General features: G+C 31.6%; 4 protein-coding genes, 1 long non-coding RNA gene and 1 pseudogene across 5 annotated transcripts; 3 read left to right on the top strand and 3 right to left on the bottom strand.

Annotated features, from left to right (window-relative positions):
* The first annotated feature begins 16,712 nt into the window (after positions 1-16,712).
* LOC107409106 (OPA3-like protein) lies at positions 16,713-20,294 on the top strand. Its single transcript, XM_048471103.2, has 4 exons — positions 16,713-17,148; positions 18,698-18,832; positions 19,117-19,203; positions 19,954-20,294. Exons 1-4 carry the CDS (start codon positions 17,017-17,019, stop codon positions 20,110-20,112), a joined length of 513 nt encoding a protein of 170 aa, XP_048327060.2. The 5' UTR covers positions 16,713-17,016; the 3' UTR covers positions 20,113-20,294.
* Positions 20,295-38,509: 18,215 nt separating this feature from the next.
* On the bottom strand, positions 38,510-40,548 carry LOC107410158 (cyanidin 3-O-galactoside 2''-O-xylosyltransferase FGGT1). Its single transcript, XM_016017564.4, has one exon. The coding sequence runs from the start codon at positions 40,152-40,154 to the stop codon at positions 38,781-38,783; it is 1,374 nt and encodes a 457-aa protein (XP_015873050.2). The 5' UTR covers positions 40,155-40,548; the 3' UTR covers positions 38,510-38,780.
* Positions 40,549-62,755: 22,207 nt separating this feature from the next.
* Positions 62,756-63,781, top strand: LOC132803462 (uncharacterized). Its single transcript, XR_009638729.1, has 2 exons — positions 62,756-63,307; positions 63,404-63,781. It is a non-coding gene; the product is annotated as an uncharacterized LOC132803462 (long non-coding RNA).
* Positions 63,782-78,125: 14,344 nt separating this feature from the next.
* Positions 78,126-98,474, top strand: LOC112491404 (uncharacterized; annotated as a pseudogene).
* Positions 98,475-106,160: 7,686 nt separating this feature from the next.
* Positions 106,161-111,583, bottom strand: LOC107417184 (acyl-coenzyme A oxidase 3, peroxisomal-like). The gene is made up of 13 exons (XM_048471834.2): positions 110,885-111,583; positions 110,420-110,537; positions 110,200-110,307; positions 109,901-110,073; positions 109,696-109,795; positions 109,486-109,560; positions 109,214-109,344; positions 108,597-108,732; positions 108,398-108,517; positions 107,533-107,679; positions 107,311-107,415; positions 107,099-107,200; positions 106,161-106,633 (listed from the first exon to the last, which is right to left on the bottom strand). Exons 1-13 carry the CDS (start codon positions 111,337-111,339, stop codon positions 106,385-106,387), a joined length of 2,019 nt encoding a protein of 672 aa, XP_048327791.1. The 5' UTR covers positions 111,340-111,583; the 3' UTR covers positions 106,161-106,384.
* Positions 111,584-113,795: 2,212 nt separating this feature from the next.
* LOC107417181 (ras-related protein RABA1f) lies at positions 113,796-116,077 on the bottom strand. Its single transcript, XM_016025772.4, has 2 exons — positions 115,617-116,077; positions 113,796-114,640 (listed from the first exon to the last, which is right to left on the bottom strand). The coding sequence occupies exons 1-2, from the start codon at positions 115,835-115,837 to the stop codon at positions 114,208-114,210; spliced, it is 654 nt and encodes a 217-aa protein (XP_015881258.3). The 5' UTR covers positions 115,838-116,077; the 3' UTR covers positions 113,796-114,207.
* Positions 116,078-144,179: the final 28,102 nt, after the last annotated feature.

Below are 144,179 nucleotides of genomic sequence, written 5' to 3'. Positions count from 1 at the left end.
GTACCGGTAGGCGCTATAAGCTGGTATTGCGCGTCACTCCTGTGCCAGAGGCTAAGTGTAGCATTCGCTATGCCATTTTCTATCGGCTATGCTAAGAACACACGTAGGCCTTTGTTACAAGGTTGTGGCAAATGTGCCAATGAGCAAGGGCTTGGGTTCTGCCTCGCTCAAGAGGGTCGAAAGATAAATAGGCACGGACGGGGCGACACCGTGCCATCGGGTGACATTCATATGTGGGCTTCCGTTCTTGTGTTGCTACCTTGGGTGGCATGTTGGCACGATGCTGGCATGCATGCTCCAGGGTCAGATGCTATTCGAGATGTGCATGGACCAAGGCCCGAGTGGAGAGAGGGGTTGCTGGCTAGATCTTGGCACAAGACTGAGTAACAAGCTACCGAGTGGGCGTGAGGCCATCGGGCTAGCTTGCAGGGTAGCATGAGCCATCACGATTATGGGAATCAATAGATGGGATGAGCCTCTAGGCTATTAGCCGTGATGCTGGGAAGCACTCATAGTCGCCTATACGCGAGATGCACGAGAGTAGTTCTTGTCGGTGAACCTCAGGGGTGTACAATTGGTATCAGATGGGTCGATATATGAACTCGGATAGTGAAAAGGCTAGCCATGACTAGAGAGTCCTGGCACCGCACGGTCTATTTCCGCTGCATAAAATGTAGGACCGTGACACTAGGCATTAGGCACAGGCTAATGGGACACGCTGTCTCGGCTTAGAAAGGTGGTCGTAGGCGATGTGCACACTAGTGCACGCAGAGGGCCAGGGGTTGTAGGCATGGGCATGTGGGAAGCGCAGTTTAAATGCCTTCTTGTGCGAGGAGTGCAACACTGGCATGCCATTCTTATGAGTTGGAGTACCTTGCTCACTGCCTCATGTTATGGGGGTATTATACGGTCTTTGCACGTTACCTTGAATGAGAATTGCCTTGTGGTGGCTTTGAGTTGTTAGGGAAGAGGCTGGGGAGTAGGAGGCTTCAATTTAAGGCTTCAAATATCACAAAACTATGCTAACTCAAGTCTAATTTCCTTTTTGAAGCTTTAACACAAAAGCTTGAGGTTTCCACAATCAATCAAGCTTAAAAGAGCTAGATGAATGAGTAAAATACCCCCAAACTTAACCTTTATTCTCGAGCAAAATAAACAAAAATGAAAACTAACAAAAACAAAAAAAGAAAAAAAAAGAAACAAACTTGCAATTTTCAGGGAAAAAAAAAGAAAAGAAAAAAAACAAGTGAGAGCTCAATTTATATATATATATATCTTAAAAACCATAAGATGCTTCAAAGTTCTAAGGAAACGCCAACATTGAGAATATGCAGAGCTTTAATTTCAAACATTAATTTTACCCCCAACAAAAGCTCTTTATGTGAATTGTGTGCAAAATCGATCTCACCCATCCAATTAAACATCAGATAGACCTATATGCAAAAGTAGGCAATGAGAGAAAATTTGGAACTACCATATGCCCCTTTTCGCATCACTCTCCACTAATATATGCTAGTGTGTCATCAAAGATCAATGGCTCTTTAATGGCTTGTAGCATAAGACTTTACCCCAGACACGCCATTTACTTCTTGACCCCAATTAAAACCCAATGAACATCCCAATTGAACCTTTAAATTTGATTCATACTTATAGCACCCCCTTATTCACAAACAATAAAAACTAAATACTTTTAGCAAAAAAAATAAATAAATAGATAAACAAATAAAAAATAAAAACTAAATACAAGAAACTTAAAACATTTTATTCTCATTTTCTTTTCCTTTCATTGCTTTTTCTTTTTTCAACATACCTCAAATGAATTGCAACACCCTCAACTCATCTATTTTCATCTTTTAATTTTTTTTTTAATTTTTTTTTTTGGCTTCTTTTTTAGATGCATGACTTTGATTCTTAAAGAATAACAGTTTAATATTTCATTTCTTTTCTTTTCTTTTCTTTTCTTTTTTTTTTTTCTCTTCTCTAGATACTTGTTAAGTAAGAAAAATTATTACAACTAAGATCAAAAAAACATAAAAAAGATACGAAACCAAAATTCAATTTCATGAAATCCCTTCCCATGCTAAATTTTCTCACACATGCACACTTACGAACTATAGTGCATGCCTAAAGTAAACAGATAAGTCTTTGGAAAAATTTTCATTGTGGCTTGGATATTCAATATGGTTAAAAGGAAAATAAGCTATCTCACTCATGGTTTCATTGAGTTTTGCATCACTCTCGACTTTTTCTCCAAGTTTCTCACTCTTGGGTTTGTTAAAATTTTTCCACTCAACCTGGGTTTTAGAAGACTTACCTTGGATGATCCTACGATGTGAAATCCCAGGTAAGATTTGTAGTATGATTATTGATAGTGGAAGTTGTACAAATGTAATTAGTAATATTGTGGTTGATAAATTAGGCTTAACAACTATTAAACATCCCAAAGCATGATCCTACGCCCCTCCTCTTGATTAATGCTCAAGTTTAATAGCCCCATGCAACATCTCCTCCAATTCCACATATTATTGTAATTCTAGTAGATTGGCTATCTCATTATTCAAACCACCAAGGAATCTTGCCATGATTGCTTCTTTATCCTCATTCATGCTTAACCTCATCATAAGCATCTCCATCTCTTTGTAATAATCCTCCACGGTCCTACTTCCTTGAGATAAAGATTGAAGCCTTTGATGCAGCGACCTATGATAGTGTGATGGTATGAATCGCTGCCTCATGGCTCCTTTCATTTGTCGCCATGTAGTGATCAAGTCATCACCAACTCTCCTTTGGATGTTTTGCTCATTGGTCCACCATTGGAGTGCATAATGACCAAAATCCATTGCTACCAACTTCACCTTCTTGGCCTCCGAGTAATTATGACAATTAAAAATCATCTCCGCTCTCTCCTCCCATTCCAAATATGCCTCCGAATCACTTCTTCCCATGAAAGGTGGAATGTTTACCTTGATATTCCCTAGATCATTATCTTCATTCCTTGCTGGTCTCCCATGGATTGGCCTTTCTTGAAGTTCAAAAATTTCATCAAACCCCTCATCCAAGTCATCTCCAAAGTTACCTCCCCCTAATTCTTCTATTGGTCACCCTCAGCCTCCTCGACCTAAACCTCGACCTCCATGAGAATCTAACCTTATATTTGGCCCTCCTTGTGATGTTTGTATCCTATCCATCCTTTGATCTATGTTATCTAATCGGGCATTCATCCGCTGCAATTGCTCCAATATAATCCTCATCTCCGTTTGCTCACCACTTCCCATAGCTCGGGAATCACCATGGAATCCTACGCACTCTTCTTCATTAATTCTTAAAGGTGGATCACCTCTTCTTACCCTTCAATCTGCCATATTAGTATGAATAATACAAAAATAAATTAAGACCTCACCAAATTCACTCCCTCATGTGTTTCACTTAAACAAGAACTCAACACTCATGACGCACACTAGCTTTGGCTTTTAACCCTCTTTTAAGCTCATACACTCTTGTCTTTTTCCACTTAAAGAATTAAGTCAAAGTTCTAATTAAAACACTCAAAAAATAGCAATTAGATCACAAGTATATTTTAATTAAACTTATTAACAAAACAGTAGCAAAAAGCAAGCAATACCGAATGAATTTTTAAACACCTAATTTTCGGCTTTTCTAAACAAAATAAACAAATTAACAAGGACAATTTTGGAATCAATAAGAACTGGACCAGATGGTAAGAAATTAAGGATTCAAGAATAAAATTTTAGAGAAAGGAATTCAAACTCAAACAAGAATCAATTTGAACAAAATTAAAGAGTAGTGTTGGTTGTGGTTCTTGTAATTCAAGTTTTGTATCAATTCCTTTAACTAATTTTAATCCAATAATTTAAGCACCTAAAATTCAATATCCTGCAACGAAGATAATTCTCCAGCAACTTCAAATATTGAATAAATAATCAATAAAGTAGCATCTCCAAGAAATTTCCAGCAATAAAATCAAACTCCAATAAACCAAAAATTTTTTTTTATTGGCTTTTCTTCTTCCCCTTTTTTGTTTTAAACTCACATATCATAAAACAACTGTTGTAGCAAGAATCAACACCTAAATTGCAATTCCAACACCAAATAATCACCAAACCTATGACCTCCAACAAAATACAAAAGTGCAGTTTTTTTTTTCTTTTTTTCTTTTTCTTTTGTTGAATATATGAATGCAAATATTTAAGACTAAAACAGGAAAGAAAAATCATCAAAAACCAAATCTAACAAGAACAATGATGAAAAACAACCAACAAACTAGGAAGCAAAAATAAGGTAAAATTAGGAAATCCTAATTTAACTAGGAATGTATTTTTATTTTATTTTTTTAAAGATGCAGAACATGTATGATGCGAATAAAGAAAGTAAATAAAGATATATCAAACCTGAACAGAATTTGGCTCTGATACCAAATGATACGAACCTAGGACGACCTGCACCTAAACCCGTATTATGTTAGCCCGGATCTAATGATGTTCAAGTTCTAATGATCACCTTGACCCCTAACCAACCTATGATTAGAAACCTTGCTATATAATGAAGACATCACAATAGGTGATGGAAGGCCTATTGATAAGTCAAACTAAAATACTAATTCATGAATGGTGTTATAGGTGTTCAAAAGAACAAAGAGAATTCAATCTTACAAATAATTTTCTGTACAAAATTCAAGCTTGATTTCCCATTGATAATAAGCCTTTAAATAGGCTTTGAATGAACAAAATAAAACCCTAAAAAAAAAAGGAAAAACCAATCATGCAATGAAGAATCCTAATATGGCCGAAAGTCTCTCCTTTCCTAATCTAATTTAGATTAATTAATTCCTTTATTTTGAATTAGGAATTAATTAATTTACAATGAAAATAATAAAATAATAACTTTCCTAAACTTATTTTTCCAGCAAATAAATAAAAAAAGTAATGGTAATTTCCTAAAACAAAAAGTAAAATCAAATTAGGAAACTAAAATACTATCATTTTGACTAATTGACTTTGACAATCTTTGACCAATTTTAGCTCCAAATCAGCTTCAATATACTTTTTAGGATGCCAAATAAGCTTATTATGGAGTCCCACATGTGGCCCTTTCTTGGAAGAAAGAGAAAAAGCCAACTCAGCAAAATACAGTAAAGCCAGCAAGCAATATAGCAATTTTCGGCCAAATTTTGAAGCTGTCCGTACAAGTCCGTACAAGTTGGTTTTACTTCTGCCTTGACTTATTTCCATGACCTTTTAGTGATGTTTATTGAATCCATAAAGAGTTGGAACCAGTTCTTGCAGCCCGGACTCCATAAATGCACCAAAACCACTACACGGGTCCGTATCGGCTTCCACCACTTGTATGCCCAAAATAGGTCTTAGATCTTCAGGTATAGATAAGTGCTCTTGAGAATGAATTACCCCTGAGATAAAGACAGCAAATTTTTCCCTAAACCTCTTAACTTGAGCCCTAGTGATCGGTCCGGTCTTCATCCGTATCTGATTAGTACCCCAGTGGGTTGTCGATTATGCGAGCTCGAGCGGATTCTCATCATATTTGTTGTATCTTATCATATGATATATAGGAGGAAACTATTATTTGATGGGAGTGTCAAGTGGTTTATGGAATAAAGTGAATCTCAAAGATCAATAGTGAAAAGGTTAATAATCACGTAGAAATAGTTTGTTGAGTAATTGTGTTTTGGTAATTTTAAGGATTGAAAATGCAAGTTTTATAACATTTTAAATTCTTAGAGGAGTGGGAATTCATTAAGGAAAATTTGTTTTTATTGTTTGGAAGCATGTTTTTGAAGTTGAGCAATTACTGGTTCAAAAAGTGAGATTTAATGAACTTTTTGGTCAAGAAAGGGAGCTAAACACTTGGAATTTGATTCTACAAGCTTGAAAATGATAGGTCTTGTGACCTTCACAATGTGCAGTGAACATGCCATCATTTGTGATGAGAATCCGCCCGAATCCGTACAATCGATTATCCGTTAGGGTCCTAATCCAATACAGATGAAGACCGGGCCAATCACTAGAGCACAAGCCAAAATATTTGAAGAAAACCTGGCTGGATTCATACAGGAAGTTATCAATTCTTAAAAAGGTTTAACCATATCCGAAGATACAAGATCCGTTTTATGCATCCAAGTGATGAAGGTCGATATGGACCCGGGTAGCTGTTTTAATGCATTTTTAGACTTCGAGCAGCAAGGAACGGGTTCGACACTTTTTGACTCAATAGATATACCATAATAGTTCATGGAAACAAGTCATGGAAGAATCAAAAGCAATCAAAGAAGGCATTTGTGTATAGGAGGAGTTTTTGTTTTTCTTGCTGGCTTTACTGTATTTTGCTGATTTGGAATTTTCTTTTTGTTCCGATCAAGGGCAACGTATGGGAATCATAATTAATCCTATTTTGCATCCTAAATGGCACATTGGATCAGATTTTCAGCCTTTAGAAGCTGGAAATTAATTAAAGTTAGCTTAGTAATCAAACTAGTTAACTAGTTTCCTACTTTGATATTGACTTTTTGTTTTAGGAAACTAGCTTTTATTTTGGTTTTATTTAATTATTTTGCTGAAAAAATTACTTAAAAATTTTAATATTTTATTATTTCAATTGTAAATTAATTAATTCCTAATTCAAAATAAATGAATTAATTAATCAAAATTAGATTAGGAAAGGAATGGAAATTTCGGCCACATTAGGAATGTGTCAATGTATGGTTGGTTTTGTCTTAGTTTTTAGGGTTTTATTTTTGTTCATTCAAAGCCTAATAAAGGGCTATTTTCAATGAGAAATCAGCTTACATATTATTCAAAAAAATTATCTATAAGAAAATAATTCTCTTTGTTCTCTTTGAACACCTAAAACAACATTAGAGAATGAGTGTTTTAGTTTTACTTATCAATAGGATTTCCACCTATTATGGCGTCTTCGATATACCAAGGTTTCTAGTCACAGGTTGATTAGTGGTTTAGGTAATCATAATAATTTGCACTTAATCTTTCGATTCTGGGCTAATATAATACTAGTTTAGACGCAAGTCGACCTAGGTTCATATCATTTGGTATCAGAGCCAAGATTTTGTTCAAGTTTGATCTATCTTATTTGTTTTATTTTGTTTTGTGTTAATCTGAAATTTTGGCATTAGGTTAAGATTTTTCTTAGTTCATACATGTTCTACATATTAAAAATATATATATATTCCTAGTCAAATTAGTTTTCCTTGTCTTACCGTATTTTTGGCTTCCTAGTTTGTTGGTTGTGTTTCATCATTGTTCTTGTTAATTTGGTTTAGTGTTGATCTTTATTTTTTGTTTTAATCTTAATTAGTTGCAGGTTTGGTGGAATTTTGGTGTTGGTATTGCAATTTTTTTTGTTGATTCTTACTACTGGAGTTGTGTTCGAGTTCTGTGAGTGAATAAAAAAAAAGCCAATTTGTTGAATTTTGGGAGTTTGAATGAGTTTGAATTTATTTGAGCTGGAAATTTTAAACTGTGAAATTTGGAGTTGCTGGAAATTCAATTTTGCTGCTGGATATTTGAATTTTGAGTGCTAAAATTATTTGGATTAAAATTGGTAAAGAATTTGACACAAAAAACTTAAATTACAAGAACAACAATCAACAACTATTCCCTATTTTGTTCTAATTGATTCTTGTTCATTGTTTGAATCTATTTTCTATATTTTATCCTTGAATTATTGGTTTATTAATATTCTAGTCAGCTTTTTATTCATTCCAAAAATTTTGCTTGTTGAATTACTTTGTTTTTGCTAGAAAAGCTGAGAACTAGGTTTTATTAATTCACTCGGTATTGCTTGCTTTTTGCTACTATTTTGTTGATATGTTTAATTAGAACATACTTGCGATCTAGTTGCTGTTTTATGTGTGTTTTAATTAGAACTTCGATAATTCTTTAAGTGGAAAAAGGCAAGAGAGTGTGAGCTTAAAAGAGGGTAAAAGCCAACACTAGTGTGCAAACACGAGTCTATAGGCCATGTTTGAGTGAAACACGTGAGGGAGTGAATTTGGTAAGGATTTTTGTATTATTTTTATTAACATGGCAGATTCAAGGATGAGAAGAGGAGATGGATCATTAAGAATTAATGAAAAGGAATCCGTAGGATTCAAGGGTGATTCCAGAGCTACGGGAAGTTGATGTGAGCACACAAACATGATGGCGGTCTTGGAACAATTATAGTAGATGAATGCTCACCTAGATCAAAGGATGGATAGGTTAGACAAATCACAAGGTGGGCTGAATCCAAGGTTTGATGTACATGGAGGCCGAGGTCAAGGTCGAGGAGGCCAAGGGTGACCTAGAAAGGAATTCGAGGAAGGTAATTTTGGCGATAACCTTGAAGAAGAAATTGATGATATTTTTGCACTCCAAGGAAGACCACTCCGTGGGACCAGTAAGGGAAAGTTGACATTCCCTCATACAAAGCAATTATATCTAGTGACGATTGTCTTTTAAGAGAAGATGAGGTTGGTTTTGGACCATATCCCATGCCAAGTATATATCTTGATCTAGTTCCCAAACCTGCATCAGCGATCACATTCTCATCCACTGTCTCTAATCCTTCCTCAAGTAGTTGTGAATGTCTTTGATGCATGTCTTTGTTGAGCTGTCTCATTGATCCAACATTTTTTATACGAACCTAGGATGACCTGCGCGTCAACCCATATTATATTAGCCCGGATCTAATTATGTTCAAGTTTTAATGGTCGCCTTAACCCCTAACCAACCTGTGATTAGAAATCTTGACATAATGAAGACGACACAATAGATGATAGATATCCTATTGATAAGTCAAAACTAAAACACTCATTCACTAATGGTGTTTTAGGTGTTCAAAAAGAACAAAGAGAATTCAATCTCACAAATAATTTTCTGTATGAATAATGTACTGAATATTGTTGACAAAACAATCTCATAAATAGGCTAAAAAGTTACAAAATAAAACCCTAATTAACTAGGTAAAACCGGCCACAAAGACTAGGAAACCTAATGATGGCTGAAAATCACCTCCTTTCGCAATCTAATTTGGATTAATTAATTCTTTGATTTTGAAATAGGAATTAATTAATTTACAATGAAAATAAAATAAAATAAAACCTCACCAAGTCACTTCCTCATGTGTTTTACTCAAACAAGATCCCAACACTCGTGGTTACATACTAGTTTCGGCGTTAATCCTATTTTAAGCTAACACACTCTTGCCTTTTTCCACTCAAAGAATTATCTCCAAGTTCTAAATAAAACTCCCACAAAATAGCAATTAGATCACAACTGTGTTTTAATTCGACTTATCAACAAAACAGTAGCAAAAAGCAAGCAATACTGAATGAATTTTAAACACCTAATTCTCAGCTTTTCTAAGCAAAAAATAAGGCAAATTAACAAAAAAAAAAAAAATTGGAATCAATAAGAACTGGACCAGATGGTAAGAAATTAGGAGTTCAAGAATAAAATTTAGAAAAATAAATTCAAACACGAACAAGAATCAAATTGAACAAAAAAAAGAAATAGTTGTTGGTTGTTGTCCTTTGTAATTCAAGTTTTGTATCAGATCCTTCAACTAATTTTAATCCAATATTGTTAGCACCCAAAATTCAACTATCCAGTAGTAAAAATAAATCTCCAGCAGCTCCAAATATTGAATAAATAGTCAACAATTTAGCAGTTCAAAAAAATTTCCAGCAAACACCAAATTTCACAAACCAAATTTTTTTTTTAATTCGGCTTTTCTTCTTCTTCTTCTTCTTTTTTTTTTTTTCACTCATGGAATGTAAAAAAACTTAAGTAGCAAAGATCAACACCAAAAATAGCAATTCCACATCAAAAATCTACTAAACCTGTGACCTCTAACAACAAAATACAAATTTGCAAATTTTTTGTAAATCTATATATGTGCCGCAAACACACTTCCGTTTTTTTTTTTTTTTTAATATATGAATGCGGAAATTTAAGATCAAAACAGCAAAGAAAAATCAACAATAAACGAAATTACCAAGAACAATAATGAAGAACAACCAACAAACTAAGAAACAAAAAATACAGTAAAACTAGGAAAACCTAACTTAACTTCGAATGATTTTTTTTTTTTTTTCAAAGATGCAGAACATGTATGATGATAGGCGTAACCTTAACCTAATGCTAAAATTTCAGATTAATACAAAACAAAATAAAGCAAATAAAGATAGATCAAACCTGAACAAAATTTTGCTCTGATACCAAATGATACGAACCTAGAACGACCTGTGCCTAAACCCGTATTATATAAGCCCGGATCTAATTATGTTCAAGCTCTAATGGTCACCTTAACCCCTAACCAACTTGTGATTAGAAACCTTGGTATAATGAAGGCGTTACAATAGGTGTGATGGATATCCTATTGATAAGTCAAAACTAAAACACTCATTCTCTAATAGTGTTTTAGGTGTTAAAAAAGAACAAAGAGAATTCAATCTCACAAATAATTTTTATATGAATAATGTACTGAATATTGTTGATAAAATAAGCTCATAAATAGGCTAAAAAGTTACAAAATAAAACCCTAACTAACTAGGTAAAACCGGCCACAAAGAATAGGAAACTTAATGATGGCCGAAAATCACCTCATTTCGCAATCTAATTTGGATTAATTAATTCCTTAATTTTGAAATAGGAATTAATTAATTTACAATGAAAATAAAATTAAACCTCACCAAGTCACTCCCTCTCGTGTTTTACTCAAACAAGGTCTCCACACTCGTGGTTACATACTAGTTTCGACTTTTACCCTCTTTTAAGCTGACACACTCTTGTCTTTATCCAATCAAAGAATTATCTTCAAGTTCTAAATAAAACATCTACAGAACAGTAATTAGATCACAACTATGTTTTAATTAGACTTGTCAACAAAACAGTAGCAAAAAGCAAGCAATACCGAATGAATTGTAAACACCTAATTCTCAGCTTTTCTAGGCGAAAAAAAAGGAAAATTAGCAAAGAAAATTTTGGAATCAATAACAACTGCAACAGATGGTAAGATATTAAGAGTTCAAGAATAAAATTTAGAAAAAGAAATTCAAACATGAACAAGAATCAAATTGAACAAAAATAAGGAATAGTTGTCGGTTGTTGTCCTTTGTAATTCAAGTTTTGTATCAATCCTTCAATTAATTTTAATCCAATATTATTAGCACCCAAAATTCAAATATCCAGCAGTAAAATAAATCTCCAGCAACTCCAAATATTGAATAAATAGTCAACAATTCAGCAGTTCAAAAAAATTTCCAGCAAACACCAAATTCAACAAACCAATTTTTTTTTTTAATTCGGCTTTTCTTCTTCTTCTTTTTTTTTTTTTTTTTTTTTTACTCATGGAATGTAAAACAACTTAAGTAGCAAAGATCAACACCAAAAATAGCAATTCAACACCAAAAATCCACTAAACCATTGACCCCTAACAACAAAATACAAATTTGAAATTTTTTTGTAAATCTAGATATGTGCCGCAAACATACTTCCTTTTTTTTTCTTTTAATATATGAATGCAGAAATTTAAGATCAAAATAGCAAAGAAAATGAAAAATAAACTAAATTACCAAGAACAATAATGAAGAACAACCAACAAACTAGGAAACAAAAAATACGGTAGAACTATGAAAACCTAATTAAACTAGGAATGATTTTTTTTTTTTTTTGTTTTTTTAAAGATGCAGAACGTGTATGATGATAGGTGTAACATTAATCTAATGCTAAAATTTCAGATTGAGACAAAACAAAATAAAGCAAATAAAGATAGATCAAACCTAAACAAAATTTGGCTCTGATACCAAATGATACGAACCTAGAACAACCTGCGCCTAAGCTCGTATTATATTAGCTCAGATCTAATTATGTTCAAGTTCTAATGGTCATCTTAACCCCTAATCAACTCGTGATTAGAAACCTTGGTATAATGAAGGCGTCACAATAGGTGATTGATATCCTATTGATAAGTCAAAATTAAAACACTCATTCTCTAATGGTGTTTTAGGTGTTAAAAAATAATAAAGAGAATTCAATCTCACAAATAATTTTCTGTATGAATAATATACTGAATATTATTGATAAAATAAGCCCTTAAATAGGCTAAAAGGTTACAAAATAAAACCCTAATTAACTACATAAAACCGGCCACATAGAATAGGAAACCTAATGATGGCCCAAAATCACCTCCTTTCCTAATCTAATTTGGATTAATTAATTTATTAATTTTGAAATAGGAATTAATTAATTTACAATGAAAATAATAAAATAATAAATTTCCTAAGTTGATTTTTCTAGCAAATAAATAAATATAAACCAAATAAAAGATTAATTTTCTAAAATAAAAAGTTAAAATCAAATTAGGAAACAAATTGACTATCTTTCTAAGTAAGCTAATTTTGACCAATCTACAACTTGTTTGGGCTCCAAATCAGCTTCCATATGTCATGTAGGATACCAAATATGATTAAATAAGATCCAGTAGCAAAGATTAGCTTTGGCAACCATTTCATTAAAGCAAGGTGAGGGCACACCATTAGGAGGCATGGGCATGCTACTAGAAGCTACATAGGCAAGACTTGGCGTGGTTTGCAAAGGTGCATTAGGCATGCCAAGAATGGCGTGGGTGCACTCCAAGTTGCATTTTGGTTTTAGGATGAACCAAGCGCATGAAGTGCGCAAAGGTAGGCATGCAGATGCCTAAGTTGCTGTTTGGTTGCTAAACTTGAGTTGTAAGCATGACCATGGCACATTGGGTGAGCCAAGACAAGTGCAGACATGGTTTTGATGCTGGTTGGCTTACTTTGAATTGCTCTTACTATGAATTGTGGCTTCACAACCTTGATTTGAGCTTGTACAAAATTTGAAATTGTATGACTTCAAATGGTTGCTTCAAAATTCACTAATTTTACAACGAACCCAATTTGGAGCTTTCCAACAAAAAACACACAAAATTCATTAAACAGCACAAAAGCTTTATAATTTATACAAATAATTAAGTTTAAAAGAATTAGATGAGCGGTTAAAATACTCACTCATCCATCAACATAAAATTCATTACATTTAAATAGGGAAATTTCACCCAAATCAAAGTTTGAATCCAAAATTTGAAGGTGTATTGTCAATATTTTTCTACCAATGGACCAAGCTTATGAATATGAATTGATATTGATATTTAAGCCCAAAAATCTAAAAAAAAGTATAGTTGTAAATAAGTTAATAAAATCATTGACCTTATGAATATTACTAGCTAGGGATGGCAATTCGGGTTGGCATGTCATGTTCATGTCAACCCATTTATTAATCGTGTCGAAATTACTCAATCCAAACATGACCTGTTTATTAATCGCGTTAGAAATCCTCAACCCGAATATGACCCATTCAATAAATAGGTCACCTGATATGAGTTGTGTAACCCGTTAATCAAACAGGTCAATTTGGATCAACACAATCCGTTTATACGAAATTGACATATTTAAACGAAATTAATCCTTTATACGAAATTGATCTATTTACACAAAATTGACTCGTTTATATAAAATTTACCTAATTAAATTAACTAACTTCTTTACATTAGTTATTTTACATAAAATAAAAATTATTTAGTCATTAATTAATCCTAAATTAAAATGTATATGAAAAATCATATAATTATAGTTACAAATTTATACTAAGATAACATATGATACGACAATATAACAATCTCATATAATAGTTAAATATATATATATATATATATATAATAAATCTAATTCTACTTCTCTAAAAATAATATAAAAAACATTATTAATAATCATATTTTTAATTTTTTGCATCTCCAATTGATTTGTAAAATCAATTCGCAAGTGTACAAATCGTTTCAAATAATAAAGTGGAAAAATAGAGTTGTTGTACCCATGGGATTAAGAATTAAGTACTAAAAATAATTAGATTTTGATAATATTTAAACTAACAATTAAGATGGCAATTGAAAATTAAATAAACTAAATAAAACAAAAGCAATTAATAAAAATAAAATCAATTTCAAGTAAGATAGTGAATTTAATAATTATGAATACTAGGGCATTTAATTTCACCACTAAATATTCCAATTTAATTACTTATATATGTAAATTTAATTAACTAGTAATTTTGTTAAACACACTTAATCACAAAATAAATCAAAAGTAGTTTCCACTCACAATTGATAATATTCACATAACTTAATTTATTCTTTCCGGTCAACAAATTAAATCATGCAAATTCATTAAGCATAGATTAAGCAAATATTATGGCATGAGATATAACTATTTTCCAATCAATTATGCATTCACATAAATCATTGGAGATCCATAATATTATCCTTTTCCAAGCTCAAATATTATTAAAATCATTCATTCCTTCCGGTCGATGAAAGCATTAAGCATACCAATGATTTATTAACAAAACATACTACTAATTAAATAAAATTCAACATATATTAAAGTAATTAAACCTTCATAGTTAGGGCTACATCATAGCCCTAGGTATGAAAATTAGTTCATGCAAAAAATAAATTCAACATCCATAATTATTAAAAATAATATGGTTCACAATTAAAGAGAAAAGAGAAGAGAATAAAAACTATGGAAAAAATCCTCCAAAAACTCTCCAAGTCGCGACCTTCTTCTCCAACTAAGCCCATGTCTCTATGCCTTCTCCAAGCTCTCCAATTGATCTCCCAAAATCCTAAACTTTAAAACCCTGGAACCCTTAAAAAAACTTAAGAAACTCCCAAAATTTGGTTTATTTCTATCTAAGCCTCCTAAAAGCTCCTAAATAACTCTCTAAACTTGTATATTTTCCTTCAATGTGGGGAGGGGCTATATATATATATATATCAGATCTTGGGAACCTTTTTCTATCTTTATTTTCAATTTGGGACTCTTGCAAGATACCTTTTTTAAGCCATCAAGAGAGTTGGACTAATTTCATATGTAAAAAGGAAACTTGATATTACTTGCTCCCCAATACTTTCCTTTTCTCTAATTCCTTTTTAGAAAAAAAAAATAGTTAATTAGTCTAATTTACCCTTAATGAAGCATGTGACGTGACATATGCCTTATTAATGATAAATTTATCAGTTATTGCCACTTGTCCTAAACTTGGCTATTGAATTGCCTTGATCTTTTAATCAATGATGAAGATTTAACTAAATTATTCATTTTATAAATTCTAAACTTTAAATGACGATAAATTTTGACTCGTACCTCTGAATCCGAAAATAATATGATATTTGAAATCTTCAGATCATGAGGATTCATTTTATGGAATCTTTAAAGAATCTTCTTGGAATCTTTTCAATGCTTGGTCCATTCGAGCTCAAGTCTTGCTTTCCATCATAACTCGACCCAAAGAATCCATTTTTATGGTTGTTTTTTTAAAATTATTTCTCCTTCACCTAAATTAAGAAAAATATATAATTAAATATCTTTTCATAACAAATTAACGCAAACTAATAAATATTAAGCTATAAATATGGCATAAAATAATCAATATTTTAGATCTAACATCAATACTCTTAGATATATTAATTTTTATTTTTTTATGTCCATAAATCCATACATGTATTAAACATATTATATTTAAGTAAATAAATATTATTTTAATAATTTTTATTCTTTATTTTTAATTAATAAAAGAAAATTAATAATACAGCTTTAAATAAGTTGTATTATTTAATAATAAAATGTATTAATTAAAATTTTATCAATGGTAAATTTAATATATTAAAGTTATAAATTAAACGGGTTATACTCATGTCAGATTGGATTGACATGTTCATTGGCATATTTAGTTAAACTGGTCAATTTGAATCAATTTTAAGTTAAACTTGATTAAATGGTAAATTTTATCAAAATGTATTAGTCAAAATTTTATCAATGGTAAATTTAATATATTAAAGTTATAATTTAAATAGATTATAATAGTGTAGAATTGGATTGACACGTTTATTGATATACTTAGTTAAACGGGTCAATTTGAATCAATTTCAGATTAAACAGGTCAACCCAAAATTGACACATTAATTGACACATTTAATCAAATTAGTCAATTAAGAATTAAGCAAATCAATTCGAAATTGACACTTTTAATAATTATGTTAAACGAATTGATTAAAATTTGATCCAAACTTATTTATAATAAACCAAAATCTTCAAATCATATATTATTTTTTAATCATGTTACTGTACCATGATCTAAATTGTCATCCATATTACCAGCTTCTAAAGAATTTTAAAAAATTTGAACATCTCATATTTTTTTTAGACTTCAAAAAAATTTGAACATCTCATTTTATTTTTTTTTATACTTTAAAGTTTTTAAAAATATATATTTATTATTCTTAACTTATATATATAGTGTCGCTAAAAATTTAAATAACCCATAATTTTTAATTCCATAAAAACCTTTCAAAATGTAATTAAATTCATTCCCTAATAAGTGGTTTCTAACAATCACTTAATGGGTCAAACTATGAGGTTTGCTGAGCTATGTTTCACGCACCGGCACTCATCCGACGTTAGGTTTGCGAAGGGAAATTGTCGTAAACAATTAAAAATGATGTGTCGTTTTAAAAATAAATAAATAAATAAAACAAAAAAGGTCAATTATTGAACACGATAGTACTAGAGCATTGACCAATTTGTTTACTGCAATTTTCCTTATTCTTTCTTTCACTTAAGCGCAAGAATAAGAAGTATCTGGTTCCCCACTTTTTCTTTAAGCGCAAGGTAAGCAACCTTGTCCTAAACCGGGAATCGAAAGCCAGTCGCAACGAGGACATTACTCCTATGGCTTGCCTTTCACCGCAACAGTTGAAAATGCTGTTGCTCGCTTCTCCTTAATTCCAATATGGAAACAGTTCGTTCAATTCCAAGACCTCCAATCTAATTGCACAGTCCCGTAGCCCCTAAACACAGTACACAAATCTCTGATTCCAGCAAGAAGAAGCGCATTGGTTATGGTCGTTCTACCAGTGGTAAAGTTAGGGACCCTCCTCCTTAAAACTGTCTGCAAACGCGTTGCCAATCGGCTGAAGAAGGAGGCTGGCTTGCATCCCAAGTTCAGGCAGTTCATCATCAACGTTGCCCAGGTTCTCTCTATATACTTCATGTTGTTTTAATAATTTTTTTTCTTAATTTTTAGTTGGGTTTTTATAATTTTAATATCTGGGTTTCTTTTGTGTATGCCTGATGGTTGACATTTGGGTTTTCCTTTCGTTTGCTAAATTGGGGCTTATAATTTTTGTCATGTTATACTTGTCATAAAATTTTCAAATTTTTGTGCAAAGTCTGAATGTTAATTGGGCACTTTATTTTATATTTGAAATTGTGGATTAGGAAACGAACTCGGATCTGTTGGAGCCTTTTTTTCCTTTCGTTGATAGTATCTTCGTCTTTGTAGGTGTTAGATATGAATCAATTTTGTTGGATCCCTAACTGATCATAGATTCATTTCTCTGCATTTTGAATAAAATCTACCTTATAATAATAATGTTTCTCAATCTTCTTCTGACAAAATGGAAACTGGGATCGTCATAGGATAAATTTAGCAGCTATTTCATGTGTCATATGCTTTCATTTAGTGAAGTTGGAAAAGGTTGCAAAACTTGATAAACAGGAACCATGAAATTCACTGGACGCTGAGCATCAACTATTTAAGAGTGAAGCTTTGCTAGTGGACGGACATGCATGCTTAATTCTGAATAACTAGTTACTATTGATTAAATATTCCTCTGGAATGAATTTCCAGATACCACCACTCCTCTGTTTTTCACAACAGAGAGAGGTTCAATTGCTAACCGCAAAATGAGTATCCGGACGTATTGAACTTTGTTTTTCATCTTGGAGGAAAATTCACTAGATTTTGTAAGATTGTATTCAGTTTAAGCAATTTTTCTGAGTTTTCATACGCATCTAGCAATCTACAGCCATCATTAAAAATTCTTGTTGTTTGTTGCTAATTTACTTAACCTTTATCTCTCACGGGTGCTTCCTCTCTGGTCCCATTCAAATCTAGTAATTCTGAACTTTGGGTAGTTTCCCCATGGAGTTTAACAGATAGGAACATGTTACTTGTGCCTTTTATTTGGAAAAAAAAAATTTGTTATGTTTGCCTTTGTTGTCAGTAATGAGTTCTATATGCATATATAATCTGTAGCTAAAGTTCGTTTCAGGTTGTCTAGATGTTATATTCTTGAAGCTGTTCTTCCATAGTTCAGTATGTTTCCACTTTAGGTCTGGACTTTAAAATGATTGTTAATTCTACAATACATATAGCTTTGTTAATTCTACAAGTGTGTTTCCACTTTGGCTCCCTTGTAGTTATCTCCAGTAATTCTTAAATATTCTGGTAGATGAAGTTTGAGAGAAAATGAGTCAGACTGGTTGACATGGAAACAGTTCTTTTATGTCAAATCCAGCTTAGCCTGCCTCCTCTCTAAAACAAGCAATAAACTTAAAATTCTCGAGCAAGATGGCTTCAAACAGAATATATGCTTTTAAAAGAATAATAAAAATATAGAAACATTCAACTTGCTTGATCAGTATCAGCTGTTTGTTAATTTTACTTAAAATTGCCATTTTTGGTTTGATTAATTATCCAGTAATATCACATTGGATTGCTTGTTGATTCTAAATCAGGTAAATCATCGATTTACAACTCAAATGCAAAGACGGATCTATGGTCATGCAACAGATGTTGCAATACGCCCTCTAAATGAGGAGAAAGCTGTGCAAGCTGCTGCAGATCTTTTGGGTGAACTTTTTGTATTCACGGTAATGCAAATTCCCACCTTTGTAATGTGTCCAAAAATATCGTCTGAAATTGAAGGACAACTATATTGTTTACGCATATTGAGAAAGAAATAATAGTTCATGTGATTTCATGTTGTTTAGATTATATTTAATTATGGTATTGTATTTCTGAATGTTCATCTTGATTTTTGACCTTTTTACAATGTAGTTCTACTTTCCTTCTTTTTCTCATCTGTCTGACTGCAACAGCTATCATTTCTTCACCTGTGTTTTTTGGTTGTATCTTCCCCATTATTCCTCTTAAGGTTGCTGGTGCTGCAATTATTTTTGAGGTGCAAAGAAGTTCAAGATCAGAAGCAAGAAAGGAGGATCAGCGCAGACAGGAATTAGAGGTATTTATATACTGTTCTGTCAAAGGATGTATGCAGCCACTATTGTATGATTTATTTTTGTTATTCCTTTTTAGGTTCTCTTCATATGGAATTCATTCTTTTGGACCTGTTCATTTTCATAGGACTAGTGTATTTCCATTAAGGGGAATTTAATGAGAGTTATAAAATTCTATTTGGTAATATGTTACCATTTCACTCCCAGTCTGAGAGTATTGTCATAAAATAGCATTTATTCCCATTTTAACTAACCCACCAAATCATCATGTTGCACAAAATTTTGGCTGATTTAAAATTGTGACAATATATTGTAATGGAAGCACAAGAATATATCCACTTTTTCATTCACCTACAGTACACACATTCTAATATTCTATGATTGCAAGAATGTTTTTTAAAGCAATTGCTGATTTAAAAAAATTTAAACCATTTGATGGATGTATGGAGTAAGGGCTGATTGCTGGAACATATAAATAAACGTTAAGCTACGTATCAAGCTCTTTAGTTAAGATGTGTGAAATGAACTGAAATGATGGTGCTCTTCATTGGCTTCAATACTTATTAACTAGAAGGGATGTGAATATTCTGTAATAAATTGTTGACAAGTACAAAGATTTAGATTGGTTATTGCTGATGGTATAAAATATAAATGTATGCTTGCTGATTTGAATTTACGCACTTCACATAATGACATGAAATTGTAGATTCCATCTTATGATGCTTGTTTCCATGGTTCTTGTTAAATGGTTTTAGGCAATGAAGCAAAGAGATGAAGATTTAGCGAGAGAGCTCGAGCTTCTCGAACATAAACTTGAAGAGCTAGAACAACTTGCCAAAGGACGAGGGCTTGCTGGTATTTTCCATTTCCTGCCGAATCATGGCCCTGAAGCTGGAAAAGCAAAATCCACTTGATTGTGGCGGAAAACAAGCATACCCCCATAATTTTACATTAAGAACTAACTAATCTCCATTATCCTTCATTACCTTGTTTTTGATTTTGAATGCCTGATTATCTGCTGTCATGGCCAGTTTTAGTTACAAATTCAACCCGGATTTTGAGATATGGAAATAAATAGTTTCCTTTCATTTGTTTTTATTTTTTTCAAAAATTCAGCTAATCCTAATCTTATAGGCTCAGAAATTTTAATATAATTCAGGTAGCAAATTATTAACAGGAGCTGCGTAATGTCTTATTATCTTCCTGTTCGTATGAGAGTTGAGTGGATAATTACAAAGAAACCGGTCCAGTTTCTGCTCGAATATTTAGAAATTGGACCAGAAGATACGTAGGATCACCAGTGTTATATTGCCCTTGTGACATAGAGCTTCTATTTAGATGTTGACTTTTAAAACATTATTTTAACCAGAGTCATAATTTTTTTTTTCTTTTTTCTCATAGAAAGATGCTCTAATAACATATGATATTCATGTTCAAATTTTTTTTTTTTTTTTTTTAACAAATAGAGAAATTTCATCTATCAAGCAGAAGGAGAAATATCCTTCAATAACATTAGTAAGCCACTTGGGACTCCTTTCCAACCAAACTTTAACCCCATTACAATAAGGAGCAAACTTTGCAAGAGAATGAGCTATTACAAAAGTAGATCTAGGTTGGAATCAAACAGACAATGAATCAAACCAGTTAACTTTGGATTTGACACGTTCAACCATATCACCATTAATTACGAAGCTTTCCTCATTATTATTAATCATCTGGACTGCTTGTAAAGAGTCAGAGTGTGCTTCGCAATTTTTAAATCCAAATAAGTTGCGCTTCTAAGTTAGCATGATCCTAAATTTTAGAAGCGCTACACGATGAAGGTAGAGCCACTGCCACCCTATTTTCAACGGAAAAAGCTGAAGATTTTAAATTTTTGGGTTCTCGAATATTTTCCAAATGTCATCAGCAAGGATTAAGTTTTAGAGATTTTATCATTTTATTATATAATTTTTCATTTTCAATTGTATTGAGCTAGAATTCTATAATTACCTTCTTTTTCTTTTTCTTTTTCTTTTGGCTAAAATCTTTAATTAATTATTTTGAAATGATTTAAGAGGCACAATATTTTAGATTCTTATTTTTTTTATTTTAGAATATTATTTATCACCAATAATAATCATCACTAATAAAATTCATAAATCATTAATCAATTTAAATGATTATTTAAAAATTTTACTTTTTAAAATAAAAAATTAATATATAATTAAATATCGTCAATTAGTAATTGTCATATTTATTGTTTCACTAGAAATTATTAGCACTGATTCAACTGGAATTAAACCATTTTCATCAAATTTGTATATTGGCAGCGTGTCTAGTATTTTGACCACCGGAATAATGACTAAATGCTAGTGGAACCGGTACTCGCATAATGATGATAACCATCCTAGATTTCCACTGATTGGTTGAAGAAGTGCCCCAGTGTGTGAATTCCCAAATTATATTCAAATTATACCTGGCAATTCGGGTTGGTGGGTCGTGTTCGTATCAACCCGTTTAATAATCGTGTCAAAAATACCTAACCCGAACACGACCCATTTATTAATCGTGTCAGGTACCTAAAACACTAACCCGACCTGTTTATAAACAGGTCAACACAACACGACCCGTTTAACACGATTATTTTAACGGGTCGTGTTAACCTATTAACCCGTTAACCTGAAATTGACCTATTAACCCGAAAACTAACCTATTAACCCGTTAACCCGAAAATTAACCTATTAACCCGAAATTTTTTTTTATTTTTTTTTTATTTTTATGTTTTTGTTTTATTAAAGATATATTTTTTGTTTTTAAAAAATTAGTAATAGAAAATTATTTTTATAAAATTTTTAATTTATAATGTTTTTTAGTTATTAAATATTATATTAGTGATAAAATATTAATTTAAAATTAAATTTAAATGGGTTGTAATAGATATATAATCATGTCGGGTTGAAACTGACACGTTTAATAAATGGGTCGTAACGGGTCAATTTCGAGTTAAACAGGTCAACCCGAAAATGACACGATTAATAATCGTGTTAAACGGGTTGACCCGATTATGACCCGAACCCATTTATAATAAACCCAAACCCATTTATTCCGTGTCGTTTTCGAGTCGTGTCGCCGTGTCATGATCCAAATTGCCAGGTCTAATTCAAATGCAGTTATGGTAATTTTTTTTCTTTGGACGAAAAAAAGAATCCGAAAAAAAAAAACAAAAAAAAAGAAAAAAAGGAAAATGTCTAATATATATTTCTTAAAACATAAAAATTAACGTGCATTTTACTTTTATCTTTATTTTCAATTTTATGTTTTATTATTTTTCTTTAAAAAATTACAACTCCCTTAAAGTTTGGCTATATTTCGGTACGCCCTTAAACTTTAAGGGTGTGTTTGATAGGGTGCATTAGGGTGTATTGGGCTGTAATATATTGTATAATACGGTGTTTGGTGATAAAAAATACGGAAAGGATATTGTATTATCTAATACGCTTTCGTGTTTTTTCTTGTATAACCTAATACCAATCTTTTTCCTTGAATTAACTAATATAGCGCTCAATCACACTGCTTCTCCCTGCTTCTCCTCCTCCACTGATCTCTGTCTCTGGTAAGTCATCTCCATTTTTTTTCTCTCTTCAATCAATCTGTTCTTTTTTTTTTTCCTCACATCTCATCTTTTTTTTCCTCATATAACGTAATACACAAATTTTTCTCCATCTAAGCTACTTCTCATTGCCGTCTCCTCCCCCACAGGTCTCTGTCCCTGGTAAGTATTCTACATTTTGTTTTTCCTTCAATCAATCTGTTCTGTTTGGATTTCTTTTTTTTTTTTTTTCCTTCTACTATTTTTTTGATGGTTTTTGTATCATTTTTTTCTAACTCGTGTTGAATTTTTCTTTTCTCTTTTGATTTGTCAACTACAATGAAGAAGCAAAATATTCATGATCTGTTGATTACAAGTTTTCTCGTTTAATTTCTTTCTTCATGGGCCCCTGCTAATCTTTGTTATTTTCCTTGCATGGCTGATTGGGTTGCAACCACTATTGGTCTTTTTTTTTTTTCTTTTTTCTCCTTTCATAACCATAGAACAGGACTAAAAAATGCGTGCCTTATGCTGTGTGATTTATTTTTTCAGTTGTATTGATTTGTTTCCTATTGTCTTTGGTATATATTGGGAAGAAGAAAATCACGTAATGTAAGAGTAATAGCAAATGTTTAACATTGCATACCAACTGTTTGATAAATTGCCTATGATAATTCCATGCTTTGCCGTGAGTGAGAGTGGTGTTGGGGTGAGAAGGTTATGATCAAGAGCAAGCTAGCTTGAAGTGTTAGCAATAAGCAAGCTTTTGGTGATGCTCTTGGGAATGGTTGTGTGTGAGTTGTGTTTTTAGATTTTGGTTATGGTGTGTTCTGGTTTTTAGGGTTCCTAGAGTGTTCTAAGGTGTTGAAGAAGAGATGAGAAGAAGGGGACCACGTTAGTTTTTGAAAAATGAGGCTTAGATGTATAGCCATCTCATTCATTTAACAATATAAGCTTGAAATTACAACTAGTTCACACATGCCAAGCATGTGAGCTTACAAAATTAGTAAAGTATTTGAAATTTAAAAAGTAAAACGGTCAACACCTAACTTTTTATACACAAAAGAGGTAAAAACCAGCTGCAACATGTCTATTCCAAATATAGTAAAAAGTGGAACATGATTTGAACTAAGTTCCTATTGTTTAACTAGTTTGGGTAAACAACCAAACTAGCTTCACCTACTTAGTTCCCCTTTGCATATGCTTATGAAACTTGGTTTGAAGCATCCTTGGTCATCAATAAATATTTTTCCAAGAGCTAGGAAAGTTCTGGAACCGAATCATGGGCCAAACAGCTCCAAAACTGACCCATACTCTGCATACTGGGCCCATCAGATACAGCAATTTGTTTGGAATAGAAAATGGACTTTCCCATGTCATTTTGACCTACAATTTGACCCATAGTCTTCCATATATGTCTGTGGACATCCCTCAAAATTTCATCCCAAAAATTCATTTGCAACCTGGGATATAAGATAAACAGTAGACCTATGTTGCTGGAAATTATGAATCCATTACCATAGGCATTTCAAGCATAACGTTCCTACTCTTTTGTGCATAGTTTTTCCTATGCTTTTGCATACATAACTTAGGCATAAAACATTATCAAAATATACCTTGCATCAATTAAAAACATACAAAAAATATAAACTCATAAAAGGAAAGGAGTTGATACCAAGGTGTGCATGCTAGCCGGTGACATGCACCATCAAGTGGCAAAATTGTCACACTTCGACACTCCTCCTTGGCAATTTTGTATGAGACATTAAGAAGTCCTCTCAATATCTCAAATCTCTTCTTTCCCAATGGCTTGGTGAAGATATCCGCCAAGTTCTCCTCGGAAGTCACATACTCCAACTTCACTTTACCACTTGCTTCAAATTCCCTTAAGGAATGATACTTGACCGGTATGTGCTTGGTCCTCTCATGTTGGACTGGATTTTGTGCAATTGCTATTGCTGAAGTATTGTCACACAATATTACCATGGCTTCCTCTTGCTTCAGGCTCAAGTCCTCCAATAATTTCCTAAGCCAAACATCTTGATTAGCACAACTTGAGCAAGCAATATGCTCGGCTTCTGCGGTGCTTTGTGCAACAGTTTGTTGCTTCTTGGAATTTCATGAGAAAGGACCATTTCCAAGAGTGTAAATGTAGTCCGATGTGCTCTTGCTATCATCCAAAGAACCAGCCCAATCACTATCACTATAACCAAGAAAAGCTTCATTAATGCCATCCTTGTACCATACACCAAAATCACTAGTACCTTTCAAATACCTTAGGATTCTTTTTGCACAACTAAGATGATTTTGTGATGGACTATGCATAAATCTTGACAAAACAGCCACACTAAACATGATATCCGGTCTAGTAGAGCATACATATAAAAGGCTTCCAATTAAACTTCTATAGATGGAAGGATTTACCTTTGGAGAATCATCATCCTTCACCAACTTGGTGCCTTCATTCATAGGTGTGGCAACGCTATTACAATCCTCCATGTCAAACTTCTTGAGAAACTCCTTCACATAGCTTTCTTGAGATATGAAGATTCCCTTGAATGATTGGACAACTTCAATTCTAAGAAAGTATTTCATCTCTCCAAGGCTCGACATCTCAAAGTTCAATTCTAGCTCACTTTTAAAATTGCTCACTTCTTTCTCATTACCACCGGTCACTAGGAGGTCATCAACATAAAGAGACACCAACACCATGCAACCATGAGTCCTAATATACAATTTAGGCTCATTAGGACTCCTCTTAAATCCATACTTTGTCAAAAAACCATCTATCTTGGCATACAATGCCCTAGGAGCTTGTTTAAGGCCATACAAGACCTTGTGTAGCTTGTATACCTTCTCTTCACTTTCTTTCTTTACAAAACCTTCGGGTTGCATAACATAGACCTCCTCCTTCAATAATCCATTCAAGAAGGCTGACTTCACATCAAGGTGATATACTTTCCAAGACTTTTGTGCCGAAATTGCAAGGAGAAGTCTTATGGTTTCCATCCTTACAACCGGTGCAAAAGTCTCTCCATAATCCACACCGGCTTGTTGTGCATATCCTTTGACAACAAGCCTTGCCTTGTGCTTATTTATGAACCCATCCGGATTGTACTTGGTCCTAAAGATCCACTTCACCCCAATAGCATTCTTTCCCTTCGGTTTTGTTACCAAGCTCCAAGTGTCATTCTTGTTTATCACATCGATTTCATCTTGCATGGCTTGTCTCCACTCTTTTCTTGCCATAGCCTCATGGACATTGATTGGATCACTCAATGCCACATTACACCTTTCATAAATCTCATTAAGAGGTCTTGTGCCTCTCACACCATCACCAATCTCCAAATCAGCCCCTATGGAGATTTTTAGCTCATTCTCATCATATTCATCATCATGGGCAGCACCTTCATCATTTCCTTGTTCCTCATCATTATCATGAGCTTCAAGCCGATTGTCTTCATCCATACTAGCCAACTCCTCTTTACTACAAACCCATTTAGCTTCCTCATCAACTTTCACATCTCTACTTATCACAAGTTTCTTGGTTTCCAAGTTATACACCCTATATCCCTTGGTCACATCATTATAGCCAACCAAGACACCAACTTGTGACCTTTTATCAAGCTTTCCTCTCTTCTCTTGTGGTACTAGGATGTAACAAATGCTTCCAAATACCCTTAGATGATCAAGAGAAGGCTTATATCCAAACCAAAGCTCAAATGGGGTTTTACTCCTCAAAGACTTGGAGTAAAGCCTATTTTGGATGTAGATGGATGTATTAACTCCTTCGGCCCAAAACTTCTTTGGCAAGCCACTTTCAAACAACAAACATCTAACCATCTCCATAATGGTATAGTTCTTCCTTTCACATACACCATTTTGTTGTGGTGTGTATGGTGTAGTGAATTGATGAACTATATCATGATCCTTACAAAGTTGTTTGAAAGCCTCACTTGTGTATTCCCCACCATTGTCCATCCTTAACACCTTTATAGTGCAACCGGATTGATTTTGCACTAACTTCATAAATTCTACAAACTTCTCCAAAGCTTATGATTTTCTTTCAAGGAAATACATCCAACACATTCTTGAGTAATCATCAATGAAAGTTATGAAATACTTGCTACCATTTAAGGATGGAACACTCATAGGACCACAAATATCCGAATGTATAAGTCCTAGCTTCTCCTTTGATCTCCAAGAATAAGATTGAAATGCTAGCCTAGTATGCTTTCCTTTTTGACATACTTCACACACATGTTCTTGCGTCTCCACCAATGGCATGTCTCTAACAAGTTCATGTGTACCTACCAATGAGTTAAAGCTAGCATGGCCTATTCTTTTATGCCAAATTTGAGAGGTGTTCTCAACTTTGGTGTTCAATGCAACCGATGCACCATTTTCATCCATATTCAACCTAAAATTCTTGTTCTTCATTCCAACACACATTAATTCATTTCCAGGATCAACTATAGTGCATGTCATGTTTGAGAAGTGTAATGTATATTTGTTCTCAAGCATTTGACCTACACTAAGTAAGTTCTCACATAAAGAAGGTACATAGAGAACATCATGGATAGTTTTGATACCTTTGGTGGTGTGTATAACCACATCTCCTTTGCCTTTCACTTCCATCAAACCACTCATTCTTGTGAGACATATGGTGTGTTGCTCCACTATCAATGATACATCCTTCATCATTCTTGATGCTACTAAAACAAGCAGCAACAAACAACTCTTCGAATTCACTATCTCTTGCATTATCTTTAGCAACATTTGCTTGTTGCTTATCTTTCTTGTTAGCCTTGCATACTCTCTCCACATGATCCTTTTGTTGTCATTTATGGCAAAATGCATCCGACATCCACCAACACCTTCTTGGATGATGACCTTTCTTTTTGCAATAGTGACAAGGTTCATAGGACTTCCTCTCGGGTTTGCTAGTTTCACCTTTCTCCTTTATGACCTTAAACTTGTTCTTCTTTTGATTTTGTGTCTTTTGATGTTGTTTAGACACAAATGTAGCCTCCATTGATTCTTCATGTCTAATCCTCCTCCTTTGCTCTGTAGCTTGCAAGGCATTCACCAACTCGATCAAGGAAATTTCATTTAGATTCCTACTCCTCCAATGAAGATATCTTAGCTTCAAACCTCTCGGGCAAGGAGACCAACACCTTCTCCACAATCCTTTGGTCACTTAATCTTTCACCTAACGCCCTAATTTGATACACCACATTAAGAAGCCTTATGGTAAACTCCTTAACCGTTTCTTTGTCTTTCACCTTGATAGTCTCAAACTCCCTCCTTAGGTTAAGGATTTGCATTTGCCTTGTCCTTGCACTCCCTTGGAACTCATCTTGAAGTTTGTCCCAAACTTCTTTGGCACTCTCACATGCCATTATCCTTATGAAAATGGTATCACTAATACAAGAATGAATGGCGGTGAGAGCCTTGAAACCTTTAGCCAATTCCTCCTCATGGTGCTTGATTTGGTTGACCGTTGCCCCTTGTCTCAAAGGCTTGGGTTCTTGGGGATTTATGCTGACCTCCCAAAAACCATAAGCCTTCAAGTAGGCTTGCACCTTGATACTCCAAATGTTGTAGTTCTCCCCATTGAAGATAGGAGGAGAAGGAGTTGAAAAACTTGAAGAAGCCAGGTGAATGTTGCTTTTGGGTATGAAGGAATATGAAAATATATTTGTGCTTTCAAGTATCTCTTCACACTCAAGGAACGAACCAGCCCAAAAACCTCACAAATCTCACAAAAATGAACCTGGCTCTGATACCACTTTGTTGGGGTGAGAAGGTTATGATCAAGATCAAGCTAGCTTGAAGTGTTAGCAATAAGCAAGCTTTTGGTGATGCTCTTGGGAATGGTTGTGTGTGAGTTGTGTTTTTAGGTTTTGGTTATGGTGTTTTCTGGTTTTTAAGGGTTCCTAGAGTGTTTTAAGATGTTGAAGAAGAGATGAGAAGAAGGGGACCACGTTGGTTTTTGAAAAATGAGGCTTAGATGTGCAGCCATCTCATTCATTTAACAATATAAGCTTAAAATTACAACTAGTTCACACATGCCAAGCATGTGAGCTTACAAAATGAGTAAAGTATTTGAAATTTAAAAGTAAAATGGTCAACACCTAACTTTTCATACACAAAAGAGGTAAAAACCAGCTGCAACATGTCTATTCCAAATATAGTAAAAAGTGGCATATGGTTTGAACTAAGTTCTTATTGTTTAACTAGTTTGGGTAAACAACCAAACTAGCTTCACCTACTTAGTTCCCTTTTGCATATGCTTATGAAACTTGGTTTGAAGCATCCTTGGTCATCAATAAATATTTTTCCAAGAGCTAGGAAAGTTCTGGAACCGGATCATGAGCCAAACAGCTCCAAAACTGACACATACTCTGCATACTTGGCCCATCAGATACAACAATCTGTTTGGAATAGAAAATGGACTTTCCCATGTCATTTTGACCTGAAATTTGAACCATAGTCTTCCATATATGTCTGTGGACATCTCTCAAAATTTCAGCCCAAAACTGTATTTGCAACCTGAGATATAAGATAAACAGTGGACCTATATTGCTGGAAATTATGAATCCAGCACCATAGGCATTTCAAGCATAACGTTCCTACTCTTTTGTGCATAGTTTTGCCTATGCTTTTGCATACATAACTTAGGCACAAAAAATTATCAAAATATACCTTACATCAATTAAAAACATACAAAAAATATGAACTCATAAAAAGAAAGGAGTTGATACCAAGGTGTGCATGCTAGCCGGTGACATGCACCATCAAATGGCAAAATTGTCACACTTCAACAAGTGGCTGTGCTTGCTTGGCATTATGCGTGGTTCTTTTCATGCACTCTCTTCATTCAATTCTTGCTTTACTCATTGCATGTTTATAACATCCCACATAAATGAATAAATTATCAGAAAATTGAGGGAAAAAAAGGAAGAAAAACATAATAATCAATGAATTATGCAGGGTGTGTGTGTGCATGTATGTGAGAGAGGGAAAGAGTGAATGGATGCTTTCTACCGTGTGTGTGTGTGTGTGTGTGTGTGAGAGAGAGAGAGAGAGAGAGAAGGAAAGAGAAAATGGGTGCTTTCTACCGTGTGATTTATGTGATGTGTGTGTGTGCGTGAAAGGATAGACTTTTGTTTTTATTTAATTGCCAGTTTAGTAATTTTTTATTTTTTTTCATAATTTTATTTTATTTTTTCTAAAATAATATGGAAAAAGAAATATAAGATTTTTTTGTAATGTTTTATTTTTTTTAATTGCAATATTTTAAGAAATAATAAATAATAAAAAATAAGACAGTACAATATCAAGACATACTAAACAATGTATTATTTTATATAATCCAGCACCAAACACAGCATAAGTATAATATAATACATTCTAATACAATCCAATACAATACAGCTTATACCAATACAATCTAATGCTGCATACCAAACGGTCCTTAAGTTTGTCAAAAATTCAGATCACATTTTCTTTATAAATTCTGTCATAACCTCAAGGAAAAAGTTACATGGCCATTAAGTGATCAAAGTCATCTCTATAAGCTTGTTTAGGATTTAGGGAATAGGCTTTGATTGCTTGATCGCTTCTTGCTTCTTCCATGATGATAGAGAGATTAAGAAAACTAAACAAACTTCTCTCCTACATCTTATCGCAACCAGGTACGTCTGGTCATTTTATTTATAGTAAGGGGCAAACGGGTACAATTTATTTTCTCTGGCATTTATGCTGATTTGCCTATTGTCACTTTCTGGTGCTGTGACTTCAGTAAGCCCTCCTTCACATGAAGAGGCTAAAGCGTGAGTCTCTACATCAATCTCCTTAATTCTCAAGTCAAGGGCGCTTAAAAAAAGCGCATGTGATGCAGGTAGAAAATTCTGCGATATCATTTGTGCAAAAGAATCTCAACTTGAATTTAGAAAGCCTTTTGGGGAGCTTTAAGATAGCGCGTAGAAAGCAAAAAATTGCATTGGGGTTGTGTCAAATTTCTCATGTTCTTTTTTTGGTCAAACGTCAAATTTCTCATTTTGCAAAGTCATAAAAAGGCTTGGCTCATTGTGATGTTAACTGATGAGAAAGGAAACAAGTACAGTATTGGTTTCCCAATTACTGTCATCACTATTGATGAATCTGAATTCATTGCCAAGGGTGGTTAAGGAGGGACAAGACATTTTCAGGATATGAGGGTGTCAATTTGGTTTGTTTGCTTCTTACTTCTTTGTCAATGTACATATATATATATATATATTTACATTTAAAATGGATGTCAACAAATGTTTAATATGATTTATATTATCTTTTTTTATTTTTTTGATTATAAAATAAAATTTTATTATTTATTGGATTGAATATCAAGCATTAACATTAAATAACAAGCACAGTTAACGATGAAAAAAAAAGAACCAAAAAAAAAAAAACAAAGAATCGTAATTCATTTCAGGTGATAGCTAAGCATGTTGTGTGCTCCAATTTTTATTACTTCTAAAGATTGTATCATTATAAGCAAGAAAAGACAGGTAAATTTTTTTCAAAGCCACTCAATTTTGCCATAATTATATATGAAATTATTCTAGAAAAGACACTACTAATTGCTGATAAGGATGAACCTTTGGGGCATTCCTCCACAGAAGATTCGAGGTGGTGTCGTAGCTATTAGATTTTATGGATCTAACTATACATAATAAATTCCATTAAAACATAAAATTACTAACCTCCAAATGCAGCTATTGATAAATTGAATTTTTAATTCTGCAAAATAGAAAACAACGTAAAGTAGCGCCTATAGACACACTACTCTCAAATTACTCTCAACTGATCTTTGAAAGCCCTAAAGATACAGTATATATCTGTTTACTTGCCCTAGACCTTTTATAGTCTTTGCAAGTCAAACTTATCCATTAATTTTAACGCACACCAAAATAATAATAATTTAATAATAGAAAAATATGGGTAAGTCATTGGTTCATTGGTTCTCCAATCCAATGGGCCAACCGAAGTATTATAGAGACTGTGTGACCAAGGGCCCTACTACAAAAAAATAAAATAAGTCAGTTCCATTAATGGCATAAATGGGCCCTATAAGTGAGTAATTGATTAAGCTAAGTCCACAAATATTAATTTATCTAACTTTCTCCCACGTAGACTGCATAATCATCATAATATATATAATCCAAACTTACTTACTACAGAATCTCCCCAACCATAATATCATTTCATCTAAATATATAGCATGCCGACAGGGTATAACAATACACTAGACTAGGCAGTAAAGATTCTTTCAGTAAATCTCCCAAAACATGATATCATTTCAACTGAGCACTTTACATACCATAAACTCAGTCTAGGTAGTAGAGATTTACCTAACCACGTGTAATCCCCCAACACACAATAACATTTCATCCAAGCACATTGTATATTAACAAGATACAACAATACACTCAAACTAAGTAATAAGGACTCACCATGGCACTTGTGGATCAACATAAACATATACATAGACTAAAAGTCTCAATAGGCCCGTAAATATAAGGAGCAATAATATGTATAATAAATCATCTCATAAATAAATAATGATCCACATATAATATATATATATATATCATTGTATCAAGATATTAAAAGAAATAAAGAATACTCAACATGGATATTACTGCAGGATACATAATAAACTGCCTTTGACCCTCAGCAGTCTCAACTGCCTAACAATCTCATACGTGACACATGCTCCTCAAATATGCCTACTGGTAAGCCTTGGTTAGTGGATCTGCCATCATGCTATAAGTAGGCATGTGAACAACAGTAATAAGGCATTCTTCAACTTTCTCCTTCACCACAAAATACTTTACACCAATGTACCTCGTATCAGGGATACCTTTTAAATTATTGGAGAAAGACACTACTGTAGTATTGTCACAATACATCATAATAGGCCTCTCAATGGAGTCAACTACTCCCAAATCATGAATAAAATTTTGAAGCCAAACTGCATGAGTAGCCTCATACCACGCCACATACTCTGCCTCCATAGTCGAGAATGCTATCACTGACTGCTTGACACTCCGCTAAGACACAGCACCTCCTGCCATGATAAATATATATCCAGTGGTAGATTTCTTATCATCCACACAGCTTTTATAATCTGCATCACTATAACCAACAACATCTAGAGAGTTGGTACGGTGATACGTCAACATATGATTTTTAGTACCTTGACGATACCTAAAGATCTTTTTAACTACTTGGTAATGAATAGGATGAGGATTGCTCATAAATCTACCAAGCACACCCACAACAAAAGTTTTATCAGGCCATGTACAAACTTGAGCATACATCATACTACCCATTGCTGAAGAATAGCAAACATTTCTCATCAGCATCCTCTCTCTATCATTCTTAGGACATTGTTCCTTAGAAAACCTTTCACCCTTCGTGACCGGTACACTTCCAGGAGAACAATTATCTCTTAAGGACTCTATCAATATAGGCTTTTTGAGACAATTGTAACACATAATTAGTCCTATCTTTAACAATATTGATTCCCAAAACAAAAGAAGCTTCACCAAGATCTTTCATATCAAAATGGTTGCACAACATCTGCTTTGTCTCACCCAATAGGTCAGTGTTATTGGTAGCTAAAAAGTATGTCATCAACATACAATACCATAAATATAAAATTGCTCCCACTGACCTTTATATATATGCACCTATCAACAAGATTCTCCTTAAAGCCATTTTTGGTGACAACCTCATCAAACTTAAGATACCATTACCTCGAAGCCTGCCGAAGACCATAAATGGACTTCTTAAGCTTACAAACTAAATTATCATTCCTTGTTTGCTAGGAGCCCCACTAGTTTGAATCATAGATACATCTTCATATAAATCACCATTCAGAAAAATAGTTCTAACATCCATCTGATGCAACTCTAGGTCATAATGAGCCAAAATTGTCATACTGATTCTAAAAGAATCCTTTTGTGGATACAGGACAGAATGTCTCTGTATAATCAATTTCTTCATTTTGGCTAAATCCTTTGGCTACAAGTCTAGCCTTATACCTCTCCACTTGATCATTAAAGTCTCTTTTAGTCTTAAAGACTCATTTACACCTTATAGGCTTGCTACCCTCTAGTAACTCAACCAAATCTCAAACTCTATTTGATGCCATGAATTTCATTTCATCTTCCATTGCATCCAACCAAAAATTAGAGTACAAACTGCTTATAGCCTCCTCATAAGTGACTAGATCTGAATCATCACTTATGTCAAAATCATGCTCCTATAAGTAAATCTCATAATCATCAGGAATAGCTGATCTCCTAATCTTTTGTGACCTCCTCAAAGGCACATCAGCGTCTATAATAGCTGGAATATCCTACCCTTCAATAATGGGTTCATCCTGATCAATTACTAGATTAATAACATCTCTATCAGGAACAACAACATTGGGAATGAATGCATTTCTCCTTTGTACCATTACTATCATCAAATCCAAAATCATTTTCAAAATAAACAGCCCTATCTGACTCTACAATTCTGGTGGTGTGAGATGGACAAAAGAATCTTAAACCCTTAGATCCAATACAATAACCAACAAAATATCCACTGATAGTTTTAGGATCCAACTTCTTAATTTGAGGATTATAAATCCTTACTTCAGCTTTGCAACTCCATACTCGAGAATGGTAGAAATTAGGCTTTCTTCCTGACCATAACTCAAAAGGAGTCTTAGGAACGGATTTACTTGGTACTTGATTCAAAATATAAGCCGCCGTCCTTAAAACCTCTCCCTACAAATAATCTAGCAAGCTAGAATTTGCCAACATAGATGGCACCATATCCAAAAATGTGCGATTTCTCCTCTCAGCTATGCCATTATGTTGAGGCATACCAGGCATTGTATATTGCGCATTAATGCCACACTCACATAAATAAATTGCGAATGGCCATAGGTTCCGTCCAGTTTCATCATATCTGCCATAAAACTCACCATCTCTGTCAGACCTCACAGCCTTTATCTTCTTATTCTTTTAAAGCTCTATCTTTACCTTAAACTCTTTAAAGGCAACCAAAGAATCCGATTTCTCATGGATAAGCTCAACATGTCCATAACGAGAAAAATCATCAATGAAGGTAATAAAATACCTATAACCACCCAAAGCAGTTGGTGTGAAAGGTACACATATATCAGTATGGATTAACTCCAAAACATCTCCACACCTTATTATCTTATCCTTTCTAATCTTGGAAGTTAACTTCCCTTTCACACATTTAACATAAATCGACAAATCAAAGAAATCAATATTAGGAAGTATTCCTTCATTCACTAACTTTTCCATCCTGTGCCTAAAAATATGTCCCAAATGCTTATGCCACAACATTGAGGAATTATCATTAACTCTTGGAGGTTTAGAAGAAGCAATAAGGGCAACAATAGAATTAATAGAATAATTGAGACCATTATTAAATAAATCAAACCTATAGAAATTGCCACAAAAAGTTTCAAAACCAACAACTTTATCATCCTTATACATCTTAACTTTGTTATAAAACCTTGACTATCCAAAAGAGAAATAGATAACAAGTTTCTTCTTATTGAAGGTACATAGGAAACTTCTTGTAATCCTAAATTATATCCAGCAGCAAGCTTCAACTTGATTAAACCCATGATATCTGCTTTCACTCTTGAGCCATCTCCCATATAAACATACTATTCAAGATTGGTTGGCCCCCTTTGACTTATCATCCCCTTCAATGAATTAGTAACATGAATTGTTGCTCCAGTATCTAATAGGCACATCCATAATATTGGTCTCAATCATTAAAATATTATCTTTCTTCTTTTTCTTTCCCTTTAAATTCCAACACTCTATCTTCTTGTGTCCAACTTTATTGCAGTAGCCACACCTTCCATTGAAATAATCTTTCCTTTCTCCTATCTAATGCATCATACTTAGTATTATTCAAAATGTCCAAATAATGATGCTTCTTATTTATATCAAACTTGATAAATTTCTTTTCTATCTCCTCAAGAAGTTCCTTTGCAGTTTCCACCTTTGGAATACTTGCATAAATTGATTCATCCATATGATTCTCCATCATCATCATGCAACACTTATTAGAATCCCTCCAATCCTCATAAAGTTTCCTAACTACTGCACTACTTTCATCAATTGATAACTTTTGTGAATCTATCTCCAAAGCCAAATCCAATTTCATAAATGTCAAATTCATAACTAAAGTCTTCTTCCACTTCTGATAATTTGTCCCATCCAATTTCATCATGGCGGTCATAGGCAGAACATTCAGGGTGCTATTAACTATGAAAAATAATAAATACAACAAAGTATTTCATATATATATATATATATATATATAACAATAACTATTTTCCAGCCTCTCATCACAAAACATAAAATCAATATCGCTAGGATCTTTGTAACACTAAAGATACTCTTTCGTGGGCGAGGGACAGTTAACCAAATAACCACAATCAAATGTATTGAACTGAATCACCGACATAGTAACTCAGAACCTGCGATTCATGGCATTCGATCAACTTCCACTGTCATTCCAAGCGTCATACAAAGCAACTAAAACAACCGACAGGGTACTCTAGTTACCTATATAGACCTTGGTTAACAAGTGGGAGAAAACAACATATTGGCAATTTCATGAAATAGGGCAAATATAAAACATCACATCCACTATGCCAACATACATTACATTGGTACATATAATGCAGACAAAATAAATCTCATGATAGGTGAGTACCTAAAATCCTACATTACTATACCAACTATACACAAAGCCTTTTTAGAGAAAGCTAACACAATCCAATTCATCAAACATAAATATTTAATTTAATTCAAGAAAATTGAAATGGAATAAATAAACAAATAAATAAATAATATATTTTTTAAATAATATTGAACAATAGATAAATAAATAAAGAAATAAACAAAGAAATAATCAAGAAATAAATAAATAAATGAGTAATAAATATAAACAAGAAAAACAAGTTTTTTTTTTTTTTAAATTACCGGTTGTTGACGTCAGCGTGCTGACATCATCAGGCCACACAAAACGACCTATCGTTCCTCTTTTCTTCTTCCTTCAACCGGATCGGGTCTGACCCGGTTTCTCTGCAAACGGGTCGCGAAACCTAGTTCCTCATCCGGCCAAATCTCACGGTTCCGGCATCCGTTTCTAGAGATACCGGCGACGTTGAATTCCTGTCTTCTTGGGAAACTATTTCCCCAAATCAATTTGGTTCCAAAAAGCAGAAAATCAAACAGTCAAGCAAGATTCACATTTAGCCACGAGTTTTAATGGGGTTTTTTTTGTTTTTTTTGAGGAAAAATTAGGTGTTTCAGTACATAATTAGGGCTCCAAAATTATTCCATGCCGCACACAGAACACAATCCCTCAATACCCAGTAGGAATTTATCAAGATTTGTCAACGAACAATTTTTTTTTCTTGAGTATTTATCATAGTCAGGTCACACATATATATATCAACTTTTTTCTTTTCGGAAAAAGTCTAGCTAAATCAATATCACATATTTGATTTCTAGAGCCAAACATGTAATCGCAAGATTCATAAGGACGAAAATAATTAAAATATAATCATCATGTAATCAATTTACACAATCAAAGATCAATGGCCGAATAAAACATATCAATATTTACTAAGAAATTTCAAAAGAATTTATTATGCATATTAACCATGCTCATATACCAATTGTTAGATTTTATGGATTTAAATATATATAATAAATTCCATTAAAATATAAAATTACTAACCTTCAAATGTAGCAATTAATAAATTGAATCTTTAATCCTGCAAAATAGAAAATAACCTAAAGTAGCGTCAATGGACATACTACTCTCAAACCACTCTCAACTAATCTCTGAAATCCCTAAAGATACAGTATATATCTGTTTGTTTGCCCTAGACCTTTTATAGTTTCTACAAGTCAGACTTACCCATTAATTTTAATGTACACCAAAATAATAATAATTTAATAATAACAATAGAAAAATATGGGTAAATCATTGGATTTATAAATAGAATTGGTCCTCCAGTCCAATGGGCCAACCGGAGTATTACTGAAAATATGTGACCAAGGATCCTATTACAAAATAATAAAATAAACTAGTTTCATTAATGGCATAAATGGACCCTGTAAGTGAGTAACTGATTATGCTAAGTTCACAAATATTAATTTATATAACAGTAGCTCCCATAACGACAAGCAAGATGGGGATCACATGATTCGCAATTTGGCATATATATATATATATATATATATATGTTGGATTTTCACAGAAAATATAAATTTTGACAAATTTTGCAGGGGACACTGCTGCAGTTTAGATTTTATGGGGCATATTGAAACTAGAGGTAAACTTGAGGGTAAACTTGAGGGGTTTCTTGTGAGTTACCTTTTTCTAAACAAGAAACAACGAAAATTAAAATCTTCACTCTCTTTTTTTTTTTTTTATTTATTTTTGTTATTTTTTATTTTTATTTTGGTTGAATCATTGTTTTTCTCCTTCATGTAAGCTCTCCTGAAGATTTTTTTTTTTTTTTTTTTTTTTAGTTGCATCTCTGCTAAATTTTATGGACCCTCATTAAATCAATGGATAAAGGAAATATGGTTTCAAAACGATAACATACAACATATCATCATAAACAAAAATTAAAAACATATAAAATTAAAATTTAAAAAAAAAAATTACATACAACAAAACAAACCTAGAAGAAGGAGAGCATCACTGCAAACTTAAGAGAGAGAGAGAGAGAGAGAGAGAGAGAGAGAGAGAGAGAGAGAGAGGGAGAAAAAAAAAAAAAAAAAAAAAAAAGGGCGTAGACCCCTCTTACGGCCTTATCAAGAGACATGCCTACTGAATCCAAATGGGGCTTATTGCAGCACTGGAAAAACTTTCAATTGATTCCTCACTTTCAGTTTAGCCCTTTAATGATTGAAGCATCTTAGTGAAATTGTCAATATAAGATGGTTCCAGATCTTTCTGTAGCAATAACTGTCTTATCTTTTCATGATTATCTAGCACCTCTTTTCCAACCTCACTGTTCTCATCCATCACTGACTTCAGCGCCTTGCACACCCCATCTCTCGTGAACAACCCATCTTCCTCACCTTTTTCCACTTCAACTCCAACTTTCAAATTGTTGGCCATCATCCTTGCGTTAAAGATTTGATCACCCACATGTGGGAGCAGAACCAGTTGACATTTATTCACCAATGCCTCCGATAATGAACCCGACCCGCAATGCGTAATGAAGCATCCGACTGATGGATGCTCCAAGATGAGTTGTTGCTGTACCCATCCACCATGAACAACACCTCTTTCCTTAACCCTCTCTTCAAACCCATCAGGCAATCCTTCTTCGATCGACTGGCAACCGAAAGGCGGTTTAAGCGCGGCCAAAAATGGCAAGCCCGAAAGCTCGAAACCCAAAACCAGTTCTTGGAATTGTTCCTTCTTTAATGTGCATTCGCTTCCAAAGGCACAGTAAACCACGGAGCCAGTCTTGAACCCGCCTAGCCATTCAGCCCACCGCTCTTCCAAAGCGGAGGTTGGTGGTTCGGGAATGGCCGGTCCCGAAAGAAGAACAGGCTTCTTGAACTCTCTTTCTAGATAGTCTATGTACTGTCCTTCAATCTCTCTACATGTCCTGTATCCTAGAGCATCAGCATCACGCAGGCTGATATATTGGCGTTCATAGAAACCCAAGCCGCTGCCAAAAGTTGAATCCCTTTTCGCCGCGAATGCTCGAGCTTCATGGAGACGAAGCTTGATAGATGAATCAGGGTATCCCGGTGGAGGAACCATGAGATCAGCCTCGCTTACTTTTTCTCCACTGAACTGCCTGCTTGGAGATAAAGTATAACCTATGGTTACTGGACTGATTATGCAATAGTGCAATGATTTAATGCCTAAACTTCGAGTCAGCTTGGGAATCCAATAGGTAAAATCGAAGAAGACGATATCGGGTTTAAGATCACGAAGATGGCGTTCGATGTCGGGTTCAGTGCGATCCATGGCGGTCATGATAAGAGGGTGTAAGGGGAAAGGGACATCCAAAGTGGTTTCGGCTCCCGGAGGTAGGCCATCGACGTGTGGGACTGTGATGGGGACGAAGCTGATGAGATCAGGGAAGCCATTGAAAGACTGTAATTTGGGTTGTGTTTTTGTTGGAATGAAGAAGGAGATTCTGTGACCTAGTTTGGCTAGTTTGTTGGAGACATGTAGGAATGGGGTAAGGTGGCCAAGAGCAAACCATGGGTACATTGCAATGTGCAAACAAGGTTTCTCCATTTTCTTTCTCTGGCTTTCAGATCACAGAGAAGTGGTACAAGGGTAAGAGGCGGCACCTAGAGAATTTAAATTAGATGTTATGAGGATTATTTTGGGATAAATGGTGGAAGAAACCTTAAAGTTGTAGAAATTTGTGGCTGTCTGATCCTAAACCCTCCTCCTTTAAAGGGGGATCAGGCAGCATTTGGTGCTTCAGGATAAGATACAGGAGTTTGTTTAGCTAAGACCAAAAAGTTCAGATTATTCAAGAAAGAGAAATTAAGAAACAGGTGAAAGGAAAATGATTCTGTTATTCGTTTTTTATGTTTATGCTGACACATAACAAAATTGAAAAAAAAAAAAAAAGTGTAAAGAATCCTCGATGTTTAAGATTTTCTTTTTTTTTTTAATAATAAGAATAATAATAATTTTGTATTCGAGTTCCCATTTTCTCCTTTGCCTGATTAAGCACAACTTGTGAGCTTTATATATATAATATTTAGAAGAACGGAGTAGAATGAAACTAAAAAGTTTGAGCATCATTGCAGACAACATCTCCTCCTGAGCACTCTAAAATTGTAACAAAAAAAAAAAAAAAAAAAGAAAGGAACTTAAACGTACTATAATTGATTAATTGTATAGGAGCATATTCAATAAGCTTTTTCAAAGTCTTTCCTTTTGTTATTTCAAATAGATATATTTATTTTTTATAATTTTAATGAACTCTTTAAATTAAAAAATTAAAACAAAAAGTGGAATTTATCTTTCCACATATAGAAAGTTAAACCTACTATTTATATAAAACTTTTAATAAAATTTATTTATTGCTGTACAATTCTCACAATTACAATCAAATTTATTAATTATATTTCATAACTCAAATTTTTTTTTTAAATACTACTTTGATATAGGGAGGAGTAAAAAATAATAATAATAAAATAAAATACCAATCATAATTGTTTATTGAAAAATAAAAATTAAAGGGCAATTATAAAAAGTAAGTTAAATAAAAAATTAAACCTTTTATATTTTAAAATTTCAAAATACACTTTGCTTTGAAAATTAGGCTCATAAATAGCATAAATACTTTAATATAGTCTAACCAATCATTTATAATCAAACAATTAATAAATGAAATAAATATCGTTTATTTTTTTGATAATCAAAATATCGTTTAGGATAATATATATATACATATATATATTATTTTAAGGTCATACATGACACCAGATGGTAGGATTTGCATTCTGCACATAAGGGGCTATTTTGCAGGCCACACAAAAAGCCTGTCCAGTAATAATTAAATTATCCGTTCCAGAGTCGACTAGAATGTGTGACAAGGTGGCTCGAATACCCACCTACTTTTCGCATTATCTACCACACCACCTGACCGGGGAGTGGACATGGAATCTCAGCTGGACAATGCCTTATGCATTTCATTGGTTTTTCCCTTTCGACTAGAATGTGTGACAAGGTGGCTCGAATACCCACCTACTTTTCGCATTATCTACCACACCACCTGACTGGGGAGTGGACATGGAATCTACCACACCACCTGACCGGGGAGTGGACATGGAATCTCAGCTGGACAATGCCTTATGCATTTTATTGGTTTTTCCCTTCCTTTTTCTTATTAATATTATTTAAAAAAAAAACTGGTCTTTTTTTTATGTTAATGTTAAACTTTCCAATAATTACTTTCATAATTAATATTATTTAACATTAGGTAATGTAAATACCATCATGAATGACAATAAAATAACTCAATTTAATATATTTTGCGTAATGTAATTATTTTTAAAAATTAACCATAATTATAAAAAAATAATTTAATATGTTTTAAACAATGTAATTATTTTAAAAATTAGGTGAATTAAAAGATCAATTTTTATTTTTAATAATGTAATTATTTATGAAAATTATAAGAATAACAATAGAAATCCATTGTATTTTATCAAAGTCAACTATTTTCATAAAAATTTATAATTCAGTATAAGCTTGCACCAAAAAAATATTTTATTTTAATGTAGTACAATCAAATATAATATAATCCAATTCAATATAGTAAAACAAAATTAGTGCGGTAAATCCCTGCTTACTGAACATATCCTAAGAGATTTGATGCCACTGTCATACCTAATATTTTCTTCTCTCTTAGAGGTCTATATTTTCCTTCATGCCTCATCCTAAAAGGAAAATGATACAGGAGTTGTGAATTCTCACTACTTGTAAGTACGAATGGCGTTCGTATTATCATGTCGTATTCATGTCAACACGTTTATTAATCCTATCAAAATTGATCAATCTGAATTCAATCCATTTATTAATCGTATCAGAAATCTTCAATATAAACACGACCCGTTTGATAAATAGGTAATCCAACACAACTCGTATAGCTTGTTTCTTAAATAGATCAATTTGGGTTAATACAACTCATTTACACGAAATTAACTTGTTTATATGAAATTAACCTGTTTATATAAAATTGATCCATTTACATGAAATAAACCCGTTTATACGAAATTTATCTAATTAAATAAATTACTTTATTTAAATAAATTATTTCATAAAAAATAAAAATAATTTAGTTATTAATTAATCAAAAATTAAAATATATATGTAAAATCATATAATTATAGTTACAAATTTATAATAATATAACATATAATATGATAATTTAATAATCTCATATAAAAATTAAATATAGATAAACTTAATACTACTTATCTAAAAATAATATAAAAAAATATTAATAATTATGTTTTTAATTTTTTACATCTTTAATACCCTTAGGCGGACAAATTTTTATTTTTTCAATATCAATAAATCCATACATATATTAAACATATTATATTTAAATAATATAAATAAATAAATATTATTTTGATATTTTTTAATTTTTAATTAATAATACAATCTTATAGAAATTTGATATTTAGTAATAAAAAAGTATTAGTTAAATTTTATTAATGGTAAATTTAATATATTAAAGTTATAATTTAAACGAGTTATAATCGTATCGGGTTAACATGTTAATTTGCACATTTAGTTAAACTGTCAATTTGGATTAATTTTGGATTAAACGGATCAATTCAATTCAAAATTAACATGTTTAATAAAACTGAGTCAATTTCGATTACACAGGTTAAACCTAAGACTGACACATTTATTAATCATGTTAAACAATTTGACTCAAATTTGATCCCAATACATTTATAGTAAACTCAAACCCGCTAATTTCGTGTTATTTTTTAGTCGTGTTACATTGTTATGACCTAAATTATCACCCTTACTTGTGAGTTGTGAAATAAAGCATTTAAATTTCAACAAAACACACATTTATTTAATTTCTAACCAAACTCTAACACCTATTACATCATTACCAAACTAATTTATAGAAATGAATAATACCACTCACGCCTCTATGTGATTTATACCTATTTTAAATTATACTCAAAGGTTTAAAGGAATTTATAACCACTCATTACCATTAGCAACATTTTGTTAAATTTAACAAAATCATAATTACATAAAATAGTAAAATCGTAATTGCTTAAAATTTTATCTTTGTAATTTGATATTAGATATAATATTACTATCGTTTCCCTATTTTTCCAAAATGTTACAAAAAAAGAAAAAAAATAACAAATTTTGAAAAGTTTTCCGAGGTTTGAGAATTGGACGAACCCATTCTTTTTCGTCCTGTTCTTCTTTCTTATTCTTCTTCTTCTTCTTTTTGACCATTATCCACCAGGTCAAAAAAAAAAAAAAAGAAAAAAAGAAAAAAAAACTTTGTACTTCTTCTCCTTCTTCTTGATTTATAGATATAGTTGTCAAACTGGCAATTTGTAGATTTAGATCTAGCAAATTGGAAAACAAAATGAAAAGCAAAGAAAATGGAAGAAAAAAAAAAAAAAAAAGAACTTTTGGTTATGATTGGCAGATCTAGCTGGGACAATCTCTATTTTCAGATAGAGCAAATCAAAGAACCAAAAAATAAATAAATAAAAGCTTTATTCTTCTTCTTTTGATTTGCGTATCTAGCTAGTGTGGGTAAAGTTTCCACTTCTTCGAATTCCTGTCTAGAGATAAAGATTTCAACAAATGCAAAATATTCACCAGTCCAATGTTATTTTTTTTACTTATTTTTTTGCTAATCCATGTGGATATGTAAACTGATTTAACCTGTACATGCAAATGATATTCAAAGTCATTGTTTCTATAACCTTTTGAATTTACAAAGGAGTACAAATTGTATTGATTTTGGGTCTTTTTCCTGCGCAGTTGAACTTATCTAGATTCTTTGATTTTTGTTTCTTTATTTTTTATTTTTTTTGTTTTTAATATTTTGAGTTGTAGAGAATAACTTTACTTTTCTACATTTTCTAAATATGGTTGAGAAATATTTTATGAATAACACATTTATTAGAAAAATGATTTAAAAATATAATCAGTTATTTACTAAATCAAATTTAATATGTTTACGCATAATATTAAATCTAATTTGGTTATGATAACCTAACAATTAGTAACAAAAATTTGAACAGTAGTTAACAGTACATTTTTTAAAAAAAATTTAATAAATTCTTTTTTCTCAATAAAGTTTTCTATTTGGTACTTTGCTTATAGAAATGAGACTAACCTTTAGTTTTCTTTATCTAAAACAATAAATTAATTAACAGAACGATAATTTAAAGCACTATAAATTTAAGATCCACACACATACATATACTATATATATAATAAATCAGATTTACTAACCTTACTCACAGCCATTAAATTTCTCATGAATATTAATCCTGCAAAACAAAAATCAGGAACTAAAAAATAGTACATAATGGACACACTCCTCTTTAATATTTCTTTCTCACATTTTTACCAAACAAGCTAAAAAATAGTACATAATGGACACACTCCTCTTTAATATTTCTTTCTCACATTTTTACCAAACAAGCATACATAGATACACATTTTCATCGAACAAGCACAATAGATACCACAAGTCCTAATTTCTTTATCGTATATATTGTGTTAAATTAATTAATGATCCTAATTTATATGTGTGTGTGTGTGTGTGTGTGTGTAGACAAATAATTAAAATAAATAGTAATAGTAATAATAATAATAATAATAATAATAATAATAATAATATATAATAATATAATAATAATAAAAATAGAGAATAAATCAATTGTGCTTTTAGAGAGAATAAGTCATTTAGTCCAATGGCCTGACTGAAGTATTACAGAAAGTATGTACCCAATGCCCTACTGCAGAAGTTAGCCAATAAGTCAGTCTTATCATTGGCACAAACAAGCCTTATTAGTGATTCACATGATTATTATTAGTCTACAAAAAATATCAAATAGTCTTCCACTTAGACTGCATAATCATCCCAAACAACAATAAACTCATTTATTACAGAATCATCCAAATCAAAACACCATTTCATCTAAGTATATAGCATGTTGAAAAGGCATAACAATACACCAAATTAGGTAGTAAAAATTCTCACAGTAAATTTTTTAAACTAAATACCATTTCAACTGAGCATTTTGTAAGCCATAAGCTCAATTTAGGTAGAAAAGATTTACTTTACTACGTACAATCCTCCAATATGTAACCATTTCATTTAAACACACTGTGAATCTATAGAATGCAACAACATACTCAAACTAGGTAGTAGAGACTCATTATGATACCTTGTAATAATACATGCATTAGATATTTCATATATATAAATAATGATCCACATACATACATATAATACTCACAAAGCAATACTCAACCTTATACAATAGAGAACATGGATATTACTGCAGAATACAAAACTTCTGCTGAACTATAGCAGTTTTAACTATTGCACAATCCCATATAGGAACACATTCTCCTTAATCAAGTCTATAAGCTAGCATTTGTTAGTGGGTGTGCCACCATATTATAACAATCATGTACATAACAAAATGATACTGATGCAAGATTATCATAAAATTATAATATTGGTCATATAACAAAAGTGTATCCAAAAGCATATATCATATTCTCAAAACATGTACGTATACTTTGCTTGTATAATCAATGAAACAGTAAATGCTCGTCCATCCTTAATTTATAAAACAGCTTTTACTGCCATGATAAATAACATTTTTGGTGTTAAACCTTTAACCATCTATACAATCATTATAATCAACTCATAAAACTCTCTACATCAGAATAATGATGCACTGATTTTAAAATAAGTAGGGCCATATAATCGCCATAATCAGTCGACAAAACCTCACTAAAACAAACTAGTGGTGTGTTGATCTCAAAATAAATATAGATGTTTCATAGTACACATAACTGAGACTACTCAAGCATTTATCTGAACATACCCACAAAATAAACAATATTCAATGATGTACAATCTTGAGTGAGCATCAAACTGCTAAATACAAAATAATACTGAATTATTCTTATTTGTCCCTTTTTATCACTTTTTCATTATTGGAACATAGATCCTTAGAGAATTTATCACCTTTACCACCGATACTATATTAGGAGAATATTGTGAATACTAAAACTTTCATAATCCTATCAAAATACACTTTAACTAAGACAACTACAATGCACAATTAGCCTTGTCTCGAAAAATCTTTATTTTAAGTACAAATGAAACCTCCTTTTTAAGATTCTTCATATCAAAATGTCTTCATAACAACAATTTTTATCTTAGTTAAAAGGTCAGTGTCAACGGAAGGCAATAGTATGTCTTTAATATAAAAACTATAGATATTAAATTGCTTCCACTGACTCTCAAGCATATGCATAGATCAACAACATTCTCCACCATTCTAGGTGATAGCTTCATCAAAAATTTTGATACTACTATCATGAGGCTTACTTAAAATCATAAAAAACATTTTAAGCATATGAAACAAATATTAATTCCCCACTGCTTGGAAACCAATTGGTTGGACTATGTGTCTATACATTTCTGAATACAAATCTTCATATAGAGAGGTAATTCTAACATCCATCTGACGTAACTCTAAGTAAAGGTGAATCACAACTGTCACAATGATTCTAAGAGAATTTTTTGTAAATACATGAGAGAGTCAGTTTTCTCCTTTTGGCTAAATCCTTTGATAACAAGTTTAGCTTTGTACCTATTCACTTGACCATTAAAGTCTCTCTTTTGATCTTAAAGATCCATTTGCACCTAAAAGTTTTGCTACTTTTAGGTAACTCAATCAAAACTTACACATAATTTCATATCATGGATGTCATATCATCTTCTATTTCATCCAACCAAAACTTAGTCACTAAACTACTTATAACTTCATCATAAGTGATTGAATCCAACTATCACCTATATCAAACTTATGTTCTTGCAAACAAATCACATAATCTTCATGTATAATAAAACTTCAAACCTTTTGGTACCTTCTTAAAAGATACATCAACAATAACTCCAACCAGAGCATCTCATTCTATCTTAGTGGATTCGATCCCAATTGACTACTAGTTTCACAACTATTGGATTAACAATATCTCTGGTAGGAACATTTACAGTGGAAATGAACACGCTTTCCTTTCTAAATTCAAGCTCCTATGGAATCTTACTTCACTAATGTCAAAACATCCTCATACACAAGAAAAAGTGTAAATTAGGCATAACTTGTCACCTACAAGAAAATTGGCAAATTAAAACATGCCACCATAAATCGCACTATATTCATAATGTGCAGTTCCTTCCTCTCAACAATGTCATTTACTAAGGAGGATCAAGTATTGTAAATTGTGCATCATTGCCGCATTCGAATGGCATTTGATTCTGTCCGGTCTTATCATATCTACCACAATAATTATTACCTTATCAGACCTTACAACCTTCAATTTGTTATTCTTCTGAAGCTTTATCTTCATCTCAAACTCCTTAAAGGCAACCAACAAGTCTAACTTCTTACTAATAATCTCAACATATCTCTAATAAGAGAAGTTATCAATATAAGTAATAAAATATCTATAGCTTCTCAAAGCAGAGAGTGTAAAAAATAAAAATAAATAAATAAATAAATAAATATTAATGTTATATTTAGTAATTCTGGCACATAATGGTGCAACTATAGAAATAACCATAGCAAGACAAGGGAATTAGTATAAGCAACAGCTTATAAACCAAATTACCACAAAATGTCATATAAAGTATCATAATGGTTAGTCTTAATTGGTTTAAAATTCATTGTCATCTCCTATTAAGTCATCAACTTTCAACATTTGAAGACATTGTAGCAAAACTATCAACATTCATAAAGAATCCTTCCCTCCCACCTGTTGAAGACACACCAACTTTTGTGCCAATGAGAGTTGGCATTATAGTCATTTCCTTTCTTTCCACCTATTGAAGACACATTACCTTTTGTGCCACCATTCTTACAAGAATCCTTCCTTTCCACTTGTTGAAGGTACACCACATTTTATGCCAATGAGACTTGGCATTACAGTCCTTTCCTTTCTTTCCACATATTAAAGACACACCACCTTTTGTACCAATGCGACTAAGTCCTTTTTTTTTTTTTTTTTAACCTTCTTATTGGCTTTTGACTTTATCATTTCTTTGAAAAAATCTACTGGAATTTGTCCTTTTAATTGGTCACGTAGCAAAAGACTTAAGACCAGTTCAGCTTGATGTTATCCTCCTTCTTGAAGAGAATAATTGTTAACTCCTCCAAACTACGTGCAAATTTCCTAATGTATGAAAGCTTGAACTAACATTATTAAAAAAGATGGAAGACTGTTCCTTATAATGAAAAATACTCCTCACAAATGTCCTTATCAAGATCCATGAGCTAGATATAATAAGAGAAAAGTTTCAATATAAGCTTATTTACACTACTAACTCCATCATACATAATAACTTCAACAAATCCAAATAGTAGTGTTTCTCAATTTATCATAATTGATAATTTCTAACTAAACCAACTAATGCGCTTATTCACAGTGTCCATTTTTAGAATACTTAAAAAATTCAAAGTCATCCATATGATTTTCCATGACTATCATATGGCACTTATACAAGTGCTTCAATTCCTCACACAACATTTACCTCGATCGTACTATAGTTATTAGATATCCTTGATGGATCAATTTTTCAAGCTAAATCTAGCTTTGTGAGAGTCAAACAAGTTTTTAGATCTTTAGCAGCTTTTGATAATTAATCTATTCAATTTTATTATGATGTTCATAGGTAAAGTATTAGAGGAGCTCCTAGTTGTGGAAATAGCAAAAGCAATAATGTATATAAAAAAATATAATAACGCTAGGGTTCTTGTAGCATAAAGAATACACATACACAGGCTAGAGATAGTTGATCAAATCATCGTAATTAAATCCATTGAACTAAATCACCGACAGGGTAACTTTAAACCTAGAATTCCTGGTATTCAATAACTTTCATTGTCATTCCAAGTATCTTACCACTTTAAGCCTACCTCAACTTTCATTGCCATTCCAAGTATCTTACGAAGTAATCAAACTGCCAACAGGGTAGCCTAATCACCCATATGCACCTTGGTTCATAAGTGGAGAGAATAAGTTATATTGGCAATTTCATTAAATAGGTAAACAAAGTTTTACGACAAGTATATACCTAGAATCCTATCCACTATAACAACTCCAAGTTGATACCCATAAATTGGATAAATTAAATCTCACGATAGGCAAGTACATAAAATTTTTATTACATTGGTAATTTCATAATGTAGACAAATTAAGTCTCATGCAGGTGAGTACGTAAAATACCACACTACTATGCCAAATAGGCATTAAGTCTCATGGCAATTTATGGTTTGGACATAACGAGCCTTACAACAAAGAAGCACTTAGCCAATCCTCACAACTATGTCAAATATAACGTAAAGCTTTTCAATGACAATTTAACCTAAAATATTCAATTTGAACCTTGAGAATTTTAATTAAATAAATTGGGAAATAGAGATGATTTGTTTTTAATAAAATATAAAACCATATATAAAATTAATAATATAAAGTTTTTTTAAATAAAATAAAACCTTATAAATAAAATAAATGAATTTTAAAATTTTTTTTTTGGGAAAAAACTGTCGTTGTTGTCGTCATGCTAACATCAACATATGATACATCGTGTTGGTGTCAGCATGATAATGTCAGCATACGACATGACAACACCCTAAATAACAGGTTGTTTCGACCTCCATTTCTTACATAGCTACCCGTGTTCTCTTCATCTCAGCTTGGGGAATTGATTCATCTAACCAATTTTCCTAAATCATGCTTGAAAAAAAACATTCAAGCCAACCATGGGTTTCGCAAGTGCTGGATTTTATTCTAACCAAATTAGAGGTGCAAAAAAAAAAACTCTCCATTTAAAACGAAAATCAATTGCCCAAATTTCTATGTGTCAATTCGTGCAAAAAATAATTTTTTTCAAAATTTTGCAAAAAATACAATATAATGTATAATTGGAACCCAATTCTAGACCATAAAATATAATATGTATATATTTATACAATTAAAGGGCTCCCAAAATAAAGATTTAAAAGAAATCAATTAATAAAACTCAAAATTTAATTTCGATCAGACCACTATCAATATGTGTAGTAATAGAATTCGAATACTTCCATAACATAAAATGCATAAAATACAATATAATGAATTTGTGTATGGGCTCTGATTCCTAAATTAATTAACATAACGATAATTTAAAGCACTGTAAACCCAAGATCTACATACATACATATATTGTATTTAAATATATAATAAATCAGACTCACTAACCTTATTCGCAACCATTGAATTTTTTATGAATATTAATCCAACAAAATAGAAATCAAGATGTAACACCCCGTATCGAAGTACACCGGAATTTTTCTTGCATTGACCGAGTTTGATGGAATTGACTTTCATTGACGAAATGGGGTCCTTTTTGACTTTTTGTTTAAGATCAAATTTTGTATTGACCGATGCATCATTGTAAAGTACGTGTCGACCTGAGTTTGTAAACTAGTAGCATATCAAAAACAAAGTTACGATTTGAAAGTTATGAGCGAAACAAATTGCAGTCCAAACTGTCCACGGGTGCTGTGTTTGATTTTTTATTGTTGTAAAATCTTGTTTTGATTATACATGGTTGTAAAATACTCATCGATACAAGTTCTTAAACTAGCACCACGCTTAATTTGGACATTTGGTTAGAAAGTTATGGACTTACGAAATTTTTCCCGGACAGCATTTAATGTGTACTAATCTATGTGTGTGCACAGTGTCCAATGACACTGTACCATGTGTTAAAAACTGAACCAATCCCGTAAATGCACAGTGGCACCCATGGGTGTTTTGATTAGGTGAGAGGGTGGTGAGAGAGGAGAGAAGGAAAAGAGAGGGAGAGAAAAAGGAGAGAGAGAAACCAGCTTCAGCCATTGCCGACATGCACACACCAGACTAGCAGGTCAGCAGCCATGAAATAGGCCAAAGGGCCTAGTTTTAAGGCTGGCAAGTCAGTGACGTGCTGGGATCGGGGATAGCGTTTAATGTATACCAATATGTCATGTCAAAAACTGGATCAATCCCGTGAGTGCACAGTGGCACCCATGGGTGTTTTGATTGGGTGAGAAGGCTGTGAGAGAGGCAAAAAGGAAAAAAGAATGAGAAAGAGAAATCGACGACAACTGGTTGGCTGTGCTTCAACCACCACCAACATGCACACACCAAACCAACAGGTTGATAGCCTTGAAAGCGGCCGAAAGGTTAAGTTTCATGGCCGGCAGGCTGGTGACACACCTAGATCGGGGAGATTTTTGGTGACAGATTGTCAACCGATTTCTCCCAATCCAGCCATCCATTTTTCACATCGCTAATACCATTGCATTGCCCATCCTACCATCTACTTGCCCACCAAAAATCACGACTAGTGGCCTTCGAACACACCATCGCCAGCAATATTTTCTAGTAACTATGATGGCTCATCGGAAAACTTGGTTTTAGCGAGTTTTTGACAACCTCATCTACCTTTTCCCATTAATTTAATCTCCATAAACTGAAATCCGAAGTCCTTTTTCTCCAAATCTCAACGAATTGAGAGATCCGAAAACATTATGTCTGAAAACTTTCCAGTTAGATTCCGACCATCACCGGTCCGATTTCCAAGAGGTGCACGTCTGGATTGTAAGACTGATCCTATGGAGGATCTTGATTGATTCACGCACTTGAGGTGAGTGATCCTCCTTCAAAATTATTTTGGACTGTAAATATATATATATTTTTTGTTAATTGAATTTTTGAAAAATATGTTATATGTGTTTGATATTTAAGAAATATTTCTAATTGAATTTATGATGTTAATTGGGATGATTTTAATATATATGTGCATCAAATTTATATTTGGGTTTTAAATAAATAATGTTCTAAATATATTACTAAATTGTTGTTAATTTTTATTGATGGATTAATATTACTAAATTGTTGTTAATTTTTATTAATGTATTTATTATGAATCTCAAAAATGTGTTTACATGAATTTTAATTATTGTGGATTTTATGTGGTTTAAATATAGATTTGAAAAAATTAATTTTTGAGAATTTGAGGAAAATGTTTATTTCAAATTATTATGCTCAAAAATATATTTATGCATTTAAATATTTGTGGAGTTGGGTTCATTATGGTAAAATTGATGGATTTAAAATTTATGGATTTATGATGATAATTTAAAGAAAAGGTGAAATTTTACGGGTTTAAAAGGATGTGATAAATCCGATGATACTTATGCGATTTATGATTAATATGATTTTAGATGTACCATACAATATTGATATTTTATATTGTATCTATTGTGATTTTTAACAAGGTTTTGAATATCCAAAATTTCCTCAAAAATTTCCTCAAAATTTTTATTTTTTTAAGGGGTTGAAATAAAATTTAAATTTCAAATGAAAACGGGTAGAATCTCCATAATATCTATCGAAAATTTTCAAATTTCGTTAAAATTTCCATGGAAATTTCCATCAAAATATTTACATTAAATCCTTAACAATTTGGTTAAAAAATCCATAATATCCATTGAAATTTTAGAAATTTTCATGTAAATTTTCAAAATTTTCATGGAAATTTTAGAAATGTCTCTGAAATTTTTTTAATTTATTTTCAAAAATATTATTAATATTTAGTAAATTATTTTACCAAATTAACTTTAGTAATAGTTTTTTAACTTTTTAATTGTTTTTTAAGTATTTAATGATATAAATAATATGAAATGAATTGAATTCCATAAACTTAATAAATTCTATTCATTGATAAAATATATATATATATATATATATATATACTTGCTATACATTTTGTATAAGATAGATTCATTAGAATCCCATAATTATATTAACTTAGATAAGAATGAGAAATAATAACATAAAATAATAACATACAAATACAATATTATGTATAATTGATATTGATAATATTTAAATTAATAACATGAAGCAAATAAAAATAGAAAGATGATAGAATATATTATACTAAACATCAAGGATAACTATATTTAATACAAGATTCTTATAGTTGACATAATGATAATTACATGAAAAATTATTAAGGAGATACATCTTTTAATAATTACTTTTCACATTTTACATCTTAAAATGAGAACGAGAAAATTATTAATAATTTTAAATTATTTAAGAGTTCTATGAGTGTTAAGATGATATTTTTAAAATATATTATAATTGTAATGATTATTTTATCTTAATTAATAAACAATTTATCAAATATATACATTTTTTTTTGCATATTTTTATCAATATTAATTTATTTATTCTCGTTACCGCTTACTATAAATTAATTTGATTAAGAAAAATATAATACCTATTCAATATTTTTACAATTTTTATAATCAATTTAATAATTGATTGTTTAAATAAGTTAATGTAAAAGTTTCAACAAAATTTTTCATTTTTTAAAATAAATTTCCATCATTTTTTGTGAATTTTTAGCAATATTCAATATTTTTCGATATTTCCATAAAAAATTTTATATTTTGAACTTTCGATATTTCTACCAATACTGAAATTTTGAACCTTACTTATTAGTGCACAAGTATATAGGATCTTCCTAAGGGAGTCATGGACCTGTGGGTAGGCAGGTAAAATACATAATGAGCATCAGTTGCCCCCTTCCATGACTAGGATGACTTAACATCAATACCATTGGGATGCCAAGGCGACCGTTGCAGGTTCTCTCTTTAACGTCTCCATCAGAGGGGTACTTGGGATGCTAGATACTGTTCGTCATCACTGGTATATGATGTGGTGCATTAGGTCGTTTCTCTTGATACGATTTTCAAGAAAACAAATATTTTTAAAATGTATTTAAATTTAAAAATGTATTGATTATGTTTTATTGTTTATTCCAAATTGATAACTTAAAATGCATTTATCATTTTTTTATTATTTAATTCGATTTGATGGTTTAAAATAAATTCCATTATATTCTACATTTATTTCAATTGGATATTTAAAGGAATTTAATTCTTTCCTTATTATTTAATTAAATTATTAAATCAAAATTGTATAAATTATATATTGAATTTAATTTTGTTTTTATACCAAATTTCTCTAATACCAAATTTAATTATGATTTTATTTATTTTATTTTATGGCATTTTTTATTGACAATTTGATAAGTTGTTACTAAATTTAATTTCAATATAAATTTCAAAATTTTAATTTATTGTATTTTTATTTGCATTTTACTTAATTAATTAATTCCTTAATTTTTGGGGTATAAAACGATGAGTTTTGTTAAAATTGTTTTAAAAGGGGAACCTTTCCAACTAGTGAAATTGTGAAGGTTTTGAGAGAAATGTAAATTTTATTTATTTACTATTATATATTCATTTATTTATTTATTAGTAATTAATCAAGTTTATTTTATATTGTTATACTATTAATTGTGTAATAGTTAGGCTCAGTCACTGGGATGATTACATCTTATATTTTTAAATTCATTCTCCTAGGCCTAGATTAGTAGCGTTGACCGTCTGGGGAGAGCTTGACGTCTTTGTTCATCTCTAAAGTCCAAGAAGCCTTTTCGTTTCTTTTAGTTCTATCTCGTAATATTTCTTTTATTCTTGTTGTATTAACTTTTATACTTAATTGTAATCCTACGATGCTCTATATATAATATTAGATATTTATTTAATTAATATTGCACTTATTCCCTATGTGTTATTATGAAGTGCGAAAAATTGTGGAATTATTTGTAATATGGTGGGAGAAATAAAGTGATGCTTTTAGAAATGTATTTTCTGTGTAAGAAATTTTTTGGTATGTTAAATTCTTAGTGTAGATGCTGTCAGATTTTCCATTGAAAAATTCGATAAGATTTTACTAGGATCAGGACTTATTCAGGATTTCGACGAGGGATCTTAAAAGGTCTTGACACAAGAACTTTGAAGTAGTGCCTAACGAACACATTTCTTTCTAATCTTTCTCCCTTAGGTTTTTACCAAACAAATACCCATAAATATCTCAAGCTCTAATTTTTCTATCATATATATCGTGTTAAATTAATTGATGACTTATTCCCTAAGTTAATTATATATATACATATATATATATATATATATAATTAAATAATTATATATATAGATATATAAATAATTAAATAAATAATAATGTGATACTAATAATAATATAAAATAATATAATAATATAATATTAATAAAAATATAGAATAAGCTAATTGGGATTTTAAAAAGAATAAATCATCCAGTCTGATAGGCCAACTAAAGTATTATAAAGAATATATATCCAAAACAGTACAACAAAAATTAATAAACAAGCTAATATCACTGCTGATACAAATAAACCTTATAATTGTGGCTAAACAAACTAGTATCATTGCTGGTACAAATAAACTTTATAATTATGGCTACTCCATATAAAATATTTAACATTAATTTTAATATATTGAAAGGGACAATGGAACTTTTGACAAATAGGAGTATCTAACATTACTTTTCCCATACTGAAATGGACAATGGAACCCAGTTTGACAAATACGAGTTGATGTGAAGGAAAAAAAAAAAAAAAAGTTTATCTTTTAACAATTATGATTCTCAAATAAATTAAAACGTGGAGATCTCGGGGTATGTGGACATGTTGACAGAACCAGCTTTTTTATTTTATTTTATTTTTTTTGGGGATAACAATTGAACGGTGGCTCTTCAGAAGTTAAAATTGGTTTAAAGCATCGGAAAATTATTTGAATAGTGGTTCAGACAGGAGCCAACCACATTGCGGCTTGTATATATATATATATATATATATATTTTGTTATGTCTTAGAAGTTAATAGATTAAGTATAGATTGGACTGTATTAAGTAGAATTAGATTAGATAGGATAGTGTTTAGTTTAAAGACTTTGTAATATAAAATTAAAGGAAAAATTAATTAAAAATATAGAAAAAAAAAATTATTTCCGGACATAGACAAAGTTCGACGCAATTTCCAATAGGGCAATGCCGATTAACGGTCCATTGGTGCATAGTCAACACGGAGAACCCGTGGTCAATGCCGGTCAGTAGAAGTCAACACCAAGAAATTGTGACATCCCTATTTTTATTCGCAGTTAACTTATGATATTCTATTTTACTAGGTATTATTAATTTATTTTTCTTTAAAAAAAATATTTTTGGGACTTCAATTTATTTTTTTAGAATTTCTTTTATAATCTAACATATATAAATGAGCTGAATATAAATGAGTTGAATATTAACGTTCTCAAATCTAATTTATATGATTTTAAAAATATTCAAGTTTTACTTTAAAAAAAATATTGAACTTAGCTTAGCTAGCTTTATTACATAATAAAAATTTAAATAGTTATTTTATTAAATTATGAATCTAAAATTAATATTAATAAAGTTCAATTATTCTATTAATTTTATTATAAATTTAATTTAATTTAAAAAATTTATAAGTTGAAAATATAAAAAATATTGTTTATGTATTTTTATAAACGCTCAACATACTCAAATTTATAGCATAATTTTTATATAAATATATATATATATATATATATATAACAAATTCGAACTACTTATGAACTACTTAAAAACTTAATTTATTGTTTAAAATCAGTTCATCAGTTTCATATTTTTGTTTAACATCGTCTCATTTTCTTCACAAATTGAGTTCAAACGAGCTAAAATTGAGCCAAGTTCAAGCCAATTACGAAGTTTTCAAGCCCATTTACAGCCTTAGTTTTACACTTCTCAATGTATTACAAACAAACCATAAATCAATTTTCCCATTCCAAAAATGCATCTTGTAATCAACATTTTCTCATTTATTGCATACCAATTTTAGATTACATTATACATCTGTTCATGTAGGATAAATGTTTGGCTATATGCACTTGCTTGTTAACTTAAGGCTTAATTTACTAGTCAGTAGCCATTGTTTACACCCTAATATGAATTTTTTGCAGCAATTATTGAGGAACAGCAAGTTGCAGAGCTTAGTGGTTACGTGGATTAGATCTAGGGAGCATGTAAGGTCAGTTATTTCTATACATTTAGTATAATGTATAGCTAAATGAGCTCTTCATTTTGGATGGAAGGTTTGAAACTAATGGCTGCACTTTTTATAAAACACAATCGAGAAATAAATTAATTTACTCTAATAAAACACTAGTTAAGTTGGCATAATCTCATGGTTTCTAACGAAGTTGCCTACCTTGCTGTTTTACTTCCCAAAAACTAAGCATACTTATCCAAAAGGTTGAGTTTTTAGCAACTGAGTGGAGCTTTTGATGTGTACTCACAGTAACAGCAATTGGTGTTAAGAAAAATCCTAAGATATCAAAATTGCTACAACCAAAAAATTTTGTAAACATGAAAAGTTTAGCCGAGTGCTCAAAATGGTTCATGTGGGAAGGGTTTAAGACCCCATCAACATAAAACTTAAGTGGGGTTGAGTAAAGAAGCTCAATACACCAAGCAAAAACCCATCTCAATAAATTCAAAGTAAAAAATAGAACTCTTTCAACAAAAAAAGTTTCGAACACTGTTTATTTCTGTTATCAAAATTTTCAATCCATACTTTCAGTGACTGACCAAATGCACCTAATACTCTTATTTATCATAGAAAAATAGCAGTTCTTTAAACTCTTACCTCTTTAAGCTATTCCTTCACTTTCTTCTTCAACGAATTGACTAACGAAACTTGGGTTCTTCTACAGAAATTTGGAGGCCAATCTTGATTTTCTAGGAACTTGTTTCTTTGATCATAGATGGAGTTGAAACGAAGCCGCACGGACACGGATTGTGGGTTCTCAACGAAGCCGCGAGGACGATGCCGGTGAATGGGATAGTGCTTTTTCGAAAGGGAAAGTGAAAGCGAAAGGGAAAATAAAGAAAATAAACCAAAAACAAGTGAAGAAAAGAAGTTCTATCAAAATCACGGGCGAATGAGATGGTTTTTTGGACGAACAGGATAGTATTTTTCGGAAGGGAAGTGAAAGGGAAAGTCCTAGCTTTGTTTCGAAAGGGAAAGGGAAAGAAGAGAAGAAAACAAAAACAATAGAAGAAAAAAGTTTGTGTTTTAATAGAGGAATAAAAACATAAAAAAGGAAAAAAAAAAAAAAAAAAACCTTAATGAAGGGTATTTTGATCTGGATGGATTTTAACATGGCTAGTTTTTTTTTTTTTTTTTTTTAATTTGCTATTTTTCAAAAATGGATTAGTGGGGTGGTTGTTTTTCAAGAAAAATCCCTTTACCTTTTCCTCATCAATATTGATAGATGGTTCGAATTAAAGAAAGGAAAAATTAAAAATAATAATGGTACTATAGACATCAAAAGTTCACTAAATAATTTAACAAATTTATAATATAAATAAATGATGTGGCATTATTTTATTAGTTTAGGTATTCAGTTTCTCTTATCCATATCTAAATTATATATATTTCTTAAGACATCATTTAATAAAATATTTGGTAAATTTTGTTAGTACTTATAGCTTTAATGTAAAACTGATAATAATAAAAAGAAGACATTTTTGTTAATTTTAATGTAAAAATAATAATAATAAAAGATGAAATTTTTGTTAACTTTAGTTCCTATAAAAATTAATATCACTTAACCTGTAAATTATCCATTGTTTATTGTTTAAAATATTACAAAAGTTATCAAACACACCACATTCTATTGACATTTATATGAAAATTTGTTTTTCCTATCTGCACTAATAAACTATACATTTTTAACCCTGGACGATTTAAAGGAAAAACCTAAATACACTATTAGTAAAGTTTCCAAAAATTCCAAACCAAGCCTAATTTTTGCTAAAAAGAAAAAAGAAAATCAGTATCAAATATGTGAAAGAGTTTGATATTCCTAAAACGATAAAGCTGAAAACTGAACTGCAAACCATTCCAGAATCAACCACGTTGATAGGTATACCATCAACCTCCTTTTCCTTTTCAATTTTATATTCCGTTCGGATTATCTCATCACAGGCGTTACAATCTCTTAAATATATCATCCTTACACATACCCAAATTATTGAGGACACAAACAAGAAAAAAAAAATGGTTATTGAAAAAAATAATCTGAAATAAATAAGGAAAAAAAAAAAAGCAAAATAAAAAAGATCCAATTATTGAAAGTGTTCTTTCCTTTGGAGTTAGTTTTTGAAAAAATTAAATCAAATAAAAAAATCTTCAGCTTCAGGTCTTCCACTTCATCAAATCAAATCAATAACAAAAGTTTTATAAAAAAAAAAAAATCATCTTAATAATATTTGGTATAAAAAAAAAATTTCTTTTTTCTTATTTCACCATCCCTTGTTTACCTACTTATGCGTGTGGAATCAAAATTGTTGGCCTTTCTATTGAATTGTCATCCTTCTGTCGTTGGCTATTTACAGGTATAATATATATATATAGTCTTTCTATAATCAGATGATTAAAATGGTGCATTTCAAAATCATACTAAAAATTATAATTATTGGATTTAAAATTATAGGCACGATAGCTCAGATTTAAAGTTCCCTCATGTGAGAAAAATTATTAAAATTCTCTTCCCGTCCGATGCCACGACTCCCGCTCAACAATCAATTAAAGGATTCCTAGCAGAAAAAAAAAAGCATTACCAAAAAAAAAAAAAAAAAAAAAAAACTCCACAATCTCCATACCAGATATGGTTCCAAAAAAATTACAGAAAAAGAAAAAGTAAAAGAAAGCTCCAGAAAAATTGCTAGCATTACTTGTATACATATTGATTTGTTTTAACAGGAATTTACTGGCAGGTTGCTAAAGGACACTCTGTTGTTAAATGGGGGTTTCCTTTTCTTGCCCTCTTCCATAATTCCCATCAAAGGATTGGAAAATTGCAACAAAATCCATCAAGCATTGACCAAAAAAAACCAAACAACATAAACATATATAGATAGATAGGCACTAAATTAACAAGACTCACAGGGGATCGGACAACAATAACGGTCCAAAATCGCGGTCAATCAACTTCTTCTTCTTCTTGTTCAAATCAAAGTGGCAGCAGTGATGGAGTTTAAAAATTCTGATTTCTATGCTGCAAAAAATATGCTTTTTGAAAACATGGGCAACACTTCCTACTACTACCACTACTTGTCAAAACCCATCTTCTTCTTTATTATCATCATTCATAGTTGATTTCTTGGTGAACTCATGTGCGGTTCCTTTTGAAATGGCTCTTGTTGCTTCCAAAACCCTCCAACTCTACCGTAGGAGTAATGCCTAGAATTCCCAATCCGTGCTCAGTTTCTTAAAATCTCACACTTCAATGATACCCAGATAGCCAAATTGATCTCAAACCATCCCTCCATCCTCCAATTGAAGACACGTACCAATCGCAGCCCCAAATTTCAGTTCCTCATTGAGCACCAAAGCTTACGATTTTATGCTTAAAAGCATCGGCTTTCCCATCATTTTTTTTTTTGCTTTTTTTTTAAAAAAAAAATTCTTTTATTTTTTTAAATATTGAAAGCACAAAGTCAACGCTTTTATTGTTTAAAAATGTTGGCTTTTCCCATTTTTTTTTTTGTTTACATTTTTCTTTATGAGAAAAATAAGAATTTTTTTTTTTTTTTAAATATTGAAAGTACTAAAGCCGATATTTTTATTGTTTAAAAATATTGGCTTTCCCCAGGCCTTTTTCTTTGTGAGAAAAACAAAGTTTTTTATTTATTTTTTATAAATATTGAAAGCACCCAAACCGACACTTTTATGCAATAAAAGCATTGGTTTTTCCCTATCAATTTTTTTTTTGTTTTAAAATACATCAAAATTTTTAAAGTTTTTATTTATTTATTTTTTTTGTATGTCTTTCAAAGAAAAAGTCCGAAAAAAAATTGATAGGGAAAAGCCGACGCAAAAAAAGAAAAAAAAATTTGTGTTTAAAATTGGACAAAAAAATAAAAAGAGGAAAATTTTTTTATGGAAATATGATAATGAAAGAAAAAAAAATGTTTGTGTTTAAAATTAGACCTAAAAAAAAAAAGAAAAAACTTTTGATGGAAATATGATAATGAAAAAAAAAAAAAGAAAAAAAAAGGTTTGTGATTAAATTTGTACTAAGAAAGGAAGGAAAAAAAAAAAAAGGGGGGGAAAAAATATCACCAAAAAGGAGAAAAACCGACTTTTTTTTTAGCGACGCTTTTTAAAAACACATCGTTAAAAACTGAATTTATTAAAAAAAAAATGTTTGTATTTAAAGTTGGACCAAAAAAGGAAGGGAAAAAAGGGAAAAAAAAACCGTCGTCAAAAAGGAGAAAAATCGATGCTTTTTTAGAAAAAAATATTAGATATTGTATAGGTTTTATCAACGGTTTTTTAAAAAACGTCGCTAAAAACAGAATTTATAATGTTTATTATCATATTTTCATCAAAAGTTCTTCACTCTTTTTTTTTTTTTTTTTTTGGGTTCAATTTTAAACACAAATTCTTTTTGTTTTTTTTTTTGGGTTCATGATCATATTTCCATCAAAAGTTTTTTTTTTTCTGGTCTAATTTTAAACACAAACCCTTTTTTTTTTTTTTTCATTATCATATTTCCATCAAAAACTTTTCCTTTTTTTTTTTTTTTTAATCCAGTTTTAAACACAAACCCTATTTTTCTCTTTTTTTTTTTTATTATCATATTTCCATAAAAAGCTTTTCCATTAAAATGATATATATATATATATATATATTTTTTTTTTAATACTGAAAGCACCAAAGTCGATGCTTTTCTGCTTAAAAAGTGTCGGCTTTTCCCTATCAATATTTTTAGCATTTTTCTTTGTAAGGAAAACAAAAAAAATAAAAACTTTTAAAATTTTAATATATTTTAAAAACTAGAAAAATTGATAGGGAAAAGCCGATGTTTTTATTGTATAAAAATGTTGGCTTTGTTGCTTTCAATATTAAAAAAAAAAAAAAAAATTTTCTTACAAAGAAAAAAGAAAAAAAAAATGGGGAAAGCTAACACTTTTAAGAAAAAAAAAAAAGAAAAAAATTATTTTTTTATTTAAAAAAATCGAAAAAAAAAAATTAATAGTGAAACAGACTCTTTTAGGCATAAAAATGTCGGTTTTGGTGCTTTCAATATTTAAAAAAAAAAAAAAAATTAAAATTTAAAAAAAAAAAAAAAAAAAACCTCAAAATTCTGGAGTTCGACATGATCAGCTCTGGGAGAAGCTCACCGGTGAAGCCATTTTCGATGAGGAATTGAAATTTGGGGCTGAGATTGGTACGTATCTTCAATTGGAGGATGGAAGGATGGTTTAAGATCATTTTGGCTATTTGGGTATCATCGAATTTGTGAGATTTTAAGAAACTTAGCACGGATTGGGAATTTTGGGCATTACTCTTAGGGTCAAGTTGGAAGGTTTTGGAAGCAGCGAGAGCCACTTCAAAAGGAACCGCACATGAGTTTTCACCAAGAAATCAACTGTGAATGATGATAAAGAAGAAGATGGGTTTTGACAAGTAGGAAGTGTTGCCTATGTTTTCAAAAAGCGTTTTTTTCGCAGCAAAAGAAAGCAGAATTTTAAACTCCATCGTTGCCGCCACTTTGATTTGAACAACAAGAAGAAGAAGCTGATTGACAACGATTTTGGACCGCTATTGTTGTCCGATCCCCTGTGAGCCTGTTAATTTAGTGCCTATCAATCTATATATGTTTATGTTGTTTGTTTTTTTTTGGTCAATGCTTGATGGGTTTTGTTGCAATTTTCCAGTTATTTGATGGGAATTATGGAAGAGGGCAAGAAAAGGAAACCCCCATTTAACAACAGAGTGCGCTTTAGCAACCTGTCGCCAGATTCCTGTTAAAACAAATCAATATGGTGCTATCAATTTTTCTGGAGCTTTCTTTTTCTTTTTCTGCAATTTTTTTGGAACCATATCTGGTATGGATATTGTGGTTTTTTTTTTTTTTTTGGGCTGAGAATCCTTTAATTGATGGTGGGAGCAGGAGCCGTGACATCGGACATGAAGGAAATTTTGGTAATTTTTTTTCTACGTGAGGAAACTTTAAATCTGAACCTTCCATGTTTATGATTTAAATTTAATAACTAAAACTTTTAGCATATGTTTAGATCATATTATTTTGATCAGTTGGACTTGATGATAGAAAAACTATTTAGATATATATATATATATATATATCCATTCCTTGATTTTTTTTTTTTCATTTTTTTTTCCTCAATCCAAAACTAGGCATTCAAATACCAATTCTCAAATTTAGAATAGAAGACACAGCCATGGCAGACAAACAGGCTGTGTTTTTGTTGAAATTTAAATATCCAATTTCAAATCCTAAGAATTTCAAATTTGGCTAAAAAGTTTAAGAAAGGGATTGCAGTCTATAAAAAGTAATTGATATGCAGTCTATCTAAAGTAGCTGATATGCAACATGAAATATATATATAAAAAAATAAAAAAAAAGGTGTTTGTACTTTGTAATATACTATATATATATATATATGTATTTTTTTTTTTAATGTTTAAGACCATTTATAATTTCAAGAAAAAAAAGAAGACCATTTGTAATATTTTATCAATGGACATTATTAGAATATTAAAAAATTATTAAAATTATAATGTTTTTAATTAATTGTATAGTGTGGATAGAATTATTTTTATCATTTTGCCCCCACAACCTTTTGGAAGCCATCGCATGACATCTTAAATTTTGATTTGTTTTCCATTATATTTCAATTGATAACTGATCCAAATTTTGGATGGAAAATTAATTATATGCAGGTCACGGGACTTCTAATGAGAGGAAAAACAGTTGTTCTCACTAATTAAAATGGAATAATTAGTCTTCATTTTGTTTTAATTTGATTAAAAAAATTGGAAATTTAAAATTAAAATTAAAAATATTAAATAAAGTGGATTGTTGATATCTCTTGTCGTCTATTAATTTGGTCCTGTTAATTAATTTTTTTGAATTCTAAAAATTAAAAAAAAAGGTCAAGAAGAAGTTGGATTCTATATATCATCATACGTCGATTTGTCTGGTATATGTATTTTTTATTTTTTTGTGGAAAAGGTCTGGCATATGTAATTGAGACTCATTAAGCACTAGATTAAACAACATCATTTGATTATATGTAAGTTGGATGCACCATACATGTTAATTTGTCTAGTACACAAGCATGATGGATTTGTAAACTAGATTGTCTTTATTTTGTGTTCTCAATAACAAACATAAAAGATAATATATATATATATATATATATATATAAATTAAGGTTTAAAAACACCTGATCATAGTAAATTATTTTGATATTTACCTTTTCCGATTGGATGGATGATTTGACATTTATTATTATTATTATTATTATTATTTTCCATTTCTTCTACATTAATCTCCTTGCTATGGGCTTGAAAAATGTTTTTCCTAAAAAGTAGTATAATGTATTTATTTATTTTATTTAAATTTGTTTAAGTTTTATTAATGACTATCCACTTGGGGCATCCTAGTATATGTATAATTTTTCTTTTTTCCATCTTAATCCAAAATTCAGATCATCTACCTCTAATATTTAAAAAAAAAAAAGTGTACTAATGATCAATTAGTAATGGATTTGTTTGGAATATGCCAACATTATTAAAATTGCAATGCGATTTCAATAAGTATTGATACATGGTCAGAACTTGGACTAGGATGTTATGGACAGGACAGCATTACAATGATATGGTCTAAAAGGACAGCATTACAATGATATGCCGGGTTAGACCTCTCTTATTACCAAAATGGGCCTATAAGTGGACTAAACCCAGCGTTGCCCATTCAATCCCAGACCACTACTTTTTATTCCGTTTCGGCTCCAACCACTTGGCGGTTCGGACACGAAAACTTTATGCATTTCCGCCTCCTTTCGAATTCCAAATTACAAAACCCCAAATTTTCATTTTTTTTTTAATTTTTTAAAATTCTCCCTCCTTCTTGTCCCCTCCTCTGTCATATTCTATGCACAGTATTTGACTTTGAGCTTTTGAGCCACAAAAAAGTTCAATAAATCATCAAATTTTTTTACTCCCTCCAAACTCCAAAAAGCAACCAAATTTGCTGAAAAATTTTGGGCGCTTAGAAACGCTATAAGTTCATAGCTCATAACCCATTTTGATTCAGATCCATTTATTTTTCTTATTCTATTCAGAGCATATCTCCAACAGCTAACCATGGAGGACTTTGCTCGTTGTGCCCACTGCAACAAGGAGAACATCATGCCTCGCTCTCAAAAACCCACCAACCCACTTCCCTCAATGGCCTTATCCCCCAATAAAACCCTGAAAAAGAGGCTCAGAAAGCCTCTTGCCGACATTACCCACCTCTTTATTAACTCCCCTCAGTCATTTTCCTTCCAGCCAGGTTTTCCTTTTTCCGCTTCTGCTTCTTCTCATTGCCGGAAGAGAAAAGCTTTTGGAGGCACTGCTTATCCACCTCAAGTTGCTAGCTCCAAGTCATTGAGGATGGGTTTCAGATAGTTACACCGCGCTTTAATTGTAAATCGATCTGAGTTCTGTCTACTGATAATTTTCTTGTTATACTTATGTATGATTAGTTTTATTTATTTATTTATTTATTTTTTACTAAAATAATTTACCAATTTATTTTTTTGTTTCTCTATCTAGTTCTTTGCACCGATTATGCTGACTTTTTATTTTTTATTTTTTGTCTGTTAACTATGTTATATAATCATCTTTGAAATCTGCTTGTACTTAGCTCCTAAATACCACCAAGTATTTATTGATTTACATCACATCCGATCACAATTTTTCTTATATTAAATATTTATTCACATTATTGGAACAATGTCATTCAGACTTGTGTCATAATTCCATATTTTTCGCGACATTAGTTTTGGCTCTTCTTATCACTTGGCGCCTAAAAGTAACTTTGGGAGAGACAAATTGATTAATTCTTTTAGTGCTTTTTTGTTTTATTACTTAAATCTCCAAAAAGACCTACCCTTTCTTATTTACCCCTAAAAAGAACTGCCATTTCTTGCATTGCCACGTCAAACATTAATTCCATCCACAACTGACAGGCTGCCCGCTGGAGTTCTTATATTTTTTTTCATAAAACTAAAATTTTAAAGGCACATTATTAAGAAAAAAAAAGGGGTCTCCGAATTATCAATAACGAAGATAAGCAAGCAGTGAAATAAGAAAACTACAAAGCAAAATTTATAAGAACAATAATAGCAATTGCAACGGGACGAGGCAGTTTTAGATTGCCTTCATGTACCTGCCTTTCCCCCATTTGGTGAAAAGGGGCAGTGAAGTAAAATGGGTTTAACGATGTTTGTGTGATGTTTCTTAAATGTAGAAAACATGAAATTTGAAGAAAAAAACATTTGGTTCACGTTGGTTGAATAGGAAAATCCATTTCTTTCTTTTTTTATAAATATAATTAATATGTTAATATCATTGTACTCTAAATTATAAATATTTTGGTACTTTATATCTTGAACTTTATTTATTTATTTTTCTGTGCAACATAATTCTTTTTACCGTTACTTTTTTTAATTTTCCATTAACCCTGTGGCGGAACTGTCACACAAGGCATATGAAGCGAAAAGTAAAAATAAAAGAATCTAACTTTGTATAGTTTAAAGGGTAATAAAGAAAAATTGACAAAATAAAAAAATTTAACGTAAGTCAAAAAAATATTAAAAAAGATTATTATTTTTTAATTAGTGGAGAAAAAAAAAAGAACTAAAAAGTCTGGAACTATAATTTTTTCAAAAATAAAAATCTTTACAGAGAATAGATTTCCTAAAAAAAGTAAAGACCAATATAATAAATCTGAACATGCATTACAAAATTAAAATTTTATTTTGGAAAAGTAAAAATTTTATAAAAAAATTACATATTAGGAAATTTTAAAAAAATAGTTTCTTTTCAAAATAATAAATATAAGGGATAAATGCATTTTGGTATCCTTTATAATCACAAAAATTTTAATTAGGCCTTTTAAAATTAATTTGGACACATTCATACCCTGTAAGTGCAATAAAATTTCAATGTAGTTTAATTAGGTTAAATATAACGGAATCCGTCCAATTGGGGCACATGCATCTCACGTGACCTCAATTTCTCTTTTTTTTTTTTCATTTATTTGTTTTTTTTTTCTCGAATTTTTGATTGGCCACAGTAAAAATATATATATATATATATTATATCTTAAAAGGACTTTAAAACGCACTGTTTTGAATACCCCACCTCTGCAACACACTGTCTTGTACACCTCCACCCCTGAAAACGACATTGCATTCGTATTGTGATTTTCTTGTTTGAAAGGGATATTTTCTTGTTCATCTCACTCCTGTTTATCTCAGTCAAGCTCATCATTGTGATTTAGCATCTAAATTGAGCCATTGCTTTTGATTACTTAGGTTACGAAGCAAAGTTCAAAGCCACAGAGGGTCTGTGTTTTTTTTGAAAGAAGAGAGAGGATCGAGGAGTGAAAGAGATAGATGTTACGTTTTTTGTGAAAGAAAAGAGAGGGGAAAAAAAAAAAAAGGCGTGGGGACACAACATAAAGGAAAGGTATGTGTAGTCAATTTATGTAACCTATAGCTTTAAAGGTTTTTTTTTTTTTTTTGGTTGGTTTTTGTGGGTCATGTTATGTTGGTGATGACTTTTTGTTTGTACTATGGTCATGTTATGTTGGTGATGACTTTTTGTTTGTACTATTTTATGGGTCATGATGTCACTCGAAGTGGTATTGGTGTGTAAAACATTAGTTTTTTTTTTTTTTTTTTTGGTGATTCTCAGAGTAATGTGAATTTTATGTGTACATGGTGTATTAATAATAACAATTTTGTTTTGTTTGGTTTGAGATTCTTACGGTTTAAATTGAGAATGATATACCCAATACGACGACGTTTGCCTTAGAATGATGTAAAATATTGACAATCTACTTTAATATGTATATGTTGGAAATGTAAATCTATTTGTGTATTATAATACCTACTTACTATATTTTTTAAACGTATTTTAGCATATCTTATGCTTTGAAACTTGTAGTAGACCTTATCAACATAACATGACCCACAAACATTGCTAATTTGTAGCAAAGTCGTTAAACATGCTTTTTTTATAGCATTGTTGGACATGTAGCATGTAGACTTGTGTTATATTGCTTATATTAAACAGTAACTGTTTACCTTGATTCCTTATGCCAACATGCCACATGTAGCAGTTAACTCGTGATGTATTATATATATATATATAATGTCATGGATCGGTTCTTTGATATGGTATAAAGTGTTGTATTATTTGCTACAAAAAGTATCAATAGGTTGTGGTATATGAATATGTTCCTTCTTAGTTTCTTTTCAACTTCTTAGTTTGCTTTCAACTTAGATAGAAGCTTACATATTTGATACATCTTAGGTGGTATTAGAAACTTGAATTTTGATTTGTATTGTTATAGATCTATGGCTTTGTTTACAACTTGAATTTGGCATGAAGGACATTTTGAGTTCACTCCATCTAGACAATATGTGGGTGGCGAGTTCGCCCATTTTGATAACTGTGATCCTGACAAGTGGAGTATGATAGTGTTGGCAAACATGGTACAAGAGTTAGGATACAATGGATTTAAGAAGCTATGGTATTTGGTACATCTGTAAATTATGGATTAAGACAAATGGAAGACGATGATGCAATGCATGTGGCTGACTTGGGTAGTAGATTTAAAGTAATTGATGTTTATGTGGAGCATCCTGAAGTCAATCATTTATTAGCTGATATTGAGGGAATAGGTGATAACACTAGTCGTGAAAGAAGTGTTGACTATGAACGTGCCGACTTACATGACATTTATGTGAATGTAATGGATGATGTAGCAATCAATAGTCATTGTGTGGGAATGGTACACCCTAGAGATGAAGAAGGAGAAAACCTATATGACGTAGAAGCTAATGAAGATGAAGATGAAGATGATCATGAATGGTTACAAGAATGTGCAACTATGGCAGATCATTTAGCTACTTGTTCATCATATGGAGGTGGTGTAAGATATTCTAGCTTGACAGATGATGAGGCTGGTTTGGCAGATGATGATGTTGCTTTTGTATAGAATGATGATATAGATGCCACTAGGGTTATCTTGGTAGATATAGATAATGAGACTGAAGATGCACTACATGGACCTGGTTTGGTAGGGAATGCAGGCCAATATGAAGTGATTTATGATTCTGATTAACTTGTTAGCTTGCCAAGTAGCTCTGATGAAGATGAAGTGAATAGCCACATTCCTGTTTGTAGCACAGAGGGTGCTACTTTGAAAATGCATGTTGGAATGAAGTTTGCTAGTTACATTCAATTTAAGGAATACTTGGTCAATTATGCTTTGTCTGTTGGTTGGAATATCAGATTCACAAAAATTGCATCTTGGAGGGTTACAGCAGTGTGTGAGGAAAGTTTTCCTTGGAGAGTACATGCTTATAATGTGCAAGCACAAGAAACTTTTCAAATTAAGGTTCATGAAATCAAAATGGTTGGCCAAGAGGTACTTTAATGACTTCAGAGCAAATCCAAAGATGAAGTTGTCCACTTTTCAAGATAAGGTTAAACAAGATCTTATAGTCGACATAATAAGATCACAAGCTTATAGAGCTCGAGAGAAAGCCAATTCAATGCAGCAGGTGATGTGGCTGAGCAATACAATCGCCTTTGAGATTATTGTGCAGAGATTGTTAGATCAAATCCTGGGAGTACATGTAGATTGAAGATAAATAAGGAGTTTGGAAAATCTATTTTCCAAAGGATATATATATTTGCTTAGCTGCATGTAAAGAGGGATTCAAGGCTAGTTGTATCCCTTATATTGGGCTGGATGGATGTCATCTGAAGGGTCAAAATGAAGGTCAACTATTGACTGTTGTTGGTAGGGATCCAAATAGGCAAATGTTTCCCATTGCTTATGTAGTGGTTGAGACTGAGAACAAAGACTCATGGAGCTAGTTTCTACAATATTTAATGGAGGATGTTGAATATATAGATGATAAGAAATTCACATTCATGAGTGATCAACAAAAGGTATACCTTATCCCTTCATTTATTTTCTATTTAGTTACAATGTTTAGTCTTTTATGTTACAACGCATAGTCATTACATAATAAGTGCTTCCATTGTTACTGTTATGTATTGCAAGGTTTGATTCCTACAATTGAAGGGTTGATGCCAAATGTAGATAATCGATATTGTGTGAGACATCTATATGCCAACTTCAGCAAGTTATACCGAGGAAAAAAGTTCAAGGATATGCTATGGAATACAGCTAGAGCAAGCAATGCTACTGAATTTATTAAAAAAAAATGGATGTATTAAGGATGGCAAACAACAAGGCTGCTGAATGATTAATGAAGTTGGAGTCAACATACTGGAGTTGACATGCATTGAAGGAGGATTTGAAATGCGATTTGTTGATAAACAACATCAACGAGTCCTTCAATGCATGCATATGGGAAGGTAGAGATAAACCCATTTTAGTGATGTTGGAACATATTAGGAAAGAATTGATGGTGTTGATGAGGGGAAGGAGGAAGCAGATAAGGAAGCATAATAAGGAGATATGCCATAAGCCTCTTGAGAAGCTGGAGCAAATAAAGGTAAACAGCAGGAGTAGTTTGCCAACATATGCAGGTTGTGAGATTTTTGAGGTTGATGACCATCTAAACATATACGTTGTTAGCTTGAAAGAACACAAATGCAGCTATAAGAAGTGGAATATTAGTGGGATACCATGTAGCCATGTAGTATTTTGCATTTTATATATGAAGCAGAGCCCTGCAAAGTACATAGATCCTCCATACAGCAAGGTTGCATATATAAAGAATTATGAACCAATGAATTTTTCCATTAGATGGACAAGACATGTGGACTAGGACTTCTTTTGAAGCGATATACCCTACCCCCTATAAGAAAGCTCCTGGAAGGCCAAAAAATGTTAGAAGAAAAGATCCATCTGAAAAGGAAAGACCTACAAGGGGGCCAACAGTTAGATGTAAAAATTGGTGGGAATGGGGGCACAATAGAAGGACTTGTAAGAAACCTACTACATCAAGACCAAAAAATTGGCGCATTGAGAGAGAACATGTGATAAAGTCTACAAACGACATCCCTAACATAAATGTGGTATAATTTTCCATTCCTATTTGATGTTGCTAATTAAAGTTATAATGTTTGATGTTATAAGGTTTCTCTTAGTGAAATATCATTTTTATGCAACATCAGATGGAAGGCTGCTCCCAAACTGCAAATAGGGGATAAGACACTTCATCTAACTTGCCACATGCATCTTCGAATCCATCTGCATTTGTATGTATCATAAAGTATTGTACATTGTGTGTTAATGTCAAATTGTTATTAATAGGTTTTACAAATATCATGCAGGGTGTAGTAAAAGGACTAGCAGGGCGAGGAATAGGAAGAGGAAGAGGAAGAGGAAGAGGAAGAGGACAACACTAAGTGGGAAGATTCAGTGCCATGGATGACCCACAACCACCACCACCTATCAATCAACCATCGCTAACTATCAGTATTCAACCATCACCACCACCTAGCAATCAACCACCACATGCAGATAAAGGCAGAGGCAAAAGATGATCCCACCACCTTTCACGACCAATATGAATTAAGAATGACAAATCAGAGACCAGTAAATAGTATATATTTGTTTAGGGTTTAGTAACATATATATATGTAACATCCCACATCGGTTGGAAAGGGGAACGAAGCATGCTATATATGTGGGTGTGGATACCTTTTCCTTGCGAGGCCTTTTCCTAGGACCCACCATTGTACTGGGGTCGGGAAGAGCAAAACTGTGCTGGCCCGGCCCAAAGTGGACAATATCACAAGCGGGTGGTCTGGGCTGTTACAATGGTATCAGAGTCGGACCCGGATCGGTGTGCCAGCGAGGACGCTGGGCCCTAAGGAGGGTGGATTGTAACATCCCACATCGGTTGGAAAGGGGAACGAAGCATGCCATATAAGTGGGTGTGGATACCTTTCCCTTGCGAGGCCTTTTCCTGTGACCCACCGTTATACTGGGGTCGGGAAGAGCAAAACCATGCTGGCCCGGCCCAAAGTGGACAATATCGCAAGCGGATGGTCTGGGCTGTTACATATATATATATATATATATATGTATGTATTGGGCTCTTTTTGTGCAAATGTATCAGCCATATCAACAAGCTAAAAAGCTATTATATAGTTGTACTTTTCGGATGGTTGGCTTGTTAGGGCAGTGATATTTTTTATATTTGCCTGTGTTGAGAGTTAAAGCTCTTCAACACGTTAGCTTTAAAGCTCAATAGACTATTATATCTTTTGAATTGATGTAAAACAATGGATTTAAGTGCTTTGTAATATAATGAGGAATTGATTTGCTTCATTTTTTATTGTTTTAGTTATGCAGATAGATACTGAAAGTAAATATCATAACAACTGATCCAACCTGTTTATTAATATTACATTGTTACCAGTAACCTATTGCAAACCCTAACATGACTATAAGCTCTATCATACTCTATTGAGCTTTAAATACAAATATAAGGTGCACCATACCATCCACTATCCAACTCTCTACTAATGTAAATATAAATAACCATTCATTGTTTTACCTTTGCATCCACAACCACTCTATAAAAAAATTATCACAAATATTAAACCTGCTACTAGAACAATGTATATCTTTCTAATTTTTCATACATAGACCTTCAATTTCCCCTCAAGTTTCACACACTTCTTCTCCACATGCTTAGTACGAGCCATCCATTTTTCTACCTCTGATTTATATTCATCTATCATTAGTTTGTTATAGGTCTTTTGCTACTTATAGGCTTGAATCTTATCCTCCAGATTGTGTATTTCATGTCTTATTTGATCAACAACATTCCTAGCATTGTCTGACATAGGTGCATCAATCCATTCAAGCCCATGTTTCTCACATCTTTCCCTTTAATAAAACAAATTGCTATATTTTTATCCCGAACATTTATAAAAAAGTAGAAAACATGACCTATGATCAAATATTTTTCTTACAATTCTTTCTTATACAATTTTAGAGTTCCAACATTTTTGAGATAGCCCTAACATGACTATATTTTTAAAACTTTGAAACAAATACAAACTGATGTGAGCTAAATCCCCTAAATCCCAAAAGTTCCAACACAATACCTTGTGTGTATCACAACTATAAAATCTCCTCTTAAGATTGACACTTGTCTTGTTCTAACCACAACTAGTCGGGGTGTTTCACTATTGAATAGGAAATATGAATTTGTTGAAGGAATTGAGTTGCTAGAAGACATTTTCTTCCTTTTCTTCATGAGTTGCTCTTCCACATGAACTGCTCTTCCCCACGAGTTGCTCTTCTTCCTCACGAGTTGCTTTTCCTCAACGATGCAGCTCCAATGATGAGCCATGATGTCGTAAATTTAAGATAAGATATAATATTTTTTTCTTTTTTTCTTTTTTTTACTCTGGCCAATAAAAAATTTGGGGAAAAAAACAAATTAAAAAAAAGAAGAAATAGAGGTCACGTGAGATGCACGTGCCCCAATTGGATGGATTCCATTACATTTAACTTAATTGGACCACATTGAAATTTTCTTGCACTTACAGGATATGAATGTATCCAAATTAATTTTAGAAGGCCTAATTGAAACTTTCGTGATTATAGAAGGTACCAAAATGCATTTATCCCTAAAATATAAATATAAAAATATGCATGTATCTTGCAATATTATAATCATAAATTATTATTGATTTTTTTCTTTGCTCTTCAATTAATTATTATTGATTTTACATATTTATCCTTCATATTTGTGGCTTTCAAATAGATGTAATATGATTAATAGATATTTTTATTTAATCTCATATCTATCTCTTATGGATGTTTGGATTAAGGTTGCTGATGAGAATCCACTTGTATCCATACAATCTACAACCCGTTGGGGTGCTGATCTTGTGCAACTGAAGACGGGGTCAATTACTAGGGCACAAGCTAAGAGATTTAAACACAATCTGGTTAAGGTGATATTAAATCTCTAGAAGGCATGATAATACTTGAAGATCCAAAGCCCATTCTATGCATCCAGGTTATGAGGGCCGAAATGAATCCGGAAAGCTGTTTTGGTGCATTTATGGACCTTGGGTAGAAAGGACTGAATTTATTCACTTATGAATGTGATTGAGCACACCAAGGGACCATGAAATCATGTCAAGGCAAAAATAAAGGCATCCAAACTCATCATTTGTGCATACACTCTCAATTTGGTTGAATTGCACTGTTTTGGATTTGTGACGGTGGTGTCTTGTAATCCACGCAAGCTTTGACCATTCCAATCAAGGGCAACGTGTGGGAACAAGTTCTAATCGTATTTGGCATCCTACATGGCATATTGGAGCTGATTTGGAGCCTCAACTAGTTGGTGATTGGACAAAGACAACTTTGTTGGAAAACTCGTCAACTAATTTCCTAATTTGAAATTTGACTTTTGTTAATTTTAGTTTTTATTTGATTATTTTCTGGAAAAATTAATTTAGAAAGGTTGATATTTAATTATTTTGATTGTAAATTGATTAATTCCTATTTCAAAATTAAGAAATTAATTAATACAAATTAATTAGGAAAGTTAGTCAAATTCAGCCACACCTTTTGTTTCCTTCCCAATAATACACAGTACATCATTCATAGAGAAAATTACTTGTGAGAAAGAATTCTCTTTGTTCTTTTTGAACATCTAAAACATTGAATAGAGATCGAGTGTTTTAGTTTGACTTATCAATAGGGCACCAATCACCTATTATGGAATCTTCATCATATACTAAGGTTTCTAATCACAAGTTGATTAGGGGTTAAGTTGACCATTAGAATCTGAACTTAATTTTTGATCTGAGCTAATATAATACGGGTTTAGGAGCGAGTCAATCTAGGTTCGTATCATTTGGTATCATAGCTGAATTTTGTTCAGGTTTGATCTATTTTATTTGCTTTGTTTATTTTTGGGATAATCTATAATTTTAACATTAGATTAAGATTGTTTCCTATCATACACATTTTGCATGTATAATTTTTTTTTAATAGCCGAATTTGATTCCTTTTGTTAGCCAAATTTTGCTTTCAAGTTTGTTGGTTATTTTGCATATTATTTTTTAGTAATTTGGTTTATTGTTGATTTTTCTTTGCTGTTTTAATCTTAATTAGTTGCATTCATATATTCAAAAAAAAAAAAAAAAAGAGGAAGTTTAAGAACATATTGCATAAAACCTAAAATTTTTGTAATTTGTTTTTGTTTGGAAATTGGATCGGGTTTGATAAAATTTTGGCTTTGGAGTTGCATTTTTGTGGTGATTTTTGTTAATGGATATTGTGTTGATATTATTCTGTGAATGATCAAAAAAAAAAAAAAAAAAAAAGAAGTAAGGTAGAAAGTCTAAAAGAAAAAAATTATAAAAAGGTCGGTTTTGAGAGAATTGAAAAATTGAGTTTGTTTGGTGTGGAATATCAATTGAGAATTGTTGGAGTTTCCTTTTATTCACTCAATATTGGTTGCTACATATTATAATATTGTGTGCTAATTTGATTGGATTAAAATTGAAGGATTTGACACAAAGACCTAAATTACAAGAACTACAACCAACAACTATCTCATACTTATTTGAATTTTGTTCTTGTTCATTGTTTGAATCCTTTTCTAAATTTAATCTTTGAATTTTGGTCCTTAATATTCTAGTTGACCTCTTTTTTAGAACCAAAAATAGCCTTTGTTAATTTTCCTTCCTTTTGGTTAGAAAAGCCCAGAATTAGGTGTTAAAATTCACTCGGTAATTGCTTGATTTGTTGTTGTTGTGTTGATAAGTTTAATTAGGACATACTTGTGATCTAATTGCTATTTTAAGTGTGTTTTGATAGAACTTTAAGATATTATTTTGAATGGAAAAAGGCAAAAGAGTGTGAGCTTAAAAGAGGGTCAAAAGCCAAAACTAGTGTGAAAATATAAGTGAACGAGACCTTTTTGAGTGAAACATATAAGGGATTGAATTTAGTGAGGTTATTTGCATTATTTTCTCTAATATGATAGATTCAAGGATAAGAAGAGGAGGAGACTCATTAATAAATCTTGAAGAGGAATCCATGGGATTCAAAGGAGAATCTATAGCAACAGGAAGTGGAGGAGAACTTATTGACATGCAAGTGGTTTTGTATCAACTACAAAGGACGAATGCTCGCTTTGATCAACTTGATCAATGGATGGACAGGTTTGAAACTTCACAAGGTGGGCCGAACCTAAGGCATGAATTTCATGGAGGCCGTGGTCTAGGTCTAGGAGGCCGCAGACGTTTTAGGGAAGAATTTGGAGGAGGTGACTTTGGAGATAGCCTTGAAAAGGAGTTTGAAGATATTTTTGCACTCCAAGAAAGACAAAATCATGGAAAGCAAATTTAGGATGAAGATGATGATCTTAGAAATATTAAGGTCAACATACCACCATTTTTAGGCAAAAGTGACCCGGAGGCTTACTTAGAATAGAAAAAAATGCATGGAGATGATTTTTGATTGCCATAATTATTCCGAGGCAAAGAAGGTTAAGTTGGATGCTTTGTAATTTGGGCATTATGCACTTCAATGGTGGAATAACGAGCAAGGTACCCGAAGAAGAGTTGGTGATGAATCAATTACCACTTGGTGATAAATGAAGGGAGCCATGAGGAAGAGATTTGTGCTAATCCATTACCATAGGATGTTGCACCAAAGACTACAATCTTTATCACAAGGAAGTAGGACAGTGGAGGATTACTACAAGGAGACAGAGATGCTTATGATGAGGTTGAGCATGAATGAGGATTGTGATGCAATGATGGTGCAGTTTTTAGGAGGTTTAAACCGAGAGATAGCCAACCAAGTGGAATTGCAACAATATATGGAGTTGGAAGAGATGGTACATGTGGCCATCAAAATTTAGAACCAATTCAAGAGGAGGGGTACTAGCTCACAGTTTGGAGGAGTTTCAAACAATAGAAGGACTAATTCAAGTGCTTGGAGAAGCAATCTCACATTTGAATCAAGGCCAGAATTGAAACTAGAAGGTGAGAGCTCCAATCGACCAAGAAGACACACTAGACCTGATTCCATTTAAGCACCAAAACCCGAAGGTAAATCTGACATTAAACCATTTAGAATTCTAAGTATTGTTTGCTTTAAGTTTCAGGGTCAAGGGCATGTTGCCAATGAATGTCCAAATTGAAGAATTATGGTGCTGAAAGGCAATGGTGAGCTGAAGTCTGAAAGTGAGGGATCCGAAGTTGAAACCGAATTTGTAGAGGAAGCAATTGAAGATGAGGAATAGGATGAACCCGAGACACTCAAAGCTTTAAGAGCCAAACTTACCTTAATGGCAAGGAGGGTTTTGACTGTGTACAACGATGAAGGCCAAGTCCATAGAGAAAACATCTTCCATACTAGATGATAGTCAAGGTAACATTTATAGGATGATAATTGATAGCGGAAGTTATACTAATGTAATTAGTAATGTGGTAGTTAAGAAATTAGGGTTAACAACCATTAAACATCCTAAATCATATAGATTACTATGGCTTAATGATGGTGGTGAGATAAAAATGAACAAACAAGCCAAGGTAAAGTTTAGCATTGATAAATATATGGACGTGGTTTCGTATGATTATGTAACTATGCATGCTGGTCATATTTTGTTTAGAAGACCATGGCAATTTGATAAGGATACCATACATTATGGTCGAAAAAATGCCACTGTATTCTGATTTAAGGGAAAGAAGATTAAATTAGAGCCGTTGACACCTAAAGAATTATTTAGAGATCAAATATAAATACAACAAAGGAGGGTGGCTGAACAGCAAAAGAAGAAGACAACCATGTCATCCACGGCTTCATCTATCAAACAAGAGAGTAAGGCCGAACCACACAACTAAGTTAAGTTTTCTAAACCTGAGATTGAGGGGAAAATGAGAGAGGAAGCAGAGAGTGAAAGAAAAAGAGGGAAAGCTAAGATTGTTAAAGGGAAAGAGAAATCTGAGAGTGAGAAAGGGAGGATAGAGAAGAAAGAGAAAATATTTTATCCTAGCCAAGGTGAGGTTAAAAAGGAATTTTTAGGTAATAAACCTATGTTGATCATGATGTTTAAAGATGCTTATTTAAATCATCTAGCTTACTCTGAAGTGATTGTATTGCCAAGTTCTATATCTTCTCTTTTACAAGAATTTGATGATGTCTTTCTGGAGGAGATTCCTAATGGTTTACCACCAATTTGAGGGATTGAACATCAAATAGATTTCATTCCTGAAGCTGCAATTCCTAATAGGCCTGCATACAGAAGTAATCCTGAGGAAACATAGGAACTACAAAGCCAGATAAGTGAATTGCTTGAAAAGGGATATATTAGAGAAAGTATAAGTCCATGTGCTGTTCCTATTTTACTTGTACTTAAAAAGATGGTTCATGGCATATGTATGTAGATTTTAGGGCCATAAAAAATATAACCATTAAGTATAGGCATCCTATTCATAGATTAGATTGTATGCTTGATGAATTGTATGGTGCATGCATGCTTTGAAAGTTTACTCTTAGGAGTGGGTATGATCAAATTAGAATGAAAATGGAAGATGAGTGGAAAACTGCATTTAAAACTAAGTATGGATTGTATGAATGGTTAGTAATGCCTTTTGGTCTAATTAATGCACTATTATTTTCATGAGATTAATGAACCATGTTATGTGTCCTTTCATTGGAAAGTTTGTGGTTGTTTACTTTGATAATATCCTTGTATATAGTAGAAATTTAGGTGATCATGTAGGACACCTATGATTAGTTTTAAGAGTACTTAGAAAGGAAATGTTATTTGTAAACCTTAAAAAGTGTGATTTTTGCCAAGATGAGCTTGTTTTCCTAGGATTTGTTGTAAGTGTTGTAGGAATTAAAGTTGATCAATCCAAGGTCAAGGCTATAAAGAGTGGTCAAAATCTAATCAACTACCCAGGTAAGGAGTTTTCATGGTTTGGCTAGCTTCTACCAAATATTTGTCAAGAATTTTAGTACCATTGCAACACTTTTGCCCAAAAATGTCAAGAAGAATGTTGGATTCCAATGGGGAAAAGCACAAGAGAAGTCATTTAATTTATTGAAAGAAAAATTAACAAATGCTCCTTATTGGTTTTACCAAAATTTTCTAAAACTTTTGAAATAGAATGTGATGCTTCAGATGTAGGTATTGGGGTTGTATTAATGCAAGAAGGAAGACCTATAGCTTATTTTAGTGAAAAGTTGAATGGAGTGGCATTGAACTATCCAACTTATGACATAGAGATGTATGCTTTGGTGAGAGCTTTGGAGACATGGAAACATTACTTAATGCCAAAGGAGCTTGTGATTTATACAGATCATGAATATTTAAACCACATCAAATGCCAAGGAAAGCTTAATCGAAGGCATGGAAGGTGGATTGAATTTATCAAGACTTTTCCTTTGTCATCTGCTACAGGAAAGGTAAAGAAAATGTGATTGCTGATGCTTTATCCCGAAGGTATATTTTATTTTCGACCTTAGATGCTAGATTGCTTGGTTTTGAACAATTAAAAGAACTTTATGAGCATGATAGTGACATTGGTGAAATATTTAAAAATTGTGTTAAACATGGTTATAATAAATTTTATATCTTTGAGAGGCATTTATTTCGGAAAAGTCAACTTTGTGTACGTACTTGCAGCATTAGAGAGTTACTTGATAGGGAAGGTCATGGTGGGGGTTTTATAGGACACTTTGGTATTGTAAAAACTTTATCCATATTACAAGAACATTTTTATTGGTCGAATATGAGGAGGGATGTGGAGAGAATATGTGAGAGGTGTCCAAAGTGTCGAAAATGCAAGTAAAAATTGAAACCGCATGGGCTTTACATGCCATTGCCGATTCCATCATATCCATGGGTTGATTTGTCTATAGATTTTGTTATTGGTGTACCTAGGTTTAGGACTAGATTTTCTAAGATAACACACTTTATTATATGTAATAGAACTGATGATGCATCTAATGTAGCTAATTTGTTCTTGAAGGAAGAGATGAGGCTTCATGGTATGCCTAGAACTATTGTTTCGGATAAGGATGCTAAGCTTTTGAGTTATCTTTGGAAATCTTTGTGGGCTAAGTTAGGAATTAAGTTTTTATTTTCAATTACTTGTCATCCACAAACTGATGGACAAACTAAATTAGTAAATAGAACATTGTTTGTATTGTTAAGACGATTAATTAGTAGAAATTTAAGAACTTGGGAGGAATGTTTGCCGCATATGGAGTTTGCTTATAATAGATCTTTGCATTCAACTACTAAATTTTCTCTATTTGAAATTTTTTATGGTTTTACTCCTTTAACTCCATTAGATTTAATACATTTTCCTTTAAGTGAACATCTAATCTAGATGGAAAACAAAAAGTTGAATTTGTTAAGCAGATTCATAAGAAGACAAAAGCAAACATTGAAAGGAGGACCGAGCACTATGCCAAGATTTCTAACCAAGGCCAAATGAAGGTTTTATTTGAACCCAGAGATTGGGTTTGGTTGCATTTAATAAAGGAGAGGTTTCCGGAATAATGAAAGTAAAAACTAATGCCTCGAGGGGATGGACCTTTTCAAATTTTAGAAAGGGTAAATGAAAATGCCTACAAACTTGACCTACCAGGTGAGTATAATGTGAGTGCTACATTTAATATTGTTGATTATCCCCGTTTGCTGCAGGTAATGATTTTTATTTGAGGGAAAATCCTTTTCAAGAAGAGAGGAATGATGAGAATCCACTTGTACCCGTATAACCTACAACCAGCTGGGGTGCTGATCCTGTGAAATTGAAGATGGGGCCAATTAGTAGGGCACAAGCTAAGAGATTTAAATAAAATCTGGTTAACTTCATTCAAGGTGTTATTAAATCTCAAGAAGGAGTGATAATACTCGAAGGTCCAAAACTCGTTCTATGCATCTAAGTTATGAAGGCCAAAATGGACTCGGAAAGTTGTTTTGGTGCATTTATGGACCTCGGGCAGTAAGGGATGAATTTTTTGGAACATGATTGAGCATGCCAAGGAACCATGAAATCATGTAAAGGCATCCAAACTCATCATTTACGCATACACTCTCAATTTTGCCGAATTGCACTGTTTTGGTGCTGGGAAGGTGGTGTCTTGTAATCCAAGCAACCTTTGACTATTTCAATCAAGGGCAATGTGTGGGAACAAGTTCTAATCGTATTTGGCATCCTACATGGCATATTGGAGCTGATTTGGAGCCTAAACTATCGGGTTATTGGACAAAGACATCTTGGTTGGAAAACTAGTAAACTAGTTTCCTAATATGAAATTTGACTTTTTGTTTTAGTATTTTGTTTTGGTTTTTATTTGATCATTTGCTGGAAAAATTAATTTAGGAAGGTTGATATTTTATTATTTTGATTGTAAGTTAATTAGTTCCCATTCCAAAATTAAGGAATTAATTAATACAAATTAGATTAGGAATGTAAGTCAAATTCAGCCTCACCTTTTGTTTCCTTATAATTGGACGGTTTAAAGATTTATTTTTTCAATAATGCATTGTTTTGCAAAATGTAAGGATGTTGACTCAATGTTTGGTCTTAAAGCTCTTATATAGTTTTGCAAAATGTAAGGATGTTGAATAATGCTGTAAGACTTTCACCAAAGGTATGGTTTTGGTATGAATTTTCTGATCTATACAGTGAAGGATCTTTATTAGCTACTTCTTATAAGATAAGTCCTATCTCAACTGAATCAGTTAAGTTTCCAACACATGTGAGGGACTCAGTATATACTTGCAAAGTATAGGCACATGATAAACATCGTAAATTCAAGAGAGCTCCATCAGTAAAGTAAATCCATAAGTAATTGTCCCAACTTTCTTAGTGATATTATATGGCCTAATATACCTTGGAATCAATTTTCCTCACTTCGTGAAATACACTACAGCTTCCTAAGGTGATAACTTCAAAATTATTCTATCTCCAACCTCAAACTTAAGGTCATTTCTTCTAACATCTACGTAACTTTTCTTTTTATCTTGAGTTGCCTTCAACCTCTCATGAATAATCCAGAATTGATCGACTATCCACTACAAATGGTCAGGCCTATAGGTTACTAATCACCAATTTCATCCAACATACTATATTGCCTCCTATACAAAGCCTCATAAGGTGCCATAATAATACTCAAATGGTGGTTGTTATAGGTGAACTCTACCAAAGGTAAATAAAACTCCTAATTCCTTTTGAAATGGTCAGGGAAAATGGGAAAAACCTTAAAGCTGTGTGGGCTAGCTCGGCTTAAAGGAGCTTTACAAATTCCACCTATGTATTGACCCGTATTCAATAACTAAGAGTCTTCCTACTTATCACCTTCTTTGGAATATCATTTTTCTACATTTTTCACTCTAGTCACCCTTCTTTAATAAAATGGCTTAGAGCAAGCAAAATCACATGCTATTATGATATTTTGTAGCACAGAAGAGGAGTAAGCACATAATGAAACAAGTAGAGAATCCAATTTCTTAATAATGCCCAAAAAGCCCTATGGACTTAGGTGTGACCACAGGATCTTAGAGTGTCGGAATGAGTTGGCGATGAGATGTGGTGTCTAGCTGGATAGGACAAGGCGAGAAGGGGAGCAATGGTAAAAAACAAGCATAGTACTTGGAGTGGCCTCTTTCATTTCTCAATGTTAATTCATTTGCAAATGAGACATGTTTAGCTAGGAGCCTTCTTCTTGTCCAACCCCTTTATTAGTAGCCAAAATATAGGCCCACGTGTGATCAAAGTAACTTGTCATCCATCACAGTCTGTTCAATAAATGCCCTCGATATTATCTCACTTCTTTATCAAAATATTTTACCTCCATTATATTAAATAAAATGAAAGCACCGTGATTATGAAATTTTGTTTTGCTCTTGACGTGCTTTGAAAGACCTAGAGATATGATTTGCAATAGAACACTTATGATAGACCCATTAGGAACACATTAACTATTAGGCATTGGCATCTTAATGTGTTGCAATCTAGACATTGATCGTCTTTATGCTTCCAAGCAGCTATAGAATCTGAATCGACTACAAGTACTTATAAAGACTGCTCAAGTTGTTAAGACCAGAGAGGGGCATCGCATGCAGGGCCCATTTTAATGCTTGTTGGAGACCTGGTTCGAGAGGCATATCTTGAAAGAGAGCTATCATCTCGCCTAACATCCCTTCCTTTTCAATAGTCAATTCGAGAGCCAAATTTACAAGCTTAAGATGTTGTTTTTCTTCATCTAATTTTTTGATTTTATTGATGGATAATAACAAATAGAAAAGCATACCTAACCAATATGAGCCTGTCTTAGACTTGCTATTCTCATGGAAGAAATTTCCCTGCACATTGATTCATTACTGACTGAATAAGACATATTTGCCTCTATTCCTTCCCTCTATGGTCAATTGAATTGTTGGACAGCAACTCAAATATTCACTATATTTCCTGTAATCCATGTCCCTCCATATTTCTTTCAACCCATCCACCAGATTATGTTGAGTTGGAATGCCTCCATTCCCATCCCCTCTTTTAAGATATCTAGGCTTTCCCACTATGCAATATTCCCAGTGTAGAAGCATATTCATGCAAAATACTCTTCTACTTCTTTCCCCTCACCTTATAGGGGTAAGAATTCCTAGAATATGATAAGGTTATTTTGTCATCAGTGGAGGAGCATGCATGATATAAATACTTCTGTATGTGAATGTTCTGGCTTTCAAAAGACAAGTAAGGGATGGGGAAGAGGAAGGGAGTACTAGGAACAAAGCCCCCGGATTTGAAAGTTCAGCCTTACCATATAATATAGTATATTTTCCCTATCTAATCTAGATCAACATAGCCAATTATAAAAATCATTTGCTTGTAAATGGATTCTTGGCATAATTGATTGGTGTCAGAATTTTTCACTGATCAGGTGTGATTAGTCTCACATATGTAAGACTTAAGAATTCCCTTCCCAACTTGTCTTGGAATTAGCGTTATGGCAAAGAATAAGAAGAAAACAGAAGGAGAAATTTGTCCAATATTAACAAATAGAGCTTCATAGGTTGATATCCAATCCAACCTAATATGCCAAAAGCAACCAAAATATTCCTTAGTGAATAAGGCAAAAATTTGAACTAGCATATACATGTTTCTTAGAGAAAGGTAAAGCTAATAGACATATAAAAACTAGTGCTATTGTGGCTACACCTGCCGATTTATCAAGTATATTATGAAGAATGACATGGATCGATAGGAAATACCATTCTACCACAATATGAGGCAGTGTGGACATCAGATTACAAGGTTTATAATTTTTGGGATGTCCTAAAACATTAAAAGCATAAAAAATCCAAATGGAAGAAAGGATAGCAAAAGCTACCCAGCCTACTAGATTCTTTACATAAAAATAAAGGTAAAAAGAAATTTTATCCATCTACGAATGTATAGCCAATGGATTATTTGATCCAAATTGATGTAATGGCACCAGATGAAAAGACTGGGGCCTACTATAATAAAGGGAGTAATGATGAAGACTAAAAAACCATTTAAGTTGGCATTGTCCATAGAGAAACCACTTCAAAGCTAAGTCATGATGGCATCTCCTACTACACGTATGGTTCTAGCTAAGCTTGTAATTAATATAAATCCCCAAAAGCTCATCTGAACCCAAGGTAGTACATAAACGGTCATAATAATTAATAGAAAGATTACAACGATGAAGCACCATACAAATTCCTTAGGCCTACTATAACTTGCATGATATAGACCACCAAAAATATGAAGGTGAACTATAATGAGTAAAACATACTTACCCCATTAGCATGCATATATCGCAGCAACCAACCCCTTCAATGTTCTACACTATTGAAAGCTAGATCCATATGAAGCATGTGATGAATAGCTAAAAAAATGCTAATAACTATCTGAATGACTAAACAAATACTAGCTAACAGACCGTACCCCACCAATAACTAAGATTTCTTGGGATTGGATAATTTATCAAATATTGATTCAGTGTAGAGGCTATAAGTTGTTAAAGAAAAGAGAATCGTTGGTTCCTTATAGACTAGAAACCTCAATTCTAACTTGACTAACTTTCCAAAAATTTCTGTCATGCTTACTTATGAGAAAAATAGGTTATAAATAAGAAGCCTTTTGAATAAGAGACAAAAAGTACACCATTTAAATGAAAGACCTGACAGAAATGGTGGGAGTAAAACTAAAGGTCTTCTGAATTTATCTTTAGGCTAGCTCATGAGATGGACTCGAATTTAGATGAATTATATTTAGCTTTGTACTAATGATTGTTATTTTTCTTTATCAGTTCAACCTACACGCTAACTTCTGAGGAAACTCCCTTTACCCTAAGGAGAACCCATGTCTGTTTAATTTGAAATAAAAGTCTTTAGGTACATTCTCCTTCTATTAGATAGGAGAATCCACTTGTTTGTGGATCTAATGCTTTCTTTTTATGATCACTATTCAATGTAAACTTGAAGGAAGCCTCGTGTTTCATTATTTCCTTCTTGAAAATGTTTCTGAATTAGATCCTAGATTAGATAGTCATAAGAGTAATGTCTTCTTTTGTAGATTTGGTTATAAGACTTTGTTAATGCCTTTCTTTAATATGTCTTATTTTTTAATAGAAGGAATTCACTTCAGTGATGCATTCGCTTGTTTTAAGCGAAGTAAAAGGCCTCCCCTTTCTCAAAATCTATATATAACTAACTATTTTATACATTTCATGGTTTTCATTATCTTTCATATTCAAATTTTCAATTGCATACAACGCTTGCTTTTGTTTTTCAATGTAGTGTTCTACACAATTTAAGTTATTTTCACTATAGAGGTCGTAATTTTCCTTTTCTTCCATAGGAGAAAGATTCAAATCTGGTAAAGCATGAGTTCGGTGAATTAGGCTTGAGGTTAAGGTAGAAAGATGATCTTCTTCTTTAAATGAAAAAGCAAACTCATAAGTGGCAGCACCAATGGCTAGAAGAAAAGATGCTTGGCTTCTACTATGGTAAGTCAAAAATGATGAATCTTAACCACACCCCCTTGTTACAACAAAGGAAAGGAAAGAAAGAACAATAAAATAAGCAGAATAGGGGGGGGGGGGGGCAAGGCTTATTCTCATGTATCTAATCATATGTTTATATAAGTTCATCCACTCTGCTGTCTGCTCATGGAATGGCATACCAAGCATGAAAAGCATTATTGGATTTGAACAATTAAGTGGTTATAAAGTTCTTTTTCTCTATAAAAAGTTCTTATGGATAAAAAAAACTCCTCTTCTACTCCTATGCAATTCAAATCATTTTTTCACCTGCCTTGGACCATGTTTCCTGAACAATCTCAATATATATGTTGCAAGAAAATTCCATATATCGAGGTTGAAACAAGATCGGGTGTTTTCATGTCTCACTGTAGTGCCTGGTTTGACTTGATTTTCGATTTTTAACGAGAAGGAAAATGAAACTATTGGATTTCTTTTTTTTACTTGGCCTGGCATATGTGTCCTTTAGACCCTTTGTCCAACTGCCACCAGTGGAAGTAAGTTAGCCCCTTATGAAGGTTTTCCCTTTCCCAATTTCATAATAATAAGGTAAGCTATCAAGCCCAAAAATAAAAGGCCCCTCACTCTAGGTAACGCCTTATATTATGTAATAGAATATTGTTATTTATTTAACCTTTCGTGTAACTCATTATTACTTGCTAACTAAGCATAGGCTTGGGCTTGAAAACAACAAAGCAATGGCTTAAGTGACTTACACGAAAACCATTACGCATTAGCACATCTACTTTCTTACTAGTTAGCGCATTAGTTTAGTTTTTAATAAGGATTTTTGCTTTATAAATTAGAAAGAAGGGCTTTTCCCAACCTAGGTTATGGGGACGCTAGTTGAAAAATGTATGTGCACTACTAGCACGACTCACTTCTTTTCATTTTGTTAGGAGTAGGTGCATGCCATTAGTTGAGTTGGGGGAAGAGGGCATTTCCATAACAAAGGATTCAATCCATCCATAGGTTCTCCTACAACTACCTTGTTATGACTTCACCCTAGTTGAAGACCTCACCATGGTATGTGGCAATAAAACCACCAAAAACCTTTACAGCACTAGTGGTATGTAAAAGTCATGTGTGATCATTAGTCCGATGTTTCTGGAGAAATGAATTCCCAAGATGTGATGAGGGGTGTGTATAAGGGCCGGTTACATATTCATCATGGCATGCTGCACTTACTAATGAGTCCAACTTCATGCTCCCAGGCTGTAGAAAACAATCTAAATTGAGGCAATTTTTTCGGACTCACTCCACCTTATAGACTTGCTTCCCATTCTAATTGCCATTGTAACACATGTGTGGTTTAGCCCATAACGACCATGTGGACTTGACGTCACCCCACCTTCCTTTAGTATATCATTGGCAGTCTCTCATGAATGCAGCATGCACCTTGTCGTTTGTTTCAAAATCATTTTGGTAAGGTGTATTAAACCCACTACATACCACACCACTGGGTAGCTCGCCTAAATGCTGAGTTTTTCATCACCATCTACATGATAAGGCCAAAAACTTAACTTTACTAAACAAGCAAGAAAAGCCCCTTCTATATTATTAGCAAAGCATGCTAGCTACAATCAAACTAAAGCTCACACTAAGGAGTGCTTTGAAAGGCATCAGTTCCCTTTTAATTGACTACACAGCTATGTTCTGGCACTCAATTAGTAGCACTAGCATGTCACACAGCTTCTTGGCTTACCTCGATTGCTAAGACTTTCTCCTTAGGCGCATGTCTCAGCAACACAAAACTAGGGTTTCACTCGTTATAAGACTTGACAAAACATCTCATAACGTAAGCTAACGACAACCATACTGAACTTGTATGAAAGTTACTATCACCTCGTTAAGGACAAGTTTTTTGTTAATATGTCAATGGCTGGTATGGTTTTGTGCATTGTATCAAATTAAACCACACGTTCCACCACTTAAGCATCCCCGATCAATTCCTTTGAGTTTCAGTTTTGCAACCTCACTCCCTAGGTGGAGTGTTTCAGATGTTAGTTAGCCCTTTAATCCACATAGACCAAGGGCAAACTCTTATCGTTTATGACATGGACTGCCAGGGTATCTAATTCCATGTGTGCCATATGTTTTCACACTCCAACATCGGTAGTGACCCGGAGAGCTGTGTTCACTTTTGGCATTACTTTGTAGATCTCCAAATTTCACCCTTACACATAAAATTCCACTCTCCTCTGTTTCGCTTAAGTGAATTGGTTTTGAGAGCAATCCACTAGTTTTCGATGACTTTTACTTTTAACTTGATTCACCACCTATGTGCCTTTTACACATAGTCATTCTGAAGAACACTTGCTCCTTCTCGTCTTAGTGACACTACTAGCACAAAGTTAGTCAGGGCTTCTTCGTTAAGTCCTTTCATTATTGCACACTCAACCAAAGAGCTTTACAAGTGGCATTGTACTTCTTCACTCATGCGATATTGATAGATTGGATTTCGATTGTTGTCCCAAAGTTCAAGCCATGTCTCATTCCAAATGTGGCTAATCATCTACAAAGGACCAACTAAGCATCATTGGCATGGTAAACCTTTACTTGACTACCTATCTGATACTATGCAGGCTCATTAAACAACACTTTTTAGCTTTCTTTAGGATTTGGGCCTAAACTATTTGGCATATTCTTACACGTTACCCACTTGTTCACCACACTTATTCGTCATTTTGTTGTCAATTGTTCCCATGTCCTTGGCAAGATAAGTCACCTTTAGCTTGAAGCCTCTTTTCTTTCTACCTGGGTTTTAGAAAACAACATTCGACTTGCATGTGATAACTATATAACTAGCATTCCTTTTGAGCCAGGATCAAACTCTTCTTTTGAGTATGATTGAGATATGTAGTGATAAAGCATGATGAACAAGGAGTACTACTTCTCAACCTTCTATGAACCTTGCTTCTCATATGATTTTTGCTACTTTAGAAAAGTCATCGATATCAAAGAGAGTCTAAGTCTAGTCATTCAACTGATATAATATACTTGTGGAGATTGATACCTTATAGTTATATGGTGACCGTTTACATACCTTTTTGGGCCAGTGTGGTGAAGTGGATCTTTCCCATTATGATACTGAAACAATCAAAAGTTGCCGATAAGAAAGGCAAGGCCCAAGCTTTAATAATAAAGGCTAGCCTTACTTCTCCAACTTCAACAGAGCATTTAAAAAGAGCCCTTGGTGAATAAAGCGTAATCAAATCAAGTAAACAAAAAGATCATGTAACTTGACAAGTGCAGCCATGATAGCTTGTTCCTCCACTATAATAGCTCTTTTCTTCTTACTTCTTAGAAGTTGATTCAGCAACTTAAGTGACCTCCATGGTTAGTCTTTGTATTGCAGGTTCTAACTCAAGAAAATTTTTTATAGGCTAGCATTAGAGGGCTAGCCTTACTTCTAGGTTCTACGGATGGCTTCATCTCCATTGTGGATCTAATCAGCTCCATTTGACTGCCTACCTTCATAGTGAAGCTTTCGACCACTGCTTCCACAATTAGATAGGAGTAAAAGTGAGTGCTTCAGGTGGATAAGCTTTGATGTGCTCAGCCTAGCTTGGATCATTTGACTATGGCCCCATGTTCTTTACAATCATAAACTTAATAACGAGAATCCAAATTAGGGACTCCATCTCACCTTATTATATAAGTACAGGTAAATCTACATTTTCAAAAGTTATAAGTATAGCTCAGGAAATGAAATTGGATTCCAAATTAGAACTAGGCTACCCTATTATTGTGATTTGATCATCATTAGGTGGTGAGAAACCATACTTTATGACATAAAAGAGCCATTATGTCCAATCAAGAAACCAGTTTACCCTCTAATAAAGGGTGCTATGGAATAAATTAGGCTAGGCATGGAATTGATGTTTAATAGTGCTTATCATTCAGAACAACCAGAATTCAGCAGTTGGCTATATTAAGCAAGGGGGAAAGTAACCATTTAAAGTGGTGCATGGTAAGAGGGCTAACAATGAAGGGAATGCATTATAATTAAAGCTTTGGTATAAGACCCACTTGGTTTAAACAAAAGAAGAGATCTTTCTAGCGATTCAGTTCCTAGAAGGTTCCAAACCTGGCCTTCCAATAGGAGAGTGAAACATATAAACCTGAACCCATCCAATGAAGGAAGTGATGCTTGCTACGAACAATATCTGAAAAAGACCTTGACTTTGAATCTAGATGATAGGGGAGAACCCCTCTCCTGCATGATCTGATCTCTCTCCCATTTACCTAGTCAAGCTATCACCCTAATTGGAATAGATATACACAACCCCTTTACCCCCTAATCTAGTTAGCTTTCTATCTCTTTCTCCAACCTTTGATGATCGTCCTTGCTGCACACAAATCATCAAAATTAAGAAAAAGTGATAGGCCTAACCTTCTAATATCGATATTTTATCCATAAGCTAACTTTTGGTTTAGAAAAACCTAAATATGCAGACTCGATTACAGTGAAAGAACTTATATTCTGTTTCTTCCCTTCTAGAGTTCTCTTCTTACACAAAAGGTTAACAAAGCTTCTACTGAGACATCGTGTGATCATACAACTAATTTATCCATACAAAGAAATAAGAACATGTTTTCAAAGAACTCTAGGACGAGCTAAGCTATATACTGGCTTAGTGCTTTCTTCACTAATTGTTATAGCTTTTTCTCTTCCATTTTTTCCTAAAGCAAGGGTAAGTATTAATTAATGGATAGTTTAAAAACAAAATAGGCATCTCCTTAAGGGAAGTCATGTACTCTTTTAAGTGTGTGTTTTCAATACAACCTTCCCTAAAAGTGCAGGTAGGAGATCTAGTTAACGAATAGGCTGCACTTGTAACTGCAACAAGTAATGAATTCTCGAAAGCTCTTTTTTAATATGATAGAAATGGTTCCTTATTCTCAACACTTATCAAAGTCATGTAATCCCTATCTACTTGTCATCGATGCAGCACCTTTTTTTCAATTTTTTATTGTAGCAATCGATCCAAAGTGGATATCGGAGTAGCCTTTATTCAATAGCCTACCAATGGAGGCTCAAAAACAAGAGGGTCCCACCTATTTATTGGATAACGAAAAAGGGGAATGAGACAAAGAAAGAAAAAATGATAAAAGATATTCAGTGAGCATTAGCTCACATTCTACCAAAGTCTTGTGATAAGTACTGTGGGAGGAAGGGAAAGCTTCCGATTGGTTAGATGTATCTACCACTGCTTGTCTAAAAAAATATTCCCCCAAAAAACAAAAAAAAAAAGAAAAAAGAAAGACTTAGGGTCTATTTGGCCATGTTTTCTGTTTTCTATCTTCGAAATATTGTTTTCAAAATAGAGATTAGAAAACTATTCTCTGCTGTTTAATGAGAACAAGGAGTGTTCGGCAATTAATACTTGAAAACAATTTCAAAACTAAAAAACAAAAAACATGTTTGGCTAAACAATTTTTTATTTTTTTAAAAAAAAGTTTTCATTTTTTTTTTTTTTTTAACATACAAGGAACCTTATATAGTCAAGCCACATGTTTAGACCTTCCTGACACTATTGCAGAGGAAAGGTAAAAACAAAAATAAACAATAAAAAAAAATAAATACAATGGGAGATAAGGGGAAATAAAAAATGGAGATAAGGAAAAAAAAAAAGAATAACTTATAGAAAAACAGAAAAACAATGAAAAAGAAAATTGAAAAATTAAAAAAAAATATCTGATAGAAATGGAAAATAAGAAAAAAATAATGGAATAAAAGAAAATGGAAAATTAGGAAAAAGAACAAAATAGAAGAGAGAGAGAGAGAGAGTGAGAATATTTGATAAGGGAAAAATGGAAAATAAGGAGAAAGAACAAGATAGCAAAATAAATAATTGATATAAGAAATATTTGCCCTAAAAAAACTGATAAAAGAAGTAAGATAAAAAAATAAAAAAATAAAAACTAGTAGGTATATAATGAAGGAAAAGAAATTAAAAAATAATTGATGTAACTTATAAAGGATTAAAAAAAAAAAAGAAAAGAGGAATAACTATTTTTTTAAGTTGTTCTATTAAAAAAACAAATTTAAAAAAAAGAGGTTGAGAAAATAAGAGAATAAAAAAATTTAATTGGATACTTTATCAAGGTATGATATTCTATCTTTCTCTCTCTACAACTTTCTCTCTCTACGATATTCCAAAGAATAGAAGTAGATTTCTCTCTACAACTTTCTTTCTATAAGATAGAGAAATGCATACTGAAGAAAAACGATGAAGAAAACAAATTAAAATAATATGTATTTTATTATTTTTAAAACAGGTGAAAACATTATTTTATTGTTTTCCCTTTTTTTTTCATTTGTTTTCTAAAACTGTTTTTGAAAATTAATGGCCAAATAGGTAATTTTTTTGTTTTGAAAACAGTTTTCTGTTTTGCAGAACAGAAAATTGTTTTAAAAACAGATGGCCAAACAGGCTCTTACTTACTTACTTCATCAATTCAAGAAGAATAAATTCATGGTTTGGCATTACCACCTAAAATCCATCAAGGTTTTTGGCTCGAAATAAAGATAGGGTGCTGATCAAACAACTGCTAGTCCTATCTATCCATCTTTCCAGATACAATATCTTGAGTACTTATGATGGTACATAGAATCTAGTCCTTGTGAATGATTAGAGCTAGATGCTTTTATTTTATGATGGTAAGGACAATTGCTTCCATTATTGACTAGAAAGACACCAAATGCTCCTTTAGGTGCTTCAACTATGGTATAGGAAAAAGGGGCTGGTACAAAGAAAACCTTTTGTATAACATTCAAAATGGTGAATTGAGGTGGAGTAAACCGATGATTCTATAGTAATTTGGCCAACTATTGAAAGAAAAAGCTTGCAACTTTTGGGAGTTTCCCATCATAAGGCTTTCTATCGATAAATTAAGCCATTACCAAGGAGCTCTAATTCGTTTAGAACTTAGTTGACTAATTCTATAGATAAGATGGAGCATCCTTGGCTAAACATTATAGCGCATAAGGCCTCAATGTACTACAACACTTTGCTAATTCTCAGCTAAGTTTTGACCCTTTGCATTGACCATTCACTTTCTTAATCTTGAACCTTCATGTTGATGAGTAAGATATTTTTAGTTTTATTGCCCTTGCTTCCTCACATCTGCACTCATCAAGCCAACCCTGGTTTTGGGAGGTGAAATAGCTGTTAAAGCGTAGATTTTGAAATGATAGCATCGAAGATATATTTAGATATATACATATAGATGGCCACGGTTATTCTAGACTGCATTTCGGAACAAAGTTGCCTACTTGAAAGAAAGGGAGGGTACTATCATGTTTTAACTCCACTATACCATGAAATAGTTGTAGGGCCAGTACATGGAAAATGTAATGGTTCATCAATGCATTTTTTGCCTCAATCCTTTAAATAGGAAGAGGGGTAGTTTACAAATAGGGGGTAATTTCTTTGCACCTGACTATAGTAGCCCTTTTGATACCTTATTGGAGCTTCATTACTAGTTGCCTGTTTCCTATCACATAGTGTTTTTCCAATGCACAAAGCCCATTGAGGAAGGTGTTTATGGTTTATCATTTGGTCAATACTTTTAATCCCTCTTTTATGCCACTCCTATTCCTGTGGTGGAAAGAAGATAAAAAAAACATGAAGTGTTCTCTTGGTTTCCCAACCTACTCCTTCTAAAGGCTGCCCTTTCTAAGATGGATATTGGTCTAGAAAATTATAAGGATTCTGTATCCAGCAACCCAACCCTAAAAAGACCTTTATGTAGGTTAGAGCTATGAAGCTTACCTTATAACTGTGAAAAGGGGAAAAAGGCTTTTTCGGTTGGTGAGTAAGGGGCACTTCGGTTTTCACTTTACCAGTTAGGGGTCTTGTGGTTCCTATGCTGCTGCATTTCTTGATCCTTTTCTTTTCTTAATGCTTCAATCCAAAATGATAACTTCTAGCTAGTTTAGTTGATATAATGGCTGCGTTCCAACTTGTTTAAGAATGGGACAGCAATGGTCCATCGACAAGGTCATTCTCATCTTGGACATATTACATTGGAATTCTGAAGCACCACTACAAATGCTAATACACATTTTCCTACAATGTGGTAAGATACCACCCTATTGTACCAATAACCAACTCCGGCGAGCCAACTTAGTTATCCTCATCAAACCATTTAGTTGATGTCTAGCTTCTCAATTGGTAGACGATTCCTTTTCCCTCAACTCATTGAAGAAAGAATTTGGGGTTCCCAATGCTTCTCCACACCTAACGAGATACATTACCTTAGGATGCTTTGCTCCTAACCCGATAAGGTTTTAAGATGGAGTTAAGTTTTAAGATGGAGTTAAACTAAGTCTTGGTTAAGAACAACAATGATCTATATTTCACATGACACAGGATTCCATGGATAGTTTCATTTGAGATCATGATGGAGGACATAGCTTAGGATCATTAACTTTGATCATGCCACTAGGCATTTGATTAGGACATTGCACAATGATCTGAGCACTTTGTCATGCCACTTCAATACAGATATAAAAATGATCATAGTGATTCCTCTAATACTTACTAGTACGTAATATCCAATTGGTCATGAACATCATAAGGTACTGCTCTTCACGAATCCCTTCATATCTTGGGTGGGATAAGTAGGCCCACTACTTTACTTTCATTTACGGCCAGGCCAAGTTAATGGGGAGAGCCTGTTGAGCTCCTTCCCAGAAAAATGTATGTGAAAGTTTCCCTTCATATGGCTCGAATCATTTTTAGATGCCCCGAGAGGCATTCTTTCCTTGTTTGTTAGGTTAGTTCACACGCATACAAACGAGCACCGATTGCAACAGTAGGAAACTATGACCAATAGAGTCAAACACTTAGCTACATCGGCATGCAAAAGGAATGTGGTTCTATTTGAGGCTTTTTTTCCTTTACTAGTAAAGGGGACACAAGATGTTCGTGGTTTCTATGCCTTTCGTACCAACACAAGGCTGGTTGTTCTTAGGTGTCACTCTTAAACATAAAGGATAGAGGGAAGGTGACTAGGCCTATCATATCAAAAGGGTTATAGAAAGAGAACCCAACCACCTATTTTATCAATGTTCTAGGGTGGGGGTCCATCCAATTCAACCGACTTTTGGATAACAAGAAAGCAAGCGGGTTTGCTTTAATCAAGGAAAAGTCCTAGTCCACCACCAACTCGGTAGAAGTCACTATAGTTTGGCCTTTGCTTTTTAAGGCTTCCTCTACCCATATCTCTATATGCTTATAGTGCTTCCATATGGAGAAAGATAAGCTTACCATGCTCCATCAATAGCACCTAACCTATCTCAATTTTGGCAGGACTATGCTCCACCTTAGTGAACTCATGCAATCCCAACGTGCCTAGAAGCTAGAGGCAAATCCGTTCATGATCCATAAGATCAACACCATTTGAAGTTGGATTGCTTATCCCACCTAGAATAGTCATGTTTGATTGGGCTTATAAACATTTGCTCACTTATGTTGTCACACCTCAGCTCACCCTAGCCCTAGGCCTTTTGCTTTTCTAATGTAAGCTTAAATGCTTCACACCAAGTCTTCACTGACATAGTATGCATGCTTAAGTAAGGTCAAGAAAAACTATTATTGCCTGATGGGAACGTCCCTAATATTGCTATCAATGTTTTATGTCTCACAACCTCTTAACATTACGCCAATAAATCCCCAATCTTTTACTTGCCAACAATATAAATACCCACTAATCGTTGTTTTCATATATGGTTGTCAGTTGACATCTCTTTTAATTTGTTGAAACAAGAAGCAAATTGTTGTGTGGATGAATCAATCTCTTGACATAAGCCAAAAGGCATATCTTGTGCCACTTCACCTGGTTGTATGAAACTGGCATGCATCTTGGCTCCTAAAACTCTTTCATAGAATTCTAACAATTTCTACTACTCCTTATAAACCCACAAAAATAAAGTTGATGCTCCCACATCCGTAGCATGAGTAGTTAAAGCAAATGAATGATTTGAAATTTGAGTGATTTCATTAAATAACACTCATATATGTTGAGCTCATAATAGTACCTCACAATTCAAATGTCTCTCTACGGTTGAAGAATTAGTGCGTTCTTAGGCCATCATAGATAGAGATAGGGTTGACGACATAACAAACAATGAAGCTTGATGATAGCCTTTTCATACTTGTTCACTTGCATCACATATACAAGTGCTCTCTAAACTATGCAATGAGGTTACACATAACACGGTTGTCCCACTTGAGTTACCTTAGCCCTAGGCCATGCTATTTAACCATGTTGGGAAAGTAGTAGCATGTAACAACGAGTATGGGAAGGAAAGTGTTTCGATAGGAGCCCTACTTCCATTTTTTCAACCTTATCACTTCAATTCAAGTACAAAACTATCTATTTCTTAGTCACAGGGTATAGCGCACCTTTGGTACTTCTATAGGGCTAGCCATTTGATAGTGACTTCTTTTAATTTGTAGGGTAATGAACAGCTATTTCAATCTAGGAAATAGCTGGAAACGCGACAGGGTCGCCACTAGAAGCATTCATTGGTAATCAAAACGTACCGTTCCTAAAATCACTTTCATACTTTGCTTATATATAGTTTAAGTTATGCAATAAAAAATGGCTTAGCTTTAGATCCCCCTTACATGTAGAAATGATTGGATCAAAAGGGTGGCTTGGTTCTATTTTAGAACCAGTGGGAGATTAAAACCATAAGAGAAGATTGCCCTCCATGTGAAGAAGAGAGGAAAAAGGTGTTGTCATCTATCTCAACTAGTTTCTCGGGCATTAGAAATCCAAACCAGCTCAGATAATCATTGGTGCCTAAGGTGTCCTTCATTTCATCAAAAAGAATTCACCCATGATCTCCTATTCCTTCCCTGCCTCTCTTCACCATTCAAAGTACTACTTTCATTGCCTTTTCTATAACATACCCAGCCACTCACCTTTCCAATCAATAGGAAAAAATAAAAACCAATCAAATCAAAGCCCTATCATTGTAAAGCATTACTTGTCATTTTTCGATCCTAGCAAAGTTTATTCGCCCATTCCTCGGTCTTCCACATTACCCAAGTAAGTGTATGACTCCATATAAGGACTCCTTCTCTTCTACCCACTCTCCATTCACATGATTCTTAAAGTGGAGGAGGAAAGGTGGGTAGCAAGTACTAGAAGCCCTCTGTTCTACACATCTATCTAGAAGCTAATGTAGTTCACCGATTCCACCGAGTGCTCCCATCTCTTGGCAAAGATCTTGTGAGTGTGCAATTATGCTTTGAATGCTTCGCTATAGGATGGATCAACCCAATTTCTATTCTTTTCCGATGCACTCACTTTATATCTCCAACACATAAAGAAGAATGTGGTGGGAAGGAAGCAAACCTAGCCTTTGTCCAGTCGATCATTCTACAAGCATCTTTCATTCACACCCCCATTTGACTGCTGCTTGAGGATTTAGTAGATACATTAGTCTTAGTGGGTTGTTGGCTCCACTTTTGATCTCCTTCTACAGCATGCTGTCGTTGTGGCCATATTCCATATGTCACTTAGTCATCTCTGCCTCGCTGTAGGGTTGCACCTCCAAAAGAAACGAAGCACTTCAATCAATGACTTTGGAATTGCCCTCTAAACAATCAGAATAAGGTAAAGCTTAAAGGTAAGCTTTATACTCTATTAATTCTTAGTCCCTTTAGTTGGGTGGGTGTCGATCGGTCTTTCAACCAGATCTCCCTTAAAAACCGTATGTGCAGTCTCCACGCATGTGACTCACACCATTCGAGGTGGCCCAGCCTAGCATTCATTTGAAAATCCTCTAGTGATATTGAGACTACACTGCCTGATCTCAAAAGCAAATTTACATGTAGGCTGCATTGTTTGTCATACCGTTGATTCTATCTTTTCATTTAACTTACTTTATAAATTATTTTTTTATATAATCTCGCTCCCCAAGAATTCATGCATTTCCCTTTACTCCATAGGGCCTTGTCTATCCAATAAAGGAAAAGCCTTCCATTTCCATCAAATGACTCAACCTCCCATGGTTGTTCCACCACCTTGGCCATTTTCCTCCCTATGCTCCAAAGGCATTTTCTTCATATGGTCTTTGCCAATAGTTCCATCCTCTCTGTTGGCTGTATGGGTGGGTTGTCCCTCGCTGTTGCATTCTGTTAGACTATGGATTACAAGAACAAATGTAGTTAAATAAGACGGCCGGATAGTTACACATTTCATTGTGCCGAGATGTGAGGTGCAGGTGGTCATGATCAACCCAGGGTATGCATTATTACCCTTGATAGACACTCTAGGACCTCTAAATGCTCATCAAAACCCAAGTCAATTAGTATTCCATTCATCTGACTTAAGGTGTGGATAACAAGGTCACCTTCACAAACTTTTCCCTTGTGTCCCTATGTTGTAGAAAGATAAGGCGATTCTCTTAAGTTGCTTAACCACCCCTTAGCTCTGTGCTAAATGCACTATGGAGCCTCCACCGTGCCAAGGGACCAAGCAGGGCATAGCTAGCAGCATAGGAGTCAACTCAGTGTCAATGGCTTCGTGCCGCACTAGAGTGATCCAATATGTGGTTCAGCACATTCCACCACTTCTCTATTTATTTCCAATATTGATCATGAAACACCACAAGCAACAGGATGTTAAGGTCCAAATTTGAAATGAAATTTCGATTTACCCATTCCTATTCTTCATGGGAAAGAGAGGAAGAAATATGAAAGCGATTATCCCCTAAAAGCTTGTCCAGTACTACCAATACCAAAAATGCGTCTCCTTCGCTCGTGCACAATAGCTTTACCTAGCTTGCTACCTTGCATGCAAGTGAAGCACCATTAGCAGAAATAAATCACTCACTGAGCGTTGAGGAGCCCTTACCTCTGAAAGCTGAAGGAAGGCAATGCCCTAAATTGTTCCGGAAAAAGGATCATGCTGAGTTTTTCTGTTCTTTTTTCTTTCCCTTTTTTTTTTTTTGTGAATAAGAATATGCCGAGTTACATCTATGAAGACAAGTCCAAATTCTAACCCCCAAAAAAACACTAAAATATCCTTTTATTTATATTAAATTACAATACAAGCTTACATGGAAAAGAGGTGTGTAGAAACAACTAAAACGCTTAATAAAAAAAGAAACAACTAAAACAGGTATTTTATTGGCAATTGCTTTTGTTGTTAGAAGAAATACAGAACTACTTTTGTTCTTTTATTTCTTGTTTACTCACATGGTAGGCTTTTCATCTACTCTCCAAAGTCGTTACGAAACTTAGTTCAGCCAACGGATTTCCGCAGCATAATTTTCTTCTCTGCCAACTTGCATTCGTTATATATAACACTTATTTATATGATAATTGCTAACAAAATTAACCTCTTTATGTATTTGTTTTCTTATAAATTTGTTGTGATGTTTATTGAAAATATTTTTGAAAGTGAAAATTAACATGGAAAAAAATCAAAGACAAATATTGATTTTATTTTATATTATGAATAGCTTAGTTTGTATTTTCTCATACATACATATATATATATATATAGAGAGAGAGTAAGACTATATTGCGGATAGTCTGCATACGGACCATGGGTATTAACAATGGTTTTTGAAAAAACCATCATCAATACTCATACACAAAGAGAGTATTGACAATGGTTTTTTCAAAAATTATCATCAATATATTAGCATATCCTTATATATATATATATATATAATTTTCAATATTGGGTAGAAAATTTGAATTTGGGACCTCTTATCTAGAAAATTAATAATTTTGCTACTAAGCGATGCCCTCTTTGAAAATATTTTTGGCACTAATTTTTTAAAATGACATTTTAATCTTTTTTTTTTTTTTTTTAATCCATGTATCCAAAAAAAATTTTGAAGGACGTTTAATCATGTTTTTTTTAATCTACATGTCCAAACAGTCTACATTAATTATTCAACATTTTTATTGTTTTTATTTTACTAATTTTTTAATGAGATATCAGAAAGAGCAATCTTTGGAAGCTAAAAAAAAAAAAAACCATGCTTTCTAGAAAAGTGTCATTAAAGCCCTGATAAAATTCAAAATAAATAAATATAAATTATTGTTTTTTAAAGTGTAAACACAGTGTAAAACTCACTTAAACAAATTTTGAAACGATAAAAAAAAATTCCAATAAATTGTCATTTCATCAACTCACATTCCACAAGATGTGTTTCCCAGTTTTCAAAATAAGTCCAAAATTATGTTTGTTTTTATATGTTCATCCAATGCTATACAATAGTTTTAGAAATAATTTAACTTCAAACCATTCTTGTAGTTAGCTATGTCTATGCTAATGAGCAAATTGTCTACAAAAACCATCAGATGAGCTCTCACTTACCCCTTCCATAATCGCTAATCCACCTAACCACAAATCCAACGTACTTGCAACTTCCTACACCTAATACAAATGGTAGCTGCACAAGAGGTAATTCATCATATCCCAACAATTATGGTTGAGAGGAAGTTAGAGGAAGGTTTAGCGCATCTCTTCCTTGGGTAGCCACATTTACCATCTTTCCTATAATAGCTTCACAAAGAACTTGGTTTTCCCCATCGTCCTCTCCATTTCAATGTATAAAATGAAAAAATTAAATAATAATAATAAATTTCTTTCAAATTAATAGTTTGGTATATTTCAGAACAACGGCCTTATTTAGATATGTTGAAGCTTTTTTTTTTAGTCTTGTTTGAATTTCCTTCCTATCCCTTCAACAACAGCTTCGTCTTCTGATGAACACCAAAGATAAAATGGCTACTATTAGGATACTAAGGAAATGTGCGCAGTGAAAAAATGATCAATTCCGTTTTTGTAGCAATGTTTAGATATTTGGTAATAAAGATAACATAGCCTCTAATCAGGAAAAGAAAATGAAAATTAACATTGTGAAAACCTGTGTTTCATTTAATGAAGGCCAGATGGATCAAATTTTAAGTTTATAAGTAAGAGTTCTGAAAAATAATGCTATATTAAAATAAAAGATAAAAATAAAAAAGTTGTGCTGATTTTATTCATAATAGTAAAAATGAAAAAACAGCAAAATAGGAGAGACTATAGTAATATTTAATCAAAACTAGAAACCATACAAGTGGTATACTTAATTTTATATCAATCAAACGTTTCATTTCCCCAGAAGTAGGAAGAAAAAAAAAATATATATATATATATATAGTACTTCTAGTTGTACTACTATTTGAATTTTATACAGTTTCATTATTAATTACATTTTTATTCCCATTTAAAATTACTATTAAAGACATTTGTTAACTAAATCTATTTAAATAATTTTTTTATATAGTCTCATTCTTCCTCTCAAATAATAAGTTAAATATATCCATCTAATTTATACTCCATTAAAAATTAGGATTGCAGATACAACTATTATTCACAAATTATGGAAGCTCAAAAATATGAAATAATAAGATGAATTTAGTTTTTTCTTTATTTTTTTTATATTGTGATGATTGCTTTAGTTTGGATTTTTTTTTTTGTCCTGCGCTTACCAACGACCAGGTTGGAACAATACTCTTATATTTGAACTTGATATATTAAAATTCATCTTTTATTTGGAAGAATTTTCAAACTGAAAATTTTTTAATTGTTCAGAAGTTTCCATCTGAACATTATTAAGATGTTTAGAATTCGTCTTTTCGATGAAGTTTAAAACTGAAAATTTTTTAATTGTTCAAAAGCATCCATTTGAACATTATTAATATGTTTAGCTTTTATCTATTGAACATTATATGTATATACAGATATTAAATACCGTATATTATGAAATATGCCAATTTTTTTTTAATCATTAATAATTTATATGTAATTGAATGTAAAAAAAAATGTAGGATGAAGAAGATATAGATAATGAAATTGTCTTGAAAAATGAGATGGAAATATAATAATAAAACTTTTTGGTCTTGAAAAGAGCAATTATCTTGAAAAATAAGATGGTCAGGTCAATCCCAATCTCCAGTACCCTCGATTGTTCGTTGGTTTTTTGCTTTCAAATAAATAACATTTTATGTCATTAAAAAAAAAAGAAAACATAAAAAAATAAAAATCAATCCTAATTCAAAACGAGAAATGAGAAAGAAGAGAATAAGAATATTTTAGTGAAATTAATTTTTATGGGACTGTATTTAGTTATTTTAGAATTGTAAAAATAATTTTTATTTGTAAGAGATATGTAATTTTGGGATGATATGAATTAAGGATATTTCAGGAATAAATAATATTGCATTAAGTAATTTTATATTTTTTATATATTTAAGTAGCAGTGTATAAAAAATAGAACTGTGAAGAGTCATTTTGGAATTGTAAAAAGAACCACTCATATATATATTTATATCTACATATATATATGCATATATAATATGCTTATATGGTGCAGAAGTGCACATGTTTTTATTTATTGTCCTCAAAGACAAAACCGTCATTAACACTATTACACAAAAACAATGATTTTTTCAAAAACCATCGTCTTTGCAAGCATTCGTAAAATAAAAATATGTGGATATCTGCACCATAAAATTATCTTGTATATACATATATATTATCTTCTACTGTAACAGTTGGTTCACATCCAAGGCACATGACCATGCCTAGTATTTGTAATATACGGTATATATATATAATTATCTTTCAAAATTTTATAACTATTTTTTAATTAAAAAAAATAGAGATTTCATCCAAATAGGTTTGTTATTTCAATTTTATTAGGAAATTGAATTAAAAAATAATAATAATGGGTATTTACTCTATCTTTGTTTTTATAAAAAGAAAGGAAAAGACATGTTTATTTTATTTTTTACGTTTGATTTTGACTTTGCGACGCTAGGGTATCGGGTAAGTCTTCCTTTCCTTTTCTTCTATTTCTTCTAGCCCTAAAAGCTATTAGGGTTAATATTAAGGGCTTCTGATTTTAATTTAGAGTGTTGGTATCCGTTTAAAATTGTTAGAGATTCAGTATCTTTGAAGATTTTAAAATTCTAAATAGGTTTTGAAGTATAGAAAGAAAGATCCTAACTCTTTGAAGTTGATCAAGGTTGGTTTTTGTAATCTTTTTTCTTTTTATGTTATATGAGATTATTTGAGATATTTTGGGGTTATAGAACTAATGACTAAGGCTAAATTGAAGAATTTTTGTTAGAACCCTAATCTAGAATTTATATGGGAATTTGTACAGATTGAATGTTTGAATTTATTTAAAATAATTAGAAATTTTCTTTGGCATTGAAATTTTTATAGATGAAAATAGACATGTTTATGAATTAGAATAAATTTATTTGGGTTGATTTGGATCTATTTTTAGTTTATTATGAAATTTTGTATTTATATTTTCTATCGAATTTTTCTATGCAACTACAATATGGTTCATTTATAAAAATTTCAAAATAGATCCAAATGAAATTTTTTTAATCTGAAAATTTTTATGCATTATCCTTTATATGTCTACTATTATATAAAAAAATTTAGCTTCAAATTCTTTATATTTGGCTATGGTGATTTTCTAAGTTATCTATACTCAACAGTCTGAATTTATTTTTTAGTTAGTTTAGCAAAGAATAAAATTCAATTTAAAATATTTTCAAGTCTTTATTTGACCTGATAAGTTTTATATAGCATTCTTACGCTGTAAAATTTTACTTCTTTTGTACTTTTATTTTGTTTTTAATGATTTTTTTTTTAAAAAAAATTAGACTCCATGTGAAATACTAATTTTCAATTTTTGTCAATTAGTTACTAAATTTAATTTGACCATATTTTCAACATTTATTTGGCTTTTAAAATTTTATAGGAGTATATAAGTATCTAGTACTAATCTGTAAAATTTCAAATAACTATAACATTTTATGAAAGAGAAATAGTTTGAATATTAAATGAAGGTTTCTAAAAATCAAATAATTTCAATATTTCTTTGTTAACTTTTCAATGAATTTTGAATAGTTTTTCATTATTTTTTTATGAATTGTTTTAACCATAGTTACTTATTCATGTGTATAGTGTGGCCTTGTAATTTTTCAGACTTAAATGATATCGTTTCAATAAGTAATTAAATCCTTGTTTAGAAACTATTTATGGATTAATAGGTTTTTGTTTGGTTTTTGGTGATTTGATCTTGTTGTAGGCTTATGATTTTAATATTTGAGGATTAAGCTATGATGATCTTATAGTATCAACTCTTATTCATTTAGCTTGAATTTGAGAATTTGATTTTAGGATTTATATCTAAGATAATCATGGTATATGGTAGTTCTGTTTTATACTTATGAGGGACTATCGGTATTATCCATAAGTTGTTTGTCATTTATGAATTTTTGTTGATAAAGGTAAGTTACAGGATTTTTTCGTGAAACCATAGCAAATATGTAGTTATGATATGTTATTGATTTATTTATGTTTTTCTATAACTTTATATTTTATGAAATATATATATATATATATATATTGCACAAATAAATTATTGGATTATTGATATTAGATATTAAATGGTTTTTGTATGCTTTATGCTCTAGTTGTTAGTATTTGGTAGGCATTTATGTGATAAGTTATGATATATTTTCGAATGTTGAGATAAATCATGTTAGGATATTTCCATAGTGAGGTTCTTTACCTTCAGATTTAGACATGTTGTTTCATGTGGGAGGACCTATTGATGATTATAGTAGGGGTATAACTCATATCTTCGAGTATGACTCATATCTTCAGGTATGAGTGCTTGTTTTTATTAAAATTTATATTTTCCCACTTGTTACATGCCTCACACATAAGTTGATATGTATTACCGAGGAGTAAAATTATGTTATGCCAAGTCCTACTAAGTAATTAACAATTAGAGCTGTTCTTTTTATATCTCATACATTTTATATGAAAATTCTGTTTATGTTGTTAAAGATTATTTTTAAATATTTATTTATTATCATTTTAAATATTTTCTTGTTTTTATATTTATTAAAAATTCAGTAACTTGCTGAATTTTATATTCATTATTTATTGTTATGATTTCAGATACACAATAATTTCAAAGTAGATGGATTTGGCATAGATTAATGGTGTTTTAATTGTTATTATTATTATTATTATTTTATATTAGTAGTTTGAAAAATCTTTTGGATGTTAGAGTTTATTTTGTTTGTTTTGTTGAGTTTTTTTTTTATATTATTTATTAACGATATTTTGAAGAATTTTTTTTATGTTCCGCATTATAAGTTCTATTAAGTGTTATAAATATAACGTTTATTACATTCTAAGTATATAGATTTGGAGTGTAATAGTATTATATACGTTTAAATCAACTACAGCATACATATAAAATCTCTCATCTTTGCTCCATTGTTTATTACAATAGTAGTAAAGAAGAAGAAAAAGAGAAAGAAACGCTTTAATGTTACATAAAGTTACAGAACGCTTTATTGTTACATAAAGTTACAGAATTGCTGTAATTATTACAATTTAGGTGAACTTTCTTATTGCAATGAAGTTGAACAGCCACAGCACCACTTTTTCAAAAATATAGACGATAGATTTTTGGCTAATTCTGTGTTGAAGACCATGAATATCCCTCAATCCAATTAAAAGCAATAGGGCTTAGGAAGGCATCGGGGATTCCGAAGGAGCTAACCAAGGCAAGTGCATGAGGTCTCAGTTCACTGCAGAGTTTAGCCACTTCTTTCCTTACTGCTGCAGCATTGTTCGTCGACAAATATCCGTACCGGAGAAAAGCAGCATCTTCTTCCATGCACGTTAATGCATACAAGGACCTCAGTTTACTCAAAATGTCCTGCAAATTAACAAGTATAGAGATTCAATAAATGGATTTGCGATGACTACTGGATGCAAGAAACCTCATGCAATAAAAAGTCTATTAAGCAACTTATACTTAGCATTTTGACAACTTGAAATTAAGAAATTTACAACAGAACGTTTTTACTTGTTTTGGAAACATCTGAACACTATTGCTCAAACCCAAAGACCATCTCACCATATCATTCAGAACCAATTGCTTTGTTTTTACACCCTACTACCACTCATGAGAAACAATTTACCCCATCCAAGTACCAAACCTCCCAGTGTCAATTTTCAACTCTAAATTAAATCTAAATTCTGATCACATTCATTGCAGAAAAGAAAATAATAATAATAAAAAAGAAACAAAACAACAACAACGACAACAACAATAACAACAATCACAAATATAAAAAATATAAAAATATAAAAATATAAAAAGACACGTTAGTGGGAATACCTTCAATGAACCAGCCGGAACAGTAGCCTCAGCATCGAGGAAAGTTTGAAGGATTGCTCGCTCTGAGAAAGCTCTACCTAGATCTTCAGCAAGCTGATAACTCTAGTGAAGGAAAGAATAGACAGTGAGAGAGAGAGAGAGAGATAGAGAGAGAGAGAGAGAGAGAGAAAGAGAGAAATGGGTATATAAAACAAATTGAACTGTCACCTCACCTGAATGAATGCATTTTCTTTGGTTTCTCCCTGTCTCTGATACTGTGACACTTCCACAGCAAAACAATTCAGCAGATGACGCTCTCTTAAGCAAAATGCATCCATCTAACGTAGACAAGTGATAAAAAAAAATAAATAAATAAATAAAAAATAATGATATATCAATTAACATCCACATGATCATTCTAATATATCAACGAAGGTCATGTTAAATTACATTACCTGGAAATGGCTACTCTGCAGAGTAGAACTTGTAAGATGAGATGGAATAACAGGGCAAGCTTCATTCATGTGTTCTAATCCCAACCCTTTAAATGGTTTATTTCTCTTCTGCGCTGCCATATATTCTGCAAGGAGTGCCTTGCTGACCTGGATTAAAAATTTAAGAATTTTACAGGTTTAGACTTTAATCTAAAGCAAGATTAGATAATAATATTATAAATGTAAACTAGGTCTTTGTCAAGGGGAACATAAACAGCCAAAATAAGAAAGCTAGGATGGGTATGAGAAATAATTTTCCAGACAACTATGGTCCCTTAATGTCAACTACATTCAGCCACTTAGACTATGTCCATTAAATCATGACAGCTAAATATTAAATTATCATGCAATTTAAAGTATGCATCTCAATATCAACAAATTAAGGCCTACCAAATTAGATAAAAATTACTTTTAGAAATTATTTATGGATACATTAGAAGGGGCCTTGGTCCACAATCAATGTATGATCAATTGATTCGAACTTGACCAGAAAATTCCATTTGAGGTTGCTTAAATATACATTAAAAAGCACCTATATACATAATAATATATGTCAATACATATTTTTAAGTCCAAGACAAATAATATACAATAATTTATTTTGAATTTGACTGGAAAATGCTTTTAGAAACTAAATTATAACCAGTCTCCCATACAACAACTCAAGACACAGTTTACTTCTCCAACTAGCTGTGTCAGACACCATATAATTTTTCACTCTTTGCTAAAACTGAAAAACTATTCATGGTATCATATTCAGTAAATTACAAATATAAATATGGTAAGTAAATAAATAAATGCAATTTAAAAAAAAAAAACGATCTACCTGTTGCATCAGAACATTGTTGTCACCCTCAAAAGTCAACTGCACATCATATTCACTTTTCATATGACCAACACGGTTTTCAGTCTTCACACCTTGCCCTCCACAAGCTTCACGGCATTCCTGATAAATTGATATTTTGTGCGAGGCAATTAATTTAAAATAAACTAATTCTATTGAGGTTTGAATTTTAATTACATACCTGAAGAGTTCGCATGTTATGCCAAGATAGTGTAGCCTTGAGTGCACTTGAAACAACATGGATGGTTTTGTTTGACTCAGGGGTTCTTTTCACGTATATTAATTTTAAGAAATTTGCAGCAAAACTCATAGCATATCTGGAGCACATGAAGCCAAAGTGAGGGGGAAAAAATACCAGAATTTGCATCCCAATTTGGCATTAGTTTCTAATCAAAGGTTGTTGCCCTTTCAAACTAAAATTCACTAAAGCCATCAGGGCACTTGTATTCAAGATCTGGGGGCACATCTTCCAGCCATTATGTAACACATGTATATCATAAAATTCAGACCAACATAAAAATGAAACATGAAAAGATTTAAGTCCTAGGAATTGGGATGAATCATTGTTCAAGTCATAAAAGCAGCAATTCTACTGGTGAGTCAAATTTTAGTTCAAACAAAACTAATCAATTCCACGAGGGTAATCATACACTAAATCTAAACTTAGAAATGTTGTTATTCATCGTACTGAAAATATGAGATATTTACTCAAAGATCAAATGAAAATATACTTGAACTAAATGACATGTTATTGCCAATGACTATAATACTAAGCTATAAAAGTGTAATGATGCTTACGTCTTTGCAAGGAGAGGTAAAAGTCGGCGTTGATGGCTAGGGTAATCAAGCAATAGGACTTCATGACCATTAGGCGTAACAGAAAAAGCCCGTCTTGTCAGTGAGTACCTTATGGCAATTGCTAAACTAATCTGACAGGTAGATGAACGAAATCACATAAAAAACGAATTTAGTTTAGTAGGAGATGCATGAGACCCCTAACCCTAAAATCACATAAACATGCAAAACTGACTAACAAATAACAGGAGGAGCCATGCTTACAAATTTTTTACCTTTGATGAGTAAATTGCACTGACTGCAATTGTTACACGACCAGATGTCAAGGGAGCCAAGAATGCTGCAAACCTCTGATTACGGGAAATGATTTAAAATCTAAAACCGTAAATAAATTCATGCTCCTATGTTATGTATCAAAGGAAACAAAGAAAGGAAAGAATGAGACAAAGCAATGTATGTTTCCCTTTTCAAGGTAATATGAGTACCTGATCTGGGTCCTTTATTGCACTAAGATATTGGCCATCTGGAGAAACATCAGCTACTGAGTTCAATAAATTTTCTCTGGGGATTCGCACATTGTCAAACCTGATAATGCAATTCCAAATCCTCTGAGGAAAATATATTTTAAATTTTCATAGTTTTGTACTTGCAAGTATATAATAATGAAGTCAAACTGCTGGAAGCATTTACCAGATTCGACCATTGTCAACACCATTCAAACCAATTTTATGACCACAATCAGCAACTCGAATGTTTGGACAGATGTTTCCATCTTCATCCCTAATCTGGGTTATAAATGCATGGACACCTTGATTTTTCCCATTGATATTGAGCTGTGAAAAGACTATTGTGTGTGTTGCATGCTGAACATGGATGGTAATGAACAATGTCAAAGAAAAAGCCATACGGATAGTGATAAAAATTAGAATGGGAAATTAACTTAAATTTTTAACGTCTAAAAAGACAAAAGATTTTATGATAATTCTTACATTAGCTGCCCCTCCAATCCAAAACTTCTGAGCCGATTCATAAGGAGTATTAATGACAAATTCACCGCTATTTGTATCATAAGTGGTCATTGTTTCAATTCCTCGAACCTTGAAAAGAAAATCAAAACCCGCACCAATTAGAAAATATTATGGACAAAAGAGCCAAAAACACATACACAGCCCTGACGCTGCAGACCAAGATTGAACAACCTTCACATACATTACTTCCATGCCCCAACTCAGACATTGCAAAGCATCCCTTAATCGCATAACTCTCAGTGTCGCTCAGCCACTTATCATGATGACGCTCTGTGCCAAAAAACTGGATAGCCCCACCCCTGAAATTCAGAAAAGCGAATCTAAAGGTTAATAGAAGTCCTTCCTTGATATTAGCAACACTTACCATAGTTGTCAATTCCCAGAGCTAAAATATGTTAAAAGATTTGTTCTTCGATTTGTTTTCCCACTGAAAAGCATCCTTTACTTTCCTCCATTTTCTCATCAACCAATCAAAACTTTCCTCCATTTTCTTATCAACCAATCACACAACAAATAAAGTAATACACACTAAATTCCACCAGAAAGCCCGGAAATCACCAAAAACAAGAATTGAATTCTTACTCGAAAACCCAAAATTGCCAAAAATAGAAAAAAGACAAAGAAATGAATTCAGTGAGTTCCATACCATAAAAAGAAATGAACACCGAGCTTGACAGCAAGGGAGTGATCAAACATCCCAATAACCTCAAAAAAAGCGAACTTTCTCATCTCAGCCTCCGCACCTTTCTCAGTCAGCCAACCTCGAAAAACCCCACGATCTAACAGATACCCAATACGCTTCATGGTCATCTCCCTCTGCTGCTCCATGGACTGATTGTAGTCCGGCGACACGAACACTCGCCCAGCGACATTCCTGGGGTTGAAAAGCTTGCTCTGCATCATCAGCCCGAAGAGCCAGTCCCGGTCCTGGAGGTTGTGGGCGTCCAAGACCTTTCTCATCTCTTTGGTATCAAAATCAAACGGCTCCGAGATCTCCGGCGGAGAGTAGCTGAGACATGGGTTGGGAGAGAGAATTGGGGTGGACGAAGGGTTGTTGAGGTGCTTGGATAGGATTTGGGTTCGCCATGCGACACGGTCCATTGGAGACTTTCTGGTTTGGATTGAGAGAGAAAGAGAGAGAGGGGTTGAAGGAAGACGAAGAAGAAGGCTCAGCGCCACGGAGAAAGTTTTTCCTTGCAAGAAAACAGAAGAGAGAATGGAAGAGGAAGAGACTTTGATTGAGTTGGTAGGTAATGACACGCGAGAATAACAGCGTGTCAGATTTCCGAATTGGAATAATTAACGGTAAAGGTGTCGATAGGCTTTCTTTTAACAAATAGCCTAATTTATAACCGCTCTAGAATCTAAGCATTCCATCTGCTGCCTTGTATGTGATTTAAATTTGTGTTTATTAAATATAGATATTTAACAATGGAAGTTATTCGTGAATAAACCTTTATAATTTTTTTTTTTAATTCGAAACTATATTTTTATAGTATAAATAAATATATTCTTGAAGTTATTTTTTTTATTATTAATAAATCTTATTTGTTTTTGTACTTTTTGCAACATAGAATATTTTTGAACATTTATTTTTATTTACCGATGAATTTTGCACTAAAATTTATATTTAGATGTTTATGGTCAACAAAATATTTAGATATTTTGTTAATCATATATATATATATTATTGTAAATATACATAAAGAAAAATTTAAATGGATAGTTTGGTCAACCTCCTTTCAGTGTGGCATATTTATATAGAAAATTATATCGGATTAAAATTTCATCACATTCATCATGTACGTCCTTAATTTAGAAATACATTAACTTGATTTATCATCATCTTTCATCAAAAACCATATAAGAAGATAAAAACTCATGAATGCTACTTTGCAGCGTTGATTTCTATTTATATGTATATGTATATATATAGTTTTATAGTTTATTCTTTCAAATGTTAACCGGTTTAAAACAGTTTTCAACTGGGTCTATATATATCTATATATATATACAAGTATTTCATCAAATTTATAATTATACAGAATAATTCTCCTTTATCCTCTTTTATTTTGGGTATTCACGATGATTTTCAACCATTTGAAAAAACGAAAAAAAAAAAACAGGTCGTCCACAGGGACATCGTCAAAGACGTTTGGTTGAAAGCTTGTCATTGGGATGGGTGCTTAAGGATATGCTTTGTTTTCTATTTCGTCATTCGGTTTTACGAGTTTTCAATTCCAACCCAGAGCGTAAAGCGGCCCGGATGACGTGGCTATTAGTTTTCTTTCTCCAAAGTGGCTCGGTCCAAATTTATAGCTTCCATATAAAAATATATGGAAAAACAAAAATAATCCATTTAGCAGAAAACCGTTCATTCTTATCCAAAACTAAACGTCATCGTCACTTTCTAGAAAAATCAGATAAATTACGTTAAGTGTTAAATAAAGATAAATACAAATTACAAATGGCAAGTTACCATATGTTAAATGGCAAATAATTTTGAATGCACATCAGTAAATATTTATATCCTTATGAGACAATCACAATTTATGGAAATTTCTAAATAAGATTAGCAAACCGAAATATTTTTTGCTATTAAATTTTCTGGTGACAATGTTTTTGTGGACTTTTCAAGTAATTATCTTGGACACTCGGAAATGTTTGCATCAACCTGAGATGTAAGTAAGGGTTTGAATAGCTAAATCAACTTACATTTTTTTTTTTTTTTTTATCATTTACAATTTTTCACATAGCTAAAACAGTTTGAAATAGAATTTTATTATCTGGTGGAAACCTAATTTATCTCAAGATTTTATGTCAATTGTAAACAATGATTTGGTTTAATTAATAAATATCCTCGTTTGACCAAAATACGATCCAACATAACAAAACTGGGGGGGTTGGGTTATTAGAATACATTTGCTGTAATGTATAGCCATTAAAAAAAAAAAAAAAAAAAAAAAAAAAAAAAAAAAAAAAACCAAAAAATATCTTTGTTCTAATAATCGCCACCTTTATTGCGAAAGAAACTAATATACTTCTTTAGAATGACCGAATGAACTCTATTTCTATCCTTTCTTCAACCTGTCCTTCACTCATACTATATCACCAACCCATCTGCACTGCATAAAACTTACCAAACCCCAATCTTCAAATCTGATCAACACCTACCACTCCATCACATGCTTTTCATTTATAAACAAAGCTATTCACCAAAAAGGGCAATGAAAATACAGGTACTCTATATTTATCCTCCCTTCTTTTTTTTTTTTTTTTGTGAAAAGAAGCACCTAGTATTTATACTAATCTTTATTCACAAAAGCTCCACGCTCCATGTGAGAATTTTATCACATTCTTATATTTCACATAGTGAGCAAAAGGTCAATTATGAAAAGCAGAATACTCTTATCTTGCATCAAGCTTGTATGGGGGAGAAAATGAAACACTAGATTTTGTTAACAAAAAAATAAAAACAGAAATAAACAAATAAACCAACCACAGGTTTAATGTTTAATGGAAAATATATTGAGTCCTTTGATTAATTTCCAATCAGATAAAAGCTTAAATACCAAACCACTAAATTGATTAATCAAGTATAAAAACAACCATTATCCAATACTAAAGAAACCTGCGCAAGCAATTATATATAATTTAAGGAACATGAACCGAAAAAAATAAATAAATAAATGAAGAACCACATCTTACACCAAACGCAGAAAAGAATTTCTTACATCCAAAACCAGGGTCTGTAGCAAATTTCCAACAACATTTCGAGTGTCTTGCAGCATGGTATGTATGCCATAAAGCCATAAAATTTAGTTTGTTGACTGCATCTATTAAACGTTTGAAGCGTCTCGAAGTATGTGGCTTCATCGATCAAATGTGGGTGATGTAAAGTTTCTCTGTATCACACTCAAACAATGGAGATACTAGTTTCATGACAGCAACTTTCTTCATTTCATCAGACTATGAAGAGCAACATCCAACTTTTTTCACAGCAGATACATCATCTTTAGATCCAACATTGATCGTCTGTCCCTTGGGCAAGGTTGTTGGGTCATCCCCGATGTCAAGAGCTTTCCTACTGACAACTCGATATATCTGAGTGAGCACTTCAGTGAAGGCATTTTCAACATTCAAGGACTCTAGGGCAGAGGTTTCCATGAAAAATGTATTCTCTTTCTCTGCATACGCTGTTGCATCCTCTGTGGAAACAGCTCGCAAGTGCCGCAAGTCTGCCTTGTTTCCTACAAGCATAATCACAATACTGGAATCAGTGTGATCCCGGAGCTCCTTTAACCATCTTTCAACATTCTCAAAAGTAACGTGCCTAGTAACATCGTAAACAAGCAATGCACCAACAGCTCCTCTGTAGTATGCACTCGTTATTGCACGATATCTGTTGAAAAGATAATAGCGAGTTAGAGACCTCTTCACTAACATGCAACAGCTAACCATCTTACAAGCAGCGACAATATGACTATTGCACAGAAACAGAAAAATGAGAATAAGAAGCAAACATACAATTACACAACTGGCTTGTATGTCATCCAAAGAAAATGTAAAACTACAGCACTAACATACACACATAAAGTTAAATAAGTCATCAACTTAGAAATTAATTTCCACAATTAACACAAAGGAAAAGTTTTATCCACAATGTGTAGCTCCACTTAACTGCAGGCTATTGGGAGTCTCAATACAGAGAAGATGTAGGAATGCGTTACAAAACCCGCATATCATCCTGTTAATTCTAACCTGTACTTATGCAAATACGGAATATAATATTTTTATAGACGAAATTTTTATCTTCTACTACATGTCTCCCTGAATCTTGAAAATATAGATAATAAAGTCCAATTAACAACCCATAAATTGTATATTGTGGCAATAAAAACTCCTACTCCTAAAAAGCATTTACTACCCATTTTCGATGAACAAATAAAACGCTACTACAAATTGAAAACCACCAATTGTCAAGAACAAAATAAAGCAAGATCCTTTAAAGCGAATTCATGGAAATAATAATAATAATAATAATAAATAAAATAAAGACGTGCGTAAAATTCCATTGCATAAGAAACATCAACTCGCTATCCATTAAATTCAAGACAACATGATTTGAAAAGTAATCAAAATCCACGTATTCTCATTCTCATTATATACATAGAGTTTCTCAGTGCAAATTGAAAATTCAATATACCATGATTTGGGAATAGAAACAAAACCCAAAAATTTCCATGCAATATAAATACTCAATTTCACTCATTGCAAACAAGTTCTTCAAGAACGATAAGACGCGAGACCCAACTCGTAAAATTCAATAAAAACGCAAAAACAAAATCTGGGAAATTGAGAGAGAGAGAAAAGGAGACCTTTCTTGGCCAGCAGTGTCCCAAATCTGGGCCTTGACGACCTTGTCATCGACATGTATACTGCGAGTGGCGAACTCGACGCCAATGGTGGACTTGGATTCAAGACTAAATTCGTTGCGGGTGAAGCGAGACAAGAGGTTGGACTTGCCGACGCCGGAGTCACCTATCAGAACGACCTTGAACAGGTAATCGTAATCGTCGTCGGCTCTGTACGCCCCCATTTGTTAAGACTTTGCAGTCTGAATCTCTAAGAGGAAGATGATAAGAAAAAAAGCGGTTTTTGGAGGTTTGGATTTCAAGGCTTAGGTTCGATTAAGAAAAAAGAAATGCTGATATACAATACAAAGCAAATCTTGGCATTTTGATAGGAAAAGAGAGAAATAAAGAGGACGGAGTTGGATACAGGACATGAGAGGGAGGGACATTCAAAGCTTTTAATAAATGCATCAATTAATACTCTTTCTTAACAATTTCACACTTTTCACCCTATTTATCGTTCAACATTTCTTCTTCTTCTTTTTTATTTTTTTATTTTTTTTATTTTTACTTTTATCAAAAATTTTTTTTTTCCTTTTTTACATTTATCAAAATAAAAAAAATAAAAACTTAATTAAAAAAGTTCTAATTACGCCAAATTATATATAATATTATTAATATATAATTAAACCTATTTGAGTAATTTATTCATACTGTCTAGTCCTTAATTATGTGTTACATATATTTCTCTTCATTTAAATTTATATATTGCTCTTCATCTAAATTTGAAAAATCATCTATTTGTTACTGTTAATATGGTATTACAAATATCTATATATCATATGATAATTTAAATAATTATTATTAAAAATAATTTTAAATTAGTATAATAATAATAGATTATATAAGTAAAATAAAATTTATTACATAAGTTAGTTAACATTATTAGTACTGATAAATAGTAAAACTCATTTATTTCATATTCTATCATAAACTAGAGTTGCAAACATAATATTTTTTTTTTAGTAAGATTGGTTATACAAATCATAAAAACTCAAGAGTATGAAATCATCAAACAATAAACAACACAAAGGCCACTAGAGTGATTTACCAAAAAAAAAAAAAAAAAGGCCACTAGAGTGGATGATAGAGTGGAGCTAGAGTGGATGATAGAGCGGAGGTTTTGACCTGCTGAAGTGAATTGCTGGACCTAGAATTGTTAATTGCTAGCTTAGCTTTTAGTTTCTAAGTAGCTTTTAGTGCATCAAGTTTGGTATGAGGTTGTGGTGAAAAGATGTGTTTTTGACCGGATTGTGGGATTATATGATTATGGATATTTTAGATATTAAGAATAATGTACAAGATTATTATTATTATTATTATTATTATTATTATTATATTCATACATTTAAATAGTATTGTATAGAGAATAAAATGGTATAGAATTTTTTTAAAATTGTGAAAAAAATTTCTCCTATTATTATTAAAATTTTGAATTGTGAAATACTTATGTGATTATGGGTGCATTTAAACAAATGATAAAGGATTAAAAAAAAAAATTTTTAAAAAGTGAACGTGGGTGCATATATGAGAAATGTATTTTTTTTTTCCTCCTTTTTTTAAAAAAATAATAGAATGGAAAAACATTATAGGCTTACTTTGGTAAGGGTTCTAGGAGTTCTAAAATCAATTATAAAAAAATTTTGAACTCTTTATATGTTTGGTAAAAGTACAATGGATTGATTATTTGAAAAGTTCCATGATGTATAGAGTTGATTATTTGAAAAGTCTGGGAGTTATACGTTAGTTTTTAGAATCAGATAGTAGAGTAATTTTAAAAATATGATTCTTTTATAATCAATATAGAGAAATTTAAATCCCTAAAATATATAATATTTAATATAATATAATATTATGCTTATCTTTTATTTTATCAAAACAATCATATTCAAATTAAAATTATCTTATAAATAAAAGCTCATATAAAACTATAATGTGAATAATCACTTTAGATATTAAATGGATATATATATATATATATATATATGTATGTATGTATGTATATCTATGTGTGTATAAATAATGTATTTATTTAAAAATTGATATTTTGACCAAAATTTTAAAATAACAAAAACATTTCTATATATATTTTTACAATAAATTTAGAATAATTATAGATCATTATATCTTATTTAATTTTAATATAAAAAAGTTATCATAACAAAACAACATATAAATTATTGCTTTCCTTTGGTTAAAAAAAAAATTATAGACACCATATCATTTTAGTAATTTTAAAATTTAAATAAATTCAATTTAATAAGGTATCAAATATTTCCTAAAGTTGTAGTTAAGGTCTGATTTTAAAATGTTTCCTCTCAATTTATATATATATATATATAAACTCTTTTTTTGGTTTTTCTTTTTTGATAAACATTTATTATTTTACCTACTTATTTTTGTATCAAAACAAATGGATATAAGTAATATTAAGGCTTAGCCAAAGCATTTGGAAAGATGGTGCATAAAAACATGTATCATCTTAAATGAAAAAAAGTAAAATATCTATAGCCTATAATAAAAGAGCAAATGAGTTAAAAGTGTAATTTAGAATATATATATATATATATAATATTATTGTCTTTAAAACTTTTATAATTATTATTATTTTTTTTTAAAAAAAAGAGAATTTTTATTCTAATAAGTTTGGTTTATAAGGATATTTTAATTTATTAGGAAATTGGAAGAAAAAAAATATTTACTCTTTTTTTGGTTTTATTAAAAGGAAGGAAAAAACACGTTTATTTTATTTTTACGTTGTTTTCAACTTTGCGACACTAGGGTATCTGATAAGTCTCCCTCTTATTTTTCTTCTAACCCTAAAAGCTATTAGGGTTAATATTAAAGGCTTCTAATTTTAACTTAGGATATTGGTATCGATTTAAAATTATTAAGATTTCAGTATCTTTGGAGATTTTAGAATTCTGAACAACTTTTGGAGCATAGAAAAGAAGATCCTAAATTTTTGAAGTTGATTAAGATTGGTTTTTCTAATATTTTTATGTTATATGAGATTATTTGAGATGCTTTGGGATTATAAAAGCAATGATTAAGGCTAATTTTAAAGAATTTTTTCTTAAAACCCTAATCTAGAACTTAGATGGGGATCTATACAGAGTGACTATTTGAATTTATTTAAAATATTTAAAAACATATTTTGCACTAAACTTTTTTATGATAAAAATAGACATGTTTATGAATCAGTAGAAATTTATTTGGGGTGATTTGGATCTGTTTCAATTTACTATAAAATTTTGAATATATACATTTTGTCTAGTTTTTCTGTGCAACTACAATATGGTTCATCTGTAAAAATTTCAAAACAGATACAAATAAAATTATTTTGATCTGAAAATGTTTATGCATTATCATCCATATGTATATATTATAAAAAAATTTAGCTTCAAATACTTTATATTTTGGCATGGTAATTTTCTAAGTTACTTATACTTAGCTGTCTAAATTTATTTTATGATATATTTAGTAAAGAATAAAATTCAATTTAAAATACTTTTGAGCCTTTATTTGACCTAATAATTTTTATATATAATTTATACTATATATAGTGAAAATATATAAAGTTTTATTTCTTTTGGACTTGTATTTTATTTTTAATGAATTTTTATTTAGACTGAACTACCTATGAAATATTGATTTTCAGTTTTGTCAATTAGCCACTAAATTTAAATTTGATCATGTTTTCGACCTTTGTTTGGCTTTTAAAAATTTATAGGAATATATATAAGTATCTAGTATTAATCTATAAAATTCCAAATGAATAAAAATTTTTATGAAAGACAAACCGATTGAATATTAAATAAAAGTTTCTAAAAATCTAATGATTTTAGTATTTCTTTATTAAATTTTCAATGAGTTTAGAATAGTTTTTATTTTTTTTAGTAAAATTTTTTTAATCACAGTTACTTATGCATGTGTACTTGTAATTTTTCAGATTTAGATGGTGTCATTTGAATAAGAAATTAAATTCTTGTTAAGAGACTGTTTATGGCTTAATAGGTTTTGCTTGGTTTTTGATGATTTGATCTTGTTGTAAGCATATGATTTTAAGATTTAAGGGGCTACGCTATGATGATCTTAGTATGACAGTTCTGCTTTATACATATGAGAGACTATTGGTGTTATCCATAGGTTTGTTATGTTGATCAAGGTAAGTTACTGAATTTTTTACTAAAACCATAGCAAATATGTAATTATGATATGTATTTTTTTATTTATGTTTTCTATAACTTTATGTTTTATGAAATATATATGTTTTATTGATATATGTATTTATGCTCTAGTTGTTGGTACTTAGTTGGCATTTATGTGATATGTTATGATATATTTTTGGGTGTTAAGATGAATCAAGTTAGGGTATTTTCCTAATGATTCATGGTTCTTTATCTTTGAGTTTACACGTAATGTTTCATGTGGGAGGACCTTATGTTATGCTAAGTTCTACTAAGTAATTAACAATTAGAGTTTATATAAAAATTCTATTGGATAATTATTTGTTATCATTTTAAAGTATTTTCTTGTTTTTTTATTTATCAAAAACCTAGTAACTTACTGATTTTTATACTTATTGTTTATTGTTATGGTAATGATGTTTTATATATATTTTTTAATTTTTATATTAATTAGCTTGGAGGATCTTTAGGATGTTAGAGTTTATTTTGTTCATTTTTGTGGAGATATTTTTAGATATTATTTATTAATGATGTTTTGGAGATTTTTTATGTTCCGCATTATAAGTTCTATTAAGTATTATAAGTATGACTTTTATCACATTTTAAGTATATAAACTTTAGGGTGTGACAAAAAGAGTCGACGAAGGTATTTCTATAGTAATACCATAAGTCTGAACAAAAGGTTAGATGACACTTTTGGATTTTTTTAAATTTTTATGATGTTTTATTAAGCATGTGGTGTTACATTTTTTTACTTGCTTTCCAATTAATTGGCGTTGATTTTATAAATTTACTCTCATAAATGTGTAGCTCTAAATGGATAAATATGGTTTTAGATAATTTTATTATGCTTGCTCTCCTATTAATTGATGTTGCTTTTACATATTTATCCTTCATATTTGTAGTTATAAAATGAATGAAATATGGTTTTTAAGCCTTTTTATTTAATTTCATATCTTATATAAATGTTTGCTTATGTTGGGGTAGGTATTTATTAAGAAAGAATTTGTTAATGCTCTCAATCCTCTTTCATTTTTGTGGTATTTCTCCTTTTCTGTTGCTCCATTTTCATTTTGTAGTTTAGAATATATTTTATGTTGTATTTTATTTCATATATTTTAAGTAGTATAAAGATTAAGAGGTAGAATTAGACAGATTCAATAATAAAGTTTAAAGAATGTTGATGACTCAAATAAGAAGTAACAATGCAAATTAGCTAAATTGTCATTGTTTGAAGTACTAATAACGTGAATGACCCCCCCCCCCCCCCCCCAAAAAAAAAAAAAAAACTAATATATTCCTTAGAAAAGATATGAGAACTTTGGCTTAAAAGTTGTTTAAGTTTTATTAATCAGTAAATATGAAAGAGTTAAAAGGATTGGAATTATTATCATATTTTCTCACTGAATTAATGGATTTGAATTAATTGATTTATATAAAAATTATCTATATATATTTAATGGCACACTTATAAGTAACTTAGTACTTTCTATATATATTAATGGTATAAAAGTTATCAAACCATTCACAAAATAATACTGGATCATGCAGTAGTAGGGTAATTCAATTAGGAAAAAATTGTTATCCATAAGGGAATAAATCCATATAGTGCTATGAAGGGTGCTCTGACTCTTAATTACTTATACATTATACAAGTGGTGACAAAATAAGAAGGTAAAAATAAAACAAATTTTAAACTAAGCAATGCACAATATAAATAATTCACTTTATAACTTATTTTACTAATCCAAAAGTTTTCATAATATCCGACGCCATAGAATCAAAGCATATAACACAAACATCGGATGATCAGTATTCTTTTAAAATTATAAAAAGTTGCTATGCCTAGCATTTAATCAAACATTAAATTATTTTATATAATAAATATGACATCATTAAAGATTAGGAAACTTGCTTCCCCAGCTAACACAAAAGAAAAGTTTTAAATCAGGATTTTCTTTATTACAAAAAATTTAACATCTACAAATTTATGTTTTACCTATATACTTTAAGGGCAAAAGAATTTATTAAAAATATAATTCTACCAATTCAATATTGTATAACTCTTATTTACAATCCTTAATATAAAGAAATACTCTTTGATTTCAATGATAACTTAGGAAAAATAATTTTAAAATTATTTTGCAACCGTACTAAGTTTATTGAGATGACTACAAAACACTAGGATATGGATCAAGCCACTTGTAATTATTAAAAATATTTTTTTGTTGGATATTTTAAAAATTTTTGAAATTTGGACAAAATTTAAATCTTTAAAAATTTGGATAAATTGTTTGAAATTTGCACTGCATATAACATTGAACTAGGATGTCTATATATCCTTTTGTGAAATCAGGTTGGCTGTAGTTAATTAACAGATTTTATATTTGGAATTTTTTTATTGATTTAATGACTCATAATATTTCCTTAGACTATTTGATTTGATGAATAGTTTGTTAATTTTTAAACTAAATGACTTATGCATCATAAGGACAAAAAGGCATCCTAACTAAATAAGTACCATTTACAATCTCAATCATATGCAAACATCCATTAGCATCTATTTAATCACTCAATCATATGCAAAGATCCATTAGCATTTATTTAATCACTTTTAATTTTGTTGAGATAGTCAAATAATTTTAAATTGCTAAATTTATTATCTAGCAACTCTTATATGGTTGAGTTACATGCCAAATAATAAGTTCATAGTTTGTTTAATTTTAATTCAATTGATATTTTGTTAATTTATTTTATTTGAAAATGATTTATTTAATAGTCATTTATTTCATATGAATATCAATTTTAAAAGCCCTTTTTAATTGTTAAAAATATTTGAAAAACCTTTAATTTTATTGGTTTACTAAAATATTTAACAATTGTTTGCCCTTTAAAATTAATTGGATATTTAACTGTTGTGATATTTGATTACCATTGAATTATGGTCCATTTAAACTAATTACATTACATTATTAATTTAATATTAGCAACCTAATATTTATTTAGGCTATTAATATGATATTATCCACTTTGCACCATTATCCGCACGATTTTGCTCTTAACCAAAATGTTACTGCCTTACTTGAAATGCTTCATATTTATAAAAGAAGTGTTCACACAAATATGTCCTACACCATCTCTTTCCCAAGTGATATTGCACTGTTCAATGATCTTGCCTATTTTTTACTTTACATCTTTAAGAACTTATAGATCTTACAATCCAATCCTTTTAGTCCTTTCTTGTTGACATACTTCGGTTTGATTTAGGCTTTGATAACATTCTATCATGATCCAAGTCCATTAGTATGATATTATTCACTTTGGATCACTACTTGCCTAGTTTTGTTCTTTGTCCCAACCTCATTGGCTTATTTAAAAGGCCTCATACTAATGAGAGAAGTGTCCACATATATATATATATATGTATTATTTCACCACCTCCTTTTCGAGCTTTTATATCTATCAAGGCTCATAAGTCTTAGAGCTTTGGTTTTAAAAATTTATTAAGCTCCATTATTGAAAGTTTCATTTATATATTGGAAATAAACAAATGTGCCCTTTTTCAAATAATCTAAAGCTCAATAAACTTTTCTAAAACCCATAAATAAATTAGTCAATTATGGAACCAATAAATTTCTTTATTGGTAGATCTTCAAACTAATAAATTTAACTCGTTAATTTTTTTATTTTCACATCAATCATGCTCTTCATCATTATCTCTACCTGAAATTCAAATAGGGTCAGAAAAACAAGAAAATGGCTAAAAGGCTGGTTGAATAGGCATTTTAAGAAATCTACATTTTTCTCTTGTGCGATTGTAATCAATAGGAACCTACAAAAGCTTATAACTATTTCATAACATATTGCCAGATCCGAAACTATAGTTTTACAATGTATATAACCAGAATTTCAAGGACTAAGTGCTCCTACAACAAATATAAATAACAATAAATGCAAAAAAATAAATGATAAAAAAAGGTAAAAATGCAACATACAAATTTTTATGTGTAAGTCCAAGAGGGGAAAATGTCAGTCATCACCTTCAGTTTAAAATCCAATAAATAAGAAAATTGACATCACATATAATAAAACTCAAAGTATAAGAGATCTGCCAATATCTTTAGCGACTAAAATAATGGGTGACCCAACTCTCTAGCCTTAGACACCTTGGATTTTAGACAACTCCACCATCACAATTATCCTAGTTGCAAGGGTACAACTACATTACCATTGCAATGGTTGTTATTATGTTTTCTCAACTTGTAATATATGAATTAGATAGTAAAATGGTTAGGCTGAATAACTAAGTATGATACTCAATGGAATAAGGGATTAACTCAATTTTATTGTACTAATTAAATTAAAGAGCATTCAATGTTGTTGTAGGTGATTGTAACAAAAGAAAAATGGTATGAACCACCAAGGGAGCTTGCTCCTTTAAAGGATTTGATCCTCTTTGCATTTGGTTGTTTCTTAACCTCTAGCTATCTTTAAAACTCTTTACACCTCGTTCAAGGAGTCTTTAGATCTTGCATTAGAGCACCATACACTTTTTCACCATATGCGCAATGTCCTTATAAAAGGACCAATATTTGAAAGCATTTCTTCGATTGCGATTGAAAACCATTGGCAATAACTATTTAATGTAGTCCTTATTTGCTATTTAAATGTTTGAATAGCTTGTCCATCGAAATGGAGAAGTTGCTGGCCTCGATATATTTTTCTTAGGTTTAACCTCACCATGGATAATGGTTTCTCTTTCCTAGTTTAAACTTACTAATATGATTGAGGCCCTTCATTCTTGACCTTTCATTGTTTCACAACACTCCTTTTCATTCAAATGGATTTTGTATCTTTTTTTAGTCATCCTGAGTTTTCTTGAAGGGTTGTATAAGCCCTTTGCTTTATCCAAAACTTATTTCAAGGTGAGTGGTCTCTTTTTTGAGCTTTTAGTGATTGAGGTATTGAGCTCCCCATCTAGAAGTAGTCCCATATGGAAAGCTTGAAGGTTTGTAGAGTCACTATAGCACAAGATTTCAATATTTTTTAGGATAACTTTTCTCTCATATTCTTAAAAAGTGTCAAGTAAATTTTTATAAATTGACAAAAATCATAAGTAAGAACATTGAGTTGTAAAGTCTATCTATCTTAGTCCGTGTTAACATCAAGGACAAATCTCAATTAGAAATAGTAAGTGACTTAGAGATTATTTTCTTGATCTTTGGTGGGCAGGCTCTAACACCTCTTTGAAGTGATTTTTTTAAAGTTGTTTTTCAGAAAGTTTTGGATATTGATTTTAATATTTTTTCTTATGTCAAGTTATGATTTATTTTTTTATTTTTTATGTATGTAAAATCAGAGATTAACCGATCAATCAGTTTTTCAATCCGTCAATCATTGATCGATCAATCGGTTTTGTTAATTAATCCATCATTGATTGATTGGTACACTAATTGATCGATCAATGACAGGCCTAATACTCATCTTCTTCATTTTTAAGGTTTCATTTAGTTCCCAGCACCATTATAGCCACCTTTTCTCTTTAGAACTAGGCACTAAGCTATTTTTATCAATCTAAGAGAACTTTGCGAGGAAAATCTTATTTTTATTTCAATTTTATTGTCAAGCACATGAGCTTCACATTTGTTTATGGTTTCCTCTATATATATATATATTTATTAAATTCACTCTCATCCATTTAGATATAAAGGGTTGTTGAGATGGTTTCACCTTGAAATCATAAAAATGGTTTTAAAACCTTAACCCTATCACTGTTCCTACAGGATTTGTGGAGATAAGTTTTTAGTGAAGTCATTTCCTGATGAGGAAGACCTCTACAATGGTAGTGGAGCCATAGTCTTATGAGAAGGATCATTGCAATAGTAATGATAAAATTCCTTTGTAAGGAGAATCATTGTGATGGTGGAGTAGTCTAAAGTCCAAAGAGTCTAATTCTAGAAAGTTAGGTCATTCACTACCACAGTGGCTAGAGATGTTGATATATCTTTTATATTTTAGTTTTGTTATGTATAGTATTTATTTCTTACCTAGAGGATTTAGATGAGAGGTGATGACTAACACTTGTGGTTTTTCCCATCTAAGGTTTCCACGTAAAATCTGTCTTAATTTTTATTTTTTTGTGTTTTACTTTATGACTTTACTACTTGGAAGGACAGAGTCCTTAATTTTTGATATACTATACTATGGATCTGAAATTGTAGCTTGAGGGTTATAAAATTATGAAAAAAAATACCTTGGATCTATCAAATTGTTTAGCCAAAAATTTACTTTGGACCTATCAAACTCCTCTTTAAGGTTCATTTCCACACTTTCAAAGTAATTTGCTTGGTTTATGGATAATGGAGAACAAATCCATCACTTCTTTAGTTGACTTCTTGCTCCTCACAAACTGGGTATTGAAGAAATATGCTAACTCTAGGAAAGAATTAATTAAACCCGGCATGATTCGAGTTAACCAAGCCAAAGCCATGCCCTACAACTTGCTAGCAAAATCTTTGCGCATCATCATGCCCATGCTATTGAATGAAATACTCATTGGGCTCATCATCTATCATTAGTGGGTAATGTGTTCAATCTATGGTCCTATCATTGTGTTCAAACTTAGGGGCTAAAACCTTTGAGAGATCTCAACATTAACAATGTTCTCAGTCAAATGTGAATCACATAGTCTTACCATGTAGTTGGTGCTTCAACCAAGGCCAACCATGTTCAGCATGTCTCATCTCTTACTACATAGATTTAAGCCCCCTAAATATGAATGAATTCAACTGGTAAGGTTCATCAAAAAGACTATTAGTACTAATAAATACATTTGCTTTGTCCAACTTCACTCTAGTCTAAGCAATTAGGTCTTACTGAACATGGAGGTCACTTTAGTCTGAGTCGATTCTAGTCTTTCCTTCCACTTTAAGTGGCATTTTGCCTTTGTTTTTCTACTACTATTCATCCAAAGAAGTATCATCAAGATGAAGGTCAAAGCTTTACTACAACCTCGAACATATTGTTTCTGACTTGACACGTTTGTTCTCCACTATCTGAAGAAGAGTTAGCTGGACACTTTACTTTTTCTTTTCAAATCAAATAGTCCACCTTGTCATTTTGTTCAATGCTACAAGCAGCGGGATCAAGCCGTCACAAGAATGAAATTGAATTTATGGACTATAAGTTCATCGTAAGATGTATAATGTTCACACAAATATAAGTATAATACAATCTTTAGGTGATTGAACGCAATTTTCAATTATTTATTTCTAACCGCTAATCATCTTAATGTTAGATATAGATATCATCCCTTCGCATTATTTAAGGTGTAAAATGCTTATCCTCTTAATGCTTATCCTCTTAAAGGATAATATGAGTAGTACAATTATCTGCAAACAAAATCTACTATTCTTCTTCTTTAGTATTGAACTTTATATAACATATATAATGCACTATTCTGATAAACAATGCAGTTACAAAGTAACATATATTAATCAGGAATCAATAATAGAGTTAACAATTTGGATAGTTGAAGATAACTAAATCGTGCATATATTTGCATAATGATATTATTAATGTTGAGACTAACATCAAAATAATAATAAATAATTTTCCAAACCTACCACTATAGCTACACATAGCTTTGCATAATACATACCAGGTATCATGCTCATAATAATAATTAAACAAATCAAAAGTAATCACAAACACATCATATAAAAAGCAAAGAAAATCTTACCATTTTAGGAAGGCATAAAGAATACTTATAATTTTTCCATAAGCTGTGAAAAATGAAAAATTGCTAAGTAGCATGTACTACTTGAATTGAAACTTTTATTTCTTGATTTAGACATGTAAATAAGCAATCATTAACAATTTGGTTCAATTTAGAGCTTAGTATCATATTAAAATAACTTTTGATTCATATGATCCTATGTAGAATGATAATTTATGAATTGAACATCACATAATAGAAAAATTATAAATAATTTAATACTGTTTATAAATTCATGAATATTTTATGGCATAACTTATATTCGATTTGTGGTTTTCACACATTAGAGATTCAGAGTTGATAACTTACTGTAAAATACATGTGTGTAACGCAATTTAAACAATAAAGAAAGCTATAGAAAAACATAGAGAGAATAGAAAAGTAACTCTAATATTTCTTATCTTATTATAGAGGGGGAAAAAAACCAAACTAGACTGATAAAATTAGTTAAATTAAAATAATGTGGTTTGGTTTAATTTTTTTTTATCTACTTGGTTTGGTTTGATTTTAATGTGGTAAAATTGATTATATCACTTCGGTTGGCAATTAGGGCAGTTTCTAGCCTAATTGAATTGAACCAAACTGAAATTGTCTATATTTATAATGTTTAAATATTATTTTAGATTACCAAATACGTGCAAATTTCTTAATGGCATTGACAAGTCCTTGGCCATGATCTTTTTGAATGGCCAATCACAATTCCACACTGCCAGATAAATAATATCTTGCCACTTATCTGATAGCTACGAATGGATGATGATGACCATCATTTTATTTGGAAGACAATGATGAAAGCTTTTTGTAATTCCATAAATCTTGATCCATGTTCATAAGGAGGTATTGATTAAATCTATTTCATAGTCAATTCCTATGTATTTAATGGGCCATTTTTGGGCTTCAAAATATTTAATTATGTAGCTACACGTAATCATGACAAGATTTTGGTTGGTATTGGCGGTGAAAAAAAGATGTATTTATTAGAAAAGTTAGAAAAAGCTGTTCTAACCAAAGGCTTCAGTGGCATGGGCTTTCATTCATTACAGAAGTTTAGTGAAGCTCTTGATAAAGCAATGTTATAGGATGCTTAAAAATCCAAATAGTTTAGCTTGTTGGGGTTTTAATGAGAAGTATTCTCCAAATTATTCTTTCTTAGAAGCTATTGTTGGGGTTTGACCTTCTCAGCTTTGGCATAGCGTTTGTTGTGGTCATATGGTGTTTTGGACAAAGATTGTCTTAGATGGATAAGAAATGGTTATTCTATTAAAGTATATGTAAACTCTTGGATTTCTACTTCTAGTTGTTTATGTGTTCTTGATTTGAAAACTCGAGTGGCTAATTTATTAATGGAATCTTAGGCATGGAATGAAAATCTAGTGCATTCAAGTTTTGAGACGAAAAAGGTTGAGGCTATATTATATGTACCAATTGATAGGTAGGTTCATAGGGATAAGTTGGGTTGGCATTTTATAGCATCGAGTGTTTATACTATGAAGTTGAAATATTGGATTGCTAGAATGAGATAGTGCGAACATTGGTGGACCAAGTGAGCATGTTGCATAAACTTGGTGGCATGTAATTTAAGGGCCACAAATGCTAAATAAAGTGAAATTTGTTGTACGGGGAGCTTGCTCTCAAGCAATTCCATGTGTTGCTTTGTTATTCTAGCAGAATACATAAGTTGATGGGTTATATGGGTTATGTCAATGTGATGGCAAGTTAGTTCTCCATACATTGGAAGTGTGAAAATCTAAAAAACATGGCATAGTTTTGAGTTTATAGTTGGGCTATAAAGTCTTATTTTTCTTATTTTTCTCATGCTTTTGTGATTTTTATCGTGTGGTTTTTTGAAAAAATGTTAGATTTTCATAAAGAAAGCTTTGTTCTTGAAATAACTTGCTTTTCAACGTAACCAAATAATATATTACTTCCCAAAGTCTCCAATATAACATAAATATTACAAGTCTAAATATAAAGCCATTACAAATTAAATTTGAATACATAAGAAATAGTCCAAATAGTTTTGAATCCAACTTAACTTCAATCTTTGGTCTACAGCCATACTTCTAAACTCGGTGACCTAACTAATTCTTAACTAAAATCGTGTAGAAAAATTAAGAACGGAAGTGTGAGTACAAGTATTCAATGAAGGGTTTTAATACTCATGCTGAAAGAAATAATAGCTCTATAATAGCAAAATAGATACAAATATGGATATTACCACAACATGAATGCAATGCACATGTTACATCTTTTAGGATTTTGGTAAAACAAGAGATCTTAACTACTTGGCATGTAACATATACAAAAAATAGATCAATGTATATTTGGCCTTATTTAATTGTTCTTGTAACACACATACCAAGAGCATATTAAGGGACAACGAGGGAAAACTTGCCACTATACATTTAAAGAACAAATCAAAATATATGAAAATGTGCAAATTACCAACCTCAAATCAATTACTTGGAAGAGATACTCAACACCAAGTAGAAAGAAACCATAATTATAATCAATATTATCTTAATATCATCAACGCTAAGATGGGCATTGGTTCGTTTTGAAAATTTTTTGCTTTTATTTATTTATTTATTTATTTTTTGCAAACCAAATTGAATAGAACTATAAAAGAAAACCAAGCCAAAATGAATTGGCTTGGTGCGGTTTGGTCAAGTACAATATTTTATTAAAATCGAATCCATTATGGACAAAAAATGAACCGAACCAATTCAATTCAATTGATCTAATTAGGTTTATGTATACCCCTATCATCAATATAATCATAATCATCATACCATAACTTTTAATTTCAGCCTTTGGTGATCAAACCAGATCTAAAGATCAAACCTATTTGTTTTCAGGCGATGATCAACTCTACAACCACATAATAACCTTGTCTATCTCCTCATGAAATCAAGTCGAGCCCACAGGATACCTCTATCTTTAGTTTTTATAACAATTAGACTAAGTCTAGAGATTAGAAGAAATCTACGTCATAATCAAATCAATAACAAATCGTATCCTTATTTATACCAATCCACACTCAATCACTCACCAAGGTTCAACATACTTTTAAAGTAATTTTCAAAGTCAAGGCTAATGCACACATTGCAAAATCATTTTAGAAATCAATTTTCATAAAATGGTTGATATGGTATGCTTAATACATGCTTATGCATGATACAATATGCATATATAATCCTAGACATTCACATATATAATATCTAAATAATTATTTCCAAAACAATAATGATAATAATAAACACAAACTACAAATCAGAAAGTATACATTAGATCCATAAAATGACAAGTTTACATAATTTGTAAATTTCATGCTCAAGGATGCATGAATGTAATATACTTCGCTAGATACTTACATACATAGATTAGTTAGAGTTTGGAAAAGATCTCATCCACAGTATAATCATGGCAAACTTAGTTTAGATATGGTCCTACGTTCCAGTTTTGATTAAATACTCTGTTGTTCTTGGCCAAAAACTACTACTTGTTATTGCTTGATTTAAGAATTTCAAATTATTCCATTCAATAATCTAAATCACCATTTGAACAATTAATATTCTCAACCAACATCAACCCCAAACCTAATCCACCCTTACAAAACTAGGTTCACAACTTTAACCAACAATTCTAATCCATCAACACATTCCTCTGACATTTAAGTTTAGTACATTATCCTCGAATTCAATTAATGCTTAAATTTATAAATAAAATTAACCTAATAATATTAATTATTAAAATTCAGTTACAAAACCTAACAAAATTAATTTATAAACCCACTTGCCATACAAATAAAAAGAAAATTATTTCTTAACCTCAAATTTCATTTCCAAAGGTTTTCCAATAATTTAAAAAATCAATTTAACCTTAACAAGTCTCACAAGATTTTAAGAAAGTCAACATAACCTTATATATTATAAATTATATTTCCAAAAATCTTTCAATTATTCAAATTAAAATTAAACTGAAATCTTTTCAAAATCAATATTTTCCAAAAAGGTATTCCAAAACTTATGAAATTTGACTTCACCTTAATTATAAGATGATTTGTTTCCTTTACAATTTAATCGAACTTGAACCTATATAAAAAAGATTACTTTTGCAATAATGCTAGAGTTATCAAAATGGTCATCAAATTTATTTGCCAAATGATATAGCAGATGATGTAATAATATTGAATTTATTTATTTTTTAATTCACTTATTTATTTAATGGTTTACTTTTTTATTTTTAAGCTATATAAATATATCAACCAATAATATTTTAATACATATAATTCAGTAAATAAATTTGATTAATATTTTGATACCTATAGCATTACTGTTACTTTTAATATTATCCAAAAACTATTTGGCCAACTTAACTCCAAATTCAATTCCATTTTCAAAAATATGCAAAAATTCAAAAATTATAATTTTAATCCTAAAATACTTTTTCAACGAAGTCCCAAAAGTCATGCAAAAGTTTAAAGAATCAAACTTAACTTCAAATATAATAAATCATAAAAAAGTTTAAGTCCATTTCATTATCTTCAACAAATTCAAGCATAAAATTTTTATTGAATCCAAAAATTAAATTTTGATAAATTTCAAGATATGATTCTCAACCTCAAAACTCAAAGGCATGTTTCAATCTTAACCTTAAATTTTAGTGTCAAAGATCTCTAATTCAATTACCAGTTTAACATGTATCAACAAAATCATCACCAAATCAAAAATGCAAACCCATGACATCGGAATTTAACCATCAAAATTCTATCCAAGAGCCAATAATAATAACAACAGCCTCAAAATTTCAAGAAAAATTTATAAAAATTAAAGTCAATTAGATCAACAAAGTCACAGCTGCCTTACATGATCCAAGTACTAAAATTACTTCCAAAACTCAAAATACAAATATAAAATCAATATGCGGCCACAAAATCTCCAAGATTCAAACTCGACTCAATATGCAAATACAAAAACATAAGGATCTATCTTCAAATCCAAAAATGCATGCCAAACTTTTCAAGATCAAGATTGAACTCAACATGTAACAATAATTTCCCAAATATCCAAACTTAACCATCAACATACATGTACCAATAATCCACGATCCAAGTTCACTTACCTAAATTTCACCAAGATCCTCCACATACTACACTAAAAGTTATCTTAAAACTCAAATACTCAAAACCATAAATCAAAATAAAGTTAAAAATTCCTAATAAAATGAGAAAAATTTTAAAAATCAAGCAAGATGGGCCTTGGGTTTGAATCAAAAGGAAGAACAAATAAAATTTTCCTTTATAAGCTCAACAAAAATTTACGTGCAAAGCAAGATCCTATCTCTAAACAAGAATACCCAAAACATGTAGAAATTTTAGTTTAGATCTAAAGAAAATAAATGAAAATTTGCTGGACAAGTAAGGCAAAGCTCATGGTTTTGGTAAATTAAGAAGAACTCACTACAAGAATCACAATGAAAGGAGACGCAATTAATGCGTTGGGAAAAATAAAAGCCAACGCTTCATAAAGTGTCATTGGATATGGTGTCGCTAAAACTAACGAACAAAAGCCCATGCTTTAAAAAGCACCACCTTATATTAAAAAAAAGCCGAATCTTTTAATTTGAAAAAGCATCGCTAAATATCTAAAAAAAATTGACACTTTAAAAAAAATGTCGTTAAATATACAGTAATAACCGACACTTTTTTAAAAAAGCATCGCTAAATGTTGGAGAACATCAAATGCTCTTCTAAAAAGTGTAGCTATAAGTATAAAAGAAAAGCCGATGCTTTCAAAGAAAAGTGTCGGCTATTGGTAAATTTTTTAGTGAAACTTTATTTAAAAGCATCGGCTATGGTTAAACATTTAGCGATGCTTTTTTGTAAGTAAAAGTGTCGGCTATTGATTAAGTTTTTAGCGATGCTTTTATCAAATGCATCGGCCTTTTGTTAGACTTTTAGAGATGCTTTTTAAAAAAAATATTTCTAAATGTTTATATAATAGCCGATGCTTTTAAGAAAAGCGTCACTAAAAAATTAAGCAATAGTCGATGCTTTTCTCACCTTTGGCGATGCTTTTACATAAAAGCATCACCTTTCCTCCTCTTTTTTTTTTTTTTTTTTTTTTTTTTTTTGGTTTGAATGATAGCTTCCTACAAAATAATCAAAGGACAACAAAATTAAATAAATATTTGCATAAAAGAAATAATATTTCAAATAAATCAAATATTAACTCAGTAATATTTTTACAATTTGGTCAACAATTTTATATGTAAAAACAAAAGCAATTAAACTACATTGCATAAATAGTCATTGAGATCAAAGGTTATAATTCATAATTGATTCCCATTCAGCTCTAAATTAGTTTACATCCTCTTATGACCAAGTTTCACACTCATACTGCACATGAAAAAATTATGTTAAAAAATTATTAACACATATACACAATATTTAAATAAATATTAACTATTTTAAAGTAATTTAGTAAATGAAAATGTTAAAATTACTATTGTTTTTAAGTTCTGGCCAGGTAGATTTCTCCTAAAAATGGAAAGCATGTAACAAGAAAGAAACAAAAAATTAATTAAAACAATAATAACAAATATAATAAATCAGTACGTTAAATAAGCACATCTTAATTGATAACAATAACCAAAAAAAAAAAAAAACAAAATTAATTAAGCATTTGTGAATGTACACATAATTAACAAAAATATACATTAAGAATTGAAAATACATAATAAGAAAGGAACAAAAACTAATTAAAACAATAATAACAAATATAATTATTTAAACATAAGTTAATGAATCTACTTACTAATTTATTTAGTAGATGGTATGTTTTTTATCCATATTCTTTTGTAGTCATTACGAATATAACCATTTTCCCATTCATCCTCATCATCACTTTCAACCACATATGACCAACTGTATCACAAATGGATTGTGAGCCATCTTAGTATCGCCAAGAATATCTTCTCCAACCAATTCTTCTTCAACAAAAGCACCATGTTAGGGTGGAGTTAAAACTACAGACTATCTTGAATCAATTTGATCCTCAATATAAAATACTCGTTGAACTTGTGAAGCTATAATGAATGAGTTAGATTTATATCTAATTTTATTTAAGTTAACACATGTAAACCCTATCTCATCAACTTTCACACCACTGCCATCAACCCAAGCACATTTGAATATGGGAATTTGAAACAAAGTGTAATTGACATCCCAGATTTCTCTTATGACCCTATAATATGCCATCTAAATTAAAACAGGGTTATTGTCCTTAGGACTAGCAAAATGCTCACTTTTGCCAATTACTTTCACACCACTACTCTAAGTGACCCGCTTATTATCCCTATCTAAAGTGTTGAATCAAACCTCCTCTAATTGCATATCATTCATGCTTCGTTACCATCTATTGCGTACCATGTGCTATCTATCTTAATGTTTTGAAAACTGTATGATTTGGTTGACTTCGCTCCTGTTTAATCTAATTAATGGAAAAATATATAAAACATATTTATTCACTAAACCTAAAGCTAAAACAATGATATTGAATGTTTTTTTTTTTTTGGTACCTTATCATGTAACCGATACATAAATGTATGTTTGTGTTCATCTAGAAACCATTTCGCTTTTTCCTTGATTTTTTTTTTCCTGATTTCAAAGCTTCCAAATTAATTCTAAAACAAAGAAAAGTTTTCCTATTTAATAAATATATTCAAAATATCAACCAATCTATACTTTAACATGTATATACATACATCGTGCATGGTTCCACTTCCGGTACATTTGAAAGTATGCATCTGTGGACTTGCTCCCAAAGTTGTAGATCAATTGATTGACTTTTTCCACCTTTAGTGGAGGCACCACCATCATCCTCATCATTTAAATTTTGGTATCTACCAATGAGGTTTCCAATTGCATCTAAACCTCTTTGATATTTACTACAAAACTCAATTATTTTTTCACAAATATAGCTCTCAACAATATAACCTTCAGAGAGATATTTATTTTAAACATAACCTTTCAACACTTTCATGTACATCTAAAATGGATACATCCACCTGAAATGTATTGGTTCACACAATCTAACCTCTCACACCAAATGCATAGCTAGGTGAACAATGATGTTGGGAAGAATTTCTCTAGAAGGCACAAAGTTGTAACAATCTCATTTTGAATTGTGTCTAATTCAGTAAGAATGATATACTTCTTGCAAATAGAATTGAAGGAAAAAAAAGTCTTGCAATTGTATGTCTAACCTTTTTACGATGGATTGCATAAATTGCAAGAGACAAGAGTTATTGCATCAATGTATGACAATCATGAGATTTCAATCCTACCAATTTTAAGTCCTCTATTGAAACTAGATTCCTAAAGTTTGAAGAATAACCATCTAGAACCTTTAACTCTGCTTAACACTTACAAAACAATTTCTTCTCTTGCTTTGATAATATAGAACAAGCAGGTGGTAGGAAAGTTTGATTTCCTTGCAATTTAATGGCTAAGTTTTTCTACAAACCCATTTCTTCTAAATCTAACCAAACATTAACTCCATCCTTCGTCTTACTAGGAATATTGAGCAATGTACCAAATATGCTTTCACAAGCATTTTTCTCAATATGCATGACATCTAAATTATGTCACACATGGAGAAATTTCCAATAGTCTAATTATAAAAAAAATGGACTTCTTCTACATTCTTCAGAATCACCAGTTCTTTTCCTTTTCTTTGAGTTATCAAAACTCATTGTATTAAGCTTACTTAAGATTTTTTCTCCGATCAATGGTATTGGAGGCACTTCAAACTCTTGAAATCCATTAAAAGCCTTCTTTTGCCTTCTGTAGGGATCATTTGGAGGAAGAAATCTCCTATGCTAGACAAAGCTCATTTTGTTCCCATATTTGAGCCTTCTAGTAATGTTGTTTTCATTGTAGATTGGACAAGCATAATATCCTTTCACTGCATGACCAGACAAGTTACCATAGCCTGGGAAATTATTTATTTTCCATAACAACACTGCCTTCAAGGTGAATTTCTCTTGATGGTAAGTATCAAAGACTGGAACACCCTCATTCCATAACTTTTGCGGGTCTTCAACTAATGGCTCGATGTATACATCAATACGATTGCTAGGTTGTTTTGGTCTAGAAAATAGAAGACTTAACATCATAAATTTTTGCTTCATACACAAATGTCATCACAAGTCAACAAGTATACCTACTACTCAACATACTACGTGGATTAACTTCATCTACTGTAATCCCAAGTCTCAAATTCCTATCTTTTGCTGAAAAGTTTGGCCATAAATGATCAACCAGCTTCCAAGATGGAGAGTCTGCAGGGTGTTACATTTCTCCTTTCTTAACCTTTCTCGCATTGGTATGCCATATCAAATTCTTAGCTATTTTAGCATTATGAAACATTCTTTTAAGACGCGGAGTGATGGAAAAGTACCATAAAACCTCATTTGAAATATTTCTAACAACTCTATTCCTACTAATTTTCCATCTAGAAGATCCACATTTAGGACATTCATTAAGCTCCACATATTCTTTCCTAAACAAAATGCAACTTTTACTACATGCATGAATCTTCTCGTACTCCATTCCCAAAGCACTCAAAGTCTTCTTAACATTGTACATGGATGTTGGCAACACATTGCCATTTGGTAACATCTCCGATAGCAATTCCAACAGTACATCAAAGCTCTTATAAGAGTATCCATATCTTCCCTTTAATTTGTACAATTTAACCAAAGCCGATAACTTGGTAAATTTGGCACAACCTGGGTATAAATGTTTCTCAGCATCCTCCAATAACATAGTAAATTCATTGGAATCATTATTAAAATTATTAAAGGCAGCACAAATCATTTTTATGTTATTGAAAGCCACATCTTCCTCACTACCATTATCATCTTCATCAAATGCTACATTCATATTCTCAAACTGAGAAGATGTCCCAATACCATCATCACATGACTCACCATGCCAAATCCATCGCTGATAATTGATATCAAACCCATTCCAATATATACATCCTTAATAGTATGGATTTCCATATTCCCACATTTCATGCAAGGACACCATATGGCATTACAATCATTTGCATTCTTCATGCTAAATTCCAAAAATTCCTTCACACATTTAGCAAATTCGTTTGATGTTCTATCTTTTGTTATCCATGACTTATCCATTTCCCTATCAATCTAATCTCAAGAAAAATTGTAAACAAAATATCAACCAAAGTAAGATTAAGAAAACCTACCAGTTAAATTTGAAGAACAACCCACGACCCAAGCTTTTTCTACCTGTAACCCATGCAATATAGCAAACAGCAAACAGCAAGACAAACCCACCTAGCCTACTACAACAAAGAAAATAAGAAACCCAGCTAACCTAGATTTACAATGAAACAAAAACCCAAACCCACCACAGATCACCGATGGCAACAAAGGAAGAAGAAATCCATTTAATCGACGATAGTGAAGGAAGAGAAATCCAGCTAACCGCGACATTGACAAAGAGAAACCCAGCTTCCTGATGACAACAATGGCAAAGAAAAAGTTAAAACCCAAAAGCCAGACTCTTTAACTCTTTCTTAGATTGCTTCTGAACTAACATCTATTAGACCTTGTACTTGAGGTAATTTTTTAAAAGAAAGGGGATTGATAAACATGTGTAAATTTGGAGGGAATTTAAGGTGTCAAAAGATTATGAGCAAGGCGACGCTTTTACCATGAAAAGTGTCGACGAAACATTTTCAAAATAAATAAATGGTAAGCATTTGTAATATGTTAGTATATTTCATTCATATTCTAAATATATTTAATGTGTCAAAAAACTAAAAGCAAGAAATTCAAACAATAGGCAATGCTTTTGCCATGAAAAGCGTCCGCCAAACATATCATATTTTTTTAACTATTTACTAACTATCTTTCAAATTATTAAATTTAAAATTTTTTAAATTTGTTTGAGTTTTATTAATTTAACCAATAGATCTTTAAAATAAAACACCAATAAATTAAATGAACAATTTTAATTATTTTGCTTCATATTGCTTCATATGAATCAAACATAATATTTATTAATATTGCCCAAAAAAATAACAAATAATAGCCGAAGCTTTTGATGTAAAAAGCATTGTCTACTATATTCAATTTATGAATAAAAAATATATATCATTTACTTCACATTGCTAATTGAGTTAATATTGAAACACAAATAAATTAAATGAATAGATTAATTATTTTACTTCACATTTCTAATTAATATATTTAGCATTTATATATATCTAAATCAAAGATAAAATTATTTATAAGTGCCAAAAAAAAAATTAAAAGACAATAGGTGACGCTTTTGGTAAGAAAAGTGTCGCCTATTATTCTTGAAGTAATTAAACAAAAAATTTATCAATTCTTACTTCATATTACTAATTAGTATGTTAAAATATACTACCAAGATCTTTACACACTATATTTAACATTTTAAATGCAGCCACTGAATCAACATAAAATTCTTTGTTCTCCAAAACAGATCACAAAATGACAATAGCAGTACTGCTTAAGGGACACATTGATCTACTCAAGTTTTCATAAGCCAAGTATACACATATATGTTTTCTATATCTTATGTACCGTGTTAATTCACTAATCACTTATTCTCCAATTTATCTATGTACATATATTTACATAATTATATGAATATAAATAAAACATGAAAAAAAAATGAAAATAGGCGACACTTTAATGTAAAAGCATCGGCTTTCTTCTACTTATTATTTTTTTTAAAGATTTGCTTCTTTTTTTTTCTCAAATTCAGATTGTTTAATAGATAGTTCTAATTTGAGAAAAATAAAAGTAAAACTAAAAAAAAAAAAAAAAGAAGGAGAAAAGCAGTAAAACTCAAAAAAAAAAAAAAAAAAAGAAGAAGGAGAGAAGCCGATGCTTTTAGTAAAATTGTTGGCTATTATGATTTTGGTTGACACTTTTAGTTAAAAAAACATCGTCTTTGCTTCTTTTTTATTTTTTATTTTTTATTTTTTATTTTTTTGAATGGTGTTTTAATTTTTTCATAATTAGATTGTTTATTAAAAGCTAGCTCTTGATTCAATGTATATTTAATGTTGTAAGGTATATTGATTCAATGTTGCATTTAAAAGATTAAATATAACAAACAAAAATCGTAAGTTGTTTAATAGATTCAATGTTGATTCAATGTTACTTTTATCTGTCTCAAATACGGATGTTTTAATAGACAGTCCAAATTTGAGAAAAATCAAAGCCGACGCTTTTAGCTAAAAGTGTTGGCTATTATCACTTTACCCGACGCTTTTAGCTAAAAGCATAGGCTTTGCTTCTTTTTTTTTTTTTTTCCTTTTAAATGGTGTTTAATTTTTTCAAAGTTGGATTGTTTATAAAAAGCTAGCTTCATGCAAAATAATTAAAAGACAAGAAAATTAAAATAAATATTTGCATAACAAAATAATATTTCGATTAAAAAAATATTTACTCATGTAATTTTGTTACAATTTGTTCAACTGATTTTTAAGTTTTGCATTTATTTTTGTCAAAAAAATTAATAATAAAATTAAGAAGAAAAGCCAATGCTTTTAACTAAAAGTGTTAGCTATTATCATTTTGGTCAATGCTTTTGGTTAAAAGTGTCATCTTTGCTTCTATTTATTATTTTCTTTTCTTTTGAATGGTGTTTTAATTTTGACAATATTAATTAATGTTATGTTTGGTCAACGCTTTTCATGTTATTAATTTTGACAATATTAATTAATTTTGACAATAAAATATTAATCAAATTAAAATTTCTTTAAAATTTTAAAATTATTTGTTCATTATCATTTGGTATCCAAAAATTATCTTTAATATTTTAACCAAAAACATTAGATGCGTTTTTTAATCCCCTTTCTTTTCAACAACTGCACCAAGTACAAGCCTTAATAGATGTCATCTTTGGGAGCAATCTAAGGAGAAATTTGATATGAACCTAGGACGACCTGCTCCTAAACCCATATTATATTAGCCCAGATCTAATTATGTTCAAGTTCTAATGATCACCTTAACCCCTAATCAACCTGTGATTAAAAACCTTGGTATATAATGAAGATGCCACAATAGGTGATGGATTTCCTATTGATAAGTCAAACTAAAACACTCATTCACTAATAGTGTTTTAGGTGTTCAAAGAGAACAAAGAGAATTCAATATCACAAATAATGTTTTGTATAAAATTCAAGCTGTATTCTTATTGAGAAATAAGCCTTTAAATAGGCTACAAAGTCACAAATAAAACCCTAAAAATCTAGGGTGAAAACCGGCCAACATTAGGAAACATCATGGTGGCCGAATTTCACTACTTTCCTAAGTCTAATTTCTAATTAATTAATTCCTTTATTTTAGAATTAGGAATGACTTAATTTTACAATTAAAATAATAAAATATTAACTTTCCTAAATCACTTTGTCCTACAAATAAATAAATAAAAACCAAAAGTAAAGGTAATTTCCTAAACAGAAAGTAGAAATTAAATTAGGAAACTAAAATACTAGCTTTTTAACTAAATATCCTTTGTAGGATGCCAAATAAGATTATTAGGAGTCCCACATGTTGCCCTTACTTGGAAGAAAGACAAAAAGCCCACTTACCAAAATACAGTAAAGCCAGCAAATAATATAGCAAAAAACCAGCCATTTTCTCTCTCATGCGCACACCACTTAAATGACCAGCAAAGCTTTGGTCTTGACCAGTTCCCATGACTTCTTAGTGATATCAAGTGAATTCAAGAAGATTTGACCCCATTTCCCGCTGTCAGAAATCCATAAATACACCAAAACCGCTACCCGGGTCTGTATCGGCTTCCACCATTTATATGTCCAAAACAGGTCTTGGATATTCAGATAAAGACAAGCCCTCTTGAGAATTAATTACCCCTTAGATAAAGGCAGCAAGGTTTTCCCTAAACTTTTTAGCTTGAGCGCTAGTGATTGGCCCAGTCTTCATCCGTATCAAGTTAGCACCCCAGCGGGTTGTCAGTTGTGCAGGCACAGGCGGATTCGCATCAGAGTTGAAAAATCATTTTTTTTGTTTTTTAACCTTTCCTTTTCCATTGCCATTGTTGCTGTTGGGAAACTAGGTTTTGCACGGGTTGCCATCGCAGCTAGCTAGTTTCTTATTCCGATGCTTTAAAAAAATTGTCATCATTGGTGATTTGTGGTGGGTTTCTCTTTCTTGCCTTCACCATTAGCTATTTTCTTTCTTCTTCTCCATTAGTTAGGTAAGTTTCTTTTTCCTTTGTTGCCATCATTTAGGTATATTTGTTTTTTCTTTGTTGCCATCGGTGTTCTGTGGTGGGTTTAGGTTTTTGTTTCATTTTCAACGCCAGTTAGCTGGGTCTCTAGTTTTTCTCATCGTCGGGGAGTTGTGGTGGATTTGGATTTTTCTTATATTTTGAACTTGGCCATGATGCATTCACCAGTTGCCGTCATTGCTGGGCTTTTAGGTTATGTGGTGGGTTTGTGTTTTTATTTCACTTTCAACGCCGGTAAGCTGGTTTATGCTTTTGCTCACCATCGGAGAGGGGGGGTGTTGTGTACAATTTGGGTTTTTATTTTATTTTTAATGTCTGCCATGGTTGGTTCATCGGTTGCTGTCATTGTTGGGTTTTTGGGTTATACGGTGGGTTTAGGTTTTTGTTACATTTTAAATGCCGGTTAGCTGGTTTTATTTTTGTTTCAGTACGGGGGTTTTGGGTGTGTTTGTTGCTAGGTTGTTGTTTGCTTGTTTACTGTGTTGCTGATTTGCTATTTACTATGTTTCACGGATTGCTATTTGCTATTTGCTATTTTGGTGTGCTTGTTGCTGGGTTGATATTTTGTTTATTGCTAGGTTAACATTGAAATCAGTTTGAATTGAATAAAAATATTCATTATGTATTTCTTTTTTCATATGTTTATAATTTTAAACTAAAGCTACAGTCGTTATAATATGTGTGGGAAATTTGAGTCGTAACAACAATGGTTTATACAGAAGAAGGGGACATATTTAAATTTGAGTAGAAACAACAATGTTTTATTTGTATACAGTGGCTCACAATCCATTTGTGATACAGTTGAAAATGATAATAAGGATGAATGTAAGAATGGTTATGGTTATATATATTTAAATATTCATGCCTAATCAAGTTCTGCTTATTGAATTTATTAAGTTGTTACATTTGTTATATTTGTTTTAATCAATATTCTGGGCAATTGCTTTTGATGTAGATTTATGGATCCGTTTGATGAACACACCCTCCTGGATAATAATGTTGATAGACCATCATCAAGTGATATAGTTGGACTGAGTATTTTATCCAAAGAACATAAAAGAAGAGGACCTACAAGGATACAAGGTCTTATATGGATATGGGGGGGGGGGAACTTGGAACCTCAATATAATGAGTTTGGAATTGCTTTTAACCATGTGATTGTGCAAATGAACAATTTGGAGGGCTCATTGGTTAGAAATACAATCCAATTAGTTTATCTAATTGAAAGCTGTGTCACAAGAACTGAAAAATAACCTATGGGCTGGTATAAAAGTACTAAATTATTTGTTTATTGCATATTTATTTATTAGTAAGTTATATTAATTTTTTTGTATGCAATTTTTTTGGGGATATACGTGGTCATATTTCATTTGTTAATAAATGTAATTGCTGTCTATTTTAACATTGCAACAATATTCTAATAAAGATGAGAGATTTAAGAAGGGAACTCTTAGCGATTGTGGTATGAAATGGAGAACATTCAAGAGTTATTTATTTGTAAATTATGTTAAATCATTTTATGTTAAAGCATCCACCCCAAAAATATCAATTTATAACCCAAGATGTGTGGGATGAGTTTGTAAAACAGAGGTCGACGGGCGAATTAAAGGTATATTTTTATTTATTTAAAGTTACTTGTATAATTGTGTTGTCATTATTTACATAAAAATAAACTTAATTTTTTACTTAAATATAAATTATTGGTTTTTCTAATATGTATATGTGTTTAAAATTTTGTAGGAATTAAGTGACCAACAATCACAAAAATAAAAATTTAACAAGTATCCACATAGAATGGGGCAATAGGATATGGGAGATTGGAAAAAACCATGGTATGTATTTTTTTTTTTTTTTACTTGCATTTAACTATATGCATTTTTTATTTTAATCACATGTATTATTAATATCTGTTTGTAACTTTTGTAGCAAATTGAAAAAGGCACCCAACATTACATAGAATCAAGGTTCAAAATTTCGGTATCAGTAGAAACATCAAAGGTTCAAAATATGAAAATTTCCATGGAAATATCAGAATGTATTGAATATCGATAAAAATTCTCAAAAAATGATGGAAATTTATTTAAAAAAATAGAAATTTTTGTTGAAATTTTAGTATTAACTTAGTTAAACAATCAATTATCAAATTGATTATAAAAAATGCAAAAATATTGAATAGATATTATAATTTTCTTAGGATTTGTATGGCATAACTGATGAAATTAGAGCTTCAG

The sequence above is a fragment of the Ziziphus jujuba genome, chromosome 4 (genome assembly GCF_031755915.1).
Source record: "Ziziphus jujuba cultivar Dongzao chromosome 4, ASM3175591v1".
Classification (NCBI taxonomy): domain Eukaryota; kingdom Viridiplantae; phylum Streptophyta; class Magnoliopsida; order Rosales; family Rhamnaceae; genus Ziziphus; species Ziziphus jujuba.
Note: the sequence above shows the minus strand (reverse complement) of the source record. Positions and strands in the feature narration are given on the sequence as shown.

What these genes read in the sequence shown, in the direction of transcription:
- LOC107410158 (XM_016017564.4), bottom strand. Translation starts at nt 40,154, where the DNA reads ATGGAGAAACCTTGTTTGCACATTGCAATGTACCCATGGTTTGCTCTT.
- LOC107417181 (XM_016025772.4), bottom strand. Translation starts at nt 115,837, where the DNA reads ATGGGGGCGTACAGAGCCGACGACGATTACGATTACCTGTTCAAGGTC. An exon ending in GACACTGCTGGCCAAGAAAG is followed by an intron (nt 114,641 to 115,616) that starts GTCTCCTTTTCT and finishes TCTTTTCAACAG; the next exon opens with ATATCGTGCAATAACGAGTG.
- LOC107409106 (XM_048471103.2), top strand. Translation starts at nt 17,017, where the DNA reads ATGGTCGTTCTACCAGTGGTAAAGTTAGGGACCCTCCTCCTTAAAACT. An exon ending in TCATCATCAACGTTGCCCAG is followed by an intron (nt 17,149 to 18,697) that starts GTTCTCTCTATA and finishes ATTCTAAATCAG; the next exon opens with GTAAATCATCGATTTACAAC. An exon ending in AGCGCAGACAGGAATTAGAG is followed by an intron (nt 19,204 to 19,953) that starts GTATTTATATAC and finishes AAATGGTTTTAG; the next exon opens with GCAATGAAGCAAAGAGATGA.
- LOC107417184 (XM_048471834.2), bottom strand. Translation starts at nt 111,339, where the DNA reads ATGGACCGTGTCGCATGGCGAACCCAAATCCTATCCAAGCACCTCAAC. An exon ending in AGTTGGGGCATGGAAGTAAT is followed by an intron (nt 110,308 to 110,419) that starts GTATGTGAAGGT and finishes TTTCTTTTCAAG; the next exon opens with GTTCGAGGAATTGAAACAAT. An exon ending in TTACCTCTCCTTGCAAAGAC is followed by an intron (nt 108,733 to 109,213) that starts GTAAGCATCATT and finishes CATGTGCTCCAG; the next exon opens with ATATGCTATGAGTTTTGCTG.